This window comes from Aulonocara stuartgranti, assembly GCF_965226115.1.
Source record: "Aulonocara stuartgranti genome assembly, chromosome: 11".
NCBI lineage: Eukaryota > Metazoa > Chordata > Actinopteri > Cichliformes > Cichlidae > Aulonocara > Aulonocara stuartgranti.
This window is the reverse complement of record NC_138947.1, coordinates 16,252,106-16,381,854: the sequence shown is the minus strand read 5'-3', so window position 1 is coordinate 16,381,854 and position 129,749 is coordinate 16,252,106. Positions and strand designations below refer to the sequence as shown.

The 129,749-nt window shown below is 40.8% G+C and overlaps 10 protein-coding genes across 19 annotated transcripts in view; 3 read left to right on the top strand and 7 right to left on the bottom strand.

Annotated features, from left to right (window-relative positions):
- Positions 1–23,109: 23,109 nt before the first annotated feature.
- LOC309717087 (uncharacterized protein) lies at positions 23,110–30,204 on the bottom strand. Its single transcript, XM_082551364.1, has 3 exons — positions 30,084–30,204; positions 29,372–29,832; positions 23,110–25,541 (listed from the first exon to the last, which is right to left on the bottom strand). Exons 2-3 carry the CDS (start codon positions 29,793–29,795, stop codon positions 24,157–24,159), a joined length of 1,809 nt encoding a protein of 602 aa, XP_082407490.1. The 5' UTR covers positions 29,796–29,832; positions 30,084–30,204; the 3' UTR covers positions 23,110–24,156.
- A 1,320-nt stretch (positions 30,205–31,524) lies between these two features.
- Positions 31,525–58,736, bottom strand: megf8 (multiple EGF-like-domains 8). The gene is made up of 44 exons (XM_082551628.1): positions 58,266–58,736; positions 57,388–57,577; positions 57,138–57,301; positions 56,823–57,032; positions 56,496–56,676; positions 53,852–53,940; positions 52,330–52,543; positions 52,048–52,231; positions 51,442–51,587; positions 51,254–51,358; positions 50,606–50,757; positions 50,369–50,470; positions 50,063–50,210; positions 49,511–49,674; positions 48,977–49,180; positions 48,509–48,706; positions 48,125–48,385; positions 47,904–48,022; positions 47,679–47,810; positions 43,177–43,290; positions 42,939–43,022; positions 42,588–42,827; positions 42,299–42,483; positions 41,944–42,157; positions 41,602–41,842; positions 41,385–41,517; positions 41,032–41,279; positions 40,615–40,725; positions 40,398–40,516; positions 39,384–39,609; positions 39,126–39,297; positions 38,794–38,957; positions 38,563–38,698; positions 38,249–38,480; positions 38,024–38,150; positions 37,723–37,933; positions 37,396–37,610; positions 36,166–36,361; positions 35,876–36,044; positions 35,597–35,789; positions 35,325–35,495; positions 35,083–35,213; positions 34,756–34,888; positions 31,525–34,626 (listed from the first exon to the last, which is right to left on the bottom strand). Exons 1-44 carry the CDS (start codon positions 58,287–58,289, stop codon positions 33,136–33,138), a joined length of 8,643 nt encoding a protein of 2,880 aa, XP_082407754.1. The 5' UTR covers positions 58,290–58,736; the 3' UTR covers positions 31,525–33,135.
- A 297-nt stretch (positions 58,737–59,033) lies between these two features.
- Positions 59,034–64,541, bottom strand: trim35-28 (tripartite motif containing 35-28). The gene is made up of 6 exons (XM_082551632.1): positions 63,748–64,541; positions 62,828–62,923; positions 61,940–62,170; positions 61,809–61,831; positions 61,471–61,589; positions 59,034–60,936 (listed from the first exon to the last, which is right to left on the bottom strand). Exons 1-6 carry the CDS (start codon positions 64,159–64,161, stop codon positions 60,365–60,367), a joined length of 1,455 nt encoding a protein of 484 aa, XP_082407758.1. The 5' UTR covers positions 64,162–64,541; the 3' UTR covers positions 59,034–60,364.
- A 6,836-nt stretch (positions 64,542–71,377) lies between these two features.
- LOC309717236 (C-X-C chemokine receptor type 3-like) lies at positions 71,378–79,176 on the top strand. Of its 4 annotated transcripts, none has more exons than XM_082551654.1 (4): positions 71,378–71,717; positions 74,491–74,598; positions 77,599–77,985; positions 78,092–79,176. In XM_082551654.1, the coding sequence occupies exons 2-4, from the start codon at positions 74,596–74,598 to the stop codon at positions 78,824–78,826; spliced, it is 1,125 nt and encodes a 374-aa protein (XP_082407780.1). In that variant the 5' UTR covers positions 71,378–71,717; positions 74,491–74,595; the 3' UTR covers positions 78,827–79,176. The 4 variants fall into 4 exon arrangements, with proteins under 4 accessions (XP_082407780.1, XP_082407781.1, XP_082407782.1 ...); XM_082551655.1 differs by having other exon boundaries at positions 71,378–71,788; XM_082551656.1 differs by lacking the exon at positions 71,378–71,717 and adding an exon at positions 71,811–71,826.
- A 939-nt stretch (positions 79,177–80,115) lies between these two features.
- On the top strand, positions 80,116–83,093 carry LOC309717237 (C-X-C chemokine receptor type 3-like). Its single transcript, XM_082551658.1, has 3 exons — positions 80,116–80,206; positions 81,576–81,962; positions 82,054–83,093. Exons 2-3 carry the CDS (start codon positions 81,576–81,578, stop codon positions 82,786–82,788), a joined length of 1,122 nt encoding a protein of 373 aa, XP_082407784.1. The 5' UTR covers positions 80,116–80,206; the 3' UTR covers positions 82,789–83,093.
- Positions 83,094–86,987: 3,894 nt separating this feature from the next.
- LOC309717239 (C-X-C chemokine receptor type 3-like) lies at positions 86,988–91,947 on the top strand. The gene is made up of 3 exons (XM_082551664.1): positions 86,988–87,059; positions 88,023–88,409; positions 88,497–91,947. Exons 2-3 carry the CDS (start codon positions 88,023–88,025, stop codon positions 89,175–89,177), a joined length of 1,068 nt encoding a protein of 355 aa, XP_082407790.1. The 5' UTR covers positions 86,988–87,059; the 3' UTR covers positions 89,178–91,947.
- Positions 91,948–92,602: 655 nt separating this feature from the next.
- Positions 92,603–95,824, bottom strand: LOC309717238 (C-X-C chemokine receptor type 3-like). 5 transcript variants are annotated; one of them, XM_082551662.1, is made up of 3 exons: positions 95,797–95,824; positions 94,127–94,495; positions 92,603–93,796 (listed from the first exon to the last, which is right to left on the bottom strand). In XM_082551662.1, exons 2-3 carry the CDS (start codon positions 94,484–94,486, stop codon positions 93,050–93,052), a joined length of 1,107 nt encoding a protein of 368 aa, XP_082407788.1. In that variant the 5' UTR covers positions 94,487–94,495; positions 95,797–95,824; the 3' UTR covers positions 92,603–93,049. The 5 variants fall into 5 exon arrangements, with proteins under 5 accessions (XP_082407788.1, XP_082407785.1, XP_082407786.1 ...); XM_082551659.1 differs by lacking the exon at positions 95,797–95,824 and adding an exon at positions 95,397–95,644; XM_082551660.1 differs by lacking the exon at positions 95,797–95,824 and adding an exon at positions 95,503–95,643.
- A 2,170-nt stretch (positions 95,825–97,994) lies between these two features.
- Positions 97,995–102,408, bottom strand: LOC309717233 (C-X-C chemokine receptor type 3-like). Of its 3 annotated transcripts, XM_082551649.1 has the most exons (4): positions 102,135–102,406; positions 101,881–102,036; positions 100,832–101,266; positions 97,995–100,567 (listed from the first exon to the last, which is right to left on the bottom strand). In XM_082551649.1, the coding sequence occupies exons 3-4, from the start codon at positions 101,261–101,263 to the stop codon at positions 99,818–99,820; spliced, it is 1,182 nt and encodes a 393-aa protein (XP_082407775.1). In that variant the 5' UTR covers positions 101,264–101,266; positions 101,881–102,036; positions 102,135–102,406; the 3' UTR covers positions 97,995–99,817. The 3 variants fall into 3 exon arrangements, with proteins under 3 accessions (XP_082407775.1, XP_082407773.1, XP_082407774.1); XM_082551647.1 differs by lacking the exon at positions 101,881–102,036 and having other exon boundaries at positions 102,108–102,408; XM_082551648.1 differs by lacking the exon at positions 101,881–102,036.
- An 18,013-nt stretch (positions 102,409–120,421) lies between these two features.
- Positions 120,422–122,826, bottom strand: LOC309717234 (C-X-C chemokine receptor type 3-like). The gene is made up of 2 exons (XM_082551650.1): positions 122,361–122,826; positions 120,422–122,064 (listed from the first exon to the last, which is right to left on the bottom strand). Exons 1-2 carry the CDS (start codon positions 122,787–122,789, stop codon positions 121,312–121,314), a joined length of 1,182 nt encoding a protein of 393 aa, XP_082407776.1. The 5' UTR covers positions 122,790–122,826; the 3' UTR covers positions 120,422–121,311.
- A 6,661-nt stretch (positions 122,827–129,487) lies between these two features.
- Positions 129,488–129,749, bottom strand: part of cxcr3.2 (chemokine (C-X-C motif) receptor 3, tandem duplicate 2) — a 4,195-nt gene continuing 3,933 nt past the window's right edge. Inside the window, exon 3 of the mRNA XM_082552819.1 lies at positions 129,488–129,749. This exon is cut by the window's right edge and continues 1,396 nt beyond it. The gene's annotated coding sequence lies outside the window, so the exon portion shown is untranslated.

Here is a 129,749-nt window from a genome sequence, read left to right as displayed (position 1 = left end):
CAGGGAGTGACGCCCACATAGTTTATGAACGATACTTTATGAATCTACGATGACAACCGCAAACCATGATTTGGGATACCTCATACCAGATACATGTCATTGTTTACCTCAGCGTACACCATGAATGTGTGTAGAATCAGTGTGAACAATAAATACTTATTACCAGCAATCATTATGTTTGCCTTTCACTTATTCTCAGTATTGGTTTCTTCTGTTTGGGTGTGTTTTACTTTGGTTTGTCCACCAATCACAACAGAATTTCCAAACGTTGACAAATATTTTACAGTTCTTATTCATTTTTTTCTGACTGACCTTGGACATTTGGATTGTTAGAATGTATTACTCCAAGATTTTTAGCTTAACCGAAATATATATGTTTAAATTCTTCAGATATACTTGAAGTTTAAATTACATTTAGCCAATATACCAGTACTGATTTATTTCCACGAGGCTACATCACAAAAATATATCATATTTAAGGTATTTTCATATTTAAGAAACATGAATAGGGGGGTGAGGGATTATGTGCGTCAGTGACTATGTGAAGCTAAGCTAACTGTAGTTTGTGTGAGCAAAAATACAGGCTAGCCAAAATGAATCCAATCATGTAACCAATCATTAATAAGCAATATAACAGCTGTTTGACTTGTAACAGTAATTTTAAAATAAATATTGACTAAATGCAGCTGTCTGCCCATAAACTGGCTAAGTTAATTGCCGTTTTAATTATTTTAAAAATGGTCGATGTCATATTTCTTCATTTTGTTTTTATGTGCCAGACATAATCTGCTGCAGGGTAAGAAGATGTAGAGTTACAGTTTGCCACCAAAGTGTAACAGCCTTATAAGGTTGCTGACCAGCTGTTTCACACACAGCCTCACTCTGTCATTTTCTTCGCCATCGCTCTTTGTTTTACTCTCCCTCACATTCATTTTTATTTTATCTCCCGGTGCTGTGGAGCATCTCGTGTATCTCCCTCTCTCCCCGACTCTCTGACCACAGCGCAGAGGGTGGCCAAACCTGGTAAGTATTGACAGGGAGCTCCAGTGACACGGAGAGAGCCAGTCAATGCCCAGACACCCGGGGCAGGGGGTCAATGACAAAAGGTAGGCCGCCTGGAAAGAGGGAACACAGAAAGGAGAGAGAAAGCTGAGGGGATAGGAGGGGAAGAAGGTTCATAGATAGGGAGGCACAAGATATGCACTGAGATAATACAGCTGAAGAAAAAGACGTAAAAGGTGAAAGACAAAAGAAACAAATGGGAAGATGGCAGACAGAGGAAGAAAGAGAAACATGAAGTAGAGAAGGTGTCAAGACCAAACAAGACAATATTTAGTAATGGTTCAGACTGTAGTAAATGTGATTTGACTAATTTTATTGCCAAAAAGATTTGAGCAGGAGGTAACAAATGATGATAATTTTATTTTGCCAGGTCTTTTCTTTAAATTCAAGGTGGCAATATGGAAGTTTGAATAGGAACTGAAGAGCAGGGATCAAGCAAGGCTGACATGAAGGTTCTTGAAGAGTCTGCATGGGACAGCGATGAGATAGGATGCTAGACTAGGATTAACAGACCTATACCAGCACGCACACATACAGTGTGTATTGACACAGAGAGAGAGAGTGTCAGCATGTATTGAACGGCGGGCGGTAAGTGAGCCCTCCTCTCCCGCCCATTCTCTCCTTCATGCTCCTTCTTTCTATCGGATATCAGTCCCTTCTCCTCTAATCATTTCCTTCCTTTTGGGCCTCTCTTCTTTCTAATGCAATTATCCCTCATTCATTCTTTCCTACCTCTTTCCCTCTCTTTATACGACTTCTATCCTTCTCCTCCAGGCGCTACTCAGATTCACTTTCTGAGATTTTCTTTTCTTTTCTTTTTTTAGTGTCTCTTTCCTCTTTTTCTTTGTCTCTCCAGTCATGTTCTGCTAACAACACCGTGTCTACCATTGTCAGTTGTACTTATTGTTCCTGGTTGTTTGCTCTTACCTGGCTCTCTTCTTTGTTTTGATCTTTAGTGATCAGTCTCCCGTATCCTCTGTGTGTGACAACAAGGTTCTCATTAATCAATATCACTCTCCAAATGTGTAACATTCTTCTCTGAGCCTCTGCAATCTGGCCAAGAAAAAAGAAAGAAAAAAAAACATACATTACACTTGTGAACAAATGTAGAGGTGAGAAAAACAACCACCAATTTACTACTCAAGATTTAGCATTGAAAAGGTATGCTACTTTAGGATACATGACCATCTGCAGTGTCTGCTAGGTCTATATAAATATATTCATCGCATCCCTTTGTTGAATAAGTAATTATTTGATGCTATTTGTCCAGATTTTAAGTTGTTTCTGAAACGGGGAAATCATTTTGCAGTTTTGTTGACTGAAATGGGTTTTTTTTTTTTCACAGATAGCCTGACTTTTCTGTTAGCTTCTGTTTCTTTGAAAACTCACAGATCAAAGCGTTAATTGCCAGACCTGTTTTTGGCTGAGAATACCTGCTAATTGCCATTGTACCTGCAATGATTGTTGCAGCATTTGTAATTGTGATTAAGTTATTTACAGGTTGTGTGTATTTAAAGTCTGTTTCATTATAAGTTTGCACTGTTTTATCAAAACCCTGTCATTTATAGGTTTAAAGAGAAATTAAAAAAAATCTATACAGTTTAAAACAAGAGCACTGTGTGGATTCTGTATGTGGTAATTTGAATTATTTAATTAAAAAAGCAGCAAATACAACAATGAAATCCATTCGCAGCACAGGAATGGAATAATGTGTTCTGTTGAATATACATTAATTGGCACTGCACGCTTCGACCTTAGGCTACAGACCTGTTAACACTTTCCACTCACTGTTAAAGTGTCTGTAGGTTACTTTGGTCTCAGGTGCCACTTCTGCAGGGCACAATCAACCCGAGTAGAAAAAAACTTACCTCCTAAAGAGAGAACGAGCAAATTTTCCTGGATTAGCCCCAAATCCAGCAACAGAATGCAAAAGAGATGAGGGCACAAAGGCTTTATTGCTGTATGCTGAAACAAGCATGCTATTAGTCACCGTGCTGCTGACAGTACTCTCCGTATGTGCGTAAGCAGATCCGCAGAGCAGAAACATGGATCATATGTTTCTTGCATTGATGGACTGGATGTTGCAAATGAGGGGACTTCATCTGAAGTGTATTTACGCCCATGTGTAATATCGTTAGCAACCTAGGACTTGCCCTAACACCTGTTCTGTGTTTGCCTGGACCAGGCCAAACTGCCATTAACAGGTTAGTTGCTCACGACTGTATGCAGTCAACTACTCTGTAATATACTGCACTGTGCTTTCACCCTCTCTCCTCCTGCAGAGTTATTAGGCCGATGCTCTGTTCTGCAGCACTTCATTGCTCCTGTTAGGTTTATAACAAGACTGATAAGAATTCAAGGGGAGGGGTATTTCTCAACAAGCACATTGGCAGACAACCACCCTTTCCTCGCAAATTTGTGAGCCTCGCTTCCTGTATGCCTCGCGCCCGGCACTCTCCCGGAAACAGATGGTTCCCGGAATGTCCTCGAGCAGACTTCAGAGGAGCTGCGACTAGCCCCCGAGGCGCGTGAAGGAGGGAGGGAGCGCGATGTCTCTCAGACAAACTTAACTTCTCGTGTCTCTCTCTCTGTGTAGCTCTCCTTCTTCCCGCTCCATTAGGATACTTAATAATAGTTCAATGTGATTATGTTGCCACGCAGTGAGCTCTTAAAGCAGATTCAGTTCACTGTTATCTTACTCACTTTACCTTATCATCTAACACCATTGTTGTTTAGACTACAAACAGTGATGCAGAGCTGTAGTGGAAGCACCTACACAACATTTTCCCAACTCATAAAATCTGGGAAAAAGACAAACAGAGGTAGCTATATTATGTCTTAGACTGGGAATGATAAGCCACTCTGTCAGGTTAAGTTTACCAGTTTTTATTTCACCACTGCATCCCCGCTGATATGAACTGCAGCATGACAGATTTCAGCAGGAAGCATGTCTTGTTTCATGGGTCGCTGATATGACAAAGCTAGAGAAGCTTGGAGTTAAATGACGTGACCTCTTCAGGGTGAGATGTGGTTTCCGGTTACTTGGTTACAGATGGGTATTTATTGGTTGTTTCAGTCTAACCTTTTTTTTTTGTTATTAAAAAAAAAACCCTGGGAAGATAAACTGGCATTCTTCATCTGCGTCGAACTCAAGAAGTGGCTAAAAGAAGAAAAGAAGGCGAGAGTTTGAACTTGAAGAGTGTGCGCTGTGGTGGTTTCAGCACCTTGGACAGCAAACTTTATGTTCACGGTGGGGTCGGCAAATTCAGCACCGTGGACAGCGAAGCGAAAAACACCGATAAGTGCTGACCTTGGTGAGGTAATCACAGTACTGAAGTTGTGTCATTTATGGACAGAGGCGAACTAAATAGAGGAGAGCGACGATTGAATGATTGCGTGTCAGACAGAGTGATGCCACTGTAACAAGACAAATCGCAGTAAAACGAGAGAATTAAAAAACAAAATCTGTTAAAAAAAACAAACGAATCCAGGTATATTAAATATCATTTTAGATACATTTTCACTCAACAGACCATTTTACGACGTGGTAATTCCACTAAAGAGTTTCAGCACTTCGTCCACAACTGCCTGCAAATCACCAAACGCTTATGCTGCGAAATGCAGCATATTTCCGGACCCTTATTCAAAATCTTTGCAAAAGTAAAAGAAACATCAACAATTAAGGAACCCTGATCCATATAAGAGTACCAGCAAAGGGAAAGTACCCTCTCCAATTAGCCCCCTATAATCCACAGCTCATCCCTGTCTTATGGCAGCCTTGTTTTACAACCAGTACTTTGATCCGAACTTTGAGGTACCTGACGATCAGGCCCTTTGTTACACAGCACGCCGGGGGTAATCTCACTGACCCGGCGCAACCTTGACCACCCACTCCCCCCAGCATTGTGCCTGGCTCATCGCCGCCCCGGACACACAAGCTTCCCAGGAGAGACAAAAGAGCCCGCTTGATCGTTTCATCAAATGCGTCCCCGCTTAAGCGCAAGTGCGCGCCGCCGACCTCCCACACGTCCCAGCAGCGGGGATGGGGGGGGGGGGGGGGGGTCGATGCAACATAGTCAATGATCCATAAACAGGAGCCAATAGGCGAGCGGGTAATGAGGGACTTTATATAACAATAAGAAGCTATATTTGGCTAAATATAAATATATAAATATAAAGACTAGTGTCACTGTAGACTCGCAGCTTATAAAACAAACAAAACAGGCGTACGAATGCATAAATAATAATAATAATAATAATAATAATAACAATTTCAGGACATATGCTTTTGCTCTAGCGATGGACAATAAAATGCACACAACACTTTAACTCAAACAGAGAGGAGAAAGAGAGGAGTGATGCACCTTTCACCCCCCCCCCCCCTCTCCTCCTCTCCTCCGTCTCCCCTCTATCTCTCGTTTTCGCCCCCCCCCCCCCCCCCCCCCTCCCCTCCTCCACTCCCCTAACTCCCTCTCTCTTTCTCTCTGGAAAAAAAACGGCAAGGAGGCGCGACTCGCAGGGCCGCACATAGCTGATCAATATTCGATTTAGTTGCTAATTTAGGGCCTTTCTATAGCTGTCATCCCGTGATGTATGAGTCCTAACCCGAGGTCGCCGCGGAAAAGAAGAAGAAGAAAAAAAATAAGAAAAAAATCAAACACCAGTCAACTTTTCACTTAACAATAGAGGGACTTGAATATTATTTATGGGCGAAAGACCCACTTTATGGGTGAATTGCTCCTATCGCTGGTGGGATGATGAAGCGCCTTGTAAGTACATGCCACACAGGCTTTGACACCGGGGTAAACAGACATGCAGGCCGGGGAGAAACATGTAAACACGCGGGGAAGCGCGCCGCTTTTAAAACAGGCGCAAACAGGGAAATATTCATATCAGCAGACGTCAATATTTCAGTCTGGCGGAGTTCACGGCGCAATTTGAACGCACGCATTTGATTAATGGCGTTCGCGTGATAAAGAGATGCCTCCGCCCCGCACTCAGTCACCCGCATGCGTGTGCGCGTGCACGGCGCGTGGTTTCGCACGCGCACGCAGGCAAGTTTAGAATGACACAGAAGATATCCTCTTTGACACGCGGACTAATATTATATATTATGGGCCTAATTGTTTTTGCACATTGCTTTGCGCGCGCACGCAAGGACACCCATCACATCTGAATGCTGCTGCTTTATTTTGCCACTTAATGTCTTCCCGATCGATCACTGTACTAAGGATGTTATCAATAATTTGAAAGCTTGATTAACTTCAACGTTTCCATAACAATCCTACCACGTTTATTCTCTCTCTCGAATTTTTAATTAACGCTTGCTTAATTAGTTCGAGATCGTTTGAGAGTGAGATACTTTGTTTTGGGGGGGAGGGGGAGGAAATTAACATAAAAAATCTCTGCTGATAAATTGATATATTATCAGGAAAGAAATGTTGTAGGAATTTCTAGGCGGAACGAGTCATAAACAGACATCCATCAAAACAAGACAGCTTGAGACAATGTATAATTCTTTGGCAGTATAATTTAATTATTTAATGACTATACCATTCTAATTTCTTCAAATAATGAGGTTGTATGTTCTTTCTGCCTGAATTACTCATAGACAAAGAGAACAATGCAGCATAAACAGGAAACTAACTTCCTCAGGTGACAAATTATTTTTAGGAAAAGCCAGCCAGTGGCTACATTCACGCTTCATGTGGTCCTGGCCTGCTACTCGCTTGAACCAGAATCTTCTCACTTAATTAAATAGTGAATTGCCAAACAAGGGTACAAACAAACAAAAAAATCTGTACAAATGCAGAGCTTTACCAAAAAAAAAAACAAAAAAAAAACCACCAGGCAGACAAGCAGACACTGAAATTGTTGACAGAAATTTCTGTATATCTGAGTGGCAATTGATCTTTAAATGCAAGCAGTAGGCTGGCATGTAAACCACTGAATGAATAAAAGGCATTTTAATTAGAGTGATTAGTTAAGGAATCAATGAGCTGGCACTAGCAGAGCTCAGAGGGAGACCTGGGATCAGCTAATGGAGCAGTAGAACTCCAAAGTAAGCTTTTACACCCCTGCTCTGACTACAAACTCCTTTTGTTATTGGCTCGTTTCTGCAAGCGTAACCTCCCGATCCAGAAAGCAAGGGATGTTTTAAAAAGCCACTCAAGTGCCAAATAAAACTTCCAATAAATATTAACAATAATGGATGAAGCTCTGGATGCATTTGGGTTCCCTTCTCCGGTGTGTTTGAGAAACAGAACCAGTGGCTGTTTCTGGCAGAGGAGCCACATATCATTTTTTACATAGTCTATACATAGCAGATCAAGTGTGTTTACCAATCTCTTTGCATATAAACTAGAATATGGAGAGTGGGAGTGTGCTTATTGGCTGTTGCCAGCTGCCATGCAGCCTCCTTGTTGTTTGGTGAAAGTGAGAGTGTGATTTCCCCAGACCCTGCTCCCCAGGGATGCCTGGCTCCCACTGCCATCTCCCCAGAACCCCACCGGTTAAACGGACAGGTCATTGATACACACAGGCGCACACACACCCCCTCTCTGCCTATCTTTCAATCTCCCTTCCCCTAGATAGGCCCCACTCCCACATAAAGGCCACATTTCCCTGGTCATTACTAGTGAGTCAAAGAGAATCTCTCACCTCACTGTATGCACAATAATCAGATCAAACCTGGGATTACCATCATTAGAAATATTGCAGGAGGCGAATCATAAGGAAAAGACTCTGTGAATAATAGCCAACACTGCCAATGAGAGTTGTAATTGTAAATCTGATTCTACCCCTAAACCACACGCTGTAATGAACACCCGGCATTTTTTAAATGACTCAAATTAAATTGATGCCGATTCACCAAGCATGAATGACAGCTCATATGAAGATGTGTGCTGGGAATGAGATATGATGGGGGATCTGAGAATGTGGGTGTGTGGATTTCGGTTGTGTGCGATAGCGCGTGCGGATAGTGGTGGCCCCTGAATGGGGTGTTTAACAGTGGTATTAATAATCTCCATGATCTATGAGCTCGTCTGATGTCAGTCAGCCATTAGAGAGACAGACTCTCTGTGTTCTCCACACCTCGTTTCCTCCCCCTCGCCCGTGTCCCCCCCCCCCCCCCCCCCACCCCGAGATAATTGTGTGTTAATGGGGGAGAAGGGTGGGCGTGAGGGGGATTAGAGCCTGGGGAGGGAGGAATAGAAGGATTATCAGGGAGATGGGTCATTGTTAACAGACAAGATGATTAGGTGCAATGAGTGGCCCTTCCTGGTCACAGAAACAGTGGAAGAGTTGTTTGGCAATAATTAGAGGTCAAACTCTGCACCAGAACTGGAAAAAAATGACAAAGGTGAGTACAAGGCATATCTGAGGCTGTGATAATGAGGGAGTGAAAGGTAATAGTTTGCTTGTGTTCCTGTGAAATGGGGAAATCCAAAGCCAGGTGAGGTAGTCTAAAGCCATTTACAGGTCCTAATCTGGGTGGAATGAGCCGTGAGAGGAAGAAGGAACTAAAGTACACCGACTAACAGGTCTCCCCTGACCCTTCTCCAACTCCCGCTCTCCCAACTCTACTTTTCCTCTTCCTCTCTCCTTCCAAGCCTCCTTTCCACCAATAACATCTACAAAACAAAGTTGCCTGGCATTGACGGGACCCGAGAGGCTGTCAGCAGGAAAGAGAGGGACTCACCCCCAGCCAAGAGAAAGGGGTAAGAAAGGAAATGAGTGTGTGTGTGTGAGAGAGAGGGGGGGGAGAGATGGGAAAGGGGGATGAGGAGACTGAAGCGTTTCTAATTTAAATAAACCCTTTGGCAGACTGAAACTGGCAGCGAGCTTCCCCTTTGCTTGCAAGGAAAAGATGGAGAAGAAAGCAAAAAGGGAAAAAAGGGAGGGCAAAAGGAAAGGAGCGATAGATAGATGGATATTGAGATGTCTCTGTGCTGGTTTGCTTATCCGCATGGGATCGTTAGAGGCCAGAGGAGAGGAAAGGAGAGTGGAGGAATATATAGACTGAAGTGGAATAAGATAGGGAGCTAGAAGAAGCAGAGATAGGACACAAATAATGGGGAAAAACACTGACAAGATACACGGGTTAAGGGAGAGGAGAATAGGAAAGAGCGGTGAAAGTTAGGTAATAGAGGTGTGTGTGTGTGTGAATAGATGGAGGTACGATCCATCTGTTGGGAAGAGTTCATCCATCCTCCCCCTATTGAAGAAACAGTGAGAAACAAAGAGAATGAAAGAAAGTAAAACAGGGTTTCTCAGCAGTGGGTCCCATCAGTCTCATCTCATCAAAACTTGGCTGAAGTTTTTTGGATGGCTTCCAGCTCCAATCTACTCAAGGCGCCACACTCTTCTCCGTCACACTGTCTCCCCCTGTCTGTCCCTTTGGCTCGTCACAGCAGTGGCCTGCTTACTGGGCTATACGCTCCTAATCGGCTGCCACAGAGAGAGGAGCTGCAGCAATACAGGCTATAATCTAAAGTCTCACTTCTGAACAGCAGAGGATCCCCGTGTTAGTTTGTCTGCTGTTTGTTGTGTTGGACGAGAAATATGTGGCAATAGGAAAACTGCACAGGCAGTGGATGAGAAGGAGAAATGAAAGATCTGAAAAAACCAAAAAGCAGCAAATCAAGTGTTGGCAACATTTTCTGTTCTGATCTAAGGGGATAAGAAAAACACACTTATCCACAATACAGATTTTTCTTAAATAAAGAAAATGTGGTCGTTTTTTTTCTAATGCCCGACTTACTGTTTATAGTTTACCTTACATCATCTGAAGGTCATCTAGATCCCTTTTTTATTTCCCACCACATCACTTAACATAATGTTTGATTAAGGAGCATGCTCATATGCATATAGACTGGCTATTACAGGTATATTACTTGACATGAATGACTTGACATGAATGTTGACAATATATGACAAGATGCGATTACACAGTCCCTGGATTAAAGATGCAGTGTGTGTGTGTGTGTGTGTGTGTGTGTGTGTGTAGGCCCACAGGTAGGGGCAAAGTCTACAGGATAGATGGAAAGGAAGGAGAGAGAAAGAAGGGGAGAAAGACTCCCGACCCCCTCCTTCAAACATACACACCGAGAACTGGCTCCAGCTCCAGCTTCGCTGGAGTGGAGAACCATAAATCTTCATATAGCGGCTGTTTTGATTAATGCAGCCGAGTCGAGCTAGGGGGCTGGACCTATCCCATTACGGCCTAATGGAAGATGGAGCGGCGCTGTCTCCACCACTAGGCCCCTGTCATTTGTTCCACTTTGCAGTCCATTTGGCCGAGAGACTACAAGCCACTCCATCAAAAATATTTTCAGAGTTAATTTCCGCCCGCTTAATTCGCCTTGATTCGGATTGCGTATCGAATGGCAGGATCGATTTTCGCCTGGCGTCTAAATTAAATAAAAGAGAGGGGGGTATACTTTAAGTCTGCATTTTCTTTCTTTTCTCTTTTCCATTCCATTCTTCCACCTCTTTTCCAGCCATCCTTTACCGTCCGCCCGCTCATTCCTTTTTTACGATGCATCTCATTTCCTCTTTTCTCTTAGATTTTGATAGACCCGCGTTTGCGAAGCTGGTGGCGGCGTGGATCTGACTGTAGTTACAGATGAAGGTAGGATGAGTTAGGTTGGATGGATTTACAGGTTTTCCATTCATGGGAAATTCGTTTAAGAAAGAAAGAAAAAGGAACGAACAAAAGAAAGACTCAATGATGTCTCCACAATGTGTAGATCCTGAAGAAGATTAGGAAAACATGAAGTGAAGAAGAATTGGACAGGCCTGCATGAGAAAAGTGGGGTAAATTAGGGGCATCGGGGTATAGAGGGGGTGAAAAATAATAGGGGGGCAAAGTATCAAAAAAGAAATGAAAAGAGGCAAAAAGCACAGTGACAAATTGGTCGAGTGTGTCGTGAATTCCCTTTTAGATTTAAAGCCGCGTGTAGCCTATCGTCATATCTTTCCAGAGTAATTTATTTTCTCATTTCTCTCTCTCTCCCCTCACTACCCTTCTCCCTCTCTGTGTGAATTTATCTGGTAGTCACGTGGCCAGAGGAGGGGGGAAAAAGTCAATAAAAGTCTCTGGCGACAACTGTTTCCCCCCTTGGTCTCTCGTCTCCTTCTTGCATTATCTCTCTTGCTTTGCTTTCTATTTGTTTATTCACTGAAGGTGCTTTGCTCCTCCCTATTTCCTCATCCTTTGCCTGTGTTTCCTGTTTCGGATCCTCTCTCATATCATAGGACTACAAGCCTATACCTATTCCTCTCAAGAGAGGCCTATTGATTTTATTCTTCCACTAACAGCAAGCTCCACACTTTGAAATTACAAAATCAGGAAGCTGTAGAATCCATCTCTCGTATCCACCTCAGAAATATTTCGATAATCATCAGAAAGTTCTCAAAGGCTTACAGGTTGGAGACGAAGGCCGGTGAGTTTTGTCTCAGAGAAATGAATCCACTTTCAGATCCAACTTTAGATCAGCAAAGTAATTAATGTTGAACTAATTTGATTTTATTTTACACTGATAAATTTAGGAGTTCATTTATAGCCCTGAAAGGCAATCTATGGCCAGGCAAAGGGACCACAGTTACCAGTACTTTGATATATCGCAAAATAATTGTCATTCAGCTAAAACATCATCAATCCTTGATTAAAGATCCAAAGTCATGTATAAACAGCATATTCATTCATTTATATTTATAGACAGATTTTTATGGTTTTTAAGTCATTTAAAAACTGTGACACAATTAAACTTCACTCACTTTATATTATCTTTAAAATGTGTTAAAGCTCAACTCTTATTAAAAGGTGTGTTTCTCTTTATAAAAGGTGCACTGGCAGATACATTTGTATGAGAATATTTTAAATTCAAATACCAACTTCAAAAAATCTGCTCCATATCAGTCTTGCTTCATAGTTATTGTGTTAAAATACATTTGATCTTTTGCTCAGACTCTTAATATAATATATTATTGACTATAACTGCCAAATACATGTATTAAAAGTCCAATATGTGGCTATGAAGGGAGTAAATCAGTCTATAACAGAAAATTAAATAATTGTAAAACATGCAGGTTCTATGTTATAATGATACACTGCTACATTAAGTTCAAACTAAAGCATTTATGCATGGAAACTACTGTAGGACAAGCTTAAGGCTCGTGCTACTGATGAGCTGAAAGGCTTGATAAGATGGAAAGGTCTCTGTACTCTGGATATCCTTGGGGGGTTTGCACTTCCACAGCAAACAGGACTGATGGCCGACCCACCCAATATGACTTGCTCACTCAGCCCCTCCAATATCGCTGTCTCTATTTCAGTCGCCACATCTGTTATTGTCTGATTCTTAAGAAAAAAGTGGCTGAGCAGAGGATAATGAAATCAAAGCCCAACACACACAGTCAACAAGCCCCAAGAAACACAATGTGTCAATATTAATCTCCCTGACAGAAAGTCGAAATATGGCATCTGTCACACATCATCTTCCCTCTCTCCTGTCTTTCTTTGGAGTGGAAAAAGATGGAAAGGAGGTGGTGCTGGTGAGAGTGAAGACGGGGAAGTTGTTGGAAATTGCAGACATGGACCGGAAAGGGCAAAGGACTATATGGGGTTTCCAAGAAATATTTTGTTTGAGGCATATAAAGTACTGGGAGTGCTTTATGCATGACTTACTGACAAAAATAAAACCTGGAGCATTGTTAGCCTTAAACTTTAAAAACATGAAATTTAGATATAGACAGCTAGTACATTCTCCTGACTGAGTCCTAACTGGAAATATACTCATAATATGGATGAAAAAAAAATCATTGTTTCCAGTGATGAAATATGACCTAATATCCAAACGCATACACAATGTTTGTCAACCCTTTAATATTTTCTATATTTCTGCAGAGATATGACCTAAAGCATCCTTAAAGTACAACAAACGAGAAAACCAGAATGTCAGTGATGTAGTGGCTCACCCTGCTCATGATCCATCACAATTCACAGGTTTGTAATTTGTGGACTACAGAAAGAAAGTTCTAAGTTTAGTTATCACTAGTTTGCTGAATTGTTCAAAATGATGAGAATTAAAATCCACTGAGAAGTGAAGGAGGCTCACAAACAGTTATTTCTGTAGCAGGAGTAGCAATTCTTGTGAAACTCCAAATGTGACTTTCCCCTTTAAGTGCAGTTTGGGTAAAGACCCAAACTATGTGAGAAGAAGTGAGTCCTGTGAATTGTAGAGATAATGGCAGATGGATACATTGTCATTACATAATCAAAATATCTGTGTGTGTGTGTGTGTGGGGGGGGGGGGGGATATATTTCAGTACCTTTGTGAAGCAATAAATGCATTTAAATATCTGTCAGTCAGCCCTGGATATAAGACAGCCTTTATGGTTGGTGTGCTCTCATGGACTGCTTATTTCAAATATTTTCAAAAGTCCAAATCTTTCAGCTAGATTACAGGCAGGACTTTGATTTTACATTTCCAAAGCATTATCTTCATTAAAAGCATTAAGGTAAAACACTGTCTTTCTACATGACCAACTTTATTCTTTTTAGTTAAAAGACATTTTCCATTAAAAGGTGCTGGCATATTTCACAATTCATTGCTCCACCATGATACTACAACCACCCCATTTCACAGATGAGCTATTTAAGGTATTTACCTTCCTCCCAACAGAATGTTTCTTATTGGTCTCATTCATTAACATAGTTAAAACAACCTTCCAATTTATTCCTGTGATATTTAGCAAGATGCAGATGACCAATGATGTTCTTTGCTGCTCAGACTGACTTTATCTTTGAAGCTCATTGTTGTTTAGGGTTCTCCTGATGGGCCACCATAAGCATGATCAAATATGACAGAGGACTTCGGTGGCTTGAATTAGCCTTGTTCCTTTAGTTACCTCTAAAACTATTACACAAGGATCACATACTTCATCCACGCACAGATATGTGATACTGGCTTATTTCCCACATTAAATAAATCAAGACATTTATTTTTTTTCTCTTTAAAAAAAAGCAAACTAGGTACTCTTAATGTAATGTTAATACTTTTTTGAAAACCTAATAACTTCTTTTTTTTGGGGGGGGGGGGGGGGGGGGTATGTTTATGCAGGAATTAATACACTCACTATGTAGTACAACTACATATTTAAGGTTAAAAAAAAAGGCAAAAAACACCAAGTCTGTGTGAGACGCAAGCTTTCTGACTGCAGGGCAGAAAAACTAATATTTCTGTTGTAACAAGATGCTTAAGGGCACCGATCACAACACAAGATCTCTTGATGATGAGATATAAAATGTCCTCCTATATTTCATCAGTTTTCCCATGCTTGAGGTTTCTCCTCCCTTGCACATCCTTTCTTCCATCCTTTATTTATCCTTCAATCATCCAAGGCACTCTCTTCTTTTTCAGCCTGTTATCCCTTTCTCCCACTCACTTCTCCCAGAACACTTTCCTTTCTTTCATTCTCTCTCCATCTGCTTCCTATTCCTCCCACCTCTCCTCTTCCTCCCTCTGTCTTTCTGTCTTTTGGACACTTCTCTTGGTCCTTTCGGTATCCCTCCACCCTGCCTCTACACCCTCTTTTCCCCCTCTTTCCCCTGTGATGAATGAGTCTGTCTGCTGGGTGCAGTTCATATTTACTGAGCAGGGGAGCGCACACTGTCAGTCTCTCTTGCCCTCCACATCTCTATTCCTCCACTAAAGAGACAGAGAGAGCAAGAGGTTACAGTGGGATGAGAGGAGGAGGGAGGCCAATGCAAAGAGATCCACTTCAGCAGTCAGCACGATAGCAGCTGGCCTGGTGGGGACCACGTTAGTATGGACTAGCATAGTTTGTCAATGCTAGCATTTGGCGTCGGAGTGAGAGAGAAATCCCGCGTACCTCTCGACCAAGCTGTCAATGTGGTGATGGTAATAGGGAATAAACAGCGTCTTTCCATCCTTTTATGTGGAACTCAGCAGCCCACTCTCAGTTTTCTCTCCTTCCTTTGTGTGAGCCATGCTTTTAGGCAAAGTGGACTTGAGAGGGAGAGAAGTAAGAGCCGCTACCAGCAGCAGCTTACCAAAGGCCCACAAAATACCTGGTTTCATCTACGCCTACATGCAGCAGTGTGTTGCAGCGAGTCAAACTGTGTGTTTTGACCCGTGTGTTGACCCCTTCATGAATGAGAGGAATGGATGTGGGCCTACCAGAGCCCAAAGGGACAGGCCAAGAGCCGCCGCAAAGCCCTGCAGAGCCACCATCTCTTCCCACACACTGACCTCGGAGGCCAGCCAACACCAAAACCACTGTAGCATGACGACATCAGTGACACGCAGCGCCAACGCACGCAATGTGTTCCTCTGCCAAATTGACAAAAATATAGACAGTAAATACAAGGAAAATTGGATAGCTCAAATTACATCACAAAAAGAAAATCCTCTCAACTGGACTTTTATAAGATTCAATATGGGGTAATTTAATTCTCAGTCTGCAACCTAAAACACTACCAAGTGTCTGTCAAAGGTGGCTGATTGAAAATGTTTTTTGCCATTTGGCTTTCAGACGGGGAAACCTAAATAAATGTAAGGTTTTACGTTGTCAATTTGTTGATGATTTGCAGTAGATTCTTGGCCATTTTAGTGCTTCTATATCTTCCCTGATAAAATGTAATGTCACTGTAAACATTGAAATAATACAGCTGCATGTTCGAATCCAAGAAGGACAGTGAAAGAGAATGAAGGGAAAATAGAAGCAGGGGAGGAAAAGAGCAGAACGCTGAGAGGGGGGGAAGGAAAGCATCCTGCCATAATCATCTGAATATTAGGGAAAATTGGACATAGGAAAGGCGAAAATTGGATATGGGAAAGATTTCTGAAGAGCAGAGGAAAGCCTGAATGCATCAAATGTGAAAACAATGACGGATATCAAAACGGATGGAAACAAATGCGGGCCCCTGTGGATAAATCACTGCTGTAAAATCTCTTTTAGAGATCCTAAAAGCCATCTTCAGCTGACAAATGAGAAGGTCAGAGGTCTTTCACGGGGAGCGCTGTAAGATGAAGCAGCACTGTTTATGATGAGGGAGGAGGTAAAATGTTACTTTACAATGGAACATAAAACATATTTTCTACATACAGTGCCAACCGCACGCTCACTCCATACGGTAGTTCAAACAAATCGCCTAAACTTCTGAGCAGGAGACATTTCCTGAGCTCACTCATTCCCCGAAGCATCCTTTCCACAGCTATCCATTTCCCCCTGGTGTCTCAAGAGAGGAACTACTGCCATTTCAAAAGGTGGTCTCTTTGGGGAGAAATCTTCAGCCAGCTCGCCCGGTCTAAGACTGGTGTAGGCCTCAAACTGTGACGCATCCAGCTGTCACTCAACTGGGGATAAGATACGCATAACACTGTATGGAAAGGGTAAAGAGTAACACCATTATTTATCAGGACCCATTCTCTCCCATCCTGTGTTTGTGTGCTCCATCGCTCCCCCCACCACTTTCTCATCCCTGGATCATATTTGTCCATCTGCCTGCCACGCCGATGGAACATTCCAAAAATGGCTGCTGTGCAATCTATCTCAATTTTCCAAATCTATTAACTTTCTTTGTGTGGCCTGCCTCTCCTCGAGCCCGATCTTTAAAAACCGTGGATGTTCAACAATTATGATAACTGCAACAGGGGGAATTAGAGAATCCACCCATTCATCTCTCTGCCCCTCCTCCACACAGACATGACGCGGCTAAATGAAAAATGGACACGCTTTAAGAAGTATTGATTCCAGCTTTAAACAAAGGTACAGTCAATATTATTTACTCCTAAATATATCTTTGTTATCTGTGCTGGAATCGTAGTTACTACTCTGTCCCTGTAATTGCGGACATAAAAATAATAGACCAATTCCCACTGAATTGACCGAGACAGGTTTGGTTGCGGCCCGTGTCCTAGTGATGCATATCCTGGGTGTAAATGAACGTGAACAAGGTTTTCCTCTGATGACTGCCTTACTAGAGGTAGATATACACACATATTTATATATAACAATCCAAATAGGAAATAAAGTGAAAAAGACACAAAGCAATGCATTTTACGCATCTGAAAGATATAAATGGAGCTTTTCTTTTCTATGCATTGTTTCAGAATATGTTTCCCTCTCACAGAGCTTTGTCATTTATTAAGTTTATCATTTATTTTTTTCCTACTAAACATTCCATTAGGCCCACTGGGTTTTTTTTTTCTCATGTTCAAAATATACTTTTGTTTTGGGCTTTTAAATCAGATGTCTTGTGTGCCCTATATTAATCTAGCATTTCTAACTGGCAAAACAGGCCTTTATTATGCTAGTCTGTTAATCTTTTGCAGATATAATCATCATAATCAAATCCTTTGCATTCAGTGACTGTCTGAACTCGAGACCCATGGACAACATCAAGTTCTACATTTCCTACTGTGAGATGCTCAGCTGGGCCTTTAATGCAGTTACACCTTTAGGTCTGTCACCATCCGTGTGCTGTCTTACCACTGTGTCACCTCACACATAGAATAAATCCCACAGCCTGTCATGCACCTTGCAGTGATAAGGCATTTTCTCTGGTATTTTCATGCGAATATACTTTCAACTCCTGCACCTTTCTATCGTTTTTTGTAAACACACTCATGAGGTTTGTGTCACCAGGAACTATAGATATTACCTGTACAATGGGAGCAATGTAGTTACCACTATTCCCAATACCATGCTATACCTGGTGACAGCAACTCCTCAAAACAAACTGGGCATGTGTGATTTCCCAGAAACGACATGAAAACGAGAAACATTCTTCTTCTTGTTTCTTATAGCCTGTTGATCTGTTTTTACATACTGCTCAGCGCCTTTCTGGTTTCCTACACAACAAACATCAAATATCAGTGCTGGCATTTAGTCCTTTGGTATTTGCAAAAATAAAAACCCTCTTTCATTTCAGGAAACTGATTTTTTTCTCTTAGGTGTTTTTATTTTAGATGAAAGTTAAAACCTTGTGATGATGAAGTTATAAAGAACTGCTTGGAGACTGAACATTTTAATAATTCAGCTCTGCTTTTTATTGTAGTGCAACAATAGTGGCAGCATTAGGAGTTTTTTTCTCAATCTGGGTCTGAGAGGCCAGACAAATTACAGCATTCAAATCTTACTGTTCAGAAAATAATAACTTTGTGTTGACCAGCACAATACAACTACTCTGTTTGAAAAGGGATTTAGATGAGGAGTTACATGAGTGTACATGGTTTACTTGTAATGAATGGTTTGAAAAGGTATCAAATGTGATTGTATGAGTTCTCCTGAACTTGATTGACTGTTTGCTACAGCAGGAACTATAACAAAAAATAAGCAGAAATGGCAAAACGAAAGCTGAATCTTGAAAACAACCCTGCTCTGATCTGAACAAATAAAAAAAAGATATTCCAATGAGAGTTCCAATTGTTTAAAGCTTAAAATACCTTATCATACATCTAGCTGAAAGACAAGGATCAGTAAAAGATTATGTATGAAGCAACTTACCAATGTTGCTTTCCACTGCCTCAGCTTGTGGTGTCACCTCATAGAGTCCAGTTAAGCATGCATCAGTATCTTCCTTAACAAATGCCTCCAAGCCTTTAAATTCCCAATACCCAAACTTTGTTAAAAGGTACGTTTCATGCATCTCGGTTTCTGCTGGCACCTCTTTGAATTGTTTACAGTTAACATTATTCCAGCCTGAGCTCTCTTGTTCACTCCTCAGCTCTCCTTTATATTTAGTACAGTGTGATTCTAGCTCATTTTGCAGACTTGACAAAGTTGTTATTAATGGTGTGTACTTCACTGCACTGTAAAGTATTCTTTTCAGTGCAAGATAATGTCTGTCATTCTCCCAAAGTGTGTAATGTTTTTTTAGAACTGCTTGGAGGCAATCCTGGTCAACATACCTCAGTTTTTGTGGGATTGAAAACTGTAGTTTTGGTTTTGGGTCAATAAATTATTTTGGGGAACAGAATCTCGCCAAAGATCCGCCTCATCTCCTGCAGTCGCCGGCTTATAATGGCAGTCTTGTATGTCTTTGAATTCTGCATGGTGTTTGCAATCTGACTGCAGATCTGTCTTAGCAAGCTTGGTCATCTTACCAGCTGCCTTCTCATCAGTGTAGACAAAAATAACTGCAGTGTACAGACATTTAATGTCATATATTAACCTAAAAAGGGATTTTATTATTATGTCATTGTAATGTAAAGTAAATGCTTACATTATTACAAAGAGTAGTACTGAGGTATATCATAAACAGGACCGACTCAAACTGAACTTCTGTGGCTTGTTACTTAATGCCTAAATCCCATGAGGTTTCAGTCTCTGAGGTTTTTGTTTGCTGAGATTATTTTCAGTGTTTCTACATCATCTGTGTAGTTCTGAAAGCAGAAGTGTGAACTAAAAACATATCAAATGAAAATATGTCACATCCCCTCGCTTCATTTTAAATACAAAGGGAAAGTTATTGATTATATGACAAACTGAAGAGGCCAATTTAAGCATATGATGCTCAACAGCACAGTCTTGGACATGTCTTGGAGGCAATCCTGGCCGGCATACCTTCTTTTCACAGCTGACAATCTGACATATCATAGCAGGAAAAGCACAGGTGTATTAACAGTGGTGCATGCCACTTAATGGGTAGCCGTGGTTTATGCATACTAGATTAAGGTCATTTTAAGGACCTAACGCAAATGCCTACTTCAAATGCCTGTACTGTGAAAAGGTCTTGAGCCATCCCTGATTTCTAGATAGTCTGCTTTCAAGGAGCCAGACTTTGTGAGTTTTTTAAAAGTGGCCTCGATTTATAGTTTTCCAGGCTTTCTACAGGTCCTTTAATGTTGGTCTTTGGATTTGATTGCTTTTTCACTCATTTTCAGTTGACTCCTTGCACCTGACCATTTTACGAGGCATGCCTTGTTTGTTAAGCCACTTAATGCTGACATATTCAAGCATATAATTGGGGCTCAACAAGGTAACCCTGGATTCTCCCTCTGCACTAGGCCAAGACTGGGGCCTTCCTACCTACCTTTTTCACTCACTATGTGCTTACACATCACTCTGCATGTAATCATTAGTCATTATTAATCTTGGGCTCTCTTCCATAGTGTGTATTTGGGCCTGTCTTTCTCCCCTAGCCCTCAACCAGTCGTGGCAAATGTCTGCCTTTCTCTGAGCCTGGTTCTGCTGAAGGTTTCTTCCTGTTAAAAGTGAGTTTTTCCCTCCCACTGTCACTACGTGCTTGCTCAAAGGGGGTCATTTGATTGTTGGGGTTGCAATATAAAGCCCCTTGATTGCTGTTGTGATTGACACTAAATAAAAAGAAAAAAGGGGGATGAACGAGTATTTTGTCTATGCATAACAGACAACCTAGCAAAGAACCAAAAAATGCCAAAGACAACACAGACTGGAAAAAAGTCGTGTTTTTTACATCAGCATGTTGATTCCCAAAGAGCTATTAGCCAACAACTTTAGGGGCTGGTCTACCTACATCAGATGAACACTTTCTATAAGTCATGCCCTTAATAGGTAAAGCTCCAGCAACACAGGACCTGAGAGATAAATCTGGCTATTCAATTGATCTGTTTTCTTGTCAGAAATGGTCTCAGTGGATGTGTAGCTGTCACAAAGCCATTCTTAAACAAGCATTTTCTCTGCTACACTGAAGAAAATGCTCCAGTATGCCAAATCACACTAGAACTGGACTGAAAATTAGGTGCAATAGGTCTTATGGAGTGGAGTTAATCCAGTTTAGAAAAATTATGGTTTAAATCATCTCAGGTCCAGAGAAAGTTGGGAGAAAAGTACAACAGCCATCTAATGTCTACAGCTATCTGCAATCCACAGTGGAGGCATCTATTACTTTACATGGACGTGTTTTCAGCTAACGTTAGCTTATAAAAGCCAGCTTGTCTATCTACCAATTTTGCAATACATAACACATTTGGTTATGAAAATATTTTTTTCTGGTTAATAATTTTTATATTTTGTTTGTATTTTAAATTAGATTATATGAATAGAAATGTGGATTAAAGGTATTAAATGCTACTTTTCTCAGCAATAAAACTGATAGACTTAACTTCACATAAAACTAAACCCACTTAACTGACCTACTGCGTCATTCACTATATTGCTTATTACTCCGGACTTGGTTTTTTGGTTTTCCTTGAACCTTTAATGATGGGTGCAGTACTTCGTACATACCTAAAATGAACTCGCATCTGGACACGGTATTCTTGAGCCTGGTTATTGAAGCTGGAATATCTCGGAAGGAGCGTCATTTCACTTGTAAGCTACACTGGCTTGTGTTATTGTTTTTTATCCAAACTCTACCTGCCGGAGCTCTCGGCTAAGCGGAAAAGGAAGCGGTCGTTTTAAATTCCCTCCAGCACCGCAGAGGCGTGGCGTTTATGTTGAACACTTGAAGGTTGGTGGAGAAAAGCACAAACTTACTTTAGTTTCACATTATATGAGAAGATTATAGAGATTAATGACAGAAAAAAAAACATTATGACGCATAAACTTGCACATGAAAACCCTTAAATATGAATTATTTACTGAGCATTTTACTGATTGCTGTGGATCGGTCTTCCAGGCAGCTACGTTTGTGGTGGACAGATGCTATAAGATAAAAAGACAATATTAACCGAAAATAATATTATGTTATGCAATGTATTCCGGAGAAGTGCGGATTTTAATGCAGGGGTGGATTTGTGGTCTAACATTTATTCACCTGTTTTCACTTTAGTAAATAAAAATAACAAAAGTTCATCTGCACTAAATCCTGCCTCTGCCCCACTTAAAGTGCCTCTATAATGTACTTTAAAAACAGCGAGCACTGACCAAAGTGCTGAACATAAAATAAGAAAAAATATCAAAATAAATATAAATACTAAAAATAAAAATACAGTAAACAAATAGAACACTAACATCAAAAATAAAATCCAAATAAATTTAACATTTCTATACTGGGTTAAAAGACAAACTGAAAAGGTGGATCTTTGATCGCTTGAGGAGGCCTTTCTAATTTGTAATGGCAATGCGTTCCACAATTTGTCTTTTTTAGGGGCATATAAACCTGCGTATCATCTGCATATAAATGGAAAGCAATTTTTTGCCTTCTAAAAAAAAGGGGAGAAAAGCAGAGGTCCAAGTATTGATCTCTGTGGTACCCCACATGAGACTAGAGCTGGGGAGGATCTAAAATCTGAAAGGCTGACACAAAATGTTCTCTCAGCCAGGTAAGACCTAAATCACTGCAGAGCAGTACCATGAATGCCTACACAGTGTACCAAGAATCATAGTAAAATATTGTGATCCACTGTGTCAAAGGCAACTGTTAAGTCTCGGAGAACCAAGATCACATGATCCCCTATTTGTAGCCAGGAGGACGTCGTTAACAACTGTAAGCAATGCAGATTTGGTGCTATGCAGAGATTTAAAACCAGACTGAAAAATCTCAAGGACATTATTTTCATTTAAAAAGGTTTTCAGCTGATTATATGTAATTTTCTCCAGAATTTTAGAGAAAAAGGAAGCTTGGAAATAGGCCTAAAATTTGATAAAACAGAGGGACCCAGGCTAGTTTTCTAAAGCAGAGGCTGAACTATAGCATGCTTCAAAATTTTAGGAAAAATACCAGATGAGAAACTGGTAATAACAATAACAAGAATGAATAGCCCAAGAGTAGAAACGACCTCTTTAAATAATTGAAGTAGAACAACATCAGTAGGGGAACCTGAGGGCTTCAGATGACTAACAACCTCATAGAATAAAGAGAAAGTTACAGGCTTAAACTGGTAGAAAACAGCACAGCAAGAAACAGGGACTGAAGGGTCAAGAGCAGGTGGTGTTTTCTGAGCCCTGGTGTTATTCACCTTTTCCACAAAGAAATTCAGAAATTTCTTACATACCTCAGAGGAAGCTTCAATACAGTCAGACTGAGGAACATTCAACTAAAACCAAAAAAAAATGTCTTAAAAAACATTAGCACAACAAATTATTCTCAAAATTCTTTTAATTTTATTAAGATTGGTGGGACAAGTGGCTGCCCACACAACATTGCAGTATAAGGATAAAAGAAACTGTATTAAGGCATTAAAATGCAAGACTGATTTAATAATAATCCAACTGTACAGGAAGAATATCCAGAATTTTTGTATGTGTCCTACATGCACAATAAGTTTTCAAGAATATAATCATCTCCCAAAATAATTACACAATTCTGGCCAATTAATTAGCCAGCTACACACCAATCATAAGCTAATTCTGCATTTGTAAGATGATCTGTTCTGCATGTGTTAGGTTGATGCTAGATCTCACACGTGACTCAGTGTTAATGCATTCGTCACATAAACTGACTCAACTTCACTTTATTTACACACAAACATTCAGACAAACATGCAGCTTAAAGCGCTTCACACAGCAAAACCAAAACGACACAGAATGACATTAAAACCATTCACAACATTAATTATATAAATTATAGACAATAAAATATAATACTAAAAATAAATATATAAAAGCAATAAATACAGGGATACACCTTGCACTTCAAACTTTCATTGATGTATTACAGATAATTTAGTAATCAACAAGTGGAAGAACAAAAACAATCCATTAGCAGAATTTCATATGATTTGTTCAAGCTATCTTTATAGTGTTTTGCAAAAACAGATTATTGTTGCGACAGTGCCGTTAAAAGAAAAACTACTGGCAACCACCAGTTCTACCCAGCAGCCTCCTTGTAGATGGACCTATGCTATACATTTGAAAATACTAGATGATTTTCAGAAATGCTGACCTCTGACCTTTACATCGAGCTCACTGAGATTTGAACTTAGGTTTTTACACAAACTTGGTTCCCCACGCCGCTCCAGCAGCGTGACAACAGCCTTTTACTTTTGATGGGTAAAAAATGTCATGCATTACATTTACAGGTAAGAGTTTGCTTTAACACATTCATTTAAAAAAACCAAACAAAAACAGACTGGGTAGTGTACTTTTACTTGCAACTTAAAGTCAGCACTGTCCTATTTACAATCTTCTCTTTAAAGCTTAGCGGCATTTGGCAACGTGACCGGAAAGATGGTGAGAGCGGGCAAACCTGCGGAGGCATTTAGGGCAAGAATACGGCTTCTCGCCCGTGTGAGTTAACATGTGAGTTTTCAAATGGCCCGACAGGCGAAAGCTTTTCCCACATTCTTGACATGTGTAGGGGCGCAGGTTAGTGTGACTCCTCCTGTGCTTCCCCAGATCACCAGATGAAGTGTAACAGCGGTGGCACTCGGGACATTCAAAGGGCTTTTCCCCAGAGTGTATCCGTTTGTGTTTCACCAAGTCACCGGACTGTGTGAAACTCTTATCGCATTCAGTACATTTGTAGGGTCTCTCACCAGTGTGGGTGCGTTGGTGATTTCTTAAATGGGCAAGGCGAATGAACCTACTGCCGCAGACAGTGCAGTGGTAAGGCCTTTCACCAGTGTGTGTTCGTAAGTGTATTTTTAAAGCGCCAAGATCTCCGATCTTCAACCCGCAGTCTCCGCACTGATGAGCTTTCTCGTTGGTATGAAGTTTAGTGTGAACCCTCAGGTTTCTCTGAGTGTTAAAATTTTTCCCGCACACATTGCAGTGGAAGGGTCTTTCACTTGAATGTGTCCTCAGGTGTAGATCCAGGCTAGACTTCAATCCAAACTCCTTTCCACATTCCGAGCAGGAATATTCCTTCTTGCCAGAGTGTGTGGTTAAATGGCACTTAAGATGGTGGGACCTTAAAAAGGCTTTCTCACAAACCTGACATTTATAGGGCTTCTCCCCTGTGTGTATTTTCATGTGTTGTCGCCAGCCGCTGCGCTCTACAAACCTCCTGCCGCAATCCTTGCAGACAAACGGCCGGTCGCCTGTGTGGGTGCGCATGTGGTCTTCCAGGCTTTGAGGTGTGCGCACTTTCTTACCACATTCTGGACACTCCACACCAGTGTCCAGACAGATTGGTTTATCTTCAGGCTCCGTGCTATCTAGTTCATGACACAAATGAGGTCCTTGACCCCAGGTAGTTTTGAAACTCTTCCCACAATCAGCACAACTGAGATATCCTCCTCTAGTAACCACAGACATGTTGTGCCAGCGCTGACAGTGATTTTTTAGGTTCTTCAGGTACTGGAAGCTGCGAGCACAGGTTGGGCAAGGGTGAAGCCTGCGGGGAGGGGCAGAAGGGTGGACTTCACGTACGTGGACCCTGAGGTGTACTTTAGAGTTAAAGGTACTGCTGCATGCACCGCAGCTGTATTTGGGGATGAGATTTAGTGTGCGGCTTGAGAAGCACGTGTTGAGTTTCGCAAGGTACTGTTTCTGATGGACCCACTTAACATGCTTCTCCAGGAAGTCCAAGTCAGTAAAGGAGACAGTGCAGTGCGGACATGGAAAAAACTCAGATGACGACTCTACATAGGAGTGACAAAAAAAATAGACAGGAGTCACATCAAGCAAAGGTAAGAATGTATGATTAGACTTTTCCTGTTACAGTAATAGGAAACTCTCTTGATTTATAATAAAGACATTTAAGCTGTGTCACCCAATTTGCACCCAATTTTTGTTTTTAAAGTTATTAAAGATGTATGCTGTAAGATAATTCCACTCTTGAAAAAGAGCAGTTCAAATAAATAATTTAAAGCCCTAAATTCATGCCCATGATGAGACTATGTAAACTTCTGACTATAACTACAGTGGGGCAAAAAAGTATTTAGTCAGCCACCGATTGTGCAAGTTCCCCCACCTAAAATGATGACAGAGGTCAGTAATTTGCACCAGAGGTACACTTCAACTGTGAGAGACAGAATGTGAAAAAAAAATCCATGAATCCACATGGTAGGATTTGTAAAGAATTTATTTGTAAATCAGGGTGGAAAATAAGTATTTGGTCAATAACAAAAATACAACTCAATACTTTGTAACATAACCTTTGTTGGCAATAACAGAGGTCAAACGTTTACTATAGGTCTTTACCAGGTTTGCACACACAGTAGCTGGTATTTTGGCCCATTCCTCCATGCAGATCTTCTCGAGAGCAGTGATGTTTTGGGGCTGTCGCCGAGCAACACAGACTTTCGACTCCCGCCACAGATTTTCTATGGGGTTGAGGTCTGGAGACTGGCTAGGCCACTCCAGGACTTTCAAATGCTTCTTACGGAGCCACTCCTTTGTTGCCCGGGTGGTGTGTTTTGGATCATTGTCATGTTGGAAGACCCAGCCTCGTTTCATCTTCAAAGTTCTCACTGATGGAAGGAGGTTTTGGCTCAAAATCTCACGATACATGGCCCCATTCATTCTGTCCTTAACACGGATCAGTCGTCCTGTCCCCTTGGCAGAAAAACAGCCCCATAGCATGATGTTTCCACCCCCATGCTTCACAGTAGGTATGGTGTTCTTGGGATGCAACTCAGTATTCTTCTTCCTCCAAACACGACGAGTTGAGTTTATACCAAAAAGTTCTACTTTGGTTTCATCTGACCACATGACATTCTCCCAATCCTCTGCTGTATCATCCATGTGCTCTCTGGCAAACTTCAGACAGGCCTGGACATGCACTGGCTTCAGCAGCGGAACACGTCTGGCACTGCGGGATTTGATTCCCTGCCGTTGTAGTGTGTTACTGATGGTGACCTTTGTTACTTTGGTCCCAGCTCTCTGCAGGTCATTCACCAGGTCCCCCCGTGTGGTTCTGGGATCTTTGCTCACCGTTCTCATGATCATTTTGACCCCACGGGATGAGATCTTGCGTGGAGCCCCAGATCGAGGGAGATTATCAGTGGTCTTGTATAGGGATGGGTATCGAAAACCGGTTCTTGTTGAGAACCGGTTCCCACTGTTTCAATTCCTTGGAATTGTTTGCCATTTTTGCAAACGATTCCCTTATCGATTCCAGTCGCCCCGAATGACGTCACCACATTGCGGAGCGTCATTTACCTGGCAGGAAACACGGCGCGTAAGCGGCTCAAACGCTCAAAAGTTTACGAGAACGGATGACAACAGGGCAACTTGCAATACTTGCAAAGTAGATACTTCATTTAAGGGAGGAAACACTACGAATATGCAAAAGCATTTGCTCACAAAACACGTGATAACCTTAAATGAATGTCATGTTTTTAATTCCGCTCCGGACTCGTGAATCTCAACCCAGCAGCAGCGGTAACGTTTGCACGTCCTCTCCCGTTAATGCGGCAGGTAAATAATCAACTAACAGTGCATATTATGTTAGTGAGATCTGCCTTATTACAAAACCTGCTATTACTGTGCATTTAGGTGACCATGATGAGACAGACAGACAGAGTCTGGCTCAGATGCTGGCAGTTCTCGCTGCAGTCTACCGGTAGCGTCTCCTTTCAGGCCAGGATAGACGAATGTCACCGAGCAGTGACTAAGTTTGTGGTAAAAGGCTTGAACCAGCGTTGCCAACTCCTCAGTAAGGAAAATCGCTATTGGCTGTCCTAAAAGTCGCTAGAAGTCGCTAAATGATGTCATCGCCTGATTTGCATAATTGGTCATGCTAATCTAATTGTAACCTATGTTGTTGGAGAGAGAAATAACATCGTGGAAGAGACATTAAGTGAGTAAAAAACTTCCTAAATGCATTTAGAGTTTATTTAGAACTACAAATTAAATTTATTTTAGCAATTATTGTTTTTTTTAATGTCACAATTCCAACCCTGCTCCTTTACCCGGGCTTGGACCGGCAAAAGTGACCTGAAATAGGCACTCTGGTGGAGTTACTTTGTGTGTGTGTTTATAAGTAGTTTTAAACCTTGTGATCCACAAAACAGCATACGAGTAAAAGAAGAACTGACTGCGTTACAGCACCCACTGCTTGTTGAGAGTAAAATCGATACGCGCTTTCACGTCCTTTTTTTAGCGACCTTTTTTCTAAAAAAAAGTCGCTAAGGGGTCTGAAAACTCGCTAAATATAGCGACAAAGTCGCTAAGTTGGAAACACTGGCTTGAACCCATTTGCCACAGCAGATGCCCCCAATTTTAGGTAAGTGAATGTGTTTAATTGTAGGCAGGGACATTACTGGATATTCTTGTGTAATTGCTACTGAATAATTTATGTTATGCTTTGTTATTGCTACAGAAGAATATTTATTTTATTATTTTACATTTACAATTTTTTTTCCTGGGGACCCTGTGACACCCATTGAAGAGCCGTAGGCTGGATCTCTTAAGATCTCACTGTTGGGTTTGTAAGGCCATGTTACTCCTAAATTTCTATCTTGTTCAAAGAGAAGATATAAAACAAAGTTCTAAGCTAATCGAACTTAGTGTTCTCCTTTTTTAAAAAGAATCGATAAGAGAATCGATAAAGAATCGAATCGTTAAACAGAATCGAAAATGGAATCGGAATCGTGAAAATCTTATCAATACCCATCCCTAGTCTTGTATGTCTTCCATTTTCTGATGATTGCTCCCACAGTTGATTTTTTTCACACCAAGCTGCTTGCCTATTGTAGATTCACTCTTCCCAGTCTGGTGCAGGTCTACAATACTTTTCCTGGTGTCCTTCGAAAGCTCTTTGGTCTTGGCCATGGTGGAGTTTGGAGTCTGACTGTTTGAGGCTGTGGACAGGTGTCTTTTATACAGATGATGAGTTCAAACAGGTGCCATTCATACAGGTAACGAGTGGGGGACAGAAAAGCTTCTTACAGAAGATGTTACAGGTCTGTGAGAGCCAGAGATTTTCCTTGTTTGAGGTGACCAAATACTTATTTTCCACCCTAATTTACGAATAAATTCTTTACAAATCCTACCATGTGAATTCATGGATTTTTTTTTCACATTCTGTCTCTCACAGTTGAAGTGTACCTCTGGTGCAAATTACTGACCTCTGTCATCATTTTAAGTGGGGGAACTTGCACAATCGGTGGCTGACTAAATACTTTTTTGCCCCACTGTATATATTCAGTGGCTGGATCTGGATTTTTTAATGTAATGTAGTTTTTGGTCAGAATCTTTCCATTTTCTTGTCTTGCTATTCCCTTCAATGAGGGTGTCTAGCTTAAGGATCACTAACAGTGCTCCTGTTATTTCTTAACTTTTTTTTAAAACATATGTATTTAACCCTCAGCTGATTAAAAAAATGTAAATGCAGATACACCTCTAGAGCTTGCATTAATGTGTTTCTTATACATACTTTTCAAGCTAAAACTGGCTATTTGTAAAATTTGGAAAAGGTGAATAACAACTAAAAGCAAAAAGACCCAGACTTAAGGCCGGTCTCTACCTCTGCAAGCCTCCTCCTCTCCCTCTTCAAACCCCTCTCGGGCGCTGCTTGCATCCTCCACCTCTTCTTCACTCTCTCTCTCTTCTTTGACCCACGACTCCGGCTCCTCCTTGACAGCAGCTTCAGTGAATTCATAATGTGGTGGATGGTAGGAGTCAAACTCCTCCTTTATGTGTCCTTGTGAAATATAAGCATCTGTAATAGTGTCAGGCTTAGTGTCTTCTGTGCCTTCACTGTGCTCCTCGCTGATCTCCTGCGAATGTGGCTCCTCCTTTATCTGGATATTGAGGCCGTGCCCATTAGTGTATACTTCACTGAAGCCTTCCTCGCCATCACTCCCCTGCTCTAATTTATGCTCAGCTTTAATAGTGACCGCATCGCTTTGTGTCTCTTCTGTCTTTGCCTCCCCTTTTGTGGATTTCATCTTCACGTAATCACCATTAGGGTTTCGTCGTGGCGTGCTGTGGAGCAGAGGAAAACACCGTTATGTCGAATATCTCGATGGACACTTAGATTTAAAAAGGCAGTCCGAAAAACACAGGGAACAGAAGCAAGCGTCATCTAAATATTCCCTGACTCTGGTTATCTGATCTTTGTTAGCTCACATTAGCTAAGAAGCATTAGCCTAGCAATAGGCTAACGCCGTTTACTTTCCTACAGCTGTGCAACTGTCACCGTTTCGCTTATATTCCGCCACAAAGAAGAGACTCACAGTGTTAAATCGGGCGCTTAAGCCGCAGCAGCTTCTTCACATTTAAGCGACCATTTACTGGCAGCCTGCATCAGTTATAAATGGATAAAAACACAGGAAGAGCACCGCACACTTCCTCTGGTGCTGGCCAACCAGAGCACACCAGCCTTGTTTACCTTGAACCCGCTTTTAAAGTGACAGCTACAAAAAACAAGCGTCACAACAAATCACGCCATCCTGCATCATAACTTATCTGTCATGCTATACGTGATGTAGATGGGTTAAGAAAGATAAAAAAGAAAAAGAAAAACTACAAAAAGAAAAATATCCTCAGTTTTAACAAATTCTCACTGGTCAATTTGTTAAGTTCACCTTGATAATACTGCGTTACAACCTCCTTTGTCCTAATTATTCATGGTATAGAATCAACAAAGTTTTGGGAACATTACATATTGACATGAGAGCATTACACAGTTGCTGTAGATTTGTCAGATACATATCCTTGATGGCAAGTGGTTATTTGATTTGCTGTTGCCTTGAATGCCAAAGCAGGGCCAGGGGAGGTAAAGATGCAGAGGCTTTGCAGACCAGTCTCTGCAGGCACTAAAGTGTCTGGGCACTAGAGGACTCCAAAACCATAGAGCAATCAAGAACGACACAGATGCAGCAGAAAAGGTGCCAAGCAGCCTATGGATCAAGCGGACCAATCCATGGATGACAATTGCTACTTGGACAGTCAGTGCCTGGGTTGCACGGGTGAGGGTGTATGACGTTGAACGACCCGAAACACTCACTGAAACCAGATTGCATCACTGTTGATGTGTTGCATCAGAAAATGTATGCAAGAACTTGAAATACTTAGGCTTCTCAATTAGAAGCACATTAGTCTGTACCAGGTATAAATATGTTGTAGGGTTTTCCAGCTCTCCTCCAAAATATCATATTGGGCCAGGGGGGTAATTTCCAGGGGGGGGGGGGGGGGGGTGTTATGACCCCCCATAAAAAGACCCAACCAATATAACCCCCTAATAAAATTATGAATTATCTTGCATAAATAGGCTGTTTTCTTTACTCCTTTCAGGTTTTAACAGCAAATTAGTTGCATGTTTAATCATCTAGGAATTTACCCAGATTTATTTATTTAGACAGATCTTGACCCCCCAATGTTCAGCACAAAGTTACACCGATGTATTAGGCAGTACCTTCTGGGCAAGTCATTTGCAGTTTTGAACTCTTAACTGTCAGATTTAAAAATTTAAAATCACTGTAAATTACTTTTACCTCAACATTAAAATGTTACCATTACAGCACGCTTATTTTTACTAAAACTTCAGTTGTAAGCCATTGCTAGGTTTCTTGTGGTCAACGTGACAAGATTAATGTCTGAGCCACAAACACCAGAATTTTACAGCTTTTAAATATTAAAGTATTTTTACTTGTAACAGAAAAAAAAAGCGCATAATCAGGTTCCACAGACTTTATTTCAGCTGACTCAAGACAGACTCCTCACACAATCCTCTGTACAACACTGTTCCCTTCTTTGAAAACGAAAATACAAACACAATAAAAGTTATGTACAAAAATAAAGCATGTTAAAAAAAATTACAGAGATACAAGACACAACAATTTTAATGCTCATTTGGGCATGGCTGCTATAAATAGTGACAGTATTCATATGAGCTTTATTTTGCTGAACTACCCAAAAAAAAATGGAAAAAAAAGAAAAGAAAAACAAAACGCCAGTAGCACCATTCTGAGTTCGTCCACGACAATGTTTGCCATCCGAGCATGGATGACACCCCGCTCTTGTGTTTCACATGAATTTTAAAGCCCCATGGCTCTGTGCAGTGCAAAAAAGTAAATCAAAATACTCCCGTTAACACAAACCAGTGAACATGTAATTCAATTAAAATAATGCTGCAAAACCTTTACAAACCTCTCACCAGGAGAACTTTCTAATGTAACACTTTCCACTGTTAATGAAATGTAACTGTTCATACTGTATTTATTTATTTTTAGTTAGACCATAGTTTGATTGGTGCATACAATCACCTAAGAAGGCAAGCTGCCATAAAAAAGGCAGCTTAATGAACCATCTCAACACCGACACACATTTAATGTGAACAAAAAATAATCATAAAAAAGGACAATTTCTTCATTTTAATGGACGAGTTCTGTTAAGTTAGTGTAGTGTCGTGAGTGCAAAAACGATACTGAAAACATTATCCTTCACAACTTCTCAATTCAAAACAACTCATGAAAGAAAACTCTAAATGTCACTTTAACATCTTCCAGGAGCTGCACCAAACACATTTCCATTAACACAAGTATTCAGTGTAAGCCATCTGACACACAGACAAGGCAAGAAGTGAAGGCAGACGAGCAAAAAGATGTATAACGTAACAGAGCAGGTGAATGCATATGCGGAAACATACTGAGTCTGTTTAACATAAACGTGTAGCTTAGAAGCCTGCCATATACTTAGCTACAATTAATAAATCATTCATATCGACTATGATATAAAAACCATCTCACAAGTAACTCAGACTTTTTTCCTGCGCTGACAATCAAAATGTTGCACATTATGCCGAAATCAAGTCTTTTGTTCTCAATGGCAATTCTGATTGTCACTTTTTGGGGGAGGGGGGTATAAAGCACATGTTGGTTCAAAGCAAGCACATGGTTTTACACCTCTGTTGGTCAATGAGAATAATTTTAACAAGAGTCCAGCTTCAGTCTTCAGTCGCATAATCTGTCGAGTGCACTCATACCTCTTTAGTGATCACAGACACGATGTGACGCATTTTGCTGATACGTATAGCAGTTGTAGTGTATTCTAGAGACAGGTAGCTTGGTCATGTGAAGCACTGAAATACAGTATAGCAACACATAATAGAATAAAAGACACTTTAAATTCATTATACAGTATATGTACATCTCTTCAAAATGCTCAAGTTGCTCTTACTTCTGGATATTGTCATTGCCTTGTGGCTGTTTCTTTCAAAATTAATTTATTATATACCAAACCCTTTAAAGACTTATTCTATCTCTCATAAAAATGTTACTTGTTTCTCTACATAGCCATAGTGGTCAGGTGCTGATGCCCCAGCAGCCCCTTGCGGCCTGCACCCGCTCCTGGATGCCCGCCTCCATTGCCGTGGCCACAGTATTCCTGCAGGTTCTGTCGCAAAGTAACCAGTGCGGAGCCCAGACAGGCGCGGTTCGGAGCCAAGACACCCCCCGGCAGCTGGAAGAGGACTGTAGCCACTCCAGCCATACCATCATCTGTGGGCTCCAGGGTAATGGGCCCCACCTTGAAGGAGGAATAGGAAAAGCCCATAAGCTGAGAGAGGAAAGGGTCAGGACGGCAAAAGTGCTGGTAAGCGCTGTATGTGGATGGGTGGTGATGATGTGAGGCTGGGTTGCCAGCTGTGGTACTGGCATAATGATGGGTGTTCAAGTAGTGCAGTGGTAAATGCTGGCCGCTGTTGCCTCCTCCACCCAAGGTGAGGTGATGGTGGTGATGGGCTGTGGGTCCGGAGGATGGGTCATGTTTATAGGAGACAGGTCCTGCTCTGCCCCTCTGGCCAACCACCACTCCACTTAACTTGCTTGTGCGGGCATGAGCAAGCGACACAGTGCTGCCCCCTACCCCTCCACCAGATGAAGGCAAGTAGATGAGCTGAGGCTCCTCCGGCTCAAGGTATATAGTGAGCTTAGCAAAAGGCCTTGATGCCATCTTTGTCATCTCCTGAATGTGGCGACGCTGCTCCCGACGGAAGTCCAGGAACTGCTTAACCTTCCACAGGAGGACGCAGACAGACAGGAAGAGGAAAAAGCAGGAGAAGAAGACAGAGAAGAAGACAAAAAGGTCAATGTGGGCTTGGTCCTGTCGCAGAAACAGCAGGCCCTGGGACTCTCCTTGTCTCTCTTCAGTTCCAACACCTCTCAGAGCGATGTAAAAGCGACTAGATTTCAAGGAGTGCACCTCATGGGGGAAGGTGATCACCACACGATCTCGAACACCACGGACAATCAGCACCGTCTGGGGTTTCCACACGGTGATATAGGTGATGAGTCCTTCAGCACGTTCCTCTCTAATTTCCCTTTCCGCTCCTGGAGGTTTTGCTTGCAGGCTTTGGGAAAGCACAGAACCTGCAAAGTTGGATGAGGTGTTGGCAAACACCTTTATAGGGGATGGAGGTGAATCCTTTTCTGTCCCGGCAGTTTTCCCTGGAACTACAGATTCCTCCTCGATCTTGATGGTGTGAATCCCTGTGTATCGATCTACGTCCACAATGAAGGTGTCATGAGAGTTGGACACGTACACCTCCACCTCACCAAAAGTGACATCAATGGTGACCCGAATGTCCACATTGGTGAACTTTGGCTGGGCAGCAAAGAATACAGTGCGCCCCTTGGGCAGGTTGCGAATGGTGGGATCATGAAAGCAGTTGGTCTGCGATGTGGGGTCAAAGCAGCACTCTGTGTCCACATTAAACTGACGGTAGCACTGACGCCCATTCACTGGTGTACCATTGAAAGAATCCTTGCACTTTGCACACTAAATGAAAGAGTAAAACACAGAATTTAAGCATGTTTCATTCACTGACAAAAAAAAAAAAGAAAAATGTGGATTTCAACAAGTCAAAACTGTAAAAAGTGGAAACTGTGAACTCCAGCATGCACATACCTGTTGTCTGTAGCAATCTTTGCGATCACTCTGGGGGCTGCTGAGGCAGGAGGAGGTCTCTGTGTTGTTTTGGCAGGGGCAGCCTGTGCCATCGTGTTCATTGCATGTGTCTGCGTGGCCATTACACTGACACCTGTGATGAAGAGGAGAAATTAACATTCACTACAACTGTGCATGTATAAGCATTTCTCTTAATAGTAAAAGACACATCTGCTGATTATAACTGACAGACCAGGTACTGAGTAATCAAAATCACACATTAAAACTTTATATAATAACTTTATATAATAACACTCCAGTGACAGCTCAGCAGCAGATTTTACTCACTTCTCACACTTCCCCTGCAGCAGGAAGTAGCCACTAAGGCAGCTCTCACACCGATCCCCTACGCTGTTGTTCTGACAATTTACACATACAGCATTCTCCTCTGTTGGACCCTCAGACACCCAGGACTGAATCTAATAGGAGGACAAAAAGTGACAGAACTTTAAAACTAAAGTGGTTTGTGTTTGTTTTTTTAATATAAATATATTCACATACACAAACCCTCACGGATTTCAGTTACTTACGCTGTTAGGGTCAAGAGGATATAATTGTAGAGTTTCCTGTGCCTTCTTAAGTTCATCCCGGGATAGACACACAGCGCTGTTTCCCTTGCAAAATTCCCGACATGGATGGCAAGTGCCACCCCCCTTGGCAGAGCCCACAAACAGAGGCTTACACTTCTCACAATGTTTACCCTAGATTTGGGGCATAGAGGAAACAAAGTGGATTACTGAATATGAAAAAAAAAAAAAAAAACGTTTAAGGCACGTGAATGTAGATTATTATAAGCACTTACCATGGTGTTATTGTGACACTCCAAACAAACATCTGGTTTGTTAACACCAGCACAGTTGCTGTGTTTGTTGCAGCTGCACTGAGAGGAGCAGTTATCCCCTACAAAGCCAAAGTGACACTGGCAAACTCCAGGGGATGTGCATGTCCCATTCACACAGCCTTGTGCACACACTGGCTCACACTGACCAGAAATACTGCACAGAAGGACGCAAAAAGCGGAGATTTCAGTGAACTTCTTCAGTCACTACACAATAAAGTTCAAACTATCCTCTTATATTACCTGCTAAGTATGTAACCCTGTTTGCAGGTGCAGTGGTATCCTTGTGGCAGATCGTGGCAGTCCTGAGTGCTGTTACAGTTGTGATGACCGTTGGCGCATTCATCCTCCTCTGGACAATGGAGAAAAGACCAGCTGCTGTTTGTCAAAGGGCAGACACCCTCACTCACACCTGTGGAGGGGGGGGGAGAGAGAAAGACACAGAGGTATGCTGATAAATAACAAAACAATCCACTCATAACATGCCAAGATGCTCAGCTTCTTCAAAACCATAAATTTAACATTGTTCTCACCATCAAGTCCTCCCTGTAGGCAGCGTCCAGCTCCATTGCCCCCGCGAGAAGAACACCAACCACACTGAGGCCTAGCAATGCACTGGGAGCACTGAGTGAGCTGGGAGCACTGGGGAGAGCAGGAGTCTCCCCTAGAAAGCAGTCGACCGCACTGGCCTGCCTCACACCGGAGGGGCAGAAAAGATCGGCTCATGCACTACAGGAAGGGGAAAGAGATTTGCTCAGTTAAATTAAAAAGAAAATAAATTAACTTAAAGTCCAACATTCCAATCAGGGGTGGGTGATACGGCCTCAAAGTTATGTCACAATATTTTCAGAAAACATATGTTTTAATGATAACACTACAACATAAAAAAATATAGGAACATTTTAATGATGGTTGCGCACAGCAACATTTATAAGTGTAAGTAAATGAACTGCATTTTCTATCCTTCCTTCCAATGAGCTACTATCACTGATGCTAACCTTAGCAATCTACTAAAACAAGGTGCCAGAGGTAGCAGCAACATAGTACAATAGTAGTGACACAGCACCACATCCAGTGAGAGTAAAGTAAAACCTAAGCACAAAAATGTAGCTTAGCTACTGTTAAATAATGCATTATCAGAGCTCATTTCAACTGCTCCCTCACTTACAAGGAGTCGCCACAGTGGCTCATCATGTTTGATCTGGTAGATTTTTTACATTAGACACTCTTCCTGATGCAACCATAAAACTATCCACCCAGAATTGGGATAGAGATCTGCTACTTGTTAGGAGAACATGTAAACCACTACTTTGTTACATGAGAAACTGAAAAATGTTTTCTACCTGGGATATCATTTCTTGAGTAAAGTCTTAACCAGCTGGTCAAAGCCCCTTTCACCACAATCTGTATTGCATCATATCTTTAGCCAAATAAAAGACAACTACATCCACTGTTTGGTCTTTCTGTCATGTACAACCTGCGAGTGAAATTAGCGAGTGCTACGGCGACACTGGGTAGAGCGGGTCTTTCACACATTGACAGCACAACACCGATCGTTAATATTGCCCCCTTCACATCCTGTTTGCACTTGTTAGTGGGTTTTTTGGCTTCAACTGGTCGTTTCCACCTTCAGTTGGAACTATTTTCTTGCATATTGAGCTTTGTTAGAGGTTGTTGAAGTAGCTCTTTTTTTAAGTTATTCTTTAATTGCATTGCTATAGCTGTGATATTGTGACATGATCATATGATGATGACAATCTTACCCGCTGCAGGGCCATGCTCCACACACAGTGCTGCCAGCCCCCATCAGAGCCATTGGAGCTCAGACAAAGGCTGCAGTTATGGAGACTGTGGCATGGCGGAGGGCACGGCAGAGGAGGGGATGACTCCACCTGCATGGGTGAGACGTTGAGCAGAGCGTAGCTGAAACATGTCCAGTCATAAGTGGGATTCACACTCAAGATGCGCCTCGTTTCGCCTGGAGAAGGGAAAAAAAGAAGAGAAGGGGGTCGACATTTCTTATTGGAAAATATTTATTAATCATAAAATTCATTTTCTGTAACACCAACACATCATCTGAACCTAGGTACCTGTGCGTTTGAACTGGCGAGTCCACATGCATTTTCCAGAAGCTGTACACTTGGGGCAGTCAGAAGCCTCACAGCTAGTCTCAGTGCAGTTGCTGGACAGGAAGATCTCTCTCTGGTTGATTCGACAGTCATGTACAGCTGTGCAGCTGAGAGAGCTGCTGATACAAGCCCCCTCTGGACAATTTGTGCACCACTTACACTGTAAAACAGGCTGGGAATTTATTAAGAACAGACTTTAGTTCACAGTAACGGTCTCTCTTTGAGTGATTAACTGTGTTTGAGAAGGGGCATTACATGTTACCTGGGATTGACTGGAAAATGTTTTAGGGTGTCGTGCAAGGCATTCACTGCATGTCTTGAGTCTGCGACATTGGTCTGGCTCACGAGGGGTTGGAGAACAGGGAGACTGTCCAGTGAAGCATCCCATTCTGATGGAGAACAAGGAACAGAAGTGAATGTCATATGCATTTTATTTCATAGCTGCACATAACTTCAAGCTCAGAATTGCTGTCAAACAACGTGTTACCTCTCAGCAGTGTCAGAAGAAGCACAGCTCCCTCTACACCATATGCAGCTGCCTGTGGTGGTGTTGCAAGCCTCTGGTGTGGGAAGAAGGGCGCAGGGGTCAGAGGGCACAGACAGGGTTAGGAGTCTGCCAAGGGTGACGCCATTGAAGCCTCCTGACAGGAAGAGACGACCGCCCCAGCTCGTCATAGCAAGGGACACCGAACCATTAACTGGATCTCCAACAGCTGACACTAAAACAAAAACACGAGAAGAGATTAGCCTATGATGTTTTATGATTTACAAATTAACCTGCAGCTAGAAATGTATAGTTACCTGGTTGTATCCAGGTGTTACAGTTGATCTGGTACAGAGAGACAGAGTTACTGTAGTCTTCTGCTTCTGTCCTGCCGCCCACAATCACCATAGTGTCTTTAATCAGTGCAGCAGCATGGAAGAAACGGGACAGGGGCTACACAGGAGAGAGATGACACAGCAGGAATCCAGAAGTTATCTTTCTAAAGTGGATGGATGGATGTCAACTGCTTGGATTTTCCAACTTCTTACCTTAATACCCTGAGAGGTGGCCAGCAAAGACCAGGTGAGGTTGGGGTAATACAGGCTGTAGAGCTCAGCAGATGGCTCTACACTTTCCACGTGAAAGCGGTAGCCTCCAAAGACATAGATGGCATCAGTCTGTTCATGGTAGACTGCCGTGTGGCCATACAAACCTGATTCAAGAACAAAGCAAGTAAAATAGGTTTATGTGCAATGAAAAGAGTGTTTAGAGCTATATTTGTCTCTTTAAAAAAAAATTTTTTTCACAATGTGATTCTGTATTGTTATAACAATAAGCGGTGCATCAGTGAGTTATTGACATTATGAAAGGCTTCAAAAACCTGTAGGTGGTGTGCCAGTGTGGGGGGCAATGGTCCAGTTTCCAGACTGAGGGTTGAACTCAAGTAAATGGTGATTGAAACCATTTTCAGGAGAGTAACCGCCAATCAACAGCACAGAGCAGTCTCGCCGTACAGTTAAAGTGTGACCTGCCACTGGAGGAAGCACTGTGCTCTGTCAGCAGAAGAAAATTCATTAGTTAAAGAAAGAAAAAAGATTTTTCACATATTCTTTATTTCCATATCAAGTCAGATACCAACCTTGTGCTCTCTCCAGACTAAACTGCTGAGATTGAGAGTCCAGGTATCCATGGAAACGCCATCTTGTGTGACCCCACCTACTACCAACATAAAGTTATGATTGGCTCCAGCGCCAGACTCATGACTCAGCATTGCAGAGGCGTGATGGTAGCGAGGGTTTGGCATCGACCCTTCTTCCACAGAGCTTGTCAACATTTGTGTCCAACGACGTTCCAACACAGAATATCTAAACCAACCAGAAGGAATTATTACACACATACAGAGGAAACACTGCACTACGTGACTGTGAGATTACCTAACCAACTTGTTGCTGGATGCCTACGCCAAGCTATGTGCAAAAGGGTTATGTAAGTTTTATTGTTCCTATGCTACAGTCTCAGAATATTATTATTATTATGCCAATAAAGGTGATTGTGATAGATTAAAATGTTGAAGATTATATTTCAAAATGTTTAAGATGCTGCTGCAAAGAAAGCAATGCATTTCAAGATTCAACATTCGTGTTACCAATTCCATAAAACCAAAATCAAAATGTAACTTATTCGGAGTTACAAGTTGAACAAAGGTTTGTCCCAAATATGAACAAACTCCTTCAAGGAGTTAAACACATGACACTTTCACAGTAATAAGACAAGGTTTTCAGTAGTTTTCACAAATGGATGGGCTTGTTGCCTGAAATGGCATTTTTCTACTCTGAGCACTCCAAATGCATTTCTACTACCATACCCATTCACCCATTCAAACACACATGCATTTGAGTGCATATAACCTAGCATTCATACACACTCACTCTGATAGATTCATCAAGTGCAACTTGGGCTTCAGTATTTTACCCAAAGATACTTTGACATGAAGACTAGAGTAGCCAGGTATCAAACCTCTCACCTTCCAATAGACAACCTACTTTAGCTCCTGAGTCACATGTGCCCCAACCTGAAACATGAATACTACTGAAAATTGATTCTTACAAGCTCTTTGTCTAAGCATTTATAGACTGTTGTTGCACTTTCTTACCTATAGACATTTCCCAGAATTCCTTCTGTCAGAGAAAGCCCTCCATACATCCAGAGGTTGCCCTGTGGTCCAGACACCAGAGAGTGTCCCATCCTGTGGAGGAACCTGTGGGCCTGGTTCTGTTGGGGGGAAAGCACAATGTTTATTTGTGTGTGCTGCATTGTGTCAGCCATGCACACTTCAGTATTGTTCTCGTTTGTTTTTCTTTGGTCCTTACCACAGTCATCTGTGTGTCCAGTAAGGTTTCCCACACCAAGCTGTTGAAGTCTCGAGGAATAGAGCAGTCTGACCCAACCCAGCTCTCTGAGCACACGCACACTCCCAGAGACTAAGACAAACAGAGTTATGCTGGTTAATGTTCTGTGTTTTATTTTATAATTTTTTAAAACTGACTTCCTAAACAAAAAAACCCTCAAAAACCAACCAAACAAACAAACAAAAGAAAGTTAACAAAAAAAACAAAAACACGAAAATTATCAAGTACACAACTAGAAATATGTTTTCATGAGCGTTACAAAGGCACTAAATAAAAAATGTCACAGTATATTTAATTAAGTTTTACTTTTGAAAAAAGAGACACTTGGAAATTTAAGAAAAGCAAACTTAAAAAAAAAAAAAAGTTCACAGCTCTTACTATATTACAAGTTCCTCTTCCTTCTGCTATTCCACAATCCTGTGGGCACACTAGCCGGTCACAATGTGGTCCCCCATATCCCTGAGGGCACTGGCAGAGCCCACCCTGGCACTGGGCTCCACCTGGACATACAGATCCATCTTCATCCTCATCAGAGCTCTGCTGACACCGTCGTACCCAGAAAGATGCATTGAAGCCTTGAGGTCTGTCTGAAGTGACGTTGGCTTCAAAGTAGACTGAGATCACACCTGGAGGTAGAAGAGACGATTATACGATGCTGAGTGATTGTGTATATGTAAACTGGTTTTGTAGTCTAAACTGTGTATTTATTAATCAATGAGTTAAAGATAAACCTGAAGTGGCCTCCACTGTGATAGGCTGAGTCCTCGTGGTGCCACAAAATGCTCCAATTAGATTGTGATCAGAATGTACGACTCCGTTACCCAGAAAACGAGGCAGGCCATCGAACACATAGACATACGAACTCTGAAAAATAAAGCATCGTGAATGTCATGAACACAGTTTCAGGTACAGTGAGCTGTTAAGTAATTTGTGTTTATTTGAACTCACTTTACAATGGGTATGAGAGTCTGGGTGTAGTGTGAGAGCTACTGGGGGACAAAACTGTCTGGGCAGACAGGGTGCCAAGTTTTCAGTCACAGAGAGGACCCACAGGCAATGAGAAAGTCCACCTTTCCCCTCTGTGCCACTCCGCCACCCCAAAGAAGAGGACAGGGGAATGGTGGTGGAGGAAGTGGAGGACAGCAGGACAGAGCGGCCCTGGCACTGGCGGTAACATGTTCCATTGTTCCTAGATGGTACAGGATAGCATAGACAAGTCACGATCACAGAATACACTGAAAATCATTCAAGGAAATTATTCCTACTCAGCAAAATAGTGAAGATCTTTACCTGGGATCTCCATAGTAGCCAGGCAGACAGGACTCGCAGTGTGGTCCCTGAGTGTTGTGGGTGCAGTAACACTGGCCTGTCTGGTTGTGACAGTATCCCTGGAGAGAGTCGCCGTGTCCGTTACACTCACAGGGAACACAGCCGCTGCCACCAGCCAGGGCTGAGCCAAAGCTACCTGGACGGCAGTGCTCACAGTGAGGCCCTGTAGTCCAGTCTGAAAGTGAAGCAAGTGAATGTTAACCAATAAACAACACGACAGCCTTTATCTATCAAACACCAAAATGCCTCCCACAGTTTCAGTTTTATGAATAGTGACTGAAATCAAATCACTATAATCCCTTTATCAAAATCTGACCTTGGCATTCATCACAGATCCCTGGAGCAGTAATACAGGTGGAGTGGAAGTTGCAGCCACAGTCAACATCACATTCTACGCCACTCAGAACCAGAGTAGCGGGATCAGATGTCCAGCCCAGGGCGCATTCACACTCAAACCGTGGGCTGCCGCTACACTGGCCCTCACGACACTCATTGTAACAGCTGTGGGACGAAGGAAGATAACTCAATGAGCAAGACGAATAAAAAGATTTTATTAAGAGATTTAAAGAAGGAATTCGTGGATTACTGTATTTTAATGCACTTACGTTTGGTTGCAGTGCAGTGTGCCATCCCCTGTGAATCCTCTCTCACAATGGCACTCATATGAAGTGGGAGTGTTGATGCAGGTAGCAGAGGGGTGACAGTTGTGGAGGCCCAGCCTGCATTCCTCTACATCAGGACATGTGGGATAGGCCCAGATTGCATCTTGCTCTTCATCACTCAAATGCTCCAACTCCATCTCCATTTCTAAGGGGCGAGGTGGGGCTGAAGTTTGGGGTTCAGGGCTAGAGAAGCAAGAAAGACAAATGTAAACTTGGACTGATATACTACACACACATCTGGCTATCAGTTTGTTCAGGATATATGTACAAGAAACATGATGAGAGATATCTCACTTTGCAGCCCGAGCTTCAGCCACAGCCACACTACAGTTATACACTGATGGATCATCCATTCCTGCCCAGTCTCCCCTCAAGCATCTGAAAAGAAGGGCAGAAAATACGAAATACACACAGAAATCACAATGAGTGTTAACTTATCAGCAACCTGATACTATAAAGATTGCATTTGCCTTATATGCAGTTCTGGGAATCTGTATACTTTTTTGTGTTGTTATGGGTTTGCTGTACTTACTTTCCAATTGTGGGATTATTGTAGTCACCACACCAGCCACACTGAAAAGTCTTCAGGCACTCTGTACATGTGTTTAAAGCTGAACACTGCTTACACTGGGGAACTGAGTGAACACTGACAAGCAAAAAAATAATATTTTATTATTGATTGCCATTAAAGGGTCAATTCAACTGTCTGGCAAAATCTAAATGTGTTGTTTCTTGTGTTTTTGCTCATCTAATGCGAGTATATTACTGCATGTGAAAGCATTTGGAAAGTTAAGAAAAAAAATTCTCTCTTCAGGGCTGACGCTTCAGTACCTTCCACTTTTAATCAAATACTGGCAACTGCTTTTGATACCAAATCCAAAATCCTTGTTTTAAATTGAGTTTACATGAATACAGCCTCTCCGTGAATCGCTACCTTATCGTGGTGGAGGGGTTTGTGTGTCCCAGGGATCCCAGGGGCTATGTTGACTGGGGGCTTTTGCCCCCTGGTAGGGTCTCCCATGGCAAATTGGTTGTGGGTGAGGGACCAGACAAAGAGCGATTCAGAAGACCCTTATGAAGAGAACATCGAGGGAACAGTTTACCCTGCCCGGGATAGGGTTACCGGGGCCCCGCCCTGGAGCCAGGCCCGGGGAGGGTGCCCGAGGGCGAGCGTCTGGGCCTTAGTCCATGGGGCCCGGCCGGGCACAGCCCGAAGAGGAGACATGGGCCCATCCTCCCGCAGGCGCCATAGGGGTCGGGTGCATTGTGTGCCGGATGGCGGCCAGGAGCGGAGGCCCTGGCGGACTGATCCCCGGCTACCAAGACTGGTAATAGGGACATGGAATGTCACCTCTCTGGTGGGGAAGGAGCCTGAGTTAGTGCGTGAGGTTGAGAGGTACCGGCTAGATATAGTCGGGCTCACCTCTTGGGCTCTGGAACCAGTCTCCTGGAGATGGGCTGGACTCTGTCTCAGTCCGGAGTTGCCCCTGGTGAGACGCGGCGGGGTGCTGGAAGGTGCTCCACCTGGAGTCTCTGTTGTCCTGCTGGGAGACTTCAATGCTCACGTGGGTAACGACAGCGAGACCTGGAGGGGTGTGATTGGGAGGAACGGCCTCCCTGATCTGAACCTGAGCGGTGTTTTGTTATTGGACTTCTGTGCAAATCACAGTTTGGCCATAACGAACACCTTGTTCAAACATAAGAGTGTCCATAAGTGCACGTGGCACCAGGACGCTCTAGGCCGTAGGCCGTTGTAATCGTATCACCAGACCTGCGACCATATGTTTTGGACACTCGGGTAAAGAGAGGGGCTGAGCTGTCAACTGATCACCACCTGGTGGTGAGTTGGATCATGTGGCGGGGGAGGATGCTGGACAGACCCGGTGCACCTAAACGCGTAGTGAGGGTGTGCTGGGAACGTCTAGCAGAGGCCCCAGTCCGCGAGATCTTCAACGCACACCTCCGGCAGAGCTTCAACAGCATTCTGAGGGAGACTGGGGACATTGAGTCCGAATGGACCATGTTCAGCGTCTCCATTGCTGAAACTGCTGCACTGAGCTGCGGCCGCAAGGTGGTTGGTGCCTGCCGTGGTGGTAATCCCCGAACCAAATGGTGGACACCAGAGGTGAAGGGAGCCACCAGGCTGAAGAAGGAGTCCTATCGGGCTTGGTTAGCCTGTGGGACTCCGGAGGCAGCCGACAGCTATCGACAAGCCAAGCGGAATGTGGCTCGGGCAGTGGCTGAAGCAAAAACTCTGGTGTGGGAGGAGCTCGGAGAGGCCATGGAAAAAGACTTTCGGACTGCCTCGAAGAGATTCTGGCAAACTGTCAGGCGTCTCAGGAGGGGAAAGCGGTGCTCTACCTGCACTGTGTATAGTGCTGGCGGAGCGCTGCTGATGTCGACTGAGAAAATTGTCAGGCGGTGGAAGGAATACTTCGAGGACCTCTTTAATCCCACTGACACGTCTTCCGAGGAGGAAGCAGAGTCTGGGGATGAGGGGAATGACCTGCCAATTTCCAGGGGCGAGGTCAGTGAGGCAGTTAAACAACTCCTTGGTGGCAGAGCCCCTGGTGTTGATGAGGTCCTCCCCGAGTTCATGAAGGCTCTGGACGTTGTAGGGCTGTCCTGGTTGACACGCCTCTACAATGTTGCGTGGAGATCAGGGCCGTACCCCTGGACTGGCAGACCGGGGTGGTGGTCCCCATCTTTAAGAAGGGAGACCGGAGGGTGTGTTCCAACTACAGGGGGAATCACACTCCTCAGCCTCCCTGGGAAAGTCTATGCCAGGGTGCTGGAAAGGAGAGTTCGTCCGCTAGTCGAACCTCGGATACAGGAGGAACAATGCAGTTTTCGTCCTGGTCGCGGAACACAGGACCAGCTCTTTATCCTCTCAAGGATACTTGAGGGTGCATGGGAGTTTGCCAAACCAGTCTACATGTGTTTTGTGGACTTGGAGAAGGCATTCGACCGTGTCCCCCTGGGTGTCCTGTGGGAGGTGTTGCAGGAGTATGGGGTGTCTGGCCCATTGCTACGGGCCATTCGATCCCTATACAACTGTTGCAAGAGCTTGGTTTGCATTGCCGGCAATAAGTCGGACTCGTTCCCGGTGGGTGATGGGCTCTGCCGGGGCTGCCCTTTGTCACCGGTTCTGTTCATAATTTTTATGGACAGGATTTCTAGGCGCAGCCAAGTGGCTGAGGGCTTTCACTTTGGTGGCCTCAGAATCTCATCTCTGCTTTTTGCGGATGCTGTGGTTCTGTTGACTTCATCGGGTGAGGGCCTCCAGCTCGCACTGAAACGGTTCGCAGCCGAGTGTGAAGCAGCGGGAATGAGGATCAGCACCTCCAAATCTGAGGCCATGGTTCTCAGCTGGAAAAGGGTGGAGTGCCCACTCCGGGTCGGGGATGAGTTCCTGCCCCAAGTGGAGGAGTTCAAATATCTCGGGGTTTTGTGCGCGAGTGATGGGAGAAGGGAGCAGGAGATCGACAGACGGATTGGGGCTGCGGCTGCAGTGATGTAAATGGTAAATGGTAAATGGCCTGCATTTGTATAGCGCTTTTCTAGTCCATAGGACCCCAAAGCGCTTTACACCACATTCAGTCATTCACCCATTCACACACACATTCACACACTGGCGATAGCAAGCTACATTGTAGCCACAGCTGCCCTGGGGCACACTGACAGAGGCGATGTGGACGCTGCACCGGTCCGTCGTGGTGAAGAGGGAGCTGAATGTAAAAGCGAAGCTCTCAATTTACCAGTCAATCTACGTCCCTACCCTATGGCCATGAGCTGTGGGTAGTGACCGAAAGAACGAGATCGCGGATACAAGCGGCAGAAATGAGCTTCCTCCGAAGGGTGGCTGGCCTCTCCCTTAGAGATAGGGTGAGAAGTTCGGCCATCCGGGAGGGGCTCAGAGTAGAGCAGCTGCTGCTCCACATCGAAAGGAGCCAGCTGAGGTGGTTCAGGAATCTGACAAGGATACCTCCTGGGCGCCTCCTGGGTGAGGTGTTCCGGGCATGTCCCACCGGGAGGAGGCCCCGGGGCAGACCCAGGACACGCTGGAGAGATTATATCTCTCGGCTGGCCTGGGAAAGCCTTGGTGTTCCCTCGGATAAGCTGGAGGAGGTGGCTGGGGAGAGGGAGGTCTGGGCCTCTTTGCTTAGGCTGCTGCCCCCGCGACCCAGCCTCGGATAAAGCGGATGAAGATGGATGGATGGATGGATGGATGAATACAGTGACCAAATGAAAGGGTGCTTGCTGCTATTAGCAGAAATTACACTCACAGCTGATTATGAGGTGAAAGTTGCAATTTAAATTGAAGTGGAGTTGTTAGTCTGTGTTGACCTGGCCATGCAAGGGAAATACTACTACTACTAGTAGTAGTACTACAAATCATAATAATAAGGCTCAGAAAAAGCAATATGAACTTATTTTCCATTAGACATAGTAAGAAGTAAATTATAAATAAGACAGGTACAAGCAGGAGCCCTGACCAGCAGTAGTCTTAGGGATGAGCATAAGAACAAAACTTGAATTTTTAGAGGCAGTCAAACACATTTCATCATTTCACAGGATAAAAATACAGTTAGAACAGTCTTGAAATGTCAGAGCCAATTATGTAATGCCAGTCCAACTGTGCAGTTGCTAACACCCAGAAAAAGGCAAAGAAACCTTTGGACAAATAAAGAGATGAGAGCGCGTAACCAGGGAAACCGCTTAAATGCTGATGACTATGGGTTTTTAATTTTTGCTATATAACTTTGCACTGTCCACTTTCTGCTGGGACTAATAACGGTTATCTTATCTTACAAAATATTTAATATGATGACTTTACTGACTTACTTACTCTTAGGTATTCATGAGTCATTTGATTATGTTAAGCATGACTTTACATTTAAAATGTAAAAAAGAAAATGATTATAGTCATTACAGCATTATAGACATGATGACTATATTATTATAGTATTTATAATGATTATAAATAAAACAAAAGGAAAAAACAAAAATATCTTAACAATGTTCTCATCTTACCTGTCATACCAATCCCTACACTCTCCATAGGGGTACTTTGTGAGGTAGGCAGCAAAATAGAAGCAGGCTTGAGCAGATTCACACCACGCACACTGGCTGGAGTTGGAAAGGCATTCACCACATGTCTTTCTCCTGTAAAAGAAAGTGAAAGTAGAGTAGAAAAGATGAGCTGGAGATGTTTGTATGACCGAAAATATGTAAAATGAATATTATTTTTCAACTTACTGGTTGCACACTTTAGGACACCCCCTTGGATCACGTATGGATCCATCTACTCTTCCTCGCCGACTGCACTGGTAGTCGCCTTTCTTGCTGGAGTTTATCTGCCACTCACAATAAGGGTCCTACAATCAAAGTTAGCACAGCATGAGTCAAGAATACAGTTATGGTATACAAGTCAGAATAATGACAGATAATGTCAGTTTTTATGTGCATCTGTGTTATACCTGAGTACAAGCAGAGCAGTCTCTGTATTCTTCACACATGGTGCAGTGCTGGGGTGCTAACAGCAGATGGAGCTGACCTTCCATCTTCCCTTCACTGTTCAGCCCCTCAGGGCAGGGTTCGAGGTCTGGGCTGTCACGCAGCAGACAGCGGGACAAAGACGGGCACCAGCCACAAGACTGGTCTGACAGGCAGGCCAGACAGGACATGTACCCTGAGCAGGAACCTGAGCGGTACGGCTCCGAGAATAGGAAGGAGATCTCCTAGAAGGAGATATCACAAGATATAAAGGAAAGGGTATTAAAACTATGCTTTTGTTTCATGATCTAAGAAAAATCACAAAAGAATTTTGCATAAATTAGTTTTGCTGTTGAAGTTAAACTCACACTTCCTCCAGGCAACGTTCTGTTCCAGATCAAGGCCATCTCACTTGTTTGTCCTGAGCCCGAGTTGTTCAGGTAGCCCTCCGCCTGAACAAGGTAATGGTTTCCCCGAGTGAGGTTAGAGAAAAGTCGACTCCCATCTGGTCGAGTCAGGAGCTTCAGCTCCTTTTCCTGCTGAGCTGCCCAGTGACCCACCACCTCCTGATCAGCAAATGGGTTCACAATGCACAAAATATGGGCATGAAGAAAATATGGATAAAACAATAGTGTTTCATAACAATATTGAGCCCTGGGGACAAGGATATTGGCTTTCGCCGACAATTCTTAAGCATTCCAACAGTTCCAATGTTTGGCCATATGAAATTGAAATTATTTTAATTTATTATCAAATCTACTACAAATAATCCTCTAAAGAATTATGCTGTAAAGAAAGAGACAAAGAAATTCCAGCTGACATGCACTTCTCCTCACCATCTGGCTGGAGTTGGGTCCTGTTGCCATTCGAGCCTCAAAGTGAAGCCTCTGGATGCGAGCCCACATGGAGACCGTCTCTGTAGGAGGGGGTGCAGGTGGAGGCCCGCCCCACAATGGGTGGACAAACCCCCTAAACTGTAAGGCTACGTCCATTTCTGTGGTGGGGCCAAGCATGATGGTGGCGCTGCGGAGGATGGTTACCTAATGTGAGGGGTGAGGAGGATGGAGGACAGTGGAGGATGATGGAAGTGGAAACACATCAACAGAGGCACTATTCTCTACTAACTGCTCCACAAAGTTTCACAAACGACTTGAACAAAAATATCCTTTCTACCCAAAGCAAACAGAGAAAAAGAAAAAGAGACATGACGAGGTTAAAAAGCATAAAGCACAAAGAAAAACTAACAAAAATAGAATCATTATATCCAAGCTCGAATGCAATATTGGTGGCAGGAAGGAGGAGTAAGTATAAGCAGAGAGGGAAGTAGTTACAGGCTCAACTGGTAAAGTCAAAACATTTGGACTCCGTACCTGGTCAGGCTGGGAGTCGTTGCGGGGGTGCTGGAAGGTGAGCAGGTGCAGTCCCGGGACATAGTTCTCGGTGCGACAGGAGTGGAGGGAGGTTAGGAAAAGGGTACGCTCCCCCCACCAGCCGTACGCCCCTGAGATCTGGTCCACACGGCACGCACTTCGCTCTGTGAGACCGAGAGGGAAAGGTCAGCACATGCACAAAAAAACCCCTAAAATACCCCCACACATCGGGCCTCTTAAATCTCATATTACAGCAGCTTTCTACTGTGCACCACTGTACTGAAATGAATGTAATTGGTGAGTCTTGTTTGACGTGTGTTCTGAAGGAGTAAAATGACCTCACTGCACCAGAAGTATGTGACTAGACAGGCGAGTCAAACTGTGGTTTGAGGAACCTGTCCAGTCTCAGCTGGGTATAGCCAAGTCACTGTACTTCACCTCTGAAACACACCAAACATGAGTCAATTACGTCCCTCCCATGTCAACTCCCAACATCATTTTCCAGTCTTGACCCTTTTCGTCTGCCCTCATTCCTCCCTCCCTGGGACTCACCTGACACTGGTAGGCAGGACTCATTCTGAACACACCAGCCAAATTCACCAGGGGCACGGGCCAGAGAAGCTGGAGTGCCACTGAACACCAGACAGGACTGGCAGTCAGACAGGAAGCGAGCAAGGCCCAAGCAACCAGTACTTCCACACTGCGACCAGAAAACAGAATTTGCACTTTAGCTATACCTAAACAAACAGTCTGAAAAGGAAAGGATTAGATTTCTGAAAATGTAGAAATGGATCCCCCCCCCAAAAAAAACCACAGGCATTGTTACAATTTAAACAAAAAGTCTGAGAGAAGCGTTACCGGGTTAGTGGGCTGGTACTCTCGACAGCGGCCTTCACACCAGCTGCACTCTGGGTTCTTCAGGCACATATTTTCATCTACTGCCTCAGCACAAACAGCATCCTGATGATGAAACAAATAAACACAACAATTTCATTACCATTAGATGCTCTTAGTCAACATAATTTTCAACCACTGAGATTCTTCCAGCCACAGACAGTCTTCCAAATACTATTGGTTTACAGCGCTTTCACTCACCCTGTCACCTTGGTCGCTACTGACAAAAAGGGGAACTTTGTAAGCCACAAGGTCTCCACGCGCAATGCCACTGTAACCTCCAGCAACCAGCAACACTCGTCCCTCCATCACTGCAGCAACATGTGAGTAACGCCCCCTCACAGCATCACCACCTTGGAAAAATATGACAGCTCTGTGACCACTTCACATGCAGAGGTAACAATCACTAAGATGGATGGTGTTTAAAATGGACCTTAAATAAAAAAACAAATGTAAAACAACAAGAAAAAACTGCATGTGCCTTCGCATTTCAGAGTTCTGGCAAGAGGCTACCCACTCAGGAAAAAACTGAAGATGGTGAAAATAAAAAAAAGTTGAAGTAAAAAGGAGAAGTAAAAATAAACTTGTGCATTTGTGCAACCTGCTCAGATCTCAAACAGATTTTAGCCCCAAATCTTCTGATTGTCCCTTAGGTTTGTACAAATATACTCACAGTGGAGCATAAAGACATTTTAGTGCTTATTTCATCTACATATACAAAGTGGACTTTATTTGGCTGTCTAATCACAACCATTTCAAGACCAAATAAAATATAATGTGTTAGAAAAATAAATAAAACACGTAAGGTGCAATCTAGAAGTCGGCTGTTTTGTTCACTTTCATACTCACTGAGTTTCTCCTTTGCCGAGACCCACTGGTGACAACCCAGATGGTAGAAAAAGATTTCCTCATCATAGCACTTTTCCTCATGGAAATGAATGTGCACATTTCCTCCTGCAAGACAAACAAACAGAGATAAATATAAACATGGCTGGACTGATTATGAAAAAAACTCTGCTAATTATCTCAGGACTCACCGTAGACAACCATGTAGTTTCCAATGACAGTGGCTGAATGGAAAGCTCGCTCTCTTGGGCCAGTTGCTGCGAAACGCGAACGGAAGGATGTCCAAAATCGTCGATCCACATGGAACACGTCTGTTTTGTTCACCCTGACACTAAACCTAAGAAACATATACAGTATGTATATTTCTATTGTCTATAAAGATGCCGTTTTTTAAAAGTCCCCACTTCCTGGAGTTTTCTGAAGCACTTAACTAACTTTGTGTAGCAAGTTATCACAAAAGAATTAAATCTTGGGATAAAATATATCTTATTATGTTGGGATCCACTGGTGAGATATTGGTCCAATACTGACTTAAAAAGCTCAAGTGGACATCGATGACAATGAGCCTGTCTAGGGAACAGATTGTGTGTTGCTTACACAAAATGTCAGCAAAAGTCAGTGATGCTAGTGCATCACTAGCAGGAGGGATTGATAAAATAACATAGACTAAACTAATAGTATAATTAATAAACTTAGGAAATCAATGTTTAAGTGAGTGTGATGTGGTCTTATACATAAAAGACAGATTCCCACTCTCCTCTCAACCTCTACCTTCTAATGTATGAGAAGGTACACACCTGGCAGTGGTAGGCCTGTGCCCTCCATAGACAAGTAATGTCCTGGAAGGGCCGTGGAAGACCATGGAGTGCCCAGCAGTGGCAGGTGGCTTCCCACCTGTGGGCTGAACCGTCTCCCACCGTCCAGAGCCATGCAGGCCGAACCGATACAGAGTCGAGGAAAACATATCCTCCTCAGTACGACCTGGGAAACAAATTTGGGTTTGTTTGTTTCTTAGTGGATTAAAAATGCTGATATAAAAAAAGACAAAGTGCAACGTGACAGTATACATGCGAACCCACCTCCAAACACATAGAGATAACTGTCTACTATAGCCGCAGCGTGATTAGCCAGTTTAGGAGCACCACGTGAAGTGGAAAAGCCAAGCTGTTGCCAGTCATCATTGAGAGGCCGGTACATCCAAACATCATTGGCCAGGGAGCCGTTGGCTAGCTCTCCTCCAAAGACAACCATTTTACCCATATACTCTACTGCTGTGTGGGAATGACGAGCCACCTGACAGAGTAGGAGAGCCAAAGAGAGCACGAAGGAAAGGAATACGATTGAGATGTTAAACCAAAAAATGAGAATGCTAGAATTCCCATTGACTATGTTTACATGTGCAAACAAATAGGATATATTTAAAAAAAGTGAGTGAGCAGAGTATACACTGCAATAAACTGATTTCTATAAAAACTAAAAATGCACATTTGTCATAAACAGGTTCGATAAATTAAAAAATAAATTCTTAAACAGTTACAACATTATTTACAGAAAAATAAGCAAATATTCTTGACTTTATCGATTTACCTTGTTTTTAACAAGCAATCAGTAGAATGTAATACTCTATCACCACAAAGTGGCATTAAATAAATACGGTCAATCAGCACTGAACAACAAAAATAAATAAATAAATAAATACATAAATAAATAAATAAATAAATGAAAGCAAGAAAGGCATGTTAAAAGTTTTGATATCCACAAGTATGCTAGGATCTACTTAAATTCAAGTGATGGAAATTTTAACACTAGATGGTGACCTTAAGGATCTGTGCAGATGTCTGCATGTCTGCCAGTCTTTTGCCACTGGATGACTGCATCACAGAGCACTAGCTACCATGTGCCCTTCAGCCACACTTCAAATAAGTGTAAGAGGTGCTAACTGTCAGAAACTGGTTAAACAGCTGTGCCATGTTGAGATTAGGTCGTACGTTTGGACAGTAACCAGAGAGAAGCATAAAATAAAATGTTTAAAAAGTGTGAATAATGGACTGCATTAACTGAGTTGTTGGAGTGAAAAAATTGAGCATTTGTATTAAAATTTTACAAATGATATTAAACAGCTGTAGAGACCAACTTTGTGAGACTGGTATAGTCCTGCATTAGCTAGTAATATGTTTCTGTTTTTTAAGATTTTGCATTTAGGCTATTGCAATAAATGGCCATAAGTAAATGGTTAAACTAGTATAAGTTATAAGTAATAGTAACAGGTTTTGGCTTTAATCCTTCTCTATAGTTTTAATATTGTCTTTTAAAGTTATTTTAAAAAGAAATCCTGATTCCAGAGTTGTTCCTGAGTTCCTGGTTGTCAGAGGATAAGTTGGGGCCTGACAAGTCATTGAGAGAAAATCTTGGAATGGATATCTTTGAATCCATTCTCCTGATTAAGGAAACTACATTTCTTGCCTACGTGACATTTTGAGGATCAATTTATTGTAAAGTGCTGACAGTAACTTGGACACTTGTTTGCATAGAGAATGACAAAGCAAATGCAATAGCAGAAGGTAAGAAAAACAGCACATGTTTGAGTGTATGTTCACTTACAGGTGAATGACCATAAGACCTGCTTTCCCATTGGTTGGATGTAAAATTGTATTTGATCAAGTCACCAAGAGCTCTGTTCAGATCAAATCCTGCAAAGAAGATAAGCAAAATATAATTCAAACAAGCCAATAATGAGATATGAGACTGATGACTCAGACATTGACATTCAGCTCTAACAAAGACATCAACATCACTGATTCAATTCAATTCAATTCAATTTTATTTATATAGCGCCAAATCACAACAAAAGTCGCCTCAAGGCGCTTCATAGATACAGAGAAAAACCCAACAATCATATGACCCCCTATGAGCAAGCACTTTGGCGACAGTGGGAAGGAAAAACTCCCTTTTAACAGGAAGAAACCTCCAGCAGAACCAGGCTCAGGGAGGGGCGGCCATCTGCTGCGACCGGTTGGGGTGAGAGAAGGAAGACAGGATAAAGACATGCTGTGGAAGAGAGACAGAAGTTAATAACAGATATGATTCAATGCAGAGAGGTCTATTAATACATAGTGAGTGAGAAAGGTGACTGGAAAGGAAAAACTCAATGCATCATGGGAATCCCCCGGCAGCCTACATCTATTGCAGCATAACAAAGGGAGGATTCAGGGTCACCTGGTCCAGCCCTAACTATATGCTTTAGAAAAAAGGAAAGTTTTAAGCCTAATCTTAAAAGTAGAGATAGTGTCTGTCTCCCGAATCCAAACTGGAAGCTGGTTCCACAGAAGAGGGGCCTGAAAACTGAAGGCTCTCCCTCCCATTCTACTTTTAAATACTCTAGGAACAACAAGTAGGCCTGCAGAGCGAGAGCGGAGCGCTCTAATAGGGTGATATGGTACTACAAGGACATTAAGATAAGATGGGGCCTGATTATTTAAGACCTTGTATGTGAGGAGCAGGATTTTGAATTCAATTCTGGATTTAACAGGAAGCCAATGAAGGGAAGCCAAAACAGGAGAAATATGCTCTCTCTTTCTAGTCCCTGTCAGGACTCTTGCTGCAGCATTTTGGATTAGCTGAAGGCTTTTCAGTGAGTTTTTTGGACATCCTGATAATAATGAATTACAGTAGTCCAGCCTGGAAGTAATAAATGCATGAACTAGTTTTTCAGCGTCACTCTGAGACAGGATATTTCTAATTTTAGAGATGTTGCGCAAATGGAAGAAAGCAGTCTTACATATTTGTTTAATATGTGCGTTGAAGGACATGTCCTGGTCAAAAATGACTCCAAGGTTCCTCACAGTGTTACTGGAGGCCAAGGTAATGCCATCCAGAGTAAGAATCTGATTAGATACCATATTTCTAAGATTTTCAGGGCCGAGTACAATAACCTCAGTTTTATCTGAATTAAGAAGCAGAAAGTTAGCGGCCATCCAGGTCTTTATGTCTTTAAGACATTCCTGCAGTTTAACTAATTGGTGTGTGTTATCTGGCTTCATGGACAGATAGAGCTGGGTGTCATCTGCATAGCAGTGAAAATGTATGCTATGTCTTCTAATGATGCTGCCTAAGGGAAGCATGTATAATGTAAACAGAATTGGTCCTAGCACTGAACCCTGTGGAACTCCATAATTAACCTCAGTGTGTGAAGAGGACTCTCCATTTACATGCACGAATTGGAGTCTATTAGATAGATATGATACAAACCACTGCAGTGCAGTACCTGTAATACCTACAGCATGTTCTAATCGCTCTAATAGGATATTATGATCAACAGTATCGAACGCTGCACTGAGGTCTAGCAGGACAAGCACAGAGATGAGTCCACTGTCAGAGGCCATAAGAAGATCATTTGTAACCTTCACTAAAGCTGTTTCTGTGCTGTGCTGAGCTCTGAAACCTGACTGAAACTCTTCAAATAAACCATTCCTCTGCAGATGATCTGTTAGCTGTTTGACAACTACTCTTTCAAGGATTTTTGATATGAAAGGAAGGTTGGAGATTGGCCTATAATTAGCTAAGACTGCTGGGTCTAGAGATGGCTTTTTGAGTAAAGGTTTAACTACAGCCAGCTTGAAGGCCTGTGGTACATAGCCGATTATTAGAGATAGGTTGATCATATTTAAGATCGAAGAATTAATTAATGGCAGGACTTCTTTGAGCAGTTTTGTAGGAATGGGGTCTAAAAGACACGTTGATGGTTTGGAGGAAGTAATTATTGAAGTTAACTCAGAAAGATCAATTGGAGAAAAAGAGTCTAACTTAATATCAATGGTACTAAGAGTAGCTGTAGATAATATTACATCTGTGGGATGATTATTGGTAATTTTTTCTCTAATGATAAAAATTTTATTTGTGAAGAAGTTCATGAAGTCATTACTAGTTAACGTTAAAGGGATGGTTGGCTCAAAAGAGCTCTGACTTTTTGTCAGCCTGGCTACAGTGCTGAAGAGAAACCTAGGGTTGTTCTTATTTTCTTCAATCAGTGATGAATAGTAAGATGTTCTGGCTTTGCGGAGGGCTTTCTTATAAAGCAGCAAACTGATGGTTAATATGTAACACAGCAACAAATTGTGTTGAGTTATGATTATTAACATATACCAAAGAATCAAAGTCAAAAACCTTGCCGTTGTCTTGTGTGTTAAAAATGTTTTTCTAAGCAGAAAAATTGTATCAGTGGAATTTAACTGTGTGTTGCTCTTACCGCCAAACAGGTACATGGCTCCTGTGGAGGAGAGGTACACGCCTGCAGAACCTGTCCTGGGAGGTGTGTAGGGGTTTTCTTCACTCACACGCCACCACTTCCCTGCACCGCTGTCATTATAGAGACCAAGCTGGCAGTTTTGACCCACAAAGCCTGGCTTACACAGACAACGCTCTCCTTTCTGAAAAATGAATGAAAGCAAATATGAAAAGTTTCATCACGGCACACAAATGAATAACCTAATCAGGTTGAGAAACGCGTTACTGTGCGACTATAGTATATATTTTTTATGTGTGTTCATTTAATCGTCCCTATCCCTACTCTTACCTTGTCACACTGGCCGTTCACAGAACAAGCTTGAGTGCACAGAGGGGTTGTACATGAGGGCCCACCCCAACCCTGATGACAATGGCACTTTGATGTAGAGGAATCACAACGACCATGACCGCCACACGCTCCAGGGCACAAAGAGAAGGTGTAAGTTGCATTGAAACCCAGGAGGTTGTAATTAGCGTCACTGAAGAGGTGAAGCAGCATCTGGAACACAGTTTAAGAGTGAACACAAATTAAGTTAGAATTCAATGCTAATGAAGTTTCAAGAATCATCCTGGCCTTTCAGCTGTGGTATCTTTTCTTGGTTACCTTGCCAGACTTTGCTTCAACGGGCTGGGGCAACGTGTGGCCACTCAGACTGGCTAGCAGGGGGCTTTGGTAGGAGTCCCCATCATACACAAAAAGGTAGTCATAAGTGCACTCTGTGTTCATGAAGGTGAAATTCAAGACAATGCGGTGACTGTTGTTGGGAGCTGGAAAATATGAAGAATTCGATAAATATCACTTTGAATAATCACAGAAAACAACAAAAAATAATGACAAAAACCATTTTCTCCACCTTTGATGAGCCACTCGCAATTCCCATTGACAGAGTAGTTTCCTGCTCCATCTGTCACATAGCCAGGTGGTCCCCTCAAAACCTGCCTGTGGCCCTTGCAGTCCCCTGCCTGGCACAAAGGCGACTTGGCCAACAGGAGAACCACCAGTATGAAGGAGACAGGGAGGGGGGAGGCCATCACTGGCACTGCCTGAAAGATGGAAAGGGAAAGAGCAAGGTGGGAATCGGTTGGTGTTGGTGTCCTAATAACAAACCTTGAACATTTTCAGCACATATGAAGACCAATCTCTTAAGGTTCGTTTATCGACTACATATAACAACTGAACGATCCGATCTGGATACAAGGGAACGCCTTATGGACATCAAAGTCCCCCTAGTTGTTCTCAGGTCTCGCTGTTCAGTCTTATGCCACTGAAAGGGTCCAATTTAAAGCGCTATGAGTCATATGTCAACTGCAATGCCATTAACCCTGCAGCAACAACCAATCAGGCTTAATGATCAGATTACAAGGATTACTACAAATTGCCAGACTCAAGAAAAGCTATTGCAAAAATTCTTATGCTGATGTTGCTAACGTGTACAGGGAAGTAGCTCGTAAACATTACGACTCCAGAAATCATACCACACAAACGTCAAGGTGAAACGACGATAATCCACATCTGCAGTGTTACATTAGAATAGCACACAACACAGTTTAACTTTTATTATCTGGGTTTCTTACAAAAAACTAGCCAAAGGATGAACCTACGACAATTAGCAGCAAGGGTCTCTGCAGGCTATCACAACAAAGCTAACGAAAGGGTAGCTAAGCTAAGGTAGCAAACGGAATACAGTTAATCTGAGCTCATCAGTTGGTCTGGATACAAAATAACACTTACCATTTCCCGTCTCTTTGTTCGCATGGTGGTTTACATTTTCGGCAGGCCTTTAAACGTCAGTTACTGCACGAGCTAACTAGTGAGGGCTGCAAACTGACAGCTGGCTATCCAGTCGATACTAAATTGGATTCACTGCAGAGGAGAGCGCTACAGCATTCTGCTCTGCTAGCCTGTCCGCTAGCTAGTGGTAGCGGCTCGGCCAAATCCAGATGCGCAATCGTTGGTTGCTGCAGACCCTAAAAGAATCAGTCATTCTTGAGAGTAATTCTTCATTATGTAATAACAAAATGATGGCACACCTCGGGGAACTGCTTGCAGCTATCAGCGACACGTTTTAAAAGCATCGACGCTACTCCTGCGGACCATGTTGTAGTGAGAAGCCAGTGTTTTGGTGCTTTTTGGCAGGCGAGCAATAACCAACGGTGACCAACACAAAGACCCATCCCACTACTGCCACCCAGCGGAGACAATCAAGATTTACACTTGGATCTTGTGTAAGCCATAAACGGAGGGTTGTTTATGAAATATTTTGTTCATTATTTATATCACTTATTTGTGGATAAAGTGAATGCCTTTAGAGGTTCAGCAGCGGATCATCTATTTGCATTCTTATGTTCTTGCTTTTTGTTTGTTTGGGTATCTGTAAGCACTTATTGATTTTCTGCAAATTAACAAGTATTATTTTCACCACTGCTGAACTCATCTGCTCCCTGCCGAATAAAGTTCCCCATACTGTTTGCAAACGTTTTGAAAAGAACTCAACACACATTTAATTTGAAACAGTTTTTAATTGAAGACTTACACACAAGTGTTAATGTTTACACACACTGTAGTAGCATATTTTATATCACAAAGTGTTGCTAAGCATGAACTTAGTATAGTGAATGACAGCCAGCATAGCAGTCTAACTATCCCAACAATCAGCAGTTTCATTTTGCATTTTAATCCAAAACATCAGCATTACCAAAAACATTTGAAGCGCATTTAAGTGTATATTTCAAGAAATATTCCTATTACTCACAGAAATCAAATGAATCAAAGGCTAACAACAACTACAATATCATCCCCTAAAACCCAGAAGCAAGTGACTTTATAACAGTGAAGTTTCAAACTTAATCACCATCATCGCCTTTATTTCATTGAAGGGTTAAAAAAAATAAAGCTCTCAGTCCAATCCTTTGTTTTCGTCATGTGTTTTGTTTCTGTTTGGCCACATTAACTACGCTCAAAACACGAGGGTAGGGAGGTGCAGAGGGCCAGACAACTGTTGTGCAAAACAAACAGTGAAGGCAGTGAAGTAAAGGCAACTCCATGAACTCATAAACAAATCAATACAGCCTGAAATCTTCCATCAATGCAATGCAAGGTGAAAACAAAGAAAAAAGAAAGAAACAACAAAATACACCTATGAGTAGAGACGAGACAGAAAGCGTGAGTGTCTGTGTGTGGACCACAGGCTGATATTTCATCGCTCTGATATAAATAACCACATCCTTACTGTGGTTGTAAATCACAGCCTGAACGGCAGCCCGCATTAAGCTGTAATATCACCACCTATGTTGGTGGTGTCATATGTCACAGTCACTGTTAATTATTTATGAGACTATCATATCAGTAATATTAACACAGCAAGAACCTTTCGATCATGGCGATCATCTTCGATACAACATAGCGTGACATCCCAAATTCAGTTTACTTTTTCCTCCTTTGGTCGGTCACTAGCAAGGTGCCAAAAGATCAGTGGATTCGGTTTCCCTCAGCAAAGGCACTACGGCACAAAGTGTCATCCTTTGATCACTTCTTGGTTTCTGTCTTCTGCACGCCGTCAACACGTTTCATCTTGACTGTCTTTTGCAGGCTGGTTTGCATGTTTTAAAGTTTAGGCATTTCACTCTAAATTGTGTTTCTGACATTGTGTTTTATCACACGCTTCGAACATTATGTCAGTGTCATTATTTTCATCTTTATACTTAAACTGATGTTTCATCTACTGGCAGATTTAATCTTTTAAACTTTTATTTGATGTTCTCGTTGCCCCTGATCGACTGATAAAGGCTTGTCGAGTTGCTCTTGCTTTAAAAGTTTTTCATCATTGATTTTCAATCTTGCATCTTCACGTCAACCTTATCTTGGGTTGTTGACATGTGTATAGCTATTTTTCCTGGAACCAGAGCCATGGGCGAGCTATGGAGGCCGGGACCAAAAATAGGAAATATCGCACCTGAAAAATTGTGTGTAAGTGTGACCAGGTGCTTCCCTAACCCTCCATCCCAAAATGACACCTCTCCCTTTTCTATATTAAGCTTGACTCGAATCTTTTCAGGTCGCTGCTGAAGCTGCAGCTCTTCACGCTTAGTCGTCATTACATTATACACCCCTTTGCTCAGTCCTAAGGCCCACACACCGCGGTTTGTTGCAACTGTAAACTTCTTTTTACGCTGCAATGACTCTCTGCACACTCCCACTATCCACTTGGGGTTGTCACCTACAAAGACATCCCATTTGTGTTTCCCGGAGGTGTAAGCTTCAGCACCTAGGACAAAGACGCAGGGATCAAAGCGCTGTGGGTTATCGGGGACAGTCAGCCGCTCTGAGCTTTCCTTCACACTGACCAGGTCTGAACTCAAAGACAGCCAAGGCGAGGCTGTGTTCGGGTTCAACAGCACTGGATCTGCACACACAGGGTGAGAAAAGCCACAATGGGGGTCAAATTTCTTGTGAAGAGATATGCTAAATGTACTAAATGTAGGAAAGTCATGTACAATCTCCATGTACTGTTCTAGAGCTCAAGACTACAAACATCCACTATTAAGTGCTGGCAGGAAAAGACTAACTAGTATTAAAATGTACTGATTCCAAGGTTCAGTGGCATTTTTTTCTGTCTGAAATAAATAAACAGACTAGTTATTTTTGTATTCGGTCCTGAAATACTGTAGTATAGCCATCCTCAAGCTCAAGCTTAGTTTTCATGGAGGATCTGGATCACTGTCAAATGATAACAAATACATGATGAACAGCTCAGTCCATACAACACTGGTTTTCAGGCAATGACTGAAGTGCAATACTGATCTACATTCACAATTCTTATAATAAAGTTTAGCCTATCAGATGCACTCTAGTGCACGTGTGTCTTCTAAAATTTGTGTATATTTCGGGCATAAAGGCAGTTCCACTGTTCCAAAATCCCACCGTGTAACGTACTCACAATATTTCACATGAGACTGCATTTTCTTCCATACGTTGAAGCCCAGACCACCAACGTGTTTGGCCACGTTCAAAAGGGATCCGTAGGGAATGCGAGGCTCTGAACGAGACCAGTGAGCTCTAGACAAGAGACGGCAATGTGGAAAGTTAATGAGAGACAGTTGTAACTTAGCAAAAGACAGCAGAGAGCTAAATAAAAGAAAAAACTGTAATGTGACGATTGTGCAAATATTTATCAAAAACATCATTGTAATGAATTTTTTAGATGTATTTAATCTATAACAGAGATTGTTTTTGCAAAGATTATTTCTGATTACAGCGAGTTTTGCAGGGACTTACTGTCTTTTTAAATTCTGGAAATTCTGAAACAAAAAAAGTGACCGAAATCAGTTTGATTCAAGTCATGTAAAGCGCTCGTGAGACACAAAACGACATTGTGATAACAGACTTTTTTTTTTGTTTTTTTTTACCCGGAGGAGTGGTAGATCCTCATTGCCCATCTCCTTCTTAATTGTATCAATGAGCTCCTTCATAGCGACAACATCCTTTTCTGTGCTTTCAATCTGTTTCTGTATGCCAGCGATCTTCTCCCCCTCCTCATCAGACAGAGCTTTAAGACGCATCGCTTCTTCTGCGGTGAGCACGTCGTGAAGCCTCTGAAACTCTGCTTTGATCTGCTTTTCTGCTTCTTCAGCCTGATACTGTATTAAGACAGAGCAGATTTGTACTGTACATTTGTGCTGTATGCCAGAAAAATATTAACGTGAAGCAGTGAAATTAATACCCCATAACCTATGGACAGAAATATGCTTTAAAAGCGTTGCAAATATGAACGATATGATCCACAAGCGTACAATTGTGTACAGTGATTTGTGTGTAACTTTTGTTTCATGTCACAGACTGAAATGGAGACATCTGGGCTTTCTCTCTGTATTTGTCTTTTTTTAATGTATTACCTTTTTTTTTTTAATGAAAAAGTCTTTTCTTGTTCTCAATAGACAGAACCGTGCACGTGTGGTCAAATTGCTTTGTATTAGTGCGTGGATTGAAGCATGTATTTGTGAGTCCACAGAAGTTACACATGAATCACTGTACACAATTGTGTATCTTACTTTTTGCCTGTGGATAACATTGTACGTATTTGCGATGTTTCTGAGTCATATTTCTCTCTAATTTATTTAATCTGCACCGGATCAGTTTAACATAAGGGGGCAAAGTACTTTACAGATCGCCCCAGGAAGCCACGCTTTAGAAACTGAAGATGTCTGAATTCAAAATAACAGTCCTGCTGCTATTAATAACCAGCTTAATCACTATTCATGTAATAAGAACACCGTGAGACATGTCAGTCACCTTACCTTGATATAGGTCACTGCGTTTTTGAGATTGCGAGATGTTTTCTTGTACGAGTCCACTTTCTTTTCAAAAATGTGGACTCTCTCGCTCAGCTCCTTCTGCAAAAAAGCACAAAATGTTTTAGGCCAGTGACAAGGGTTACACACACAACACAAATATACACATGTTAGACAGATGACAGGATATCAAATTGTAAATGGTCTGGTACTTATAGGAGATACGTATATAGTGCCTTCTATTTAATATGAGCATTCAAAGTTCTTCCTACTATGTCTATCCATCTATCAGTATCTTGCTCAAGGATACTTCAACAGACTGTAGGATCTGGGGATTGACCCTTTCTGCTACCAGAGCCACTGCTGCCCAAAAGATTGTGCTTTAAAACAATTGTTGTAGGGGGATAGAGTTACCAGAGAGCTGTTACCAAAAAAGGGTGACAACGTTTATTGCAGGCCAAGATATTCACAAGCATTCACTGTGGTGCTTCAGGTGGTTGTACAGACTGCAATAACAATCCTGTGAACAATTTTCTGTCTTTGATGGCAAATAACGGGCATCTGATATACTTCTTGATTATCTCCTTTTACAGAAGATCCAAAATTGCCACCGTTGCTGCTGATGACATTATATCAGAGCCTACATAGCTGATAGAAAGGACATTAACGCTAACTAAAAACGCATTTGTAATTTGAATCCACATTCAGTTTTTCTTTTTTAGTCTGGCACTGGCCTTAAACCACGTTTGGTAAACTTACTGTTAACACCTTTACATAACATATTACTAAATGAGCAGCTGCAACTACAGTTTGTCAGCTTTTAAGAAATCTCAAACAAACCAGTTCCTGCTGGTGGAAACAGGATTGCATAGCACTTTTTTTCTTTCTCAAGAAGAATCTGACAAACTGGTTAGGGGAACTCTTACCTTGCACATGGGCGCCCCATCGCTCAGTGTGTACAGCCTGTGGGTGCTGTGCAGAGTGACGCATTCCACGCACACCGGCTCCTCGTCCTTCTCGCAGTACAGCTCCAGGGGTTTCAGGTGCAGGTTGCAGACTGCGTCACTGGGCTGAATGGTTTTCGGTCGTTTGTTCGTCTGTTTAAGGAAGGACTCGCAGGTGCTATTGAGCGCACGATTGGCGATGGCCTTGTCTTTCTCACACTCCTCCCTGCAGACGGGACACTTTTTGCTGTACTTAAAATTTTCCTCCAGACACTGCCGACAGAAGCTGTGGGTGCAGGGCAGCAGCATCGGGTCCCGGAATATGCCCTGGCATACAGGGCAGGTCAGCTCCTGCTGGAGAGGTAAAGGCTCATCCTCTTCCATGTTGTCAGACATGGCTTCACAGGCCCGCTTCAATTTGCTTTCGCTTTCAAAAACAGCGAAAATCGACAAATAAAGGCAGACAGACACGTATCCACCCGCCTCCGTGGGTTAGGCGAAATCAACTGGCGAAATGTTGGTTAGATTAGAACAGAAAGCAAAAAATAACGAAGATTTACTATCATTGCGTTGACAAAGTTCAACAACTTCTTCCCGCAACTCCTTTTCCGTGTTTGTGATACAGGAAGCAGATCTACTCACTGTTTTTTGAAGCACTGCCCTCTAGTGGTCCTGGAGGGAACAATAAATATCTGGTGGGGAGCAGGATGAGCTGATCCCAACAAACCCAATATAGGACAAAGAGTTTGTTTGTGGGAAAATGAGGGACACGCTTCTAGTGCTGAAAAGGATGTGAAGAAATTTATTTTTTCTGAAATTTGACATTCAAAAATTCCATAATAGAATAGAATAGAATAGAATGCCTTTATTGTCACTATACAGTTGTACAATGAGATATAGAGCATCTCCTACTCAGTCTAAACATGCTGGGGGGGGGATACAGTTCTGCAGCATTATGTACATATGGATAGTATTAACATAGGGAAAAAACCATATATATATATATATAATGTACAATATACAGGTAATATGTAAGTAATATGTAATAAATAGCGTTATGTATATACAGTTGAGTATTGCACATGGAATTGGTATAAATAGTATAAATAGTGTTTTGTATATACAGTTGAGTTGTTGCACGTAGAATTGGTATTGCACAGTGGTGGTCCATATAGAGGAAGTGGGAAGTGGGGGGCTGTGTTATCTGTGCATGTGTGAGTTCAGGGTGGTTATCGCTTTGGGGAAGAAACTGTTTTTGAGTTTGTGGGTTTTTGTGTTGATGCACCTGTAGCGCTTCCCTGAGGGAAGCAGGCTGAACATGTTGAAGCCAGGGTGGGAGCTGTCCTTGATAATGTTTGCTGCTTTGGTGAGGCAGCGGGAGGAATAAATGTCCATCAGGGAGGGGAGAGGGCAGCCGATGATCGTTTGTGCTGTCTTGACCACACTCTGAAGCCTCACTCTATCTGCTTTGGTGCAGCTGCCGTAACATACCGTGATGCAGTAGGTTAGCAGGCTCTCAATGGACGAGCGGTAGAAGGTCAGCAGCAGGTTGGAGTTCAGCTTGTACTTCCTGAGGACTCTCAGGAAGTGCAGCCGCTGTTGAGCCTTCTTGATGACCACTGAGATGTTTCCTGTCCAGGAGATGTCAGCAGAGATGAGGACACCAAGGAACCGGAAAGTGTGGACCCTCTCCACACACTCCCCGTTGATGTAGAGGGGGGCCAAGTCAGTGCTGTGTCTCCTGAAGTCAACAATGAGCTCTTTGGTTTTCTTAGTGTTCAGTGCCAGGTTGTTTTCTGAACACCATGCTGCCAGCTTCAGGACTTCCTCTCTGTACTCTGCCTTGTCTCCCTTCGAGATGAGTCCGACTACCGTGGTGTCATCAGCAAACTTGATGATGAGAGTGTTGTTGTGGGTCGAACTGCAGTCGTGGGTGTAGAGAGAACACAAGAGGGGGCTCAGCACACAGCCCTGTGGGGAGCCGGTGCTCAGTGTGCGAGTGGAGGAGAGATGAGGGCCGAGTCTTACAGTCTGGGGCCGGTTTGTGAGGAAATCCTTTATCCAGGCACATGTGAGAGGAGGGGGGCCAAGAGTGACCAGTTTGGTGATGAGGATGTCCGGGATGATCGTATTAAAGGCTGAGTTGTAGTCCACAAAGAGCATTCGGACGTAGCATTGCCGCTGCTCTACTGTAGGTGACTCAGCACAGCGTGGAGGGCTGTGGCGATGGCGTCTTCTGTGGATCTGTTTGCACGGTATGCAAACTGGTGGGGGTCGAATTCTGGGGGGAGGTAATCCTTGATGTGCTGAAGGACTAGTCTCTCAAAGCATTTCATGATTACCGGTGTGAGGGCCACAGGGCGGTAATCATTCAGGCTGGAGATGGGAGACTTCTTCGGCACTGGGATGATTGTGGCTGATTTTAGACAGGATGGGATGGCTGCCTGATCCAGTGAGAGGTTGAAGAGTCTGGTGAAGATGAGGGTGAGCTGGTGTGCGCATGCTCTTAGTACCTTGCTAGGTACTCCATCTGCACCGGCCGCCTTCCTGGGGTTCACTTTTAGGAGCACACGTCTGACATCGTGCTCCGTTACAGTGAGTGGAGCGGTGCAGGAACCAGGTGAGGATGAGGATGGGAGCAGGGCTGAAGCAGATGAGTGTTGCTGTTGTGGTGTTTCAAAGCGGGCGAAGAAGCTGTTTATTTCCTCTGCCAGCTGCCCATTCGGGTTTTCTGTTTTCGCAGTGCTGCCTCTGTGGTTGATGATGTCTTGCATTCCCTGCCACACCTCTCGTGTGTTGTTGCTGGACAGGTGGGACTCGATGTTCCTTTTGTGGTCTGAAACAGACCAGCGATTAAAGGAACATGAGGCTTCTTCTTTTCCTTCGATCATAGTTTTACTTTCATGCATTCTCCATTTTGTCCCAGTAACATTTATATGAGCTCCTTACTGTTATTTCAGTTCAGGTTTCAGAGATGGTGCCATCCATCCATCTGCTAGCACATTTCTTTCAGAGCGACAGCTTTCTCATGACACTGACAGATAGGTGTCACCACAGGGGAAAACCCTGTGCCAGGTACTGTCAGCAAGTTTCACCCACTGGATGTTTGCAATTCTTGTGGCTGTCTTTCTTTCTCTTTGTGGTTATTTTTTTTAAAAGCCTATTCCAAAGAAATCTGCACAACCTTTGAAATCTGCAGTGACAAACATTTTTCCACTTTGCTGCAGCGTGGAAACTAAATAACACTTTAGCCTGCAGGAGACCCACAGTGAAACGTTTTGGTGCTTTTGCAGGCAGATTTTAGAAAACTATCTTCCCTTACGGTGGGTGTTGATTTTCAAAAATTAAAGGTAATCAAAATGTAGAACATTTTTTCAGTATGGGGAGAGCAAAGGACAAAAATGTGTTGCGGTCCCATATAAAACAGAAGGTGTTTTCACCCCAGTGAAAGGAGAAATGAAACCTATGAACTACGGCATAGATTTATAAAAAGGCATGCCCACTATGCATTTCCCAAATGAATGACAGTTTTTGTACATTTAGGCCACTTGAGGCTGTCACAATGAATAAATATTATTTGAGATGGTTTTATTACTTTTTGTGTTTCCTTTACTTTTGCCTCATATTTTGATGTACATCATGGAGTACCAACACGTCTCCCTGGAAGCTCAGATAACACAGCAGCTGTCATTGTGCAGTAGAAATAACTTAAGGTGACTTAACCAATTCTTAAACCAGGCAAGCATAATCTATGAAGATACATAACTGCAGCACACAAGCACATTGTTTTTGTATATTTTCTCTTTATTTTTACTTGCCAGTGAAGAATCTAAAACATTTTCCTGTTTGCTGCTTAGAGTTTATAAAAGAGCTGGAGCAGGATTTTGCACTTAATCTGGTTTCCTCTGTTTATCTTAGTTTATTAAACAGTCTTTGCGTTATTTGGAACATCAATCCTTTAGTCACTGATGCAATCATACAGTAGATTTGTTTTACAAAACACTGTTCTGAGAGATGATAGCGGGGTATCCAACAGATGGCACTGCAGCACTACTGCATGACGTACTCTGAGTGGTGATTGTTAAAGAGTGGTTCCCCAAAGGTGTGCCCCTTGAAATGTGGCTTCAACCATAAATTGTCGTTGCAACTGACCATAAACCTTTCTTTCTTCAGCTGGTCCCCTTAGGGGTTGCTACATCCATGAATCTTCTCTGTGGTCTTCCTCTTTTCCTCCTGCCTGGCAGCTCCATATTTAAGATAATTTTCCCAATATATCCACTATTCCTCCTCTGCACAAGTTCAAATCATCTCAGTCTTGCTTTTCTTACTTTGTCTCCAAAATGCTTAAAAGGAGTTGTCAACTCCAGCTCTGCCTCCTTTCTGTTTTATGTGTGCCATCATCTCCAAACCATCACCAACATCTTGTAAACTTTCCCTTTAACTGCAGTTGCATTTACCATTAGTGCACATCAAAGGCCCTCACTGGTGTCGATGAGGAAAACAAAAATCTGCGAGGGTGGTGGTGGTGGTGGTGGTGGGGGACTGCTTTTGTTTTAAAGCAAAACACAAGCAGCCAACACAATCTACTAACTACAGAGTTTTTAGCTTGGCCATAGTTTCAGCCTAAATGCCTCCACTGTGGGGAGAAGTTGGCTGACATGGTGCCAAGCAAGCTGAAAAGGAAACCTAACCCATCCTTTCTGAGAGAAACTTGGCTTCTCAAAGGAAAGGCTTGAGCTGAACAAAAGCTTTCACTTTATCTGATTTTTACTACACTTCCATCATGGTGAAATGAATATTCCTGCATTATCCACTGGAAATTTGAATAAAAATAACAAGGAGAGTTTTTCCAATGAAAACATCTTTGACTTTTATTAATGTGTGTTTTCTCTCTTTGTCAGTAAATGAATTAAACTCAGCCTTTAACATCTGTTTGCGACAAAGAGACCGTTACCAGAAATGTAGAAAATTTGATGATGGAGTGATGATGATGGTGTTGCTTTAAGAAAAGTGTTTACAGTTAAGAGAAGAACTGATGACACTGTTCTTCTGTGGGTAAGATATGTTTTTTTGTTTTTGGCAGGTGTGAATAATCCAGTTTAACCTTTAGTGTGTTTTTGCCTCAAAATACTTGAAAACCACTGAGCACGGTAAAGTTACCAAACTCAGAGACACTGTGAATTCTGCAACAACAAGTAAAAGAAAACAAATAAAAGAGAAAAATTCCTTTTAGAAGGACAGTGACAGCGTGTGGAAAATGTGTGGTTTGGTTTGTATGTGTGTCTTTTGAACAATCTTGGTAACGTTTTAAAAAGGAACCAAAACAGTGAAGCTCCCAGTAGCAACAATTCAGTGCAAGTTTGGTATTTTGGACAACAAACTGTAAAGAGGCTTCAGAAAGTCCTCATTTAACCAACCAACAAACAAACATGCATTTGCTGTGAAACTAATGCTCTTTTTCTGACAACCTCAACATTAAAAAATACTTTTTACTGTTAATAAAGCTGTGAACAGATGGCAGAACCCGAATGCAGTGGAAAATTACATTATTTTACAAAAGCATAACCAAATCACTGTGTCTGGACTGGACTCCATCTAGAGTTGACCATTTGGCTAAAATGGGAAATAAAGCAAGAAGGGCCTGAGTCAGGGAGGTGATCAAGAGCCCAACGCATCGCTGTAATAGAGGTTCAGTATTTCTCTGCTTCCTCTGGCAATCAGCTACTTGGAGACCGTGGTGAGGGTTTGACTTAAATGTAAAGTGAGCGCATAAGGAAAAAATCCCCTGGACTAGCACCATCCTCGAGCCTTAGCACTGTAGTATGGCAACACTTCTCGGCAGAGGCACAGGGAGGCTGCCCAGAACTAAAGAAAAGATGAATGTAGTCCCACACAGAGGTACTCAAAGAAAACCTTTCCCACAGTGCATGTGATCTGAGAATAGGGCAATGGTTTAGCTTTCAGCATTTTAATGACCCAAAGCAAAAGATATTACTGAAGTAACCTCAGGAACTTGGTTCAGATAAGGTTTCCACCCCCCAGAGTATCTGTGAAGAGTCCAGTTCACACATTTCTGACAGGGCTCGAGAGCATGCACCACACTGAGTGGGGATAAACTGCACAAATCTACGTGTGCATTTCTGAGATATGCGAATTTAAAGGTCTTAAGTTTTTATTAAGTGAGCAATTTCATATTTTGACTTTTAATCAATTCTATAAAAAACACAAAAAATATTCTCATTGTTATTTATGGTTCATGAATTTTAGGCCATTTATGCAAGTCATTTGAGACATTTAGAAACTGTAAGACAAGTTATGCAGAAAGTGAAAGAGTCCGAGCACTTTCTGATGCAACTTCAGAAAGTGTTTTGTTTGCTGTATGTTATATTAAGCCACTGTAACCAGGGGCTACTGGGCTTAGTCATACAGACTTTATTAATACCCCAATGCATACTGTGATGGAAAATTTTACGATTCTCTTTTTCCCTGTGTAAAGCTGAACCTACTCAGTGAGAAGCTCCCTACAGTCTTATTCTTTCTCAGCGTGATCTTTCAGATATACCACATGTTGAGCTGTAAAGTATCTTTTGCACACTGACTTTATACTGTGATCATGGCAGATAGACACATAATCTAGACTTACGATACCTCTTTGTATAGCATGCATAATCCTGTCATGTATGCATGACAGGATTATGCATGCTGTGCTGTTGGCTGATCCCTTTGCAAAGTAAATTCAAACTCAAACTGACTGTTTGAGGTTTATTTCAGATTTCCATAACAAGCTTCAGCATTGACGCCTTGGTTGATTGAATGAGGAGTGTGAGATGGACAGAGACAGATCATACTGGAATAATCTATTTTTTTTAGCTTTACCTTCCATAGTTGAGACATAAAAAGGCCAAACAGTGTAGACCCTAGATGTATTCCCATTGTGTATCCAGAAATGTTGTTCTCAGAGGTCAGATATGTGAAATAAATTGTGATAATTCTTTGGGGAAAAGACAACAAACAAACAAAACCCCCGCACAAAAACTGATTGCCCGCTTTTGGTCTAGAGATTTGTCATCACAAGGCTGAGTAAATTCAGTGCTCAGGGAACAAAGAGTACTTTCTCAATGGGAAAGTAAATTGAGGACAAGGGTTTTCCGAACGTTTAAGTCTGTTGTGACTGTTTTGCCTGGTTGTAGCGAAAGACAGTTTGGATTTGAGGTGACATTGATAGAAATTAATGTGCCAGATAGATACAATTAAGCATTTGTGAGCATGGGGATAGGTCTGGTAAAGAAAATCCCACTGAAGACTGAAGAGGTGGATGCTGTTTATATGAGGGGAAAATATGGTGATGGTGCTATAAGTGTTACGTATGTTTGGGTAAAAAACTTTGGGGCTCCACAGAGAGGAACACTCAGCATGAGCTAATTTATTTGGAAGGAAAAAAATAGATCATAGAATAAAGAAGAAAAGAAACTGAAAAGACATTACATCTGTGGAAATATGAAGCAGAATACTGGAACAGAGGGAAAGGAGAAGCTCAAGAGAAAAGTCTTGACTCATCACTTGCAAAAGGTCCTAGCAAATTTCCTACATAAACATCAAGATTGTGATTGAGGCGATGATGAGATCGGGGCAGGGCATTGAGAGAGGGCATACAGGGAGGCCATAGCAGCCATGTAATGCAAGACACCATCTCGTTCACACTGAGAATACCATCAGAACCCAGCAGAAGAAGAAAAAAGGAGAAAATGGACAAAGTGCTCCACCTGATGATCCAAACCCTGTACCGATCAGTTCAAGCTACAGCCTCTTTGCCAGAACTCCAGAGGATGAGGATGATATGACCTGTTTCAAGTGCTATCAGAAGGAATGCCTCAACCGGGACAGCATTGCCACAAGAAATGACAACGAGAGACGTGCAACTATTCTGACTCATCTGATACCTGAAGTTGACGGTACCACGCCTTTGGCACATGCACATGATAGTATACCAGCCTGAGCTCACACTTGAGTAACTCCTTCACAAGTTAGTGGCAACTAAGTTCACCCTATCAGTGTGTGGGAGTAAGTTGAGAGAGAACATTTTACTTTATCACTTGATGAACTGGAGAAAATCTAACTTTTAAACAGGCAATTTTACTGTCTGTCTGTTTTTAAACAACTTTTTTAGACTGTTATCTAAAGTGTTGTTTGTCATTTTTGAAAGCCCTCAGAGTAGTTAAACCTGAAGGGTTTGAGCCTAAATCTCACAGTGTCAGTCCTGATTGGCTGGTATTAATAAAAACTCTCATAATTTGAAAAGACCAAAAGTAGTTTCCAACTTTTAGCGCTGACTGAATATGTGGTGAAATAATAGGAACTGGGAATGCACACTATATAGACAGCAAGGTTTTTAACATGAATTAAAACTAGATGTGAAATATTTAGTTTTTTCAGTCAATTAAGGAAAAAACATGAAAAATAGATTCTGAGGGGAAAAATTATAACTCCTGAAATGATTTTGTTTGTTTGGAAAACTAAAATAAACCAAAAAATAAAGAGAAAAACTTCTTACTTTTAGCACTCCCCAGTTTGGAAATATTTGATATCACATTCTGCCTCATGAGGCTTTGATGCACATGCTTATTGAGACTTTAGAAATCTGTTGTGGCCGTGAAGCAGCCACACAGCTTAATGCACCAAATCTGATCCTTATGTGCTGCTCTCAAAGCACGGCAGTGACAGATGAGAGGATTTTGGCCCTTTTGGTCAAATATAGAACAAACATCACTGCAAACACTGCAATTTTATAAAATCCTGCCAATCTGCTGCCTGCTGCTCGGGAAGAGGAAAACAGCTCAACCTGACCTTTCAGCGCCTTGTATTTCCTGCCTGGGATGCCCCAGAGCTGAGCGTGCAGCTTGCACATAGAACACCTCCTCCCACTATTCACTGTGAAAATGATACTTTGAGACATTGCAAAACTTTGTCTTCCGTGTAATCCCAAGTTCACAGACAGGTGAAGGATGCCTTCCTCAATTAGGCTGAAGCCTGACTATCAGTAAGAGCAGACAGCAAGAGTAATGTGCTGTGCTCTACCAAACACCAGGTTATGGAGGAGTTCCTCAACTTAGCTTTGTTACTCTGCTCACAATAGAGTAGTAAAGTGTGATGGACTGATTTTCCTGTGTGCACCATGGAAGAACTAAGTGATTAATGCTCAGAAGAGGCTTATCTGTCACACCAAACCAGTTTTAACTGTTTGGTCATTACAACTCTTTTTGTCTGTTGTCTAGTACTGTGTCTTAGACTGATGGTACTAAGGTTTAATGATTGTTCCCTGACAGCCAGCCCAGATGGTTCATATGATCATGGACAATCACGTAGGGTGTATGGCACTGATTTGATGGTAACTGTAATGTTGGGCGTTTTTAAGGGTGCAGCTTTAAAACCACACATTTAGCAATGAGATTCATTAATAATTCACTTCTGAATACATCATGACTGTGACAGGGTGGTGGATTTTGCACGCTTCCATCTGCAAAATAAACTGTACATATTTGTTGTGACATCAGCACTGTTGTTGAGCTCTGTTTTACTTAACTACAGCTGAAAGGGTGAATATATCTTTTGAGACTGAATGTCACACAGGAAATCCACAGAGGTGCTGTGAGTTCCTTCTGTTTACAAGTTGAACCTGCACAAGTGACATTTTTTTGTTGTTGTTGCTGTTTGTTTTGCCATCACTCAGGGATTTAAAATCAAGTACTGTTTTAATAGTTTATTCTGGGTGCATTATATAATGGTAGCAGTTTCGCAAAAACAAAACAAAGTAGCATTCACACCTATGACGAATTATATCCGAGGAAGTCTTTTCATCGTTAAATGTAAGTTGTATAGAGTGCGAGTGTGTACCTAAGCCTGTCCCCTTACCAATGAAGTGTCGAAACAAGCACGCTATCAAATAGATTTCCCAATATGAACTATGTCTTTCCTTCCCGACCCTTCTGTCAATCATAGATAGTCATGCATTACAACGGAAACCTTTTTCAGCAAGTGGCACAGGTTAGTGGCACACTAACCTACAATGTGGTCAAATTAACCGCCTAAGCAAAAGGAAGAGGTGGTTCAAGTTGAAGCCATTCTGCAAATGTTCAAACAGTTGCTAAAGAAAAATCTTGCCAAGAGGCTTATTCATCTTCTGTGAATCTTATCTTACATCCAATCACACCATCAACATCACACGAAGCCGATGGTATTACATCAGTGAGCAGATGTGATTGAACCTGTAAACTGGAACTGTGATTCCTATGTGCTATAGGAAATGATTCACTACTGCTAAAACTTAGCAATGCAAAAACGATTTTAGGAATTAAAACTGCCAGTTTTCTTCTCTCAGTTCCTCAAACTGCCCAAAACAACATCTCAATGGTTTCACTGTAGCTTAAAAAAAACAAACCTCAGTTTAGAAGCACAGATTTTATGGTGAACAAACAAGTTTTAATTAGTTTCTTAGAGACAAAAAAGTAGTATTCGTGTGTTTATATTATATATTTTTGTTTGTATCAGAATGTTGTCATGTTATGTTAGATTTGAATGACTTGTGTTTAAATCCCACTGTTTCCAGCGTGCTGCATCCCACTGCAGAATGAACCAAACAGCCAGACATGCATGCTGCTTTGTAAAATGTATAATCTGGGTCACAACAGAACTGTTTTCTAGCTGTGCTTTTCTCTCTTTCTCTGACAGGTACCTACATTTCCATTTGCCTCTAAGATGAATTGCATAAGAGCTGCACAACCAGCCGAGGAAAGGTGTGAAAAACAACAGGAACACGATCTGAAGCTTTTGTAAATGGTAAGGGGAAACAGACATTTGAAACCAAGTTCTGTCACAGGTGTCATCTTTGCATGTTTGGTGGCTGCGTACAAAGCATGAGCAATACAGTGAAAAAAAAAAGGTGTGAGAAATATCTTGAGGTTTTGGGGGAAGGTAACTAAATCTTTGAAATGCTGATCTTGAAAATGATATAAAGTGAGATTTAACACTGATATGAGTGTCATAAAACGCTATCTTTTTTTTTGGTTTGTTAAGACATGCCAGGAGCTTATCTATCAACATGTAGCTGTTCATTCATAATTTCAGTTTGTTTTTTTCATTCATTTTGACGAGACTGTGTAGTCCAGGAGCTTTATATGAATGGTGTGAATTGCTGCTGTGTCTCTGGGCATACATTCTGCACCAATATTCTTCACTACTACTGTTCTAATAAAACCAGAGTGTGATTTGTTTGTGTAAACAGACATGTAAGACAAAAAGATGCACAGCATGACTACACTATTATTTCACTGCACGTTCAGTCAGTTTTATGTTCTCTGCATAGAGTCTGCTTTTGAAAAATATGATAGTAACATAAATTAGACCTATAAAAGGGTGCTGTAGGGCAGTGGTTAGCACTGTCACCTCACTGCACGGAGGTTTCTGGTTTGAACATCAGTGGTCTCCAAAGGCATTTCTATGTGTGCATATCTTCCGTTGCCACTTTAGAGAACTTTTTCTTTTCTAAATTAGAAATAAGTGTGAATGTGTCGCCCTGACATGAGTAACAAGAAGAGTGCATTTACAACAATATTTGTGTTGTAATTTCTTGCTGTGAAAACTGTTTTAAAATTTGGATTTCATGTATGTTGTTTATTTTATATGCATTTCTTGTCCTTATTGCAGTTTTTCTTGATTGCTTGAGCACATTTTAGAATTGTTTTTAAGTTTTCAGGCCTGAAGCAAACAAATGCAACAAAACACTGGTGCACAATTCAGTTAAAGCAATACAGAAACGTATATTTGATCAACTTTTATGACACTGTCTTTCAATTTTGTGGCAAAACTAAATGGATGTATGCAAAGTCCATTACTTGTGTGCTATGACATTGTCATCTAATCTAAATTTGCAGTTTATAAATTTAACATATTCCAGAGAGCGTTTTACAGCTTTCAACTGATGTGTGAGGACATGTGCACATGCATGAATAATACATAACAAGTTAAACACTGCAAAATATACAAATAAGACAATCAGACACTACTCACTGAAATAAATCTGGTCAAACTGCATGATGATGGTTGATCTTTGGTGGTGACAGAGAGCTTAAGCTCATGTCTACCCCCCCCCCCCCCCCCCCCCAAAAAAGCTTAAAAAAAAGAACCCCATCAACATTTGTGATCAGTGGCCAGAAACAATGTGCCCGAGCTTGTCCAGGATCAGAGCATATTTGCATGTAATATATGTCAAATACATATGACAAATTCAGCTCTCAACACAATGCATTTCTTTTAAATCGTGTGTTTCTCTTAAATGGCAACAAATTCTGAAACACAACTTCCAAACCAAATGAAACTGATGAGTGTTTTCATTTTTAGTCTCTGATTTCACAGAAACGTTCACGGAAAGTGCGACTACGTTACTCACACAGTGACCCCGAAAGTGTTTTTACGTATTCATATCTCCACATTGGTGTAAAGGCCCTTTACTACTACTTTAACATAAACAGAAGGGCGACAAGGAGAAAGAAAATTTTACAATTTTTTTGAGAATTTATAAATATGTTAAGTTGTTTCTATTGTAGGCTTGTTTCAGACATCTGAAACACATAGTTTAACATTTTAAGTTTGTTAATTGTTTTTTTTTAAATTAAAGGATAAAACTTTATTCTTAGTGTCTCGGAAAAAAGAGGAAATAAAAAATAAAACTTTTTAAAAGTAAGACGTTTCTTAAAACTGTCTTAGCAATTATTTCATTAAATTTCTGTAAATCATCAGACTTCTTATTTACAGCTTATGAGAGTTTTCATACTGTCATAACGTACCCTGTGAGGTGGAGGAGGGTTTTTTTTTTGGTTTGTGTGCCTGAGCCTTTGTCTTATGTCAGCTTCCTTTGTAGTAGCTTTAGATGCTTTTATCGGGACTGCTAGAGGTAGAGCTCTTTTTCGCAGGGCAGATTTATGTGATCTACAATATCAGAGACTCCTAGTTTGGTATGTTTTTTATTTTATGCTGTTTTCAATCAGGCTATACTAGTTAAATTTCATGCATTTGTCATTCCTTGTTGTAAAATTTCAGTTGTGCTTACATAAGAGTACACACATTACATTGAACATTTAAACTGCACTCTCCCCTCTCTGCACAAATGCATGCAGTTAAGTATGTAATTAAGAAATAATTAAAATCGGTTTGTATTGAAAACAATGGAAACGATGAATTCTGCATAAAAATTCAATTTGCGTATGATTGAATTTTGATGTTTGCATTGCTTTCATTGTGCTCATTTGTTTTTCTGTTTGTACGCACACCTTTAGCTCACAGTGACAGACCACAGCATATTAAACTCTGATGTGGTGTGAAGTGTTATAGTTTGCTATTATATTTTTGTCACTGAGTAAGTTTCCAGGTTTTGTAAAGATGAGATGTGATAGAGCTCTTTTGAATCCTTTACTTTTATGTTTATTGATATAATAAATTCTATTTATTAAAAAAAAATATCACAAAACTTGTATATATGTATGTATGTTCATGTGGTGTTACTCTGTCCTTACAGTTATGACATTATTTACAAAACACGGTGTTTTTTACCTGCTTATAATGTGATCATCAAGAATATCTAAATGACCAAACTAAATGCTAGATAGATAGATAGATAGATAGATAGATAGATAGATAGATAGATAGATAGATAGATAGATAGATAGATAGATAGATAGATAGATAGATAGATAGATAGATAGATGATAGATAGCACCACCATGTGGTAGAAAACATTTGTGCTGAAACCAAATTAACGGCCTTTTCTCTGTCTGTCCACAGATGATGGAAGATGAAAAGATTACAGTGACAGGGGAGGACCTTGACTGGTCTGATTTCTATGAAAACTATAACTATTCAGACTCGAATGGCTCTTATGAAGGGGGTGATATTTGCGACCTGACTGAGAATGTGAATTTTGAAGCTGTGTTCATACCAGTTCTGTACTCTGTGGTGTTTGTTGTTGGTCTACTTGGGAACGGATTGCTGTTGGGAATACTGGCTCGGAGTAGGAAGACCTGGAGCGTAACAGATACCTTCATCCTCCATCTGGGAGTGGCAGATATCCTGATGCTGGTGACGCTGCCCATCTGGGCAGTACAGTATGCCCAAAGTGATGGATGGACTTTTGGTACTCCCCTGTGCAAGATCGCTGGAAGTGTTTTTACAGTAAGTATTGTGCTGAAGTAAAGATGCAGTGAAAAAATCTGTACTTTCAATTAATTTAGCAGAGGTTTCAAAATATGTCTTGCTCATCTCTCATTGATTTCTTTAGATTAACTTCTACAGTGGGATCCTTCTCCTGGCCTGCATCAGTCTGGACCGCTACCTGTCCATCGTCCATGCTACACAGATGTACTCAAGGAAGAAGCCTTGGGTTGTTCAGGCCAGCTGCCTGATGGTGTGGTGCTTTTCCCTGCTTCTCTCTATCATTGACTGGATCTTTTTAGAAGATGTGTTTGATGATAGACGAGGCAGAAGAGAGTGTGTTCCCAATTATTACAAATTTGGTGAGGAGGCTGTATATAATTGGAGGTTGGCATCACGCATGATTTATCTCATAGTGGGCTTTGTACTTCCTTCTGGTGTCATGATTTTCTGCTACTCCCGCATCCTGGATCAGCTGAGGTATGGAGCCCAGAGCCTTCAAAAGCAGAGAGCTTTTAAAGTTATTGTGGCTGTGGTGGTGGTTTTCTTTATCTGCTGGACCCCGTACAACTTCACACTCTTAGTGGAAACTATTCATTTTGATAACAAAACAGAAACTTGTTCAGGCACAACATCTCTGGAGAAAATTAAGACAGTGACCACCTGTGTGGGTTTCATCCACTGCTGCCTCAATCCCATCCTGTATGCTTTTGTGGGTGTGAAGTTCCGCCGTCAGCTCATGAGCATCCTCAGGTCTCTGGGCTGCAAAGTGGCAAGTGCAAAAATCCAGTCTTTTGTCAGCAACAGGAGAAGCTCCATGTGGTCCGAGTCTGCTGAAACTTCCCACTCGCTTGCTATCTGAGAAAGACAAAAACAACAAATCTGACTGACCTAAACAAACATGGAGACAAATACATGAACATCAGCGCATACAACTTGTGTTTGTATATTTTTTGTGTTACATTACCTGAAATCAGCACTGGTTGTTTGCTACAGTTCTTAGTGCACCAGTAGTTGAATGTGACAGGACAGAAATAACTCACACCTGCATTTGTTGGCAGTGTATGAGATTTCCTTTCTCTGTTTTCTGGGCAGTATTGTAATAGAAATAAGTTATGACAGCACGAGAATTATTAATGTAAAGAGCTACTATTTTATCTTAAAATGTTTTAAACATGTATTTTATGCTACATTTATTTTGCATATTGATTTATATTGTAAAATGTTCAAATGTACAATAAATCTTTATTATCATAATAAAGTCTGTTTTTAAGATTATACCTACAGGACCAACAGACCTATTAAAGGAATCTTTGATGCTTATTCATTGAAATAAATACTTATTCTTACAGCTTTGGAAGGAGTTTTGGGAACATATATCAAAATTACAAGACAGTTCATCAGACAGTGTGTACAGTCCTTTGATGAGGTGTACTGGTCTCCAAGTTCCAGTTTCTATTTGAGGCCTGGTGACTAATTTGATGAATTTTTCTTTATCTGACAGAGAAATTGCATGAAAGTTAATTTTCTTTTATCTTTGTACTTAAAACAACAACCTAAAATATGAATAAAAAAGGACACACATTATTCACATACAGATATGTAGTTTGACACATGTCAACTAAAATCAAAACCTGTTTTAAATGTCAAAAGAATCTGAAACAAAACTTAAAACCAAATGAAACTGATGTGCGTTTTCAGGTTTAGTCTCTGATTTGACAGAAACATTTGCAGAAAGTGTAACCACCTTACTTACAGACTTACCCCGTAAACGTTCTTATCATATGCAAATCTTCATGTTGGTGAAAAGGTCTAACATAAACAGAGGGGCAACAATTACAGATTGAGATTATTTTATAGATATGTAAAAATATATGTAACATTTTAAATAAGGGATCAAATTTATTCTCACTGTCTTGAAAAAAGAAGAAAGAGGAAATAGAATAAAAATGAATAGTGAGATTATCTTCACCAAAATGTTTTATCAGGTCACCTTTGGTGATGGTGTCTCTAAGATTGTGTAAAACTATCAAAAGTCCTGATGCAATTTTACGAATGTTTTTACGTGTAATGTGCTCTGCAAGGTGGGGGAGGGTTTTTTTTTTTTGGCTTTTGTCTTAGTCTGTCTTATGTCAGCTTCCTCTTCAGTGGTAATACATGCTTTTATCGGTGCTGCTGGAGGTAGAGGTGTTTTTCACTGAGCATATTTCTCTGATCTAAAATATCAACAACTTCTACTTTGGTATGTTTTCATTTCACGCCTATCTTTTAAAAAAATTATTTACTGTTTTATCATTGTATATTAGTTCTGATTCCTCGTGCAGTTCAATATTATAGCATGTTTGTCCTCCTTTCTTTACACACATCACATTATGGATTAAATTGCACTTTCTCATCTCTGGACAAATAAATGTGATTAACTATTTACAAAACGATCACAAATTGACTTTTGAGGATGAACACTTGCTTTACTCTGTATTATTTGCTTCTTTTTTTCCCAGTTTGTAGGCACACCTTTAGTTCACAGTAATAGACCACGGCGTGTTAAAATGCGCTGTGGTTCAAAGCCTGATAGTTTGCGAGAATATATATATATACCTTTTTATCATTCAAGAGGTTGTTGAGATTTTCTCAAAGATGAGGGTGTAATGGATGTGATATGACTCTTTGGATCCTTTATTTTAACAAAAGTACGATTAATTCATGATATAGCATTAAGTCACAGAGAATTAAAATTCAGATTAATGTTTAGAGCCTTGTGGCTCTTAATTTCTCGCAAACTGAATTTGGATGTGCACATTAATTTCTCTTCCCCAAATTTTGCGACTAAATAAAAAAAATAGAAAAAAAAAGAATGTAAAACAAATTAAAGAGACAAAAAAACAAACAATGTTGACGGAAAAGTTAAAAGTGTGTGTTCATAATTTCTTTTTGGTTTTGAGATGGGATTTATGTTTAGGCTTATCTGCACACTTAGTTCCTTGCTTTAAGTTGATTCTTGGCGATTTCACTACATTATTGCAGGGTCTTTACCTTACAACGTAAAGTGCCTTAAGGGAACTGTTGTTGTGAATTTGGTGCTATATAAATAAAAATGCACTGAAAATTTATTGGAATTGATTAAACTAAATACAGAAAATTACAAAAATTATTTTTACTTTTAGTTTGTGTAACCAAAAATAAAACAAACAAAAACACTGGTAGTTGGATGGCACCCCCATCTGGTAGAAAAAAATATGACAAGTCAAACGATGAAACAAAATTTCCTCTGTCTGTCCACAGATGATGGAAGGTGGAAAGATTTCACTGTCAGCGGAGTACTGGCAGGATTTGTGTGACAACACCTCAGTCTGTAACAGCTCTTATGATGGCATTTATGAGGATGAAATTAATGACCTGACTGAGACTGTGAATTTTGAAGCTGTGTTCATACCAGTTCTGTAGATAGATAGATAGATAGATAGATAGATAGATAGATAGATAGATAGATAGATAGATAGATAGATAGATAGATAGATAGATAGATAGATAGATGATAGATAGCACCACCATGTGGTAGAAAACATTTGTGCTGAAACCAAATTAACGGCCTTTTCTCTGTCTGTCCACAGATGATGGAAGATGAAAAGATTACAGTGACAGGGGAGGACCTTGACTGGTCTGATTTCTATGAAAACTATAACTATTCAGACTCGAATGGCTCTTATGAAGGGGGTGATATTTGCGACCTGACTGAGAATGTGAATTTTGAAGCTGTGTTCATACCAGTTCTGTACTCTGTGGTGTTTGTTGTTGGCCTACTTGGGAATGGATTGTTGTTGGGAATACTGGCTCAGAGTAGGAAGACCTGGAGTGTGACAGATATATTCATCCTTCATCTGGGAGTGGCAGATATTCTGATGCTGGTGACGCTGCCCATCTGGGCAGTACAGTATGCCCAAAGTGATGGATGGACATTTGGTACTCCCTTGTGCAAGATCAGTCGAAGTGTCTTTATGGTAAGTATTGTGCTGAAGTAAAGATGCATTGAAAATATCTGTACTTTCAATTATTTAGCAGAGGTGTCTTGTCCCTCATTGATTTCTTTAGATTAACTTCTACAGTGGGATCCTTCTCCTGGCCTGCATCAGTCTGGACCGCTACCTGTCCATCGTCCATGCTACACAGATGTACTCAAGGAAGAAGCCTTGGGTTGCCCAGGCCAGCTGCCTGATGATGTGGTTCTTTTCACTGCTTCTCTCCATTATTGACTGGATTTTTTTAGAAGAAATGTTTGATGATAGACAAGGCAGAAGAGAGTGTGTTCATAACTATCGTAAATTTGATGCAAACGCAGAAGACTCTTGGAGGTTGGCATCACGCATGATTTATCTCATAGTGGGCTTTGTGCTTCCTTCCGGTGTCATGATTTTCTGCTACTCCTGCATCCTGGATCAGCTGAGGTGTGGTGCCCAGAGCCTTCAAAAGCAGAGAGCTTTTAAAGTTATTGTGGCTGTGGTGGTGGTTTTCTTTATCTGCTGGGCACCGTACAACTTCACACTCTTAGTGGAAACAATTCATTTTGACAACAACACAGAAACTTATTCAGGCAAAACATCTCTGGAGAAAGCAAAGACAGTGACCACCTGTATGGGTATCATTCACTGCTGCCTCAATCCCATCCTGTATGCTTTTGTGGGTGTGAAGTTCCGCCGTCAGCTCATGAGCATCCTCAGGTCTCTGGGCTGCAAAGTGGCAAGTGCAAAAATCCAGTCTTTTGTCAGCAACAGGAGAAGCTCCATGTGGTCCGAGTCTGCCGACACTTCCCACTCCCTTGCTATCTGAGAAAGACAAAACCAGGGAAATACATAAACATCAGAATGTACAGTGTGCTTTTGTATATTGTTGTGTTAGATAACATGTAGGCAGTGTTTTTGTTGTTGTTGTTGTTGTTGTTATTATTATTTTCCATAGCTGAACATGAATTAATAATATTAATAATAATATTTCTTTTTTCTAATTGCCGGGCAGTATTGTAATAGAAATAAGTAATGAGAACATGAGAATTAATAGAGTAAAGAGATTAATACCTATTCAGCAGCTTGTATTTTATACTTTTTTCTTTGTATCTTGATTTATGTTCTGTACAAAATGACGATTATATATTTTTTAAGTATGATAAAGTCTCTTTCCAATATAACAATTCCCACAGGACCTGCAGGAATATTAATGGAATTTGGGTGATTATTCAGTGAAATGTAATTAATTGATGTTAAAACTATGCAGGAAACTTTGGAAATGTGTCAAAAACCGTTCATCAAGCAATTGGGACCTTCCTTTGATTAGTCTGGTCTCATCTGGAATCTGGCATAAAAATGAGTTTTCTTTTGACTTTGTGCTGAAAACTACAAAAACCTGAAATATGAATAGAACGGGTTATTACAAATATTATTGACATACAGATAACACAGACTAAAAACAAAAAAAACAAAACCTGTTAAAGTCAAAGTCAAATTTATTCATATAGCATCTTTCATACAACCTCACCAGGTTTGGTTCTAGATCTGAGACCTAGGAGCCCCACAGACTTCAAGTAGATCAGCAATATATTTAGGTCCAAGACCATCAATGCTTTATAAACCGTTAACAGTATTTTACAATCAATCCCTTTACACACAGGAAGCCAGTACAATGATTTTAAAATTAGTTGTAATATGATCAGTTTTTCCTGGTGTTGGTCAGAAATGTAGCAACAGCATTTTGGATGTACATTAAATTAAAACCAATAAAAACAACAATTACAATAATTTAGCTTACTAAAAATAAATGCATGAATAAGCATTTATTATCTTTTTTTGCCACAAGACTCTTAATTCTAATTCTAATATTTTAAGATGGAAGAGGATTGCATAATGGTGTTTATATGACTATTCAAATTCAAATCAGCATTCATAACTATGCTAAACAATTTTAAATCGTTCTGTTGTATTGAATTTTGTTGACTTTCATTTTTGGGACCAAAAGTGATTACCTCTGTTTTTCAGCATTAAGCTGAAGAAAATTATGGCTCATCCATTCATTTATTTGGTGAACACATTTACCCAGTAACTGCAATGTATTAGAATTATAAAGATAGCACTAAAATATACTAATTTTTAAACTAATGTTTATGCAAAAACGAAATAATAATTCTGAAGGACAACTTACCACTAAATTAAACTGATGATTGTTTTCAAGTTTAGTTTCTGATTTCAGAGAAAAGTTCACAGAAAGTAAACCTTACCTAAGTAAGGTAAACCTTACACTTATTCAGTAAAGGTTTTTATCATATCCATTCTTTTTTCTTTTTTTGCCTGTCCCGTTTGGTTCTTTTGCCATCAGAATGGTTGTCTAAAGGCAAAGAAAGATGTCCAACGGATTTACTTTACCAAATGGACCATCCCAGCCTTGGCGTATTGGTCTTTTTGATTGACCTTTTATTGTTTATTTTATTTTCACTTCCTAAATACAGAACAGACTTGACAGGGGAGAAAAAAAGGGAGAAAGAAAGAGGGAAAGAAAAACAGCAGAGAAGAGGAATGTGACAAAGGGCAAAAAACAAAAACCAACAAAACAAATAGACAAAAAATACATACCGGTATATCAATCACCTGGATCACCTGTTGAGAAAGAAAAAAGAGAAAACAAGCAAAAAAAAAGAGAGCAATATTATAAACAACATTATCGGAAGGATCTATGTGAATATAACAGTAAATACTAAATATTAAATATTATTGTGCAGCACGTAGGATCGACAGCGCACAGTGTGCTTTGAGGTAGGAGCCAAAAAGGGTGTAGTTTGTGTGTGTGAGCACCCGTGTGTACACCTGTGAGCATGAGCGCGCTTGTATTTAAAAGATTCCTTCATGTAATGATCTGCTAGAGGGTGTGGGGGGGCCACAGCCCCGTCCTCCAGGGCATGAAGCAGGTATGGAGGAGATCCAGGCTCCAGACATCCAGAGGCCCCTTGAACACAAGCGACCAAGGAAGACCAACAGAGGGGCAGCGGCGCCACTATCCCGGAAAGAGCTGAGGGGAGCCCCAGATGAGGGGTCACTCAGCAGCCGCGGAGCAGAAGCCGGGGGGGCTGCTGTGACGTGCCCATGTGCCAGAGTGACCGAGCCCCAGGCCGAGGGCACCCCACCCCCGAAGGGGCCCGAGTGAGCCCCATGCTCCAGGCAAGCAGCCACCAGGAGTGAGCCGGTGCGTACCTGGACACCCATCCCCGGACACAAAGAACCACCAATGTCTGAGGGCGTCTGCCACTGGCAGGGGAAGTAGTGGGGGGAGATAGGCCTCCATACCATGGAGGGCCTGAGATGTCCCTAGAGAGGTGGTGTCTGATACCTGACCTGACATATAGACACAAACAAACAGGCACCCACAGATACAAACATCCATTCCCACCCTCATGCTCTCATATGCAATTACTCATATACATATTTTCACACTAGTGTAAATACATTCCATGAAGCTTTCTTGAGCTAATCTGAAGGCCACATGAAGTTTGTAGGTCTATATTGATTGACTCTGCAGAAGGTTCACGAACCCATACCCAAGCGCAGAGCCCGCTTTGTGATTTTAGGTGGGTTACCTCTTTGTGTTGCAGCGGCTGCTGTTCTCAATCACTTCCACTTTGTTATAATACCACTGACAACTGACTGTGGAATATTTAATAGTGAGGAAATTTCACAACTTGTTGCACAGGTGGCATCCTATCACAATACCACACTGATGTCCACTGACCTCCTGAGAGCGAGCCATTCTTTCACAAATACTTGTAGAAGCAGTCTGCAGGCCTAGCTGCCTGATTTATACACCTATGGCCGTGGAAGCTACCAGACAGCTGAATTCAATAAATTAGATGGGTGAGAGAATACTTTTGGCAATATAGTGTCTCTGAAAAAGACAATAAAACAAATCCTGACTGAGCTTACAAACTAACGTAGATGAACATGAAGGCAACCCCCCCCCCCCCCCCCCCCCCCATACAACATGCTTTATTATTGTAGAGAGCTACTATTTCTCCTTAAAAAGGTTTTATACAACATGTGTTTTATAATATATTTTTTTGCACATTGATTTATGTTTTATATGTGTTCAAATACAGAATCATTATTCCAAATAACACAAACAAGTCAGTTTTTATAGTTTTTTATACAGTACACCCACAGGATCAAAAGGCCAGTTAAAGAAATCTTACTGACTTAATGATCGTTAAAGTCATACAAGGGCAGCTATCAAAACCAAAAGAGAGTTTAGAAAACCCCCCCCATCAAACGGTTGCTAAATTCTTTTGATTGGGACAACTAGTTTCTAGGTTTCAGTTTCAATTTGACACCAGTTGACTAATTTGTTTAATTTTCTTTATTTGACAGAGAAAAAGCAAAAAAGAAAAGCAAAAAAAGGGGAAAAAAAATCTAAATAAAATAATTTATTCAAATGTTAATAACATATTGATAACACTTATAGACTAAAACTCTAAGTCTTTTAATTCCTAAAAAAGTCTGAAACATAACTTCAAAATGAATCTGATGAGTGTTTTTAGGTTTTGTGCCTGATTTCACAGAAATGTGTACATAGACAGTGGAACCACCACTTACACACTGATCCTATAAGATTTTATATCATATATTCACATTAATAACAAAAATGTAAAGGCAACAATGAGGAAATCTTACAGCTTTACAGCAAATTTGTAAATGGGTTCAGTTATGTCTGCTGTAGTTAGTTCCAGACATCTTGAAAGCACAATTTAAATATATGAAGTGCAGTTGTAAGCTACATTTTCAGCATCTTAAAAAAAAGAATAAATACAAAATAAAACATACAAATAAAATTTAAAAGTATTGTTATTATTTTTTACAAAAATACTTTTTTCAAAACAAAGTTAATAATTTTATATAAAAACATCAAATGCTAGCTCATAATGTGCCTAGTAAGGTGGAGGAGTTTGTTTTGGTTTTGTTTTTGTGTGAGCTTCCTCTTTAACCGATTTAGATGCTTTTATCGGCACTGCTGGAGGTAGAGCTCTGGACACATTTTTATTATCTACGATATTAGAGACTTCTACTTTGGTATGTTTTTATTTTATGCCTTTATTATTGAATTATTGAATTATTTATCATTCTATACTGGCTATTTCTAATTTTTCACGAGTATGTCATTATTCTTAAATTTTGGTCAACATCCTATTATGCATTTTAACTACATTGACCACTCTCTGTTTACATTAATTAATTATGCGTTTAAGAATTTACTAAATGATCACAAATTGAATTGATTTGATGCAGAGGGGTGTATGTTTTTCTTTACAGGATTGTTTTTCTGTTTGTATACACACCTTCAGTTCTCAGTGACAAACTACAGCATATTAAACTGTGATGTGACGTGACGAGTGATATTTTCCTTATATTTTGTTTTAAACATTCAGTACGTTTATGACATTATGTTTACGACTAATGTCTAGAGCCACCTGACTCTTAATTTCTTGCAAAATGTGAATTTACATGCTTCCTCTTGGTTGGTGTATATCAGTTTCTCTTCCCTAAATTGTACCAGCATAAATAAAAGAAGAAGAAGATACAAAACAGTTAAAAGAAATTAAGAAATTAAAAAATAAACCAATAGTATGACTAAAATGGTTGACACTGTCTTTTGTTGATTGGTACAAGTAATTCAGTTAATAAAAATAAATAAATAAATAAACCGTACAAAGCAAAGCTTTATGTATCCAGTTTCTGTGTTTGTTTTTTTTTACCCTGTCCTCACTGTTAAAATATTATCTATTTAAAAAAAACCCAATGTGTTCTTTACCTGGATAATATTAGTAGTGTTTCCAACTACTTTAACTGGAAGGCACGGAATATCTAATGCAGCAGCTTTTTTAAAGGCATGCATTAAAAAAACAAACAAACAAACAAAAAACTAAATACAGAAAACAAAAAATACAGAAAACATGATCGACCATGTGGTTGAAAATCACATCATAAGTCAGAGTCTAAGTGAAAATTTGCATCCTTTTCTCTGTCTGTCCACAGATGATGGAAGATGAAAAGATTACAGTGACAGGGGAGGACCTTGACTGGTCTGATTTCTATGAGAACTATAACTATTCAGACTCGAATGGCTCTTATGAAGAGGGTGATATTTGCAGCCTGACTGAGACTGTGAATTTTGAAGCTGTGTTCATACCAGTTCTGTACTCTGTGGTGTTCGTTGTTGGTCTGCTTGGGAACGGATTGCTGTTGAGGATACTGGCTCGGAGTAGGAAGACCTGGAGTGCGACAGATATATTCATCTTCCATCTGGGAGTGGCAGATATCCTGATGCTGGTGACGCTGCCCATCTGGGCAGTACAGTATGCCCAAAGTGATGGATGGACATTTGGTACTCCCCTGTGCAAGATCAGTGGAAGTGTTTTTACAGTAAGTATTGTGCTGAAGTAAAGATGCAGTGAAAATGTCTGTACTTTCACTTAATTTAGCAGAAGTGTCTTTCATTGATTTCTTTAGATTAATTTCTACAGTGGGATCCTTCTCCTGGCCTGCATCAGTCTGGACCGCTACCTGTCCATCGTCCATGCTACACAGATGTACTCAAGGAAGAAGCCTTGGGTTGTTCAGGCCAGCTGCCTGATGGTGTGGTGCTTTTCCCTGCTTCTCTCTATCACTGACTGGATCTTTTTAGAAGATGTGTTTGATGATAGACGAGGCAGAAGAGAGTGTGTTCCCAATTATTACAAATTTGGTGAGGAGGCTGTATATAATTGGAGGTTGGCATCACGCATGATTTACCTCATAGTTGGCTTTGCACTTCCTTCAGCCATCATGATGTTCTGCTACTCCTGCATTTTGCATCAGCTGAGGTGTGGTGCCCAGAGCCATCAAAAGCAGAGAGCTTTTAAAGTTATTGTGGCTGTGGTGGTGGTTTTCTTTATCTGCTGGACCCCGTACAACATCACGCTCTTAGTGGAAACGTTTAATTTTGATATCAGTAATGAAACTTGTTCAGACACAACATCCCTGGAGAAAATTAAGACAGTGACCACCTGTGTGGGTTTCATTCACTGCTGCCTCAATCCCATCCTGTATGCTTTTGTGAGTGAGAAGTTCCGGCGTCGGCTCCTGAGCAGGGAAACAGTGTTCATGTCAGACTTAAATGTTTCATCAAATCATCAAACAAATCATAGGTGAATTGTTCCCCCTGACTGTGCTTCCTCTAAAGAACAGTCAGCCAGATTAAGGAGCTCCTCTAAGTATTTCTTCCACAGTCTGGCTATGTCCTCAGTTGAAGGCAGCAGCACCCCACCTTCATTAAATACAGTGTAAGTAGAGCACCGCTTTCCCCTACACCTTTTCTCATGGTCATGCTCACCCCATGATAATAGATGGAGCTCCAAAATGAGGGCCACTGATTGATTCCTTCTTTCTTTCTTTAGGAGCCAGAACTCTCCCTGTCCAAAATTACTGTCAAGTTCATCCTCATGATGAATTTATATAAGCTTCCAATCACAACTGTAGTCTCTGATACAAAGTGTAAAGTTTTAGTTGATGTTACAGAGAATTCTGACTGACTGAAAGCAGTTCTTTAAATAGGAAGGACCCACTGGTGTTATGCGGGGGCCCAGTCGTTTTAAGCTGGGTTTGTTCCTGTTTATATAGGCTGCTTTTGAAAATATCAGGATTTACACCCAGGAATATATATTCTCTTGGAATACTTCTGGAAAGCACCATTAGATGAGGATTTTACTCTCAGGTTTAAAGGCTAAATTCACTTTTACAGACAAATATTTTTTTTATTTGCGCAAAAAATGTTTAAAGTAATGAAATTTTGTTTTAAAAATTTCACATAGTCGACAAAGCAAAAGTCAACCCAATGAACATTCAGGCACCACATCTTTCAAAATTCAAATTTACTACACACACTTTATTTACATTACTTCAAAATGGCATTTTAAAACCAACCTACAAAATTACTGTAAACAATATGGATATTTACTACATTTTGAAATATATGGAATTAATTAACAAGAAAGCAAATCTGTAGTGGATTTAAAGAGATATATTAGACATGCAGAGAAATTCTTTCCAGTCCACACCGCAAGAAAGATGAGGTGTGAGGCTTAAATTACAGGCATTGACACTGGTACTTTTGCTGACTTGACTCTGTGTGGCTCTCCTATACACGTATAATTAATGTATGCATAGGTCTATAATTACTTCCCAGAATTACTTCAGCTTTTTTTGTGTGTGGGATTGCATAATTTCTGTGGCCTATAATGCATGCAGTTTGGAAATGTTGTCTATCGCTGGTGATTTTAAAACCATAATGAAGGCCACCATTACTCTTACTGTTATACAACGTTCTATTATTTTAATGTTTTTATGTTAAACAAACTGTTTTTCTGAGCTGTATAAAAAAACTTAACAGTTTGGAAAATTCTAAATCTGAGGTGTGTTAGAACATGTTTCTAAAAAGCAATTTTAGACATAAAACACACATTTTTAACAAGACTTCAAAGCAAAAGTAAAATAAAAATGTAAAATGAACACTTAAATGATTGAACATGTTTGTTGGTGAGTTTATAGGTAGTTAAATCAAAAATTCTACTCCTCAGTAAAAGCTTTTGGCTCTTTTTTGACGAAGTTTATTTCCCAGAGTTTATATTTGTGGTAATAACAATTTTGTTGGTAAATAAATAAAAAGTAAAACCAGAGAAATACCTGTTACAATTGCTGACAAAATAAACGTGTAAAAAACATTTTTTAAAAGAACAAAAAAAATGAGTAAATTATTGTTTTGGTTAGTTTATTGGTTGTCAGTATAGATGCTGCTCTACAATCTTATTGAGCTGAAGGGAACTTTCCTGTTTACAACATACCATAACTCTACTTATTATAACGACTACCAATATTTAATGTTTACAGTATAGAGTTCAGTGCAGGAGAGGAGCCTGCAAAGATAAAAAAGCTGCATTATTACATGCATTATTTGCTTATTTCTACCTGCTTTAAGCATTATCTAAACAAAAAAAGCAGCTTTCAAATCACGTTATGAAACCACTGTGTGACTTGTTTGTCTTCTGCTCATGAAGTCTTTACTCAGTACATGTCGACTGACGTGACAGAAGACAGCGCAACATTTTGGTCTATTTCTTCCCTCTTTTTTTCTGTATATATAAAATTTTTATAATGGCCTGTGTAAACCGAGCAGAAGTTAAGTTCACGACCGATTTTGGCAAACAGATGAAGAATGGATGTAAGAATGATAGAGAAATTTTTAAACTCACATCCAGCAGTTTTTGTAAAAACAGCTTACATGCTTTTAACTGGAAACTGAAACCATAAAAATGAAAGGTAGACGCACTGGCTCGGTGACAGAGATCTTACGTAACAGATGGAAACAATGAGATATAATATGACATGTGACTCACTTCTCCAAAACAAATGACATCCACATGATCGACATTCAGAAAAACATGTGGACAATGACATGACTGCTTTTGTTTTCATAATTACGTGAAAGGCAAATATCTGACAATAGCAGGCTGATGACAGCAGTGCTAAGATCATCCCAACCACAGTCAGGATGTCTACACTATAAACATTTCAGTAAAGCAACAGAGAGTAAGGTGGATTAAAGACACTGTCTGCAAACACAGCCAAACAGGGTCAACTAGCCCTGGATTTGTGTTAATCATTTAGTATTTTTGCTAAATGTGCTTACATTTGATCAAGTTGTATACAAAGACTTTCTCTTTGCTCATACCAGATTTGTTACTCATTAAACAAAAGACCTGATTAGCTGGTTTTCTCTATCTTAGTTGCCAGATAAGCTGAAGCAGGAAATAATGCTTGAGGTGCAGCTGAAAACTGTAAACCACATCTTAAACACGAAGAATGTTTCTGCTGCTTTCGACAGCCACCATTTCTTTTATTGCATCATGCGCTCTTACAGACTCTCTGGAGTCACAAAACACTAAACAGAGGAAGGAGTGCGTCGAAACGAGGAAACTGAATATTTTCAAGTGTGAAATTACTGCACAGCGAGTTTTCAGAAGAACACTCAGTACCGAAAGTACATTTATTTCTGAACATAGTTACATTTCTCAAGATTGTTAGGATTTGAAACCAGGCAAGCATGGCAGGTCACGACGTGCTGAGCAGTGTGAAAGCATAAAACCACAGGCTTTTGTGTGTGTGTGCAGCACAACACAGACTATTATCATCACAATAAGTTTTTATCTTCTCTAACGTGCGTTCTTCTCCCACATACTGGTCTGCTGGTTTTCTGTCAGCTGGCTCTGTTCACAAAGCCTCACACAGTTCTTCCTACTAAACACAGACACGTCTTCAGATGACTGTAAATAGAAAGCTACGAAAAGGGTGCAGCACCCCTCCTCCACCGCGCTCTGTCACCTGACTGATGACATCACCACTTTTTTCTTTTCTTCCTGTGTCACATTTGTACATTCCCAGAAACAATGATTTTTTAAGTTAAGTAAACTGGCTTGAGGGGAAATTCCTTAACTGCAAAGCAATCACACGCTGACATGTCATTACGCAATCTCGGGATTTACTGCTTCAAGACAAGTCAAAGAGAGCACAAGAGAGAAAGCTTAAACACCGAATTGTTTTAATGGTGTTAAAGTTATAAACTGTTTGGGACTGTTTAACATACGATGTCAATAACACTGCCAAAGGTAACAACTTGCATTACACTGAATTTCAAAGATTATGATATTAGCTTTACGAAAACTGTGTTGAAAACTGTTAATTGGCAACACAAATGTTTTACTAATCATAAAAAACTAAATACCTTTATTTTAAATAATTCAAAAATAAAATACAGACATCCGTTTTAACCCTTTTGGGTGAGCATATATCACCATGATGCATGTGTGGAATGTGAGAGTCATTTTTATATATAAAAATCTGCTTGTCAGTTACGCAGAAACAAGTCCTCCACCCCATCAACTCATGACATGAAACTGAATTCACTTCGTCTCAGGAGTGTAAAGTTGCTCATCTCACACTTGAGTCGCAAGAGAGTATGTTCATCTTCACTAAGCTAACGGATTCTCTGCATCCGTCATCTGTTCCAGCTCTTGCTGTTGATCCTGACCGTGATCAGGCTGCTGTCTCTGCCCTACACCAAGATCCCAGAGTGAGCCTTTTGGTTCAGTTTTATTACATCTCAGCATGGCCAGTAAGTGTTGCCTGAAGTTTCCACACAGGCCGAGATACAGCAGAGGCCTCAGGCTGGCGTGAAGGCAGCCTAACGCAGAGGTGCCCATAAGAAGTATTTTTAGTGAACCTTCAGAGCTTTTATGTAAATCATCAGGATGTTTCTGAAGTCTGTTCTGGACAGTGTCCAAAAAAAATATGAAGTTGTACGGCATCCAACACACACAGAATACGACCACCAGAGGCAGGATGACGGTGACATTTCTCTGCCTTCGGGCCCCATTAGAGCTGCACTGCCGCCATAGCATATGTGAGAAGATCATCAGCATGAATGCAGGTAGCACCAAGCCAAATATGTGGTGGAACAGGCGTGACCACAACTGCCAGTCAGTTCCAGATTGAGGGTAGATGTGAACACATGTTTTCTCTTCTGTGGAGTCCTTTTTAGCCCCTGGGGAAATCCAGTCAGGTACGGTGAGGATGACAGAGATAAGCCAGACTGACAGGCAGCTGATGTGAACAAAGAAGGGCTTCTCGTGGGAATACAACTGGATGCCATGGATGGCAGAGAGGTAGTTTTGAAGACTGATGCAAAACAGCAGAAAGATTCCACAGTAGTAGTTGAGCTAGAAGAAGACAGGGAGAACTTTTAGCGTAAGACACAAACCTCTAACTTCTATAAAAATTACACTTCATTTCTTCCCTTTCACATCTGTCCTACTCTAAACTGCTGTTCTAAGCTTGTTCTCTTCCTTAAAAATGTTAAATACTCAGTGGATGTCACTGTCATCCTGTTGAGTACAATGACTCTGTTCTGCATGTTCTGCCAAGAAACTAAATTCAGCAGAAAAATGATGGAGTACAGCAAAACAAAAAAAACTTTCTCACAGCTTCACTGAAAATGTCTTGCTTTTATTTTCAGTCTCTATCTGATCCATACAACATCTAGTCCTTACCTTGAAAACGACTCCAAAGATCTGGCTGAAAATGCCCAAGGACCAGTCACAAGGCTGACTTGTCTGTGCAGCCCAGAAGGGCAGCATTAACAGGAGGAGGATGTCCGCGATACTCAGGTGGAGAATAAAGGTGTCCGATATGCTCCACAGTCTCCTCTTTTGAACCAGAACTGTCAGGAGAATAATATTTCCCAGGATTCCAACAACAAACACTATGGAGTACAGAGCAGGGACCCACACTGCCTCACTGCCTCTTTTCACAAAAGACTCATCCCCTGGATACTCATACTCATAGTCCTCCTCAAGAAATGTGTCATTCTCTTTAAATATTCCATCGAGATCCACATCTAGATCACCCATGTTCGTGAACTGTGAAGACAAAAATGTTGAAACACTGAGACCAGACAAAAATGCTGCAGTGCCTCAGAAGCTCTATGTCAGAATAGATTCCTCTCTTTCTTTCTCTCTGGGTAAAAGTCATGTTAGTTCCCTGAAATTTCCCGTTGGTAAACCCAGCTTATAGTAAATGCACAAACATACAACAACTCACATGTTGTGATGTAGCAATTGTGGGGCTGACAAACGGAAAGTACAGTTCTCCTTAGTCACTCACACACACACACACACACACACACACACACACACACACACACACACACACACACACACACATTTTAATCTATAAAACTGCCTCCCAGCTTTGCTTTTTACCGTTGTTAAAATAAAGCTTCTACAAAACCAGAAGAGTCAAGAGTTAAGGATAGGGAACGCTAAGTTTGCGCACACAGTTATTGCAAACAGAAAGTAGACAGAATTATCAGTAACTTTCATGGCTGCCAGTAAAATGTTCATATGTTAAAATACATATTGTAGGAGGGCTGATATATGCAAATAAATGTACGTACTTCACATAAAGAGCTTCGGCTGTAGAGTTTGAGCAGCTTTCTGCGCGCTGTAGGTCGATGTTACTAAAAACAGGACCCGCACATAGCCTACCGCTTCAACCTCGGGTCACTCAGTTTTATAGGGTGACTACCGGTCGGGTGTTTTTGGAGGGAGCACAGACGAACTCCCGCAGCTGTCCGACGCCTGTCAAGTACAACTGAAAAAGGCGCGATAGCGTTCTTTACAGCTACCAAACACAGTTAAATTATAGAACCATGAAACTGTAATTACAGAACAATACGCTGAAAGTAGATCCACAAACATAAGCGCTCCGGCGAGCAGACGTAACTTAGAAGGAGGCGGTGAAAAAAAAAGCTGAGCTCACCACAGTAGTTCGCTTATCGGAGACACGCCCCGCACACAAACTGCTACCTTTAAACGTGTCACGCACATAAAGGAATTATAAACATTTTAATTTTTACTCCACTGACTTGTTTTGGTTCATCACACGTCACCTCGCTCGCAAATTGCCACTTCAGTCAAATAATACAATACACGAAAATACAATATTTTATTTTTCAAAATAAAATACTGCATAATAATTACACTACAGCGGATACGACTGAAAATCCAAAAGAAAGAGAATTTAAGAAAAAGACTAGGCTCTGTGGTTTTGCGGCGCTCAGACAGACACCTTCCAGTGGCGACACTGGCTAATTCTCTGTGACCTCCGTGTTTAATGTGGAAAAACAGGTGGTTTGTTTTGAAGGTGGCCCCCAACTCACTTCCGTGTCTCGCCTTTAGACGTCTGGCTTGATTCGGACTTCTGAAAAGAAGGAAACAAAACAGACAAAGCGTCGCATAAATAGCTGCTAAACTAGAGGGAGCTGTTGAGATTGTGAGATGGGTTGGCCGGCTGGAGTTACCTAACTCCACTCATAAAGTGATGATGTTGCTATTTAAACAAACCTACGAGTGTAGCAGATAATTAGAATGAAGTAGAGAGCTAAATATCAAAATGATGCCAATCTAACTTTAATTGTGAAAGAGACACTAATGTAAGTTTCATATTAGTTATTTTAATTAAACTGATTTTTAACATGACCTGCTCAAAAGTCGTTTACCGCAGTCTGTGGCCAAGACGAATGCTCCATTGCAATCAAACGATGCGTGATGATGTGCATGTGGCGTTCCATACATGTAAGTACGTATGTAGTATCATGGTCTTTACAGGATTTATATCTGACTTTGCTATTTTGACACAAAGGTCTGTTTTTTTTCTAAAAGAAAGGTCCTAAACAGGAATCCCAGCTTAACTGTAAATATTAAGTTTAACTCAATGCAGCACTCAGTGTGTTTCATCTCAGTTGTTCAATGTGTGGTCCTTTGTCTTCTTAACTTTATAGTGGCTTCTGAGAATAAATTATGCTCACATTTATTATCCTCTGAAACCCAGAATTTAATTTTTGTCCTCTGTTGGGGACATTTATATGATTTATGAGTCCTGCTGCACTGTCAATGTGATATCTAGGGCTTTCAATTAACAACACATTTGTGGGGGTTGAGCTAACAGACTACATAGACTTTCTTTTCAAAAGGATGGGAATTGCAGCATGCACATTTTATGTCCAGATGGGAAACAGATACCTTGTTTTGCTGATATTATGATTCTATTGCCAAAACTCAAATTGTTTCAATTTGAAACTCTTAGTGGTTATGTGTAGGATTTCAGAAATGTACCACCATTTCCAACCTATATGTCCTCACTTCAGAAAGCAGAGGGCAGGGTGAAGCAGATTTTACTTGAAAGTGTGGAAGGGAAGTCAGACTCACTGCTGTCATGAGGTAGAGGAAGGCAAGACATTAGAACAGGAAGGTGAAAGCTCAGAGGAAGACATATAAGCTTTTAAGGTGCCTTAGCATGAACAATGTGCTGCCACCCATACCATCCATAATAACAAGTATTAATTGTACGGCTCACATGGCATCACATGGCATCTTTCTTTGCCTTTAGACAACAATTCTGATGGCAAAAGAGCCAAACGGGACAGGCCAAAAAAAAAAAAAAAAAATTGTACGGCTCACATGCACGCATACGCAGGCACGTGCGCGCGCGCGCGCACACACACACGCTTTCTTTATCCTTTTTGATTAATAGGATATATGATAAAAATGCTTTGAATTGTGAGCCTCCCGTCTTTGTCAGTTAACTTTCAACAACACTTAAACCGGATTGACTCCCTGCACAGGTCAGTGCGTATATGCCAGTTGAGAAACCAAATTTCACAACTTCAGAGCCCTAGCTTGTACACCACTTCTTACCCACAATGGACTTTGGAGGCCATCGTGTTCCCTCTTTTCAGGCTCAAAAGCTGGTACGTCCTCGTCTGAGCCTTTACTTTCTTACTGTAATGTTTGACCCTCCTCCACCTCGTTTGTATGACTACACTTTCACCATTCTAAGTAAAAGAGTAAGGAAATCCCCTCAAAAATAATTTGAGGTGTAAGAAAATGACATAATTCTGTAATCAAGCCAGAACTGATGTCAGCTACAAGGTACAGAAGATTTAAAAAAAATAACAACCTCTTCTGAGGTTTCTCTTTCCATCATCATACCCAGAACATCTCAGCTCCAAACTTTGTGTCAGGGAGTTTTTTTTACACTATATATGGTATTTTCCCACACTCTTATTTCCTAAAGGGCCATAACAGCAAGTGTATCTGCGTATTTGATATGGCTGTTTTTTGTTTTTGTTTTTAAACTTGTTTGTTTTGTTTAAATGCCAAATACCCTGATGCACTTGTCCCATCGTGTCTAGGCATGGGACAGTACCAACCTGGGGCTCTTTTGCACGCATGCAATTTTCTAAAATAAAAAATTCACCAAGAAAAACAAAGAGCTTTACTTTGTTTCCAGCTAAAAGAACACAGTTTTATCAGGCTGGTTGTGGACCCTGAAAAGAAATACACATTACACATTGAACATTATGTATCCTTTTCCTTTTATTTCACAATTATTATTATTTGATACATTTTGGTATATAGAAAATAATTAACATCAAAGCATATCTGCAGAAGATATAAGACATATATTAGAGACACAGAAAGAATCTTGACAGTGCATTCTGAAGGAAATGGTGGCAGGTGTGATGCTAAAAGTAGAGCCACTTTGCAGCGTGCAAACACAGCTACGACAGCTACCTTCCCTGACTTATAGCTTCTCTGAGGTTATCTTAAACAAGAATGTAGGGTTGTAAAACACAAAGCACATAACAGCGTTTCCACTTACTTTAAGTGACATAATAATAATAATAATAATAATAATGCATGTAATTTGAAAATGCCATTATTGATCTAAAAGGTGTTTTGGTTGTATGTTAGTGAGTTTCTGAATCTTAATTTGCTGAGCTGTAAAAAACAAAACAAACAAACAAACAAACAAACAAAACCCCAAACAAACAAAAGACTTAACACTTTAAAAAAATATAAAATCTTAGAAATGTGCACTGTAATATGTGCAAAATTAGAAAAAATGTTTTAGACATAAGCACACATTTTGAGCAAAAATCTGCTATGTAAACAAAAGAAAAGTAAACATTTTAAATGCAAACTTATTTTATTGCTAGTCAGGTTAAAGACTATTCCACTATAATTCTTTTTAAAATATTTGTGAATCAGTTTTAAGCATAAGACACATTTAGAGCAGGATTAAAATCTGCCAACAAAAACAAACAACACTACATGCTGCTGTCATCCGGTCTCCTGTCTGGACATTCCCAGTACTCATGCTACAACAGTGAAATGAAGATGTAAAAATACTGGCGACTATCAGTGCTGCCCCTCAGGCTCCATGACAGGAGGACCAACACAAAGACGGACAACAAACAGAAACAATCTGAGGACTTAAATACACCAGATTAGGAGAGGATGGACAACAGGTGGAAAGACATCAGGAACAAATCTGACAAAACAAGGGAAGCCAAACTGAACATAACACACATGAGATAAGGTACTGTCAAAATAAAACAACAAGTGACACTCACATAGAGACCCAGGCAAGAACATGTAAGCAAAGGGAGACGAAACTCAGAGACACGACTAGGGAGACACAGAACGAGGGTGAGAGAGTGAGGGACAGAGAGGGTGAGGGAAACCAGACACACACACAGATGCCCACATGCCTGTGGAAACGGGCAAATAAACAAGACAAGACAGACTCCACTGGGTGGCAAAATGACACAGGAGATACTGAGGAGGACACGCAGAGGCAATACCAAGGCAAACAGGACCCGAAAGGAAAAAAAAAAAATCAATAGACATCAGGGCTTCAAACTGAACATAAGAATAGCAATAACTCTATAAAGAAAGAACAAGACCAAACACTGCAAAAACACATTCTACAAAATACGTCATGGACCTAAATAAACTCAAAGCTGTGGGTCAATGAACCAGTACCATGACAGTAACATCATCATGATCACATCTGAGCTTTCTCACGAAAGAGTATGTTTCTCTGTTCATCTTCCCTAAACTGACTGGTTCTCTACACCCATCATCTGTTTCAGCTCGTCGTCTTCATCATACAGATACTTACAGATATCTACTTTTAACCCTTTTGGGTGAGCATATGTCACTATGATGCATGTGTGGAATGTGAGAGTCATTTTTATATATAAACATCTGTTTGTCAGTTACACAGAATAACATCCTCCAGCCCTTGAACTCATGACATGAAACTGAATTCACTTCCTCTCAGGAGTGTAAAGTTGTTCTACTTACATCTGAGTCAAAATCTGTTCATCTTCACTAAGCTAACAGATTCTCTACAGCCATCATCCGTTCCAGCTCTTCCTGTTGATCCTGACCGTGATCAGGCTGCTGTCTCTGGCCTACACCAAGATCCCAGAGTGAGCCTTTTGGTTCAGTTTTACTACATCTCAGCATGGCCAGTAAGTGTTGCCTGAAGTTTCCACACAGGCCGAGATACAGCAGAGGCCTCAGGCTGGCGTGAAGGCAGCCTAACGCAGAGGTGACCGTGAGAAGGGTTTTTAGTGAACTTTCAGAACCTTCCTGTGAATCATTAGGAGGATCCCGAAGTCTGTTCTGGAGAGTGTCCAAAACAAGTATGAAGTTGTACGGCATCCAACACAGACAGAATACGACCACCAGAGACAGGATGACAGTGACATTTCTTGGGACTGGGAGGCCATTACAGCTGCACTGCCGCCGTAGCATATGTGAGCAAAAGATCATCAACATGAGTCCAGGTAGCACCAAGCCAAATATGTGGTGGAGCAGGCGTGACCACAACTGCCAGTCAGTTCCAGATTGAGGGTAGATATTAACACAAGTATTAACTTCTGTGTAATTATTTTTACCCACCAGGAAAATCCAGTCAGGTGCAGTGAGGAGGACAGAGATAAGCCAGACTGACAGGCAGCTGATGTGAACTAACCAGTGCCTCCCGTGGGAATATAACTGGATGCCATGGATGGCAGAGAGGTAGTTTTGAAGACTGATGCAAACCAGCAGAAAGATCCCACAATAGTAGTTGAGCTAGAAGAAGACAGGGAGAACTTTTAGTGTAAGACACAAACCTCTAACATCTATAAAAATTACACTTCATTTCTTCCCTTTCACATCTGTCCTACTCTAAACTGCTGTTCTAAGCTTGTTCTCTTCCATATAAATTTTAAATACTCAGTGGATGTCACTGTCATCCTGTTGAGTACAATGACTCTGTTCAGCTTTCTCACAGCTTCACTGAAAATGTCTTGTTTTCACTTTCAGTCTCTGTTTCACACAACATCTGGTCCTTACCTTGAAAACGACCCCAAAGACCCGGCTGAAAATCCCCCAAAACGAGTCACAAAGCTGAGTTGTCTGTGCAGCCCAGAAGGGCAGCATCAACAGGAGGAGGATGTCCATAAAACTCAGGTGGAGAATAAAGGTGTCCGATAGGCTCCACTGTCTCCTTTTTTGAACCAGAACTCTCAGGAGAATAATATTTCCCAGGATTCCAACAAAAAACACTACAGCATACAGAGCAGGGACCCACACTGCCTCACTGCCTCTTTCCACAGGAACATTATCCACTGTGCTGTTAAACACTGTAAACACTGTAGTGTTATTCACTGTATTCGCTGCATCGTAATCATAATCATAATCACGGGTGTTGTTCCTGCCATATTCCAAATAGTCATCAGACTTTAAGATTCCGTCGGTTTCCACATGCAGCTGTGCCATGTCCATATACTGTGGAGACATAAACAGGACAGAAGAAAATACATCAGTGCCACCCACACTGCCTCACTGCCTCTTTTCACAAAAGGCTCATCTGATAGTGATAGTTAATGTTAGGGTCATAGTCAATTCCACTGTTCACATCCAGACCATCTGTACTCATATTCGTGTTCTGGTGAACCAAAACAAAAAGTCAAAACACAGAGAGAAGATAAAAGCGCTGCAGTGCCTCAAAAGCTGTATGTCAGAATAGATTCCTCTGTCTCTCGTTCTGTGTGATGTACAGTACTCAGTTGTCGCTCCCCCCCTTTCTCTCTCTCTCTCTGTCTCACACACACACACACACACACACACACACACACACACTTAAAATCTACAAGAAAGTCTCGCAGCTTTGTTATTAAGTGATGTTGAAATGGACAGTCAGGAGTTAAAGATTAGGAACGTTAAGCCAGCCAACACAGTTTTTGCAAGCTGATACAAAAAGAAACTGAAAGGGACATGCCTGATAATTATCAGCAGCTTCAATTGCTGCAAGAAAATGTGCGTAACGTTAAAACACTTCACAAAAGTCAAAATATATTCATATTGCATGAGGGCTAATCTATGCAAACAAATGCACTTACGTCACATAAAGAGCTTCAGCTGCAGAGTTTGGGAAGCTTTTTCAGGTGAAGAGATACATTATTTCTCTGAAATCTCTTAAGAAGCTGCGTTTGCGCTCAAAATTTAGGAATCATAAAACTGTAATACAGAAAACTCGCACGTGCTGAGTACTCAATCTATAAAAAACAAGGGTCATGGTAAACGAGACGATAAGAAAAGCTGAGCTCAGCAAAGAATCTTCACTCACAATCATGCAGACGATGCGGACTCGTACCTTAAAGCCTCTCATGCACAGAAAGGACTTATAAACACCTTAACTTCTATTCCACTGGGATATTGTGGTTCATCACGCCTCACCTCGTTGTTTTTCACAATAAAATATTGCATTATAACAATTTAACTGCAACAGATAGGCCTACGACTAAAAATCTCAAAGAAAGATGCGTTTTCAAAAAGACGAGGCTCTGCGGTTTAGTAGCGCTTATACAGACGCGTTACACTGGCTCAGCCTCTGTGACATCCGGCTTTAATAAGAAAAAACAGGTGGTTTGTTTCGAAAAACCACGTAACGTCACTTCCGTGTTACTAGTTTATATGCCTGGCTTGATCCACTAGATTTCAGCAAACAAAGATAATCGAATAAAGAGCTACTAAACTAGAGGGAGCTGTTGATATTGTGATATTGTGAGATGGGGTGGGCAGTTGGGAGATCTAACTAGACACAAGAAATCATAAATAAGAAAAGTCCTAAGGAAACACTGGCTCAAAGACATCTGTTAATAAAGTAATTATCATAAATCAGTTATCATTTGATTTATTTGGGCACTTATCTTGAAGTATTATTTAAATTCAACCTTAAATAATGGCCATCGACAAAAAAAGCATGTTAGGGACCCCTTAAAAAGTCTGCAGACTTTGTCCTTTGAACTTCTCTTATAGATTTCATTTCAGGAATTATTAGGTAGTCATTATAATGTCTCTGGAACTTTTTGATGTACTTCAAAGTATTTTTATTTAGTTTAAAACACTTTTAAGTCAGATATTTTAGACCTGACAACCGTCATGATATGCGTGAAGTTGTTGTTTAAGGTGCAGTTCATGTGGAAGCCACAGGAGGGTGGTGTTGAGCGCATAATAAAAAGTGATGGCAAAACCTAAAAGACTGTCATGTCTGCTCCCTGAAGCAATATCGTAACAGCAACTACATGCAGATTTTTTTAAAATAAATATTTTCCATACAAATTACGATGTTATTAAACGGAATAAACCAGGTCTTTTTAAACCTTTCTGGATTGTTACTTCTTCTATTAACTGCTCTTTGGAGTTTGAATCATTTCTTTCATGAACTATGTGAGGCAGAAAGACGTTACAGATTCCCCTATTTGCTGATTCATGCATGGTTACCTCCAAGTCTGTGTTTTCACATTTAGCAATCATTGTATTGTTTTTGACGGTTACGATTTTTTTTTTTATCTTGACAGTTAATCCTTCGTTTCACTTGACAGGATGCTTCAAGTAAGCGTGCAGCTGTGTTGCAGTGGCTTAGTCATGAGTCACTCTTGACTAAAAGGTTTCTCTTTCCATCATTATACCCACACCGTCTCAGCGCCAAACTGCTCAAAACCAATTAGTTGCCCTAACTTAGTCATCTTAAGTAAGTTTTACTCAAATTTTTTGAGGCAACGAGTTTGCATAGTTTTTTAAGTTCTGGGAACTAATGAAATTTTACAGTGTATGTGTCAGTGAAATTTTCTATAATATAGACGGTACTTTCACACACTGTCTTATTTCCTTAAGGGTCATCACGACGAGTGCATCTGCATATTTGATATGGCAGTTTTGTTTGGTTTATTTATTTTAATAAAATTCTAAATGCCTTTCCTGATGCTCCTGTCCCATACAGGCTGGGGACAGACAAAAAACTGGAAATCTTTTGAATGTCAGGTAAATTGGTAACCACTACAGTATGGCGACACATGCAGTTATCTATAATAAAGAATCCAACAACACCTGGGATTTATTGTCACACCTGCAAGTGAGCTCAGTTTTCAGCTTAAACAATGTTTTTTTATTTGCACAGACAGACAGATGTTTTTTTGATCCCACACGGGAATTTGCTGTGTTACAGCAACATGATAAAAAGTAAAAAATAGTACAGTCTACAATTCACAAGAAATAAACAACACAGTTATAGAAAAGTGCCTCTTGGTAACAGGCTTATACTGTGAGATAGAGTAGGAATTAATACATTTACAACGGAGATAAAAACCAAAGAACAGTAAAAATTAAGTTAGTAAAAAACAGTGAAGGTAAGACTGACAGAGTGTAAGAGAGAAGTGCAAATTTCATTAATAAAAAATATTTATACAGTAAATATAAGAAGAACAGCTGAATGAAAGTAAAATATAAAATATGTTTGGGCTTTTGTGCCTGGCAGGTGTGATCACGTGTCACAGAATGAAGAGCTTCATAGAGAACGGTAGGAGTGATTTCCTGTAGAGTTCTTTATGGCAGCGAGGTTGAATCAGTCTGAGGGGGAAGGAGCTCTGCTGCCTCAGAAGTGAGGAGTGGAGCTGTTGTGATGGGCTGTCCATGATGGAGGGCAGTTTGTTCAGTGACCTCGTGTCCCTCACTCCAAACACCTCCAATTTCAGACCAATGATGACTGCGGCCTTGCAGATTAGTTTCTTGATCCTGATGGCATCTCTGTCACCGATGCTGCCCCTCCCCCCAAGTAGACAACAGCAAAATAGATGCCATTCACTAACAACACCTTACTGCTTCTTCCTACATTTTATTAGTGAAATGAATAATTGTGTTTTTCTGTCAATGACATTTTATGGTAAATGACCTTGTCATCTGCATACTGTACTGTGTGAGGGTTTCCTGGAGTAAACTTGCAGGGTAGCAATAGGAAACATGTCATTGGAACAATTTTTACAGTAAGTATTGTGCTGGAGTGAAGATGCTTTGAAAGTGCCTGGATCTGTACCTGTATCATTTAGCAGAGGGCGCGTTTATTTCTTGGTACATTTAGATCAGTTTCTATTATGAGTTTCCTGGTTTGAAACAGTCCTGACTGCTACCTGTCGATCATCCACACTAGATGTATTTCCTTTTTTTTTTTTTTTTTTTTTTGGCCTGTCCCGTTTGGCTCTTTTGCCATCAGAATTGTTGTCTAAAGGCAAAGAAAGATGCCCAACGGATTTACTTTACCAAACTGACCATCCCAGCCTTGCCGTAATGGTCCATTTGATTCACCTTTTATTGTTTATTTTATTTTCACTTACTGAATACGGGACAGACTTGACTGGGGGAAAGAAGGGGAGAAAGAAAGAGGGAAAGAGAAACAGCTGAGAAGAGGGACGGGGGAGAAGGGCAAAAAACAAAAACCAACAGAACGGGCAGAGAAAAAAAAAGCATATATCAATCACCTGGGTCACCTGCTGAGAAAGAAAAAAGAAAGCAAGCAGAAGAGAACAAGAGTAATAGAATAAACAACATCACAATGATATATGGGAATATGACAGTAAATACTAAATGTTAAACATTATTGTGCAGGACATAAGATCAACAGAACACCGTGTGCTTTGAGGTAGGAGCCAAAAAGGGTGTAGTTTGTGGGTGTGATCACCCGTGTGTACACCTGTGAGCATGGACGCGCTTGTTTTTTGTTTTTTAAAGGTTCCTTCATGTAATGATCTGCTAGAGGGTGTGGGGAGCCACAGCCCCGTCCTCCAGGGCGTGAAGCAGGTGTGGAGGAGATCAAAACTCCAGACATCCAGAGGCCCCCAGAACACAAGAGACCAAGGAAGACCAACAGAGGGGCAGCCGCGCCACTGTCCCGGAAAGAGCTGAGGAGAGTCCCAGATGAGGGCTCACTCAGCAGCCGCGGAGCAGAAGCCAGGGGGAGTTGCAGTGACGCGCCCGTGAGCTCCGCCGGCAGCCAGCTGCGCCTGAGTGACCGAGCCCCAGGCCGAGAGGCCGGGGGCACCCCACCTCCGAAGTGGCCCGAGCGAGCCCCAGGCTCCAGGCCCCGATAAGCGGCCGCCAAGGAGTGAGCCGGTGTGTACCTGGATGCCCATCCCCGGACACAAAGAACCACCAACGCACCGATGTCTGAGGGGGTCCGCCACTGGCAGGGGAAGTGGTGGTAGGGGGAGATAGGCCTCCAAACCTTGGAGGGCCTGAGATGTCCCCAGAGAGGTGGCGCCTGACACCCAACCTGACATATAGACACAGACATACAGGCACACACAGATACAAACATCCATTCCCACCCTCATGCTCTCATATGCACTTACTCCACACTCAACCAACGTGGAGACAGACATAAAGAGACGTTGTACACACGATCACACTCCCCAAGCGTACTCTACAAACCGGGTCTAGGTGCCCCCGCCCCTGGAGGGGGGAACTGCACCCAGACCCAGGTGGTGTTTCCCTTTTCCCTGCGGTGGGGGGAGGCAGACCGCCCCGACTCCGCAGCAGCAGGAAGGCTCCACACTCCAGACCGCAGTCGGACGGCCAACTCCTCCTCCTAGTCCTAGCCCCCCTGCTCCAGCAGGTCGCAGAGAATGGGGGTGAGAGAAGACTCCGAACCTCCCTCCACCCGCTCATTGTAATGTTGATGCATGTGTGTTCTAAGGTGCATTTAAAACCCAGGAGGGCTTGGAGCTACCTGCCAGAGAGCAGCAGGTAAGCGCATAGTCCCTCCTGCTAGCCCTCAATGTCTACGTGTATTTAAAATTGAGAGGTGGGCAACGATGCCAGGGGTGGGGTGTACACCCTGATGGTACTTTGGACTCCGTGTATCGTGCCCACCCCCAAGATCCTATATGTATGTGTAATGAGAGTGTGAGTAATGTGAATGTCTAAGTTGTGGGATAAAATTGAGGCAGAGGCAGCCAGAAGGGGACAGAGGGGGGGGGGGGGGGGGGGGGGTAGCCTCCTCTGCACCCTGGTGACATACCCCCACTCCAAGGCCCTGCATGTGTGGGTGGTTGTGGTGGAGCGGGAAGAGGGAGGCAGCTGGAGATGGGGAGGGAAGGAAGGGAGGGGCAAGTGACCCCTCCCTGGGGCCAGCTCCCCTGCTGACCCCAGTAGGCACCCCCATACTCCGCGACCCGCCAGGGAAAGGGGGCCCAGGCCCATCCAGACCGGGCCCAGTGCAGCAGCGCCGCCCGGCCCCACAGAGCCCGGGACAGTCCACCCAACCCCACCACAGAGAAAACTGCACCCACCCCACCATCCACTCATCTTCCAGACTACATAAGACAATAAACACCCAGGCTGAGATCTTCCTCCACCTCTCCTGTATCTCCCCCTCCTGCAGAGGCAGCTCCTGAGGAGAGGAAAGCTCCTGCAAGATGTGACAATCTCCCCCACCAGTTGAAGAGCCCCCCAGGTGGCTCGAAGCACCGGCGGCACCCTGCTCCAGGGCTGGGCCCCCATGCACCCACCCGCCCACAACCCCGGCAACACACCAACCAGGACCCAAGCCCCCGAGGCCCGGTCCGGGTCCCAGCCCAGAGACTAGATGTATTTCCAAAGAAGCCTTGGGTCATTCAGGCCAGTCGATGCTTCTTCCTTTCTCTGACTGGATTTTTTAGAAGATGTGTTGGATGAAAGACGAGGTAGAGAAGAGTGTGTTCACAGCTATCCCAAGTTTGGCCAACAGGCAGTAGATTCTTGGACGCTTGAATCACATTGATTTATGAAATAGTGGTCTAAATGCTTTCTTCGGCCATCATGATCTTCTGTTATTCCTGCAGCATGGATCAGCTGTGGCGTGGTGCCCAGGGATTTAAAAAGCAGAAAGCTTTTAAGATTATTATGGCAGGCATTGTGGTTTTCTTCCTCTGTTGGAAGCTGTACAATATCACACGCTGAAAACATTTCATTTTGACACAAGCAACAAAGCTTGTTCAGTCACAGCATCTGATTCTGTATGCCTTCGTGGGTGTGGAATTCCGGTATCGGCTCCTGAGCATTCCCAGGTCTCTGTGTTCTGGTCAATCTGACCCCCCATCCCCTTCCTTGATGTCAAACAAATCTTATCAAGTCTACAAAACGGACATGAATGGACACGAAGCCAAAAACATCAGCACATCCATTGTATGTTTGTATATTTTTTGTGTTATATAACCTGAAAGAAGAAGTGGCTACTTTGTTTTCTGTATGTTACACTGCATTTATTAGCAGTGTAACATAAACCTAGCACAATCAAGTCTGTTTGCAGCATTAAAGTACACCCACACAGCCAACAGACTAATTAAAGGAATCTTTGGTGATCATTCTATGAAATTGGACTCACTTGCTGATAAAACCATTGCGTTGGAAACAGCTATCAAAACAGTGCACAACAGTTGAAAAAACACAGAACAGTTGGTAAATTCCTCTGTGTACTCCATGATTCAGGTCCCGTTTGAAGCCTCTAGTTTGTTTGATTTACTTTATTTGGAGGAATGACGGCAGATGAATTAGCTTTCATTCACCTTTTTGTTGAAAACAACCTAAAACTTACAAAAAATAACTTGATAATACACATATATGTAAGACATCGAACCTAAAACTCAAACCTGTAAAAATATGTACAAACAAACATAATTAAAAACATATAACAAAATCCAGAGTAGAAACTGATGAAGAAAAGTACAAATTGGGGTTTGCTGTAATTCTAAGTGACTGAAAGCAATCCTTTGAACGTCTCCAAATAACACAAGTGGAGGTGTACATCTCCACTTGTGTTATTTAGGTGAGTTCAGTTAAGGTCTGTTCATTTTTAGACATCCTTTTAAAAATAACAGGATTTCCAGGGGATGTCGATCCCACCCTGGACTATACCCTTTATAGTCATCAGGTGAGGATTTTACTTACAATACTAAAGGCTAAATTCATTTTCATAGACAAAATGCTTATTTTTCATATAATTAAATTTTGTCTTAAAAAAAACTCTTCATACAGTCAGCATCGTAAAAGTGAAAACATCTTTCAAAATTAAAATTTACTATGCGCAGTTCATTTTAACATGTCTCCATTGTGCTTCAAAAATGCTTTATTTAAAACAAACTACGACAAAATAACTATGGATAAAAAAGCAATATGGATATTTGCTACATTTTGGTATATATGGAAACAACAACAAAACAAATCTGCAGAAGATATATTAGAGGTATATAAGTCATGCAGAGATATTTTTTTTTACAGTGCATACTGCAAGAAAGTAAATGACGTGTGGTGAAATTATGGCCACTTTTTCCTCTGTCACTAGTTTATACAAATGAAGCTTATGTGCAAGTTCAATAACGAAGATCTGTATTCACTCATCCTGGGTCAAAGTATTCACCAAGTAGCTGAATTCTGTATTTTAACCATGATCAGTTTTTTCTCCTTAGCTCTCAGCGTAGTAAATAAGCACATATGCACAGTTCTATTTTATTAATCTCCCAGAGATTTTTAGGGTTTTTTATGAATATGAAAATTGAAAAACACAGGCTGCAGGGCTGAAAGCTGTAAAAGCTTTTCTATTTAATTTGTGGCATAATAACAAATGCATGTATTCTGGAAATGCTGTGTATTGCTGGTGATAATGAAGACCACCATTAGGGCTGTAGTAATAAAGCTTATGTGTAAATTCAATACAGAAGATCTGTAATCACACACTTGCCTGCTTTCCTGGGTGTGTCTACTGCTTTTCCACACTGCTAATCTCACAAGTGACATCATTATTCTAGTCCAATCATCTTCGCACTCGCCTTCTTTGAGCCAATCAGCCTCTGCTTCGGTTTAAATCTGTCCACTCCATCATTCTCCCTTTCAGACTCTCTTTTATGCAACTCATCTCCTCCCCAGCTACACCTCAGACACCTTAGCCAGAGCTCTACTCAACCCTCAGTTTTCATCTTCACCACCTCCACCAGTGTCTAGACTCTGAGGGGATCCTGTTAAAAACTCAATCACTGGGATTCGGTTCTGCCATGATGAGTCATTGGACTCTAATCACCAAATACATTATTTTCTCCATCTCAATAAATCATGCTTAATCCTTACAAGTGATCTCTCCTTATTGAAAAAGCATTGATGCTGATCTAAAAAGTGTTTATGGTGCATGTTAGTGATTTTTTAATTGTTAAATTCTGATGAGCTGTATTAACAAATTTAGCAGTTTGAAAAAAGTGAAAAACGTTTGTTGACACATCTGTAACATCATAAAAACAATGCAGTTTTAAATATAAAACACACATCTTGTACAAACTTCAGCAAAAACAAAAAAAAAATCTGATAAAAATGTAAAATTAACATTTAAATGAGTAAATATGGTTTTAAATGCTAAGTTTACTTTTAGTTAAAAGGCTGTTCCAAAGTATTTGTGTGTGTTTGGGTGCAAAAAAACAATGTAAATAAATAATGTTGCTGAATAAAAAGTAATTGACATCTTCACCGTTTCAAGCAGAGTCAAAACAGAGCACAGGGATGGGCAACTCCAGGCTTCGAGGGGCTGGTGTCCTGCAGGTTTAAGATGTGTCCTTGATCCAACACAGCTGATTTAAATGGCTAAATTCTCCACAGGCCTGGTAATGAACTAATCATTAATTTCAGGTGTGTTGACCCTGGATGATATCTAAAACCTGCAGGACACCGGCCCTCGACGCCTGGAGTTGCCCACCAATGACATAAAAAGAAACATGAAACTATGTTTATGGCAATAAAGTTACAAAAAGTGTTTATGTGTTGTTTAATGTAAGAAGTCAGTAATACTATCACAGATAACAGTTTGCAGTATATCAACTTTCAATGATTACAGCGTTAGCTTAATGATAAATGTGTTAAAATCAGTTCACTAACAGCACAGATATTTCACTATTGATTAAAAAAAACTATATATTTTTATTTAAAATAATAAGAAAGAGCTACATTTTGTGCTTTTGGATTAGTATGAGTCACCATGATGGATCTCCAAAACCTTAGCATTATAGTGAAATGTGAAAGTAGTTTTTGTAGATAAATATCTACTTGTCAGTTACACAGAATAAAGTCCTCCATGCGTTGACATGAGATTGAATTCATATCCTCTCAGGAGTGAAACAACATGCTGCTCACATCTGAGTCAGAAGAGAGCATATTTCTCTTTTCATCTTCAATAAGCTAACGGATTCTCTACAACCGTCACCTGTTTCAGCTCTTGCTGTTGATCCTGACCGTGGTCAGGCTGCTGTCTCTGGCCTACACCAAGATCCCAGAGTGAGTCTTTTGGTTCAGTTTTACTACATCTCAGCATGGCCAGTAAGTGTTGCCTGAAGTTTCCACACAGGCCGAGATACAGCAGAGGCCTCAGGCTGGCGTGAAGGCAGCCTAACGCAGAGGTGACCGTGAGAAGGGTTTTTAGTGAACTTTCAGAACTTTCATGTGAATTGTTAGGATGTTTCTGAAGTCTGTTCTGGAGAGTGTCCAAAACAAGTATGAAGTTGTACGGCATCCAACACACACAGAATACGACCACCAGAGACAGGATGACGGTGACATTTCTCTGCCTTCGGGCCCCATTAGAGCTGCACTGCCGCCATAGCATATGTGAGAAGATCATCAGCATGAATGCAGGTAGCACCAAGCCAAATATGTGGTGGAAGCCCTTGGGAAGCCCAGATGAGCCTTTATAACACATACACAAACACATCACAACTCATATGGTGTGATGTAGCAATCGTGGAGTGGACATAAAAGGAAAGTACAGTACTCCGTTTCCCTTTGGTAAGCCCAGCTTATAGTGAATGCAAAACATACAACAACTCACATGTTGTGATTTAGCAATTGTGCGGCTGACATAGACAGAAAGTACAGTTCTCCTTAGTCACTCACTCTCTCACACACACTCTCTCTCTCTCTCTCTCTCTCTCTCTCACACACACACACACACACACACACACACACACACACACACACACACACACACACATTTTTAATCTATAAAACTGCCTCCCAGCTTTCCTTTTTACCGTTGTTAAAATAAAGCTTCTACAAAACCAGCTAAGCTTGCGCACACAGTTATTGCAAACAGAAAGTAGACAGAATTATCAGTAACTTCTATGGCTGCCAGTAAAATGTTCATAATGTTAAAAGACATATTGTAGGAGGGCTGATATATGCAAACAAATGCACTTACTTCACATAAAGCGCTTCAGCTGCAGAGTTTGAGAAGCTTTCTGTGCGTGTGATACTAAAAGCAGGACCTCAGTATGTCCTACCGCTTCAACTCCAAGTAAACCAGTGTTAAAGGATCAGTACTGGTCGGATGTTTCTCGCTTTGCCTGGGTTGACGTAGAATGCAGGGCAAAAAAACCGTCAAAACCGCACATAAAGAGCTTCTAACACTAGAGGGAGCTGTTGACAACATGACTTTGTGAGATGGGATGCAGGGCAAGGGCACAGTCGTTTTAACAGCCACTTGACTTCACCCGTTCCAGGAATTGAATTTTAATCAAGATTGTCAAATTTGGATTAATTGAATTTAAAAAAAAATGCATTCCTTTGAAAAAAGTTTCAAAGACAAACTTTGATTGATACAAAGAGAAATATGTTGCAAAATGCGAGAACTAAGAGATAAGAACATTTCAAAAAACACAATTCTGTTGCTCCCTGGCAGCAAAATATACGAAATGAGATGTGGTTGAAGACTTTTCCACAACACTATATGTCACACAAAGCTACAGTAAAACAACAAAATACATTACATGATGGATATCCGTTGCGGATTTTCTCCCATATCACGTATCATTTGTCTAGCTGTTTGATGTACCAATATGATAAATATATGTTACAGGTGGCTGTAGATATTCACTGTTGTTTCTCTCTCCAGACCTTCTATGGAATTATATTTATCCCAAAACAAATAAACCAAGCAAATAATTTCATTTCACGGGTGCAATTAAATCCCTTGCGTGTAAATTTAACGTTTAGTACTCAGCAGCCACGTGCAGAAAGAAGCCATTGCGCACGGGAGACTGTCTGATTTGCATGCGCTACGCCAGTTTTATGCTTTCGCATAGCTCTCTGCGAGAAATCCTGCTTTCGCGAAAAAACAACTTTTGACTGTGTGGACGCGAAGCCCAAAGGAGGACGGGGTCCTAATGTGATTGGTCACTTTAATGGCCACTTCAGGGTACTGCGGAAACTGAGTTACACGTGAGGAATTAAATTGCGGCCGAGAACAGAAATAATTTCACTGGCGTAAAAAAAAAAAAAAATCATGACAAATATAATTCCATGGATAATATTCATTTGATTTAGATTTTTTTTAGGCCTTCTCTTGTACACTTTCTTCAGGCTTTTTAGGGACACACCGAGACCAGAGCAATATTTTTAATTATAATCAGAAATTCTGTGTCCAATATTACAATACACCCACAGGACCAAAAGTATTTAATTAAATTACTTTACTTGATGCGCAAAGAGCTTTAGAAACAAGCCATTTAAAACATCTTACAGCCGGTAAATTTCGTTGATGAGGTCTACTGGTCTCCAGGTTTCAGTTGCAACTTGAAGCCTGTCTACTGGTTTGCTCAATTTTCTTCTTTTGACAGAAAAATTAGTCTTTAATTATCTTTGCAGTGAAAAAAATTCTTAGATTTGAAAAAAGAGAGCCTTATTATTACATGCATAAAGATAAAACATAAAGCCTAAAACTCAAACCTGGCAAAGAATGTAAACAAATGGAAAGAGTGTGGCACAACTGCAAACTACCAAGGCATGCTCATCCACCTAAACTGACAGGCTTGACATGCCTACTTGCAAAATGCTGTGTGGTGGAAAACTAACACTGCACCCCATCCCCACCATCAAACATGGTGGTGGCAGCCACATGATGTTCAACCTGTTCAAGGCTGCAAAAGGATTATGACTCAAACAGGGGTCCAGATGTAATTATTATTGTGAATCTCTGGTGAGACTAGAAAATTGCCGTTAACAGAGGCTCTCCATGCAGTCTGACCGAACTGAAGCTATTTTGGAAAAAAGGAATGAGCAAAATATTATTCAGATAAAATCTGAATAAAATACATTTTGGTTTGTGATTGTAATGTGAGAAAATGTGGAAAAGTTCAAAGAGTATGAATACTTTTTCAAGACACTGTAACTTTCAGGCTTGATTATTGTTTGGCCAACTGATCAGTATGAGAGTAAGATAAGATAAGATAACCTTTATTAGTCCCACGTGTGGGAAATTTGTTTTGCTACAACAGAAAGTGGACAGTACAAAGTTAGAGTAGAGTACAGAGTAAGTAACAGTTTCCTAGTGACTGGTACAAAATTGAATGTTTTAATGTTGTAATGCTTTCTGTTACACAGAACTGTGACTGAATAAAAGCAGTCCTTTAAATAAGACTGGTATACAACTCCATCTGTTTTATTCGGGGACTCAAGTGTATTACACCGAGTTTGTATCCATGCTGCTTTTGGAAATAGCAGGATTTCCAGACGATGTGGATCCCAAAGCACTCTTAAATGAGGATTTTTACTTTCAATTTTAAGAGATAAATACATTTTTGCTAATTAATGAAATAATTAAATTCATTGCAGTTTTTTCCTCACAAAATTTCTTAAAGAGTTTTTAAGAAAGTTTTAAATTTACAATCTACAGAGATTTACACAGTTCATTTAGCATGTTCAAACACTTCTTAAAATTGCCACATTTAAAACCAACTCTTAAAAAAATTCAACTATATGGATAATTGGTGGAAAATAATGTACATAGTTTGGAAATACTGTATATTGTTGATGAGGGAATAATAAATGGCACTTTTGCTGATGTAAAAGTTTTAGCTGTATAAAGAACATGTGGAACATTATAAAAAATGTTTTAGACATAAACACACATTTTAAGCAAAAATCTTAAAAGCAAAAATAAAATTAAAATAACAAATTAACAATTAAATAAGTCAAAATGTTCCTTTATGGTGATTTTACTTTCAGTCTGAAGGCTACTCCGCAGCACTGACTAAAGGAAAGGAGCTGGAGATGTTCCTATTTTCATTCGAGTGAACAAGACTAGAAATGAGTACATCAGAGGGATGGCCCAGGTTCAACAGTTTGTAGACAAAGTTAGAGAGACATGGCTGACATGCTTTGGACATATGCAGAGGAGAGATTGGAGATATAGTGGACAAAGGATGCTGAATGTGGAGATGCCAATCAGGAGCAATCCACAGAAGAGATTTACGGATATAGTGAAAAAGACGATGAAGAGGGTTGGTGTGACAGTGATGGATGCTGAGGATAGGTGAAAATGAAAGCAGATAATCTGCTCTGGCGACCCAGCTGAAAGGAAAAGTAAAAGAAGATGAAAACATAGATAGGGTGAGTATGTGTTACATCGATTATGTTGATTAGAGGTAACCATTTGGGAGAGGCGTCTATTTAAATTCAGTTTGAATTATTGTTATTCTTGGTCAAAGGAATAAAAAATACAAAGAAAAACAGTTTCAATGGTTTTTCTTGGTGTGGCCATTAAAGTGTTAATTCATTAATTGTCAATCCATAGTCAGGAGTGTAACAATATTTTGCTCACATCTGAGTCACAAGAGGGTATTTATGTCTGTTCATCTTCAACAAGCTAACAGATTCTCTACAGCCATCATCCGTTCCAGCTCTTCCTGTTGATCCTGACCGTGATCAGGCTGCTGTCTCTGGTCTACACCAAGATCCCAGAGTGAGCCTTTTGGTTCAGTTTTACTACATCTCAGCATGGCCAGTAAGTATTGCCTGAAGTTTCCACACAGGCCGAGATACAGCAGAGGCCTCAGGCTGGCGTGAAGGCAGCCTAACGCAGAGGTGACCATGAGAAAGGTTTTTAATAAACTTTCAGAACCTTCCTGTGAATCGTTAGCAGGATCCCGAAGTCTGTTCTGGAGAGTGTCCAAAACAAGTATGAAGTTGTACGGCATCCAACACAGACAGAATACGCCTTGATAAAAGTGTGGTTTTGTGCAAACTGTGCAAAAAGTAGTTGGCATACCATCGAAATACTTCAACCTTACGGTACCATCTAAAGCAAAACATGTTGCAGCGAACACAGAAACTGTGGGAGCGTTTAGCATTAGCAGTCCCAGTTCGAGTACCAATAAAAGGTGTTGGCAGCCCAAACTTGATTAAATATGGATTGCTCTGACTGTAGACCACTATTAGTGGTAGAAGACAGGGGTTAAAAAACGTGCTAGGTGATCCAACTTTCCAACTGCTGTGCCAAAAGACTATTTCAAGTAAAATCAACAGGAGGGCAGGGGTGCGCCTCTGCCTGCATCTGTGAGTATTGCTTTCCCACTCAGTGTTGCCAACTTAGCGACTTTGTCGCTATATTTAGCGAGTTTTCAGACCCCTTAGCGACTTTTTCTCTAAAAAAAAGTTGCTAAAAAAAGACGTGAAAGCGCGTATCGTTTTTTCTCTCAACAAGCAGAGGGTGCTGTAACGCAGGCAGTTCTTCTTTTACTCTTTTACTCTTATGCTGTTTTGTGGATCACAAGGTTTAAAACTAGTTATAAACACACACACACAAAGTAACTCCACCAGAGTGCCTATTTTGGGTCACTTTTGCCGGTCCAAGCCCGGGTAAAGGAGCAGGTTTGGAATTGTGACATTAAAAAAAACAATAATTGCTAAAAGAAATTTAATTTGTAGTTCTAAATAAACTCTAAATGCATTTAGGACGTTTTTTACTCACTTTATGTCTCTTCCACGATGTTATTTCTCTCTCCAACAACTTAGGTTACAATTAGATTAGCATGACAAATTAGGCGATGACGTCATTTAGCGACTTCTAGCGACTTTTAGGACAACCAATAGCGATCTTCCTTACTGAGGAGTTGGCAACACTGTTCCCACTGTTGTGCGCAGTGTTGCCAACTCCTCAGACGTCATCGGCTAATTTGCGATTCATTTGCAGTTTGGACGCACAGGTGTGAACATCTCCTACCCTGATAGCAGTTCATACCATACAGTTACAACTCCCCGGAGCTTCTCGTCTGGCTGAAGTGTAGTGCCTGCCCACAGCCGCCTCTTTAGCCCGCTAAGTTGGCTCAGCTACTCACGGGATACAGCTTCCCATTACATTCAGAGCATCCTCTGCAATGGACTTCTTCCCTTCCCTATGTTCCCTTCTGCAGAAAAGTGCTAAAATACCATTACTCCACGCACTGTAGTACGCAGAAATGATTCCCGACACTGGACTCGAACTATCGTCCCTGTGATGGACCTGAACAGGTAAATAAAACTATTTTTAACTTATTGTTACTGTTTCTTTAAAAAGCTCCATACTTGACCGTTAATATGTGTAGATTAATAATGACTTTCCTGAATTGTCTGCTACGGGTTTGTGACTGAGCTTCTTGGAGGTGAGACATATGTCTCATCTTCAGTTGTTTTACCTGCTTCTACCACCTGCATCACCCCACGGAGATCTCTGATGATGACTCAAACTACATGGTGAAATTTAATACTGCCTTCACAAAGGACCAATCTCAATGTGTAGCTACACGCAACCATCAATGGCTCAAGATAGCTACTGTGCTTGACCCAAGAGGTTTGGACCGGCCTTGAGGCCCTGCTGCAGGAACAGTGTAGATACAAAGGAGCCAGCAAAGACAAAGAACCTTCTCCTCTTTTGATTGTCATCAGATTCTGATTCAGATGGAAAGTAAATAAGAATGGAGATATTGTGAGTCCAATAGGTTTGTTATTTTTTGCACTAAAATTTGAATTAGAATTAGAATTCAACTTTATTGTCATTGCACATGCACAGGTACAGGGCAACGAAATGCAGTTTGCATCCATCCAGAAGTGCTTTAGTGATATAGATATATTACAATATATATTAGCAATAATATAGATATGTGAGTATATTACAGAAATGGGTCTATTAAGGTATGTTATAATGTACACGGTATGAAGTATGTTGTGAATATTCTATAACTATAAGTATGTACAGGCTGTAGTGAGTACAAGCTATGTACAGGCTATGAACAGGATATAAATATGAAAAACTATACAGAATATGAAATAAATAACTTTACAGAATCTGAGATATACAGCTATACAGAAATGGGAACTATGCAAGTTGTAAACAGTTGTAGGATTAAAGATTATCGAATGTACAGAATGATTATTTACACAGAGCTATACAGTAGTGCAGTTAAGATAAGTGAGATATGTGGATAGTTTCTACAGAGGCTATATAAAGTGCTAGTGGTTGTGAGTGGTGGTGGTTCAGCCCATGTTATTATTGTGTGTTTGAGGGTACAGGTGTCCATTGTGGGTGTGTGTGTGTTCAGTCCATGTGTTAACGTGGGTCAGATGTCAGGAGGCAGAGTTCAGGAGTCTGACAGCTGTGGGGAAGAAGCTGTTCCGGTACCTGGTGGTCTTAGTCCGGAGGCTCCTGTGGCGCCTCCCAGAGGGCAGGAGGGTGAAGAGTCCATGTGATGGGTGACTGGGGTCTTTGATGATTTTCCCAGCCCTTTTCAGACACCGCTTCCTGTAGATGTCTTTTATGGCAGGAAGTGGTGCTCCGGCGATGCGCTGGGCAGTTTTCACGACCCTCTGCAACAGTTTGATTATGTTCGATAATCAAACTGTTTTAGCCTAACGTACAAAATAATTTTGGCTAAGGTTACTCAGAGTTTAAAGGTGAAGCTGGTCAAATAACCCGTTACATTTCTGCCTTATTTTTTTAGGAAGAAAATTGTATTATTATTACAATACCATTTTCAAAATGTACAGGTGGAGAAACTGAGATCTGCTGACGGCCTTAACAGTCACCAGATCTTCAGTATTTTCATGAGCCCTTCCAGTCTGTCTTCAGTTTCCTGTTCTTAGCTTACAGGAGGAGCATCGCAGCGACAACAGGGGTAGCAGAGTGGCTCCAGCAGAGTCTACAGGCAGGATTTTTAGCGCATGTTCTTATGAAGCTGAATATGCAATGGATTAAGGAAAAATATATTTTACTTAATTCCACCATAAGATAAAAAAAAATAAGATTTCCTGCCAATTGTAAGTTATCAAATCTGTATCTGATCTCTTCTCACACTTTAACAAGGTTAAAGTTTTGTTGGCATCAATTTCCCAAAAATTAAGTTCTATTGTCCGACACTACACCATTTTGTGAAGCACTTTGTGATTTTTATCTGTGAAAAGTGCTAAATAAGTTAATTTTACTTAATTACCACATAGAGAAAAAGATATTCACTTTTAACTTCAATGTTTAAGTTTAACGTTTGTTCTTTTTTTTCTCTTTTCATCTAAAGCACCAAGTTCTTACTTCTGTGTTCTCCATGGTCTCTTTTCTTTGACTCTTCCTGCATGGTTACCAGAAATAAACTCTTTTATTGGCACTTTATTCACACACTGACATCACATTGTCAGCTATATGGTTGATTATTTTAAAATGCAGCAACAAACAACAAATGGCGAAAACATCTGTACACAAATGTGTCCTTCAGCACTACAGATGAACTGTAAATGCAAAATAAAAAGTATGAAGGACAGAGAGTTTTTATATGATGATGATTATATTTAAGAGGACCTAAATATAAAATTGCAGAAATTATAAGAAGAACCACATTTTTATGGAAATTTATACACAGTTGTTATCTTGTGAAAAAAAAAAAATGTGGAATAAAAGAAAAAAAAAAAAAAAAAAAAAAAAAAAAAACATGGTGGTGGCAGCCACATGATGTTCAACCTGTTCAAGGCTGCAAAAGGATTATGACTCAAACAGGGGTCCAGATGTAATTATTATTGTGAATCTCTGGTGAGACTAGAAAATTGCCGTTAACAGAGGCTCTCCATGCAGTCTGACCGAACTGAAGCTATTTTGGAAAAAAGGAATGAGCAAAATATTATTCAGATAAAATCTGAATAAAATACATTTTGGTTTGTGATTGTAATGTGAGAAAATGTGGAAAAGTTCAAAGAGTATGAATACTTTTTCAAGACACTGTAACTTTCAGGCTTGATTATTGTTTGGCCAACTGATCAGTATGAGAGTAAGATAAGATAAGATAACCTTTATTAGTCCCACGTGTGGGAAATTTGTTTTGCTACAACAGAAAGTGGACAGTACAAAGTTAGAGTAGAGTACAGAGTAAGTAACAGTTTCCTAGTGACTGGTACAAAATTGAATGTTTTAATGTTGTAATGCTTTCTGTTACACAGAACTGTGACTGAATAAAAGCAGTCCTTTAAATAAGACTGGTATACAACTCCATCTGTTTTATTCGGGGACTCAAGTGTATTACACCGAGTTTGTATCCATGCTGCTTTTGGAAATAGCAGGATTTCCAGACGATGTGGATCCCAAAGCACTCTTAAATGAGGATTTTTACTTTCAATTTTAAGAGATAAATACATTTTTGCTAATTAATGAAATAATTAAATTCATTGCAGTTTTTTCCTCACAAAATTTCTTAAAGAGTTTTTAAGAAAGTTTTAAATTTACAATCTACAGAGATTTACACAGTTCATTTAGCATGTTCAAACACTTCTTAAAATTGCCACATTTAAAACCAACTCTTAAAAAAATTCAACTATATGGATAATTGGTGGAAAATAATGTACATAGTTTGGAAATACTGTATATTGTTGATGAGGGAATAATAAATGGCACTTTTGCTGATGTAAAAGTTTTAGCTGTATAAAGAACATGTGGAACATTATAAAAAATGTTTTAGACATAAACACACATTTTAAGCAAAAATCTTAAAAGCAAAAATAAAATTAAAATAACAAATTAACAATTAAATAAGTCAAAATGTTCCTTTATGGTGATTTTACTTTCAGTCTGAAGGCTACTCCGCAGCACTGACTAAAGGAAAGGAGCTGGAGATGTTCCTATTTTCATTCGAGTGAACAAGACTAGAAATGAGTACATCAGAGGGATGGCCCAGGTTCAACAGTTTGTAGACAAAGTTAGAGAGACATGGCTGACATGCTTTGGACATATGCAGAGGAGAGATTGGAGATATAGTGGACAAAGGATGCTGAATGTGGAGATGCCAATCAGGAGCAATCCACAGAAGAGATTTACGGATATAGTGAAAAAGACGATGAAGAGGGTTGGTGTGACAGTGATGGATGCTGAGGATAGGTGAAAATGAAAGCAGATAATCTGCTCTGGCGACCCAGCTGAAAGGAAAAGTAAAAGAAGATGAAAACATAGATAGGGTGAGTATGTGTTACATCGATTATGTTGATTAGAGGTAACCATTTGGGAGAGGCGTCTATTTAAATTCAGTTTGAATTATTGTTATTCTTGGTCAAAGGAATAAAAAATACAAAGAAAAACAGTTTCAATGGTTTTTCTTGGTGTGGCCATTAAAGTGTTAATTCATTAATTGTCAATCCATAGTCAGGAGTGTAACAATATTTTGCTCACATCTGAGTCACAAGAGGGTATTTATGTCTGTTCATCTTCAACAAGCTAACAGATTCTCTACAGCCATCATCCGTTCCAGCTCTTCCTGTTGATCCTGACCGTGATCAGGCTGCTGTCTCTGGTCTACACCAAGATCCCAGAGTGAGCCTTTTGGTTCAGTTTTACTACATCTCAGCATGGCCAGTAAGTATTGCCTGAAGTTTCCACACAGGCCGAGATACAGCAGAGGCCTCAGGCTGGCGTGAAGGCAGCCTAACGCAGAGGTGACCATGAGAAAGGTTTTTAATAAACTTTCAGAACCTTCCTGTGAATCGTTAGCAGGATCCCGAAGTCTGTTCTGGAGAGTGTCCAAAACAAGTATGAAGTTGTACGGCATCCAACACAGACAGAATACGACCACCAGAGACAGGATGATGGTGACATTTCTCGGGATTGGGAGGCCATTACAGCTGCACTGCCGCCGTAGCATATGTGAGCAAAAGATCATCAACATGAGTCCAGGTAGCACCAAGCCAAATATGTGGTGGAGCAGGCGTGACCACAACTGCCAGTCAGTTCCAGATTGAGGGTAGATATTAACACAAGTATTAACTTCTGTGTAATTATTTTTACCCACCAGGAAAATCCAGTCAGGTGCAGTGAGGAGGACAGAGATAAGCCAGACTGACAGGCAGCTGATATGAACTAACCAGCGCCTCCCGTGGGAATATAACTGGATGTCACGGATGACAGAGAGGTAGTTTTGAAGACTGATGCAAACCAGCAGAAAGATCCCACAGTAGTAGTTGAGCTAGAAGAAGACAGGGAGAACTTTTAGTGTAAGACACAAACCTCTAACATCTATAAAAATTACACTTCATTTCTTCCCTTTCACTTCTGTCCTACTCTAAACTGCTGTTCTAAGCGTGTTCTCTTTGAAAATGTTAAATACTCACTGTCTATTGAGTACAATGACTCTGTTCATACTCAGTGGATGTCACTATCATACTGTTGAATACAATGACTCTGTTCAGCTTTCTCACAGCTTCACTGAAAATGTCTTGTTTTCACTTTCAGTCTCTGTTTCACATAACATCTGGTTTTTACCTTGAAAACAACCCCAAACATATGGCTGAAAGTGCCAAAGAACCAGTCACAAAGCTGAGTTGTCTGTGCAGCCCAGAAGGGCAGCATTAACAGGAGGAGGATGTCCATAAAACTCAGGTGGAGAATAAAGGTGTCCGATAGGCTCCACTGTCTCCTTTTTTGAACCAGAACTCTCAGGAGAATAATATTTCCCAGGATTCCAACAAAAAACACTACAGCATACAGAGCAGGGACCCACACTGCCTCACTGCCTCTTTCCACAGGAACATTATCCACTGTGCTGTTAAACACTGTAAACACTGTAGTGTTATTCACTGTATTTGCTGCATCGTAATCATAATCACGGGTGTTGTTCCGGCCATATTCCAAATAGTCATCCGACTCCTTTAAGATTCCGCCAGTATCCACATGCAGCTGTGCCATGTCCATATACTGTGGAGACAAAAACAGAACAAACAAAAATACATCAGTGCCTCAGAAGCTGTATATGAGAAAGTGAAGCCAGTTCGCTGAAATCTCCCCATAGGAAACCCCTAACACAGACACACCCCATTTGCAGATTGGTAGCTTAAAGCCCCTCAGGCACAGAAAGAGTTATAACCACTTTAACTTCTCAAAATTGCCACTTCATTGCCAATTATTAATATTTGTTATTTGTCATTCATGTAATTCATTATTTTATGTCAGAAATTGCCATAGTGACACAAAATTCTGGAATTTCTAACAAGGTCCAAAACAGAAAGTGAAGCTTTATTTTATTTTAGTTTCAGCTCTCCATTGTGTTATCCTTTGTTTTCTTTATGTAATATGCAGTTGTTTGGCAGCAGGACTAGAGCAGAGCATGGGAGACAGAAGTAAAACCAACCAAGTACTGAGGAAATCCGAGAGCTTAAAAACACATGAAATAAAAAAGGAGAGAGGAATTAGCCTGGAAAAACACAGGAAATCTTAAATAAGACTACTCTTAACTAAGGACAAAGAAAAACAAACTCGAAACACTGGGTCAAAGACCAAGGACCATGGCACTACATCAATGTTTTAGATAAAAATAATGCAGTTATTAAACACAAGATTAACCCGGTGTTTCCAAAACTTTCTGTTCATTATTTCCCAGCTGTGTGTTTTTACATTTTAGCAATCAGTGGTTTTTGGCAATTACTCTTCCATTAAGCTTGACAGGGAGCCTCAAGCAAACATAGAAACTTGCAACTCCCTTGTTATCTGAGGATGGCTGTAATAAATAGCATGTAAATGGACATGAAGAGAAAAACATTAACATCCACACATACAAAGTATGCTTGTATTAGAGATAATCTGCAATAAGCACCGTTTATTTTGTTGTTTTCTGTACTTCCTAGTGCATCAGTAGTTGAACGTGATAGGACAAAAATAATTTTGTCTATTTCGGGCTCACACCTGCATTTGTTGGCAGGTTATAATATTTCTGATTTCTGGAAAGTGTTGTAATAGAGGTAAGATGACATGAGTTGGCAGAAAAATGATTTGTCATCATCTTTGTGGTGAAAATAATGTTAAATTTACCAAGAAAAGAAAACACAAGCATAAAACACAAACCTTTGACAATATCTACAGATGAACATAATGAAAAACATAACTCAAAATCCATAGTAGAAATTGATGAAGTAAAACAAAGGAGGAGGTGGGGGCTGCAGAAGAATTTTTAATGTTCAAGTTAAGTAGTTAACTTGAACAGCAGTTAAAAACTTCATGCTTCAGGTGCTTTTACAGAGAATTCTGACTGACTGAAAGCCGTTCCTTGAGTAGGAATGCTATATTCATCCAGTTATGTGTCGAACCAGGTTAACTAAGTTAAGTTTGTTCCCGTTTAGACATCCAGGCTGTTTTTGAAAACAAAAAACCAAACAAAACCAAAACAGGTTTTCTCCCACACGAGGCTATAGCCTTGATTTTATAATACTTTCAAAAGGACCCCTAGACGAGGATTTTACTTTCAATCTTAAAGACTAAATTAATTTTTATAGATAAAATATTGTGCTATCCCCTCGTCTTCCTATGAGTGTCTTAATGCTCAGAGGATGTTGCTATCGTCCCATTAAATACAATGACCCTGTTCTGCATGTTCAGCCAAGGATCTGGATTCAACCGGAAATACTGGAGCACAGTCAAACTTAATCTTAATCAAACTTAACTTAAAGTCAAAAACAACTTCACTGCTTCACTGAAAAGATCTTGCTGCAACAGCTTCAACTAAAAACACTAAAGATAATCTGAAAAAAGAGAGGGCTCTATACAGGCTCAGTCTCTGAGACCTATGTCTTTATTGTTAACCCACTTCAGTGTTGCTTCTTTCTAACAACCTGTACCTGGCAAACTGAGGGGCACAAAACTGACAAAGCACTACAATAAGAGCCGCTAACACTAGAGGGAGCTGTTGATATTGTAAAATTGTGAGATGGGGAGGCGGGTCAGGACTGACAAACCTAAAACTGAAGCAGAATCCTGACTCCACTCAATCCCTTTTCAAGTGGGGTGCAAGATGCTGTTTAAGTAAACCTAATTACATTAAGTTCACAGTCAAAGACCAATGTAGGAGCTGAAGTAAAGGTAAACAGTGATAAATTGAATCCTGTGCAGACATGTCAATGTAAATACAGCATACAAGGCAAAAACAGAGTTTGTACAATTCTAGTGAGTTTCAAAGTGAGAAACAAACAAACAAGCAAGGAAAACATGGAAAGCAGAAGAAATGGTGAGTAAGCAGCTTCTTAAAAAACTATTTATACCCCCTTTATTCCGATATCCCTTAATAAAATCCAGTGCTACCAATTGCCTTCAGAAGTCATGTAATTAGTAAATAAGAGTCCACTTGTGTGAACTTTAATGTCAGCTTAAGTACAGCTGCTCTTTGAAGCCCTCAGAGGTTTGTTAGAGATCACTGGTGAACAAACAGCATCGTGAAGATCAAGGAAAGCACCAGACAGGACAGAGATGAAGTTGTGGAAAAGTTTAAAACAGAGTTAGGTTATGGAAACATATCCCAAATTTTACTGAGTACTGTTTTATTAATCTGAAGAAGAGTGTGACACATCTCCAAACCTGCCGACACATGGTTGTCAACCTAATTTGGCAGCCAGGAGGGCGAAGAGAACAAGTCAAGAAGCATGGTGACTGTGGAGGAGCTGCAGAGATCCACCTGAGCAGTGGGAGAATCTGTTCACAGGACAATTATTCATGGCGGGAGCACTCTGTTCATGCACTCTACAAATCTGGCTTTTATGGAAGAGTGGCATGAAAAAAGACACTGTAGAAAAGAGCGGAGGTCCACACAAAGATAGATGTCAGTGACATGGAAAGAGGACATGGACCTAACATACTAAAACAAGAAATTAAGAAATATAAATACCAAACTCAGAGTCAGCAGAAAACAACATAGTCAGGAAGTCATTGGTACAGAATTTAATGTTACAGTTACAGAGATTTCTGACTGAAAGTGATCGTTTGAATAGGAATGCTACATGTCTCCATCTGTCTTATGTGGTAACCCAAGTGTATTAAGTTGGATTTGTTAATATGTAAACATCCAGACTGCTTTTGAAAATAACAGGATTTCCTGAGGATGTTGATCCTACCCATGGCTACACCCTTTTTCCTAGAAAACTTCTTAAAAAAAACACCCTTAGATTTTTCTTGCTACAAAATTCTTATAATTAATTTTTTTTAAAAACTCTTCACACACTCAGCATAGGCAAAGTGAACGCAAAGTACAGTAAAGCACACCACCGCTGGACTCTAGAGCAGTGGGGATGTCTTTTCTGGAATCATAAATCACGCTTCTCCACCTGGCAATCCAATGGATGTATTTGGCGGTTGCCAGGACAGTGGTACTTGTCTGATTGTGTTGTGCCAAGTGTAAAGTTAGGTAAAGGGAGGATTATGGTGTGGAGCTGTTTTTCAGGGCTCAGCCACTTAAGTCGAGTGAAAGGAAATCTTAATAATTCAGCATCCAAAGACATTTTGACAATTTCCTGCTCCCAACCTTCTGGGAATAATTTGGAGATGGCCCCTTCCTGTTCCAACATGACTGCACACCAGTGGGCAAACTAAGGTCCACAAAGGGGGAGGACAGTGGATGTATTAGACAAACAATGGTGAATATGGAGCTGTCAGGCAGGAGGAAAAGAGAAATGTGGGGTTCATAGATGTAGTGAGAAGGACATGCAGAGGCCTGGTGTGACGGAGGAGGATGCAGAGGACAGGGTGAGCTGGAGGGAAATGTTCTGCTGTGGTGACTACTAAAGGCAGCATCTGAAAGAGGAATGCTAAAATGCAGATATCCACGGATAACACGTTAACCAGAATTAATTCATATAAGGCGCACCAGATTATAAGGTGCGCTGTCATTTTCGAGAAAATTAAAGGATTTTAAGTGCGCCTTATAATCCAAGAAATACAATAATTGCCTGTAAAATATAAACTTAAAAATGTAACTTCTGCAGTGCCAACAGGGCTCAGCAATTGATTTTCCCCAAGTGTTACATAACTGCTGTGCAAGGCCACACGAATAAACTTATAAAGGATAAACTTAATAATGCGCAGAACAGAGTTCAGCTTACTCAAGCAGCTCTTCATAGCAGCCCCATTTTCTCATGTAGCCCCATGGGACATTAATTGCTCATCCCTACAACCATATGCAATTTTTATAATTTTGACATCACATTGTGTGTCCTATGACACAAGTGAGTTCTTGATAAACCCAACAGAATGTGTTGATGATGGCACTGTGAGGCAGGATTAGGTAGAATATAGGCATTCATAATCTATAAAACAGTCTCACAGGTTTTCTATTTATTCTTTGTGAAGTAATTATCAAAGGTTCTATAAAATCAGAAGTGTTCAGGGCAACTGTTTCCAGTAAATGTGCACGCATAGGAATCCAAACGGATACAAAAAGACTGCAAAAAGACTTACCTTGCTGCAAATAAAACATTTATAAAGTATTTTAACAGAAGTTTAAAATACTTTATAAAAGTCAGTAAATATTGCAGTTCTTCCACACTCAAAGACCTGAAGACTTTTGAAGGCTTTCACATTGGAAATTTCAAAAGGCATTGATTTTGAAAAACAAATCTGAGTGATATGATAGTAAATGTGCTTCATCTTACCTGAAAGCTGGACTGTGCTACTTTATGGTAATTTGAACCACAGTTTTAAAATTTGGATTCCCTACTCAATATGACCTATTGCCACTGATTTTCAGTCCAGTTCTTGTGTAATTTAGCATACGTCAGGCTTTTGTCAGTGGGGCAGGTGAGTGATCTTCTCTTGGTGGGTCTGTCTCCTCTGAAACTCTGTTTCCAAATTCTATCGAAACAGCTGATTCCTGACTTCACCCTCGTAAACAACTCTTTCTGTTGACAGCAGTGGGCATGTGAAAAGAGAAAGCGCAGGTAAATCTGAAATCACCTCTTCAGTAGTAGCCTGCTCACCATAGTGAGCCCAACAGAGATTGCCAAATCATTGCATTGCACCTGGAGAAGGACCAGGAGACCATGACACAGGTACAAGGACTGTACGGAAAAATGAAAAATGAGTAAACATGTCCAAAATCTGACTCCTTGGAAGCAAAGGCTCAAGAATTTTACACAGTAATGTAAAGGTGATGAAAGGACGTGCTGTGATTTTTTTTTTAGGTCTCCATAAGACTCTATAATCACCACTGTTTATATTATTGAATCTCCAGGCAAATTATTTTAATCTACACTGTCTTTTAATCAGATTCCACCAGAGGGCAATCCTCTTACATGTAATCAGACTTTACATGTGTTTTTTCTATTGTATTATTTTACATTAGACATTGTCTGACATGTCTGACATCTATTGTAAACATACAGTTAAACTTAATGTAGCACTCATGTGTTGTGTTTCATTTCAGTTGATCAATGTAATGTAATATGAGCCCACCTGTCTTCGTAGAAACAAGCAGGTCTCACAACTCAGCTCTTATTTTTTAAGTATTTAAATTAACTTCAAATAATAGACATAAAGACAGTATACTAAATACCACTATAAAGTTTGCTGACTTTGAAATGTGTAATTCTCAAGTAGATTCTAATGTTTTTGTTTTTTTGTCCAATTTTTATTTACTTCAAAGTATTTTCATTGCAGTAAGCTACTTTAAGGTCAGATCTGTCCACATTTAAACCTCAACTACATGAATACTTTTGACATAAATAGGTTTTTTAATTAATGATGTTATCAAACATAATGAGCTTCCAAACCTTTTGGTACTTTTGCTTCTTATAAAAACAAATGTTGGGTCTAATAACGGCTCTTTGGATTTCGCTCATGAAATATCAAAGTTGATGTCTTAGTTACAGTTTCTATATTTGTTGACTTATGCACGGTTACCTCTAAGTGCATTTTTACATTTAGCAACCAGTGAGGTTTATGAAGGTTAAGGTTCTAATCTTGACAGATAATCTTGCGTTAAACTTGACAGTGTGCCTCAAGTAAATGTTGCAAGTGCAGCTGTGTTGCAATGGCTTAGAGCTAATGAGTCACTCATTTGTGAAAATTCTTTCTGTCGTCAAACTCGGACCACCTGGCTCCAAACTGTGTGCCACTGAAGTTCCCTGTAAAACAGATCTGACTTTCAGCTGCTCCCTTATTTCTGAAAGACTCATCACAAAAAGTGGGTCTGCATATGTGATATGGCAGAGTTTTTTTTATGGCAAATAACCTTCCTGATGCACTACCATTTATCTAGGCACATACTGAGCAGGTTTTGCATGTCAGGCAAATGTGTGAACCACTTCACCATGGTGCCACATGCAGTTTTCTATAATAAAAAAATAAACAAGAAAAACAGAGAGCTGTCTTCCTGGAACTTTGCACCTGGAAGTGAGCTATGTCAACCTTCAGGTTTCCAGCCAAGAGTGCGTTCTTGCATAAAACAAAGTTTATTAGCTTTGTGGTATTTTCAGTATTTTCATGTTAGATTATAGAGGTTAAATCCATTTAGTGTTTTCCTCAGTGAGATTAATAATTGTGCTCTTTTTTTTTTCTTTTTTTTTAGCAATGACATTCCTGGCAAAATGTAAACCTGTAGGGAGGCAATGAAAAAATACATAAAAGACAACTGAATAATCATTTTCTTTAAAACATTTAATACAAAAATATTCAGTATCGGTCAAAATAAAGGTTGCGTTTCAATGATACATAGAAAATTTAAGAAGCACTATAGCCATTTCATCTTTTGCAGCACAAAACATTTTAAAGGACACAAATAGGATGATTGATTTATACATGTTACAACATAAATTATAACATATACAGATTTAAAATCTTTTAAAAATTTACAATCTACTGGGAATAAATACATGAGATCTGACTCTGAGTACTTACGTA

What these genes read in the sequence shown, in the direction of transcription:
- LOC309717233 (XM_082551647.1), bottom strand. Translation starts at nt 102,149, where the DNA reads ATGAGAGGCTTTAAGGTACGAGTCCGCATCGTCTGCATGATT. An exon ending in TCCGCATCGTCTGCATGATT is followed by an intron (nt 101,267 to 102,107) that starts GTGAGTGAAGAT and finishes ATGTCTCCACAG; the next exon opens with TATATGGACATGGCACAGCT. An exon ending in TCTTTGGGGTCGTTTTCAAG is followed by an intron (nt 100,568 to 100,831) that starts GTAAGGACCAGA and finishes GTCTTCTTCTAG; the next exon opens with CTCAACTACTATTGTGGGAT.
- LOC309717087 (XM_082551364.1), bottom strand. Translation starts at nt 29,795, where the DNA reads ATGAAATCCACAAAAGGGGAGGCAAAGACAGAAGAGACACAAAGCGAT. An exon ending in AGAGGAGGAGGCTTGCAGAG is followed by an intron (nt 25,542 to 29,371) that starts GTAGAGACCGGC and finishes ACTCCTATGTAG; the next exon opens with AGTCGTCATCTGAGTTTTTT.
- LOC309717239 (XM_082551664.1), top strand. Translation starts at nt 88,023, where the DNA reads ATGATGGAAGATGAAAAGATTACAGTGACAGGGGAGGACCTTGACTGG. An exon ending in TCAGTGGAAGTGTTTTTACA is followed by an intron (nt 88,410 to 88,496) that starts GTAAGTATTGTG and finishes TGATTTCTTTAG; the next exon opens with ATTAATTTCTACAGTGGGAT.
- LOC309717234 (XM_082551650.1), bottom strand. Translation starts at nt 122,789, where the DNA reads ATGGACATGGCACAGCTGCATGTGGATACTGGCGGAATCTTAAAGGAG. An exon ending in TGTTTGGGGTTGTTTTCAAG is followed by an intron (nt 122,065 to 122,360) that starts GTAAAAACCAGA and finishes GTCTTCTTCTAG; the next exon opens with CTCAACTACTACTGTGGGAT.
- LOC309717238 (XM_082551662.1), bottom strand. Translation starts at nt 94,486, where the DNA reads ATGGGTGATCTAGATGTGGATCTCGATGGAATATTTAAAGAGAATGAC. An exon ending in TCTTTGGAGTCGTTTTCAAG is followed by an intron (nt 93,797 to 94,126) that starts GTAAGGACTAGA and finishes GTCTTCTTCTAG; the next exon opens with CTCAACTACTACTGTGGAAT.
- trim35-28 (XM_082551632.1), bottom strand. Translation starts at nt 64,161, where the DNA reads ATGTCTGACAACATGGAAGAGGATGAGCCTTTACCTCTCCAGCAGGAG. An exon ending in ATGGGGCGCCCATGTGCAAG is followed by an intron (nt 62,924 to 63,747) that starts GTAAGAGTTCCC and finishes GCTTTTTTGCAG; the next exon opens with AAGGAGCTGAGCGAGAGAGT. An exon ending in ACGCAGTGACCTATATCAAG is followed by an intron (nt 62,171 to 62,827) that starts GTAAGGTGACTG and finishes GTCTTAATACAG; the next exon opens with TATCAGGCTGAAGAAGCAGA.
- LOC309717237 (XM_082551658.1), top strand. Translation starts at nt 81,576, where the DNA reads ATGATGGAAGATGAAAAGATTACAGTGACAGGGGAGGACCTTGACTGG. An exon ending in TCAGTCGAAGTGTCTTTATG is followed by an intron (nt 81,963 to 82,053) that starts GTAAGTATTGTG and finishes TGATTTCTTTAG; the next exon opens with ATTAACTTCTACAGTGGGAT.
- LOC309717236 (XM_082551654.1), top strand. An exon ending in TCGCTGGAAGTGTTTTTACA is followed by an intron (nt 77,986 to 78,091) that starts GTAAGTATTGTG and finishes TGATTTCTTTAG; the next exon opens with ATTAACTTCTACAGTGGGAT.
- megf8 (XM_082551628.1), bottom strand. Translation starts at nt 58,289, where the DNA reads ATGCGAACAAAGAGACGGGAAATG. An exon ending in GAACAAAGAGACGGGAAATG is followed by an intron (nt 57,578 to 58,265) that starts GTAAGTGTTATT and finishes TCCATCTTTCAG; the next exon opens with GCAGTGCCAGTGATGGCCTC. An exon ending in GTCCTGCCTACCAGTGTCAG is followed by an intron (nt 49,675 to 50,062) that starts GTGAGTCCCAGG and finishes TCGGTCTCACAG; the next exon opens with AGCGAAGTGCGTGCCGTGTG.